Source organism: Ornithorhynchus anatinus, chromosome 4 (assembly GCF_004115215.2).
Source record: "Ornithorhynchus anatinus isolate Pmale09 chromosome 4, mOrnAna1.pri.v4, whole genome shotgun sequence".
Taxonomy (NCBI): domain Eukaryota; kingdom Metazoa; phylum Chordata; class Mammalia; order Monotremata; family Ornithorhynchidae; genus Ornithorhynchus; species Ornithorhynchus anatinus.
The window spans coordinates 120,179,006-120,323,184 of NC_041731.1; the positions used below are offsets into that span (position 1 = coordinate 120,179,006).

The window sequence follows — 144,179 nt, forward strand, 5'->3', positions numbered from 1 at the left end:
CAATAAACTTAGGAGCTAATTGCCCACATGTTGCTGGGCAGAATCAAGGGACAGGCTTTTCCCTGTTTTAAGCACCCCAGGGGCCACACACTCTGATTCAATTTACCTCTGCAGCTTGCAATTCAAGTGGAGCCCTAAAAGGAACTAGTAGAAGAGAAGTCTATTTTTTCTAATTATTGGGCATTTTTTCCAATTTCTGGGCATTTTTTCCAATAGAAGAAAAAATGATATGTTCTGCTGTTTGTTCCAAATCTGGAAAAGATCCCACGGGAAACTGAGATGAATTCAACAGGTGAAAATGAAGAATTTTCTGCAGTCATTTGACTTCAACTCATTTTTATTTACTTGACTCCTTGAGAAATACATAAACAGGCTTTTAAAGCAAGCTTTTTAAACTTGCCTAAAGTAACTTTATAAGTCTCTGTTTCTAACATACACAAGCAAGTATAAAAACAAATCAAAGTGAATATATTATTCGGTATAACTATATTGGATTTGATCTAACAATTACTCTGAAACATTTTTTTTTAAATGTGAAGGTAATAGAACATTGTGTTTAAGATAGACTAGGCGACTCATATTCTGAACATGTCATTACCAGTTTCTTCTCTTTAGGTGTGTGCTCTGGTATAGATGTGTCATTTAAAGCTGTGGAAGCTTTGAAGTTGACGGGAAAACTTGGAAGAATAGTAGCGTCTCTCACTCACTGGTTGTCCTTCACAGAACCTGCAGTCTCTATGATCAGGATTTTCTGCACATTGAATGAACTTAACAGGTCTATAAAAGAGGGGGAGAAAAGTATTTAGTAGGTGTTTCTGACCGATTACCTTGTTCATCTCCATCATTAAACACCTGATTATCAAAGTTACTTGGCAGGCAAAGATTAACATGAAGTTGAACATTTAGAGTGATCCATTTCTATAGAGCAACCACTGGGAGATAAAAAAATTTCCCATGTCAGGGGTTGAATGGCTTAAAAGTTGGCCTTTTCATTCCAGTACGTAAGAAAGCTATTTTTAGCTTGTGAATTTCAACCAAAGTACACTGTTGGAATTTCAAGTTTAACTCTGATAAAATTTTATTTCTTGTTCCTATTGAATATTGTAACCTATTAGAAGGATGAGAGGCAATTTGAGACATCTGCATTCTTACTAAAAAGTATATTGATGACTTGAATCTGTACAATATAGAGTGACCACAGATATCTGGATTCCTCTGAAAACACACAGGAATTTAAACGATTCATTCATTCATTCATTCATTAGAGAAGGAGCGTGGCTCAGTGGAAAGAGCACGGGCTTGGGAGCCAGAAGCCATGGGTTTGAATTCTGGCTCTGCCACCTGTCAGCTGTGTGATTGTGGGCAAGTCACTTAACTTCTCCGTGCCTCAGTTACCTCATCTGTAAAATGGGGATTAAGACTGTGAGCCTCTTGTGGGACAACCTGATTACCCTGTATCTGCCCCAGCGCTTAGAACAGTGCCCTGCACATAGTAACCGCTTAACAAATACCAACATTATTATTATTATTATTCATTCATTCAATAGCATTTATTGAGTGCTTACTGTGTGCAGATCACTGTACTAAGCTTTTGAAATGTACAAATCGGCAACAGATAGAGACAATCCCTTCCCACTGATGGGCTTACAGTCATTCAATCATATTTATGGAGTGCTTACTGTGTGCAGAGCACTGTACTAAGCCCTTGGGAAAGTGCAGTGCAAGAGAAAAGAAAAACAATCCTTGCCAACATGAGGTAAAGCCATATATGAACGAGTCTGAAACTGAACAAAGGTCCATTTCTACCTTTAAAACCTGCAAATTTTACTGCTCTCAGTGAACTGATGTATTGTACTCTCCCAAGCGCTTAGTACAGTGCTCTGCAAACAGTAAGCTCTCAAAAAATACCATCCATTGATTGACCTGAGCTAAGTGAGGCACAGAGAAGTGAAGTGAGTGGGCCAAGGTCACACAGGGATCAAGTTTCACAGACTGATATGGAGGACGTGCAAAATCATTAGAGGATATGCCCGTTCTTGCTTTACTGAAGATAAGATGAAAAGCAGCATGGCATAGTGGTTAGAACCCAGGCTCGGGAGTCAGAAGGACCTGGCTTCTAATCCTGGCTCCACTACTTGTCTGTTGTGTGGCCTTGGGCAAGTCATTTCACTTCTCTGGGCCTCAACTATCTCATCCGTGGATTAGGACTGTGAGTCTCATTGGGGGCTTGGACTGTGTCCAACCTGATTACTTCGTATCTACCCCAGAGGCTTAGAACAGTGACAGACAAGGTGGGGGGAAGGGGAGACCTTAAATCAGGGGTTCGAACCTTCACCGTAAAGACTTTGGCTCTACATTTTGTCAGCCTCCCTCCTCCTGGTCCTAGCATTATGGGGCAAAGCTGGGAGAGGTGAAGAAGGAAAAACTGATTAAGAATTGACTTCTTCCTTGAGAAAACAGTTACCTGTAGTTATCTTCACAGAAGGACTTGATGTTTCTCTTTTCCAAAATTGATTTCAAGTAATTTACAGAAGAACCTTTGCATGAATCACTGAAAGAGAAAACAATATCTGAGAAATTCTATTCTTCTATTATGGATCACTACTATGCCCAGGAAACTCCCAGTAATTCCAGGGGGAGGCCTGATTGGTTTGATGCTTTAAAAATCCAAGTGTCCATTTAGTAGAACTTTATCAAACATATTTCCTTATTCAGACAAATCCTACCTCTGGCCTAGTTCTCTCTCCCCGTTCATATCCAGCAGACCTCCACTCTCTTCAAAGGCTTATTAAAATGACATCTCCTTCATGAGATCTTCCCTAAATAAACCCTCATTTCCCCAATGCCCTCTCCCTTCTGCATCACTTATGCATTCAGATCTTTAGTAGTAATACTGTTTCTTTGAAGCGATAGTATTTGCTAAGCACATACTGTGAGTAGGACACTGTGTACTAAGCACTGGGAAAGAATATAGAGGATGAAATTAAATACTGTCCCTGTCCCTCAGGGGGATTTCACATCACCCCGCCACCAACTGCCCCAGCACTTACGTCTGTATCCTTACACTAGAACATTTTCCTGATCTGTAATTTATTTTAATATCTTTAACCCATCTAGACCATGAGCTCCTGTGGGCAGGGATCCTGTCTACCAACTCTGTTGTAGCGAACCTTTCCAAGCGCTCAGTAAAGTGCTCTGCACTCAGTAAGTGTGTGAGATAGGGAGTGGATCTGTCCTGATTAACCTGAATTAACTACTCCAACACCTAGAACAGTGCTTGATATATAGTAAACTCTGAATAAATACTATAATTATCATTGTTATTACCATTGATGGATTGATTTATCATTGTTCAGGGTACCAGAAACCAAAGAGGTTAGGTATGGGGAGAAAAAATATAAACTTATAGAGGAAAAAAATTGTTTCTGTCCTGATAATCCAACAATTTTTTCCACAATTGCCATCATCACAACCACTAATAAATAGAAGCCAAGAGAATCGCTCTGTGATGCTCCTCTCTGAGTGAAGTGTGGAGATTTACCCAAACCAATCAGAGAGAGGTGTTGGGGAAAAAGTAGAGGGGTCAGGTTAGGAAGACCCTCAGCTATCTTGAAGGTGAGAGTTTAATGAGCCGTGCGCCTGGAAGAGCAGAGCAGAGGGGGAGCTCGTGCTGTGGACCCTGGATGGACACAGGGCCCAGGGAAAGATCAGATAGGATCCCAGAAAGTTTGGAGTCTAGTGGCCAGGACAGGACTGTGGAGAGGGCAAGTGTCCTTCTTTCCCCTGAGGGGAAGGAGAATGTGAGCTCCTGGGAAGTAAGGTGAGCCCTGGAAGGGGAAGTAATAGGTCCAGGGAAAGGTGCTTTGAACTGGAAGTATTTTCATTTTACTTTTTTGAGAACTTAAATACGGTTGAGGGATCAGTTCTTAATGTCTGCCTGCCTTAGGGGCTGGGAAAGAAGTTTCAGGAGCTGCGGATGGAGGAGGGAGTACTTTGTCTGTGAGAGTCCTGCAGCTAGCCCTGGGAGGGCTGTGCTAGGTCAGGCCCCGATTACCTCTGGGCCTTCAGAAAAATGGCTGGGCTTCAGCTGTAGATTGGTGGCAGTGATAGTGGTGCAGGGACTTGGGGAGCAGTGAGGATGCCCCCAAAACCTGCTGGAGAAGAGCTGGGCAACTGGAAATCTTTAAGAGCCAGCAGAGGCTGGCTGGAATCCAGGGGCTCCTAAAGTGACTTTGGGGCTTTCTCTTGACTAGGATTTAGGGCTGAGAAAGCCTGTTAACATCACAAGATACTGCAACGGTTGCAGGACGGTATATGATCTTCTTCTTCTTCTGGGAAAAATTTGGGAAAGAATTTCCCCAAATGGCATCCTCAAACTAAGTATCCTTTTTTTTGGTGAACCCTACATTTTATTAGTAAACATACTTGGCAGGTCCCCCGATGTTATGCATCACCCAAATTTGCACTGAGTGAACCTTCTTTGGATCCAAATGCAAAGCTTCGACACTTCCAAAGATGCTGTGAGAGAGAAAGGGCATGCGTCTTTTAGTTCCAAATCTAAAATCTAAAATGTAATGAACATTTTTATGTGACAGGTCACATGCAGTGAACAGAAGGACAAGTAGTGAGAGTAGTAATGGTATTTGTTTATGGAGTATCCAACTTGCCAAGAAGTTAGAATTTATATTTCAAACCACCCCATTCCCTCAGCATAGAGCCTTTCCAACTTTCTGTAAATCAAGGATAGTAGCAATTTCAATCTAACTAGAAGGAGAAGGGATGAGGGAAGAGGAGAGCGGTGATATCAATATTTCAAAAATTGTGTATTGACATTAAGATACAAAATGAAAAAGAAGATACCATGCAGCCTACCAATCAACTCCTGATCCATCGCTACCTTCAATATTTCTACTGATGGCATATTTTTATTTTGTTTTCTAATTTTTGTAATGGCATCTGTTAAGCACTTAACTCATGTCAGAAAAGCAGCATGGCTTAGTGGAAAGAGCACGGACTTGGGAGACAGAGGTCGTGGGCTCTAATCCCAGCTCTGCCACTTGCCAGCTGTGTGATTTTGGGCAAGTCACTTAACTTCTCTGTGCCTCAATTACCTCATCTGTAAAATGAAGATTAAGACCGTGAGCCCCATGTGGACAACCTGATTACCTTGTATTTACCCCAGCGCTTAGAACAGTGCTTGGCATATAGTAAGTGCTTAACAAATGTCATCATTATTATTATGCTAGGCACTTTATTAAGTGCTGGGGTAGATACAAGATAATTGGGTTGGACATAGTCCCTGCCCCAAATGGGGCTCACAGTCCTAATCCCCTTTTAACAGATGAGGTAACTGAGGCACAGAAAAGTTAAGTGATATGTCCAAAGTCACCCAGCAGACAAATGTGGAACAAGGTGAAAGAAGAGTAATTGTGAATCATGGAATGGAGAGATAAATCACATCCAGCAGGCCCTGTTATAATACGTGTATTTCATTACACAATTTGGATATGCCAGGATGGAAGTATTAGGGAATGCTCAGCATTCCCACAGCACAGGTCTTTTCTGGTGTACCACGAGCCGCAAGTTGACACAAGTGCACTTCTGCACATAGCTATAATTTATTAAGTTGTACTGATATCTGTCTCTCTCCATTAGACTGTAAAAGCTCACTGCGGGCAGAAAATATGTCTATTGTCGTACTCTACTCTCTCAAGTGCTTAGTACAGTGCTCTGCACACACTAGGCGCTCAACAAATATGATTGAATGAAAGTGCAGAACCAGGATTAGAGCCTAGGTCCTCAGCCTCCCAGGCCCGAGCTCTTTGCATTACACCATACTGATTTTCTTGGCAGCCTGTAAACTTAAAGGTTTTCCGAGAGTAGTTATCATGTGCAATCAGATCATTCTGATCACTAAGCAGAGCTACGTATTTATTATACATACATGCATATTAAAAAATTTTGCCTATTAGTGAGAAGCAGCATGGCCCAGTGGAGAGAAGCAACATCACATGAAAAGCACTGTGTCCTAGTGGAAAAACCATAGGCCTGAATGTCAAAGGAACTGGATTTTAATCCTGTACATGCTGTTTATCTGCTGTGTGACCTTGGACAAGTCATTTATATTCTCAGTCCCTCAGTTCTCTCATCTGTATAATGGGGTTTCAATAGCTTTTTTACCTCCTTCTTAGACAGTGGGGTCCATGTGGGACAGGGACTGTGACTCAACTGATTAGCTCAGTGCTGCTTGAAACATAAGTACTTTAACAAATATTATCATCATAATCATTATCATCAATATTATTAACAATAATAATGACATCATTATCATTGTTATTATTATTATCCTATCTTGTATGGCTATAGCTGAAAAACACTGAATATAATCCTAAAGTTTTTCAGGTAGGAGCTGGCTGACAGGACTAGCAAAAATGCTTACTACTGTAGTTTTTCTTTTGGCAAAGCAGCTAAATAGTTTTATCTTAATCAGAGCTAAAATGCCAGAAGCCAGATTACTGCCAGCAACTGAAAGTTTCACACTGCTTCACACTGCTAATATTGGGGCTCTTCACTGTTTTCTGTAAAATTACATCTGTAGCTCTTGCCGAACTCCGTTTGCCCTAGCTAACAAGGTGGAATTAAAATCCCTCGTATCTGGGATTATTTAGAGAACCTAGAGTAATGAATAATTGTATAAGATTTATAAAAGGGAATAAATGGTACAGTGTTGGGTGGGATCGAGAAGTGAAGAGAAATTACGGAGTAGGAGGAAATAGAGGAGAAACAATGTATTAGAAAAGAGGAGAAATACAGAAGAGAAATAGAAAGCTATGGTCAGTGTGAAAAGTGGAAAACCCCATGGTTAGGTTTTGTTAATATTCAACCCAGAGAAAGACTGAGTGCTGTGTCTTTTCAAATATTTTTTTATGATGGTATTTGTTAAGTACTTACTATGTGCCAAGCACTGTTCTAAGTGCTGGGGTAGATACAGTTTACTCAGGTTGTCCCACGTAGGGCTCACAGTTTTAATCCCCATTTTACAGATGCTGTAACTGAGACACCGAGAAGTGAAGTGACTTGTCCAAGGCCACACAGCAGACAAGTGGTGGAGCTGGAATTAGAACCACATCTCCTGATTCCCAAGCCTGTGCTCTTTCCACTAAGCTCTGCTGCGTCTCATATGAAAGGCAGCCTGGCCTAGTGGAAAGAGCATGAATCTTGGAGTCAGAGAACCTGGATTCTAATCCTAGCTCTGCCATTTGTCTACTGTGTGGCTTGGGAAAGTCACTTAACTACTCTGTGCCTTAGTTTCCTCATCTGTAAAATGGGGCTTAAGATTGTGAGCCCCATGTGGGACAAGGACTGTGTCCAACCTGAATAACTTCCATCTACCCCAGCACTTAGTACAGAGCCTGGCACATAGTAAGCACTTAACAAATACCACAATTATTATTATTATTGTTATTATTAAATGGGGAAAACGTTAACGCAGTGTTAATCAGATGCTTCCAAGTTTCTACCATTGAGGTTGTGGCACAGTGACTTTTATTTTTTCCAGACTCCATCCGTAATCCTGGTGAGCTTTCAGAATTCCCCTCTATTCCTGCCAGGAGCATGACTAATAACAATAATAATAATAATAATGTTGGTATTTGTTAAGCACTTACTATGTGCCAAACACTGTTCTAAGCACTGGGGTAGATACAGGGTAATCAGGTTGTCCCACATGAGACTCACAATCTTAATCCCCATTTTACAGATGAGGTAACTGAGACACCGAGAAGTTAAGTGACTTGCCTAAAGTCACACAGCTGACAGGTGGCGGAACCAGGATTAGAAGCCACCCTATCACTGTCCCTTTGTATTTCCAACAGTAATGATAATAATTATAATAATTATAATAAGCTTACTATGTGCCAACTACTGTTCTAAGTGCCGGGGTAGATACAAGTTAATCATGTTGGACACAGACCCTGTCCCACATTGGATTCACACTCAATCTCCATTTTACAGATTATGTAACTGAGACTCAGAAGTTAAATGACTTTTCCTAGGTCACACAGCAGACAAATAGTGAAGCTGAAATCAGAACCCAGATCCTTCTGCACCATTTTGAGCCCAAATAAGTCAGTCTTGTAAGAACTTGCATCGTGATGTGGAAATGCAGCTTTGATAGGATTCGATTTGGGCCTCGAAATCTTCAAGGGAAAAGGGGCTAAACTGGAGCACTATACACTTTCCCTCGGAGGAATAGCTAGAGAGTGGTCATTAACAAACTAAGTAGAGAAAAAATAACCAGAGTAGGCAAGTAGAGAAACGGAAAGGAATAAATACCTGTTGTTTTTAAAGGCGTCTCTACCTAGGGATCCATTGAGCATTACGTGAACCACACCACAGGCTGCTTCTGCAAACTTAAAGTTGTGCAAAGTAAGATAATATTAAATCATCCAATGAATAGTATTGATTGAGCAGTGACTGTGTGTTGAGCACTCCGCTTGGGAGAGTACAATTCAATAGAGTCGGTAGTCATGGTGCCTGCCCTCAAGGAGTTTACAATCTAGCGGAGGAGACAGATATCGAAAAAATTACAGGCGAGAGAAAGGGCAGAGTACAACCACAATGCTATGGGGCTGGAGGTGGGGTGAGTATGAAATTTCTTAAGGAGCATAGACCTAAGTGCATAGACTATACAGAAAGGAAGGATAATAATAAGGTGGGGAGGTGAGAGGTTAGACAGGTAAAGTTTCCCGGAGGAGAGGCTTACCCTGAATAAGCCCTCATTTCCGCTACCCACTCTCTCCTCCGCATCTCCTACCATGATCTCGTCTACCTGTACTTTGATCTCATCTACCTTGCTGCCGACCCCTCGCCCATGTCCTGCTTCAGGCCTAGAACGCCCTTCCACTTCATATTTATAAATGAATCTGACGATCCCTCTCCCCACCTTCAAAGCCTTATTAAAAGCATATCTCCTCCTCTAGGCCTTCCCTGACATAGCCCTCATTTCCTCTTCTCCCACTCCCTTCTGTGTTGCCCTTATTCTTGGATTTGCACCCATTCTTCACCCTTCTCTCGGTCCCAAGTTACCTATAGTGTGGCTTAGTGGAAAGAGCCCGGGCTTGGGAGTGAGAGGATGTGGGTTCTAAACCCGGCTCGGCCACCTGTCTGCTGTGCGACCTCGGTCAAGCCACTTCACTTCTCTGGGCCTCAGTTCCCTCATCTGTAAAATGGAGATCAAGACTCTGAGCCCTACATGGGGACAACCTTATTACCTTGTCTCTACCCCAGTGCTTAGAACAGTGCTTGGCACATAGAAAATGCTTAATAAATACCATAATTACTATTATTATTGCATATCCATAATTTATTTATTTATGTTAATGTCTGTCTCCCCCTCTAGACTGTGAGGTCGTGGTGGGCTGGCAATGTGTCTACCAACTCGACTGTATTGTACTCTCCCGACCGCTTAGAACAATGCTGTGCAGCAAGTGCCCGGTAAATCTGATTGATCAAATGATTAGTTGAGATGTGATCTTAGTAGGTCTTTGAAGATGGGGAGAGTGGTAGTTTTTTGGATATGAATGAGGAGGGATTTCCAGGCAGGAGGGAAGGTGTGTGCAAAGGTTGACGATTAGAGAGGTGAGATCAAAGTACAGTAAATAGATTAATAATAATAATAATGTTGGTATTTGTTAGGCGCTTACTATGTGCCGAGCACTGTTCTAAGCGCTGGGGTAGACATAGGGGAATCAGGTTGTCCCACGTGAGGCTCACAGTCTTAATCCCCATTTTACAGATGAGGGAACTGAGGCACAGATAAGTTAAGTGACTTGCCCACAGTCACACAGCCGACAAGTGGCAGAGCTGGGATTAGATTAGTGTTTGAGGAGTAAATTGTGTGGACTGCGTTATAGGGGGGTGAGCAGTTCTGGGTAGGAGAGGGAGAGTTCATTTAAGTGACTTAAAGCTAATGGTAAGAAGTTTCTGTATGATGTGGAGAAGGCAGTAAGATATGAAAGCATCAGTAAACATTTAAAGGATCAAATAATTCCCCCCCTCTTTGGGGTGGATATTGTTGATTTGGCTGAGACTGTGCATTCTGACTCTACTTGCTTTTAAATGTAAACCTTATATTTCTCCTAATTGCTCTTCTCTTTGTATCAAGTAGGCGCTTAGCTGTGTATCCCGTAAACACTTTAATACTCACCCCAACCTCTCAGTAAATGTGAAAAAGTACTCTACTATTTCTGCTATCCTGCTATCTGGGTTTCAATGTGTGTCTCCCTCTCTAGGCGGTAAACTCCTTCTGGGCAGGGATTGAATTTACCAACTCTTGTATTTTCCCAAGGACTTAGTACAGTGGTCTGCAAGGAGCAGTATGGCCTAGGGGTTAGAGTATGGGCTTGGAAGTCAGAAGGACCTGAGTTTTAATCCTGGCTCCCTCATTTGTCTACTGTGGGAGCTTGGGCAAGTCACTTAACTTCCCTGTGCCTCAGTTATCTTTTCTGTAAAATGGGGACTAAAACTGTGAGCCCCATGTGGTACAGGGACTTAACAAATGTCATCAACATTATTATCATTATCATTGATTGATTTTGTATTGGAAGAGGAAACACAGTTGGAGGTTAATAGCCCTTGTATATACACTGGATGTGAAAAAATAAATGGTGTCCTTCATAATCGAGGAAGGTACCACTGATAGTGAAGTTCCCTCATGTGTACTCATTAATTCAATCTGAAGTTCCCTCATGTTCATTCGTTCATTCATTCAATCACTCGTATTTATTGAGTGCTTACCGCGTGCAGAGCACTCTACTTAGCGCTTGGGAGAGTACAAGGTAACAATAAACAGATACATTTCCAGCTCACAACAAGCCGAGGATATGTGTGGCAGAAAAGGCCAATACAGGATTGACAATCCCGGCCACTTTGGGCACACAAAAAGGTTTAATAATGTTGGTATTTGTTAAGCGCTTACTAGGTGCCGAGCACTGTTCTAAGCACGGGGGGAGATACAGGGTAATCAGGATGTCCCACGTGAGGCTCACAGTTAATCCCCATTTGACAGATGAGGGAACTGAGGCACAGAGAAGTGAAGTGACTTGCCCACAGTCACACAGCTGACAAGCGGCAGAGCCGGGAGTCAAACTCACGACCTCTGACTCCTAAACCCAGGCTCTTTCCACTGAGCCACGCTACTTAGACTGTAAACTCCTCTCTAGACTGTAAGCTTATTGTCGGCGGGGAATGTGTCTGTTTACTGTTATATTGTACTCTCTCAACCACCTAGTACAGTGCTCCACACTCAGTCAGGGCTCAATAAATACAATTGAATGAAAGGATGAATGAAATGTTGTCCCTGTTGGGTTGTTCCCCTAGACCGCAAGCTCCTCCTCTAGGCTGTACTCTCCCAAGTGCTTAGTACAGTGTTCTGCACATAGTAAGCACTCAGTAAATTCATTCATTAACCATGTTTCTTGAATGCTTACTTTGTGCAGAGCACTTACTAAACAGTACAGAGAGTACACTCTAACAATGACCAGACATTCCCTGACTGATAAGCTCCTCGTGGCCAGAGAATGTGTCCACCAACTAAGTTATATTGCACTCTCCCAAGCACTTAGTACAGAGTTCTGCTCACTGTTAGTGCTCAATAAATACTAAATTCCCATCTGCCTCCTTGTCTTCTCTTTCTACCTCAAGGTTTTGTTCAAAGAAGCAACTCCAATCTAGATGACAGTGGGCCATGCAGGTTTTCAGCTGGGATGCCTCATTGTCAGAGGCTTTGTTTTACCGTATCCCTAAAATATTTGTTTGCCCTCCTGCTTGGAATCAATCAAGCAGTCGGTGGTATTCATTGAGCGCTTACTATGTGCAAAGCACTGTACTAAGCACTTGGGAGGGTATGCTACAACAGTTCCAATTTCAGCTCTCCATTCAGCAGCTGTATGGACATCCAGCTTTCACTCATTCCCACTCAGTCGGTCAATGGTATTTATTAAGTACTTACTCTGTGCAGAGCACTGTACTAAGTACTTGGGAGAGTACAACGCAACAATAAACAGACACATCCTCTGCCAAAAACAAGCTTACTGTCTGGGGGGACTAGACAGTAGCCATGTTAAAGTGAGCATATGTCAATGGCAGGAGACTGACTTTGCTCCATAATTGCATTGTTCGTGATCTTATCTTGCCATTTGATAGGGAGTCTGGCCCGTCAGTGATATGAGTGAAACTTGCTCAAGGAGCTGGATTTGCCATCTGTGTGGGATTTGGGTCTCACAGCCACTATCAGTCAATCAATCCGTGGTATTTAGGGAGTGATTACTGTGTTCAGAGTACTGTACTAAGTGCTTGGGAGCATACAATTTCCCCTTTCCCCTTCTCCCACTCCCTTCTGAGTCGCCCTGACTTGCTCCCTTTGTTCTTCCCGCTCCAAGCCCCACTGCACTTACCTACACATCTGTCATTTATTTATTTGTGTTGATGTCCATCTCCACCTGTAGACTATAAGCTCGGTGTGGACAGGGAATGTGTATGTTTATTATTGGATTGTACTTTCCCAAGTGCTTAGTACAGTGCTTTGCACACAGTAAGTGCTCAATAAATACAATTGAAGGAATGAATGAATAAATGAACACAATACAATACTACACCCCAGCCCACACACTTCTTTCCTTAAACACCAGCTTACTCATCGTGCCCCAGGCTTATCTATCTCGCCTCAGAGCCCTTTTCTACGTCACCCCTCTGGCTTGGAACTCCCTCCCTATACACCAGACCACCACTCTCTCCACCTTCAAAGCCTCATTAAGGTCACATCTCCTCTAAGAGACCTTCCCCAAATAAAGCCTCTTATCCACAACTCCTTCCCAATTCTGCATTGTCTCTGCACTTGGATCTGTAGCATTTGGGTACTTGGCATCTACCCCATCCCACCCCATAGCACTTATATATATATCTGTAATTTATTCATTTATATTAATTTATGTCTCCCCCTCAATAATAATGACGGTATTTTTTTAAGCACTTACTATGTGCCGAGCAATGTTCTTAGTGCTGGCATATATACAAGGTTATCAGGTTGTCCCATGTGGGGCTCACAATCTTAATCCCCATTTTACAGATGAGGTAACTGAGGCCCAGAGAAGTGAAGTGACTTGCCCACAGTCACATAGCTGACACTTGGCGGAGCTGGGATTAGAACCCACGTCCTCTGATTGTCAAGCCCGAGATCTTTCCACTAAGCCACGCTGACTGTAAGGTTGTTATCGGGAAGGAACATGTCTACCGGCTCGGCCACTTGTCAGCTGTGTGACTTTGGGCAAGTCACTTAACTTCTCTGGGCCTCAGTTACCTCATCTGTAAAATGGGGATTAAGACTGTGAGCCCCACGTGGGACAACCTGATTCCCCTGTGTCTACCCCAGCGCTTAGAACAGTGCTCGGCACATAGTAAGCGCTTAACAAATACCAACATTATTATTATTATTACCAATTCTATTAGTACAGTCTATCAAACACTTAGTACAGTGCTCTGTACATAGTTAGCCCTCAAATACCATTGATTAATTGATTGAATTCAGCTGAGTTAGCAGACACGTTTCCTGCCCACATGGACCTCACAGTCTACAGGTACTATGCTATGGTTCTGCATAAATGATCTGCTTACACTTTTTTTGGTATCTATACATGAAAATGTTAATACGTTTGCAGTCCGTCTCTGAATATGACTACCTGCTAGCCATATCTCTAAAAGTGATCTGCAGATAGTCCATGCAAATCATGGCACACTATGCAAATCTGGTGGGTGTCTGGGCCGAAATATTTTTTGCAATGCTTAAATAGGAAACTTCCCAACCAATTAAGCCCATTTCTGAACACTCCAAGTCTGATGGTTTGATCTGAAGTAATAACAGGAAGCATCAGGACAAGCCTCAGGCAGGTCATTTCACTTCTGTGTGCCTCAGGTACATCGTCTGTAAAATGGAGATGAAGACTGTGAGCCCCTTGTGGGACTTGGACTGTGACCAACCTGATTAGCTTGTAACTACCCCAGCAGTTAGTACAGTGCCTGGCACATAGTAAACACTTAACAAATGCCATTAAAAAAATGAAATTTGTGAGTGTGTGCACTGTTCTAAGAACTTGGGAGAATACAATACCTTGGAGTTGGTAGGCACGTTCCCTCCCCACGGTGAGTTTACAGTCACATAAACACTAGCCAGTTATATGACTACTGCTGCCATATTTATCCTCGCTATAATATACTAGAACGGTTGCAGGAGATGGGGTGTTCGGGGACATATGTGTTCATGGAGTCGCTGTGGGTTGGAGATGACTCAACGGCGTATGACAAGACAAATAGTATGCCTACTTCTTAAAATATAGGCAGAAATGACCATTTCAGGGTAATACTTTCTAGTTTTAAGTATCTAGAAATTTGCAGTGACCACCATTTTACTCTTTGGAAGTCGGACTGGTAACCCAGACTCAAAACTTGAATATAAGTACACCTGGTCTCTGTAAGGTTACTTTTTACCTCCCTACCAGAGGAAAATCCTGAATTCCATGCAAATATGACATATAGAGATTTCTTATGTCTTATATGGGACTTACCATTTTAGATGCTGTTTTCCAGTATACACTCTCTGGACTATTGGTACATTCGTTCCACTGTGGACAAGACTGGTAGTTCACTTCTAAAAGAAATATTTTGTGGAGAATAATGAGGGTGAAAGGAGAATTGTAAAGGCAGCAGTATTATTCTGCAGTAATACTGAAATGGGCAACAATCTTCAAATGGCATAATTGGATGTGAAGGGAATATTTTCAAAGGAATCACGCTGAATTCATCCAACTAAGTGGCCTGGAACTCCTTCCAAGAGTTTTATGTCATATCACAATCTCCAAGATGTGATGGCCACATCTTGCTCATTGTTCCCGGAAGAACCTGCATTACTAATACTAATACTAATAATAATGTTGGTATTTGTTAAGCACTTACTATGTGCAGAGCACTGTTCTAAGCACTGGGGGAGATACAGGATTATCAGGTTGTCCCACATGAGACTCACAGTCTTCATCCCCATTTTACAGATGAGGGAACTGAGGCACAGCGAAGTAAAGTGACTTGCCCACAGTCACACAGCTGACAGGTGGCAGAGCTGGGATTCGAACCCATTACCTCTGGCTCCCAAGCCCGGGCTCTTTCCACTGAGCCACGCTGCTTCTTTAATAATAATGTTGGTATTTGTTAAGTGTTTACTATGTGCAGAGCACTGTTCTAAGCGCTGGGGTAGATACAGGCTAATCAGGTTGTCCCACGTGAGGCTCACAGTCTTCATCCCCATTTTACAGATGAGGTAACTGAGGTACAGAGAGGTTAAGTGACTTGCCCTCAGTCACACAGCTGACAAGTGGCAGAGCCGGGATTCGAACCCATGACCTCTGACTCCCAAGCCCAGGCTCTTTCCACTGAGGCTAAAAACAAACACTAGCTTTCAGATATTCTCCAGCCCCTCCTTATGATTTTACATTGAATAATTCTCCAAAAAAATGATCCCAGCTAGGATGGTCACTGCACTGATGTACCTTGAGAATACTGGACAATGAGATGCCCATGTCATCCAGAGACCAGCATGGCCTAGTGGATAGAGCACGGGCCTGGGAGTCAGAAGGTCATGGGTTCTAATCCTGGTCACTTGACTGCTGTATGACTTTGGGCAAGCCAGTCAACGTCTCCGGGCCTCAGTTCCCTCATCTGTAAAATGGGGATGAAGACTGTTAGCCCCATGTGGGACAGGGACTGTGTCCAACTCGATTTGCTTGTATCCACCCCAGCACTTACTACAGTGCCTGGCACACAGTAAGGCTGAACAAATACCACAATTATTATTAATCATTATTATCAGGTCTCCATCAGGGCTGCACTGGAAAGCAGTGATATTCTCCACACGTTGTAGACGTGCTGCCGAGTTCCCCCCAGCCAAGAGCAGTTCTCTGGGGGAGCCCTGACCATCCAACTCCTTCCACTTTGCTCAGGGTCATTGCCTTCCATCTCCAGTTGTTCTCTGAGCCCTGCCAAGATGAGAAACCTGCAACCGGTGGTCCAGGGGGGTCACTGGATTCTGCATGCCAGTTGCAGAATAATATCGACAAAATAGCCACGCTGAGCTTGTATCAGTCCAAAGAGGACCATCTGGTCATCTCTAGAACTGTTTAAGGAGAAGGTTCCCACATACTATCACCAAAACGAGATCTCTCAAAGAAAGTGTTTCAGCATTCGGTCAACAAGGAGGATGAATCAGAACTGTTTAGATCATCAGAAGAGGAATTTCCTTTGAAAAAATTCCCCCTTAAAAGCATCAGAAAAAATTGAAGGACCCTTTGATAGACTGGGAACTAAAAGGTGGAGTCTGGGAAGCATTTGGAGGGTTAGAATTATTTGGCTATAAAAGGCACAAGCTTTTGCTGAAAAGGTGTGTGTCTATCGGATTATTCTGGGATGATGAGAAGCAACGTGTGGCCTCGTGGAAAGAGCCTAGGCCTGTTTTAATCCCAGCTCCTGCACGGGCTTCGGAGTCAGAGGACATGAAATCTAATCCCAGTTCTGCCACTTGTCTGCTATGTGACCTTGGGCAAGACACTTAACTTTTCTGAACCTCAGTTTCCTCTTCTATAAAATAAGGATTTAAAATCTGTTCTCCCTCCTACTTAGATGGTGAGTGCCATGAGCGACAGGGACTATGTCTGACCTGATTCTCTGGTGTATATACCCCAGCAATTAGAACAGTCCTCAGTGCATAGTAACTGCTTAACAAATACCAACATCATTATTATTATTATTACTATTATTATTGTTATTATCATTAGGCACTCTGACATGTGGGGTTCAGTGGATCACTTTAATAAGGACCATCTGTCTCAAGCTAAGATCCAGATGTCTGGTCCCTTTGGTAATGTTTATCTGGTGGGACAATCCTGTTACCCTAATGGGTCAGTGGTAATGGAACTCAGCATCTGAGAACATAGAGGAGGACAGCCCGTAGTAGTCTGGTGCTTTATCCAAACTGGTTGGGGAACGGACCAGTTAAAATCCGGGGCAGTCTCGTACAAAATCGGAAGAGTGTCATGCCACCCCATATCTTCGGCTCTGACTATTCTGAAAGCAAAGGGTAATTCACATATCTTCTGAAGGACGTGTCTAAACACGTTGGGACATGTTCCATTTCCAAACAATCTGCAGAAAGCAAGGCGATAAAAACTGCAGAGGCAGAGGCATAAAAGGAACGAAAGGCGTCACAACGAATGTTTCGGACGCAGGTATTACCTGGCAGGATATTACCTGTGCTCGTCTACCCACTGCCAAACGTTCAGGATTAGGAAATATTGCACAAGGTATTGGTCCACCTCCACTCTCATCACTCGCCAAAGGTGATGAACGGCGGGATCGGGCTCTCGGGGTTATATTGTGAGCGGCATATGTTGTAACATATCAACAGTGATAAGAGACCATGATTAATGTGAGCTGGTTCCTTTTTCATGGGTCTTCAATTCCCCAGCCCCAATTACCTCTATTCCAGAGCAGACAAAAATTGGGGACATGAACATACCAAAAGAGACAACTGGGTTCTGACCCACTGCCAAGAATAGCTCTTCGATTACTCTGGAAGGTTCAGAAACCTCTCCCTATTCCTTAGGTTCTCTGAGACCTTTCAGGAGCAATAACAATATTTGTGTTTAAGTGAGTACTTTGTGTCAAGTTCTGTGCACTGCAGTAGATATAGGTTAAGTTGGACACAGTCCCTGTCCCACATGGGACTCAAGGTCTAAGGAGAGAGAGAACAGGTATTGGAATCCCCATTTTAAGGTTAAGGAAACTGAGGCACAGATAGTGAAGTGACTTGCCCACGTTCCCACAGCAGGAAAGTGGTAGAGTCAGGATTAGAACCCAGATCCTCTGACTCCCAGGCCCATGTTTTTTTCCACAAGGTCACGCTGCTTCTCAGAAGCTTTCCAGATGACTCCCGCTCTCCCCACAGGACACACACTCCTTCCCTGATAATGACTCATGGACTAGGGTTGTCTGATCATGTCTTAGGAAGTCTTTGCATCCTAACACAAGGGGGAAGTGATCATGAATATGGCTTGAGCTCAGCAGTTATAGTATTGAGCCAGGAATAGGAACCCTGGTTTTTAGTCCTGACTAAGTGACCTTGGGTAAGTCACAACTTTTCCATTTCCCCATCTGTGCCTTTTACATGGTTCTTGGGTAATTATGGTCTTGAATGGGAAGGTAATTCCTATTTGGGTTGTCTCCACCAATTTTAGATGGTAAGCTCCTTGAACTCAGAGTCTGCCTCTGTTTATTTTCCTTGTATTTTCCCCATTATCTAGTACAATGCTTGGCACAGCTTAGTGCCGTTAGTGAGATAAGCATCTCATCTTAGTGAGAAGCAGAGTGACGTAGTGGAAAGAGCCCGGGCTTGGGAGTCAGAGGTCATGGGTTCTAATTCTACTCGGCCACTTATCAGCTGTGTGACTTGGGGTAAGTCACTTCACTTCCCTGTGCCTCAGTTACCTTATCTGTAAAATGGGGACTAAGATTGCGAGCCCATGTGGGACAATCTGATTACCCTGTAAGGGGAAGCAGCATGGCTGAGTGGAAAGAGCCTGGGCTTTGGAGTCAGAGGTCATGGGTTCTAATCCCAGCTCTGCCACTTGTCAGCTGTGTGACTTGGGGCAAGTCACTTGACTTCTCTGTGCCTCAGTGACCTCATCTGTAAAATAGGGATTAAGACTGTGAGCCCCACGTGGGATGACCTGATCACCTTGTATCCCCCCAGCGCTTAGAACAGTGCTTTGCACATAGTAAGCGTTTAACAAATGCCATCATTATTATTATTATTATTATCATCCCAGCGGTTAGAACAGTGCTTGACACATAGTAAGCGCTTAACAAATACCATTATTAGCTGTCCGGAGGATGGTGGTGAACAATGAGGAAAATAATATTGAGGATTTCTTTCCTTCTGGAGTAAAGGGTTAAGGGTTGTAGTTAGGCACACTCTATAGGATCAGCTTTACCTAACACATCATGGTTTTGAGTATCCATGCTTAATATTCAGTCTACCATTTTAGTTACCGCAACAAGTAGTTTTGGGGCCAAGGATTTTTCCATGGCCGCAACCAGCCTACCGCCTGCATTTAAAATGGCCCTCAACATCTCTCACAAGCATCAGATAGATCACCACGCACTGTCACCAACCCTTCCCGGGGCTCTGTAGTTTTAAGTGCTTATTCTGTGCCAAGCACTGTGTTAACCACTGGCCTAGATACAAGGTTGTGAGAATGGAAACAGTTCCTGCCCTACAGGGGAGTCACAGTCTATCTTATCCCCATTTTAGAGATGAGAAAAATGAGGCCCGAAGAGATAAAGCGACTTACCCAAGGTCACGCAGTGGCCAGTAAAGGCACAGTAACTCAAACCCAGGTCTCCCGACTCCCTCTCCTGTGTTCTTCCCACTAGGCCATGCTGCCTTAGAAGTGATTTTTAATGTTTTTGCAGTGCATTATCTTTCCACCCAAACCCTGTCCTTCCCCTGACTTTCCAATCACTGTAGACAGCACCATCCTCCTTCCTGTCTCACTAGCTCGTAACCTCGGTGTTATCCTTGACTCCTCTCTCTCATTCAACCCACGCATCCGGTCCATTACTAAACCCTGTCAGTTCAACCGTCACCACATCGCTAAAACCCTCCCATTCCTGTCCATCTCATCTGCTTCCGCATTAATCCAAGCACTTATTCTATCCCACTCTGATTACCGTATCAGCCTCTTTTTTCATCTCCCCGCGTCCTGTCTCTCCCCATTCCAGTCCATACTTCACTCTGCTGTCCGGATCGCTTTTCTACAAAAACATTCAAACTGTGTTTTCCCACTCCTCAAGAACCTCCTTATGTGCCCATCCACCTCTGCATCAAATAGAAACTCCTCACCATCGGCTTTAGAGCACTCAATCACCTTGTCCCCTCCTACTTCACCTTGCTACTCTCCTATTACAACCCAGCCCGCACACTTCACTCCTCTAATGCCAACCCTCCCACCGTTACCTCCTTGATCTCATCTATCTCGCCACTGACCTTCTGTCTACATTCTACCTCTTGCCTGGAACACCGTCCCTCTTCATGTCTGACAGTCTCTCCCTCCCTCCACAGCTATATTGAAGGTACATCTCCTCCATGAGGCCTTCCCTGACTAAGTGCTCTTTTCTTCATCTCCCACTCCTTTATGCATCTCCCTGACTTGCTTCCTTCCCTCCCCACCCCACAGAATTTATGAACCTATCAGAAATTGTATTTATTTATATTAATGCCCATCCCCTCCTCTACTATCCTCTCAGGGTAGCACCTGGAGAGTTTCCAGTACTCTACCGGTCTCGGCTATGGGAGGGAGAGTCTCGACTATGGGAGGGAGAGTAAAGCAGAGTGGAATCTGTTCCATTCCTAGCTTGGACAATCGCTATCGAGTGGAAGGCAATCTCTTACAAGTCAAAACCCTCCTGTGCTGGGCAGCAGCGGCATGGGAGGGAGTCGAGGGTGGTGACTCAGGTTTATTGTGTGGAAGGAGGCCATGGTAAACCATTGCCATATTTTTACCAAGGAAACTTTGTGGCTCCACTACCAGAAGGATTGTAGATGGAGGTGGGGCGTTCTGGGAGAGATGTGCCTGTGGCGTCTCTATGGGTCGGAGACGACTCGACGGCATTCAATTCATTCATTCAGTAGTATTTATTGAGCGCTTACTATGTGCAGAGCACTGTATTAAGCGCTTGGAATGTACAATTCGGCATAAGACCAGACAAGACCTCCTCTACACTGTAAGTAGGGAATGTGTCTGCTTATGGTTGTATTGTTCTCTCCTAAGCACTTAGTGCAGTTAACTGTACATAATAAATGCTCAATAAATACGATTGACTCACTGACTCACAGAACTTCGGAGAGTACAAAACAACTGAATTATCAGATACATTTCCTACCCATAACTATCTTATAGATGGGGAGAGGTTCATATTAGATGCAGGGGATGTAGACTTGTCTTTTAGACTGCAATTTCACTCTTGGTCCACCTGAACCCTACATTTAGAAGCTTGCAGTCTAATGGGGGAGACAGTCATTAAAATAAATTACACAGAGGGGAAAAAACAAGAGTTCTAGAAGCCGGTGTCAAAATACTCTTCCAGTGTTCTGAGTCATTACTCCATAAGGTGACAATCTCATCTAAAACCTTTAAATCACTTATATGGAGTTTTTACATGTAATGACTGTGCTCTGGAAATTTTCAATCGTATTTATTGAGAGTTTACTATGTGTAGAGCACACAAGATGGTCTGGAGGTGACTATGAATAGCTACAGAGAATGAAAAAAACTATAGATGAATCTAGCCTGGTGGAAAGAGCACAGGACTGGGAGTGGGAGGACCTGGGTTTTAATCCTGGCTCTGCCAAGTGCCTGCTATGAGATCTTGGACAAGTCACAACTTTTCCGAGACACAGTTTCCTCATCTGTGGAATTCATCCTTCTAAACTGTAAGCCCTATGTGGGTCAGGGACTGTGCAAAGTCTGATGATTTTGTATCTACGCCAATCCAGGGTTTGGCACAAAGGTAAGCACTTAGCAAATATCACCATTATTACTATTATTATCATTAAAGATACCAAAGATATGTACTCTCCCAAGCACTTAATACAGTGCTCTGCCCATAGTAATTGCTCAATAAATACCACTGATTGATTGACTGATCTATCAGCCCGCACTTAGCCAAAACTACTTCTAACTAAGAATCACCATCAGTGACATAGAACCAAATACCTTCAAAATTTTTTTTTTGCCTGGAAAGCCCACTGTCAGATGTTACAAGGAAACAAGGAGAATTGAATTAAGAAGTGCTATCTGTCTTTTGGATGACTCAGTCCGTCAGTCTTAACTATTGAACGCATACTGTGTGCAGAGTGCTGTACTAAACGCTTGAGAAAGTGCAATATAACAACACATTCTCTGCCACAATGAGCTTACAGTTTAGAGGGGGGGACAGACATTAATATAAATAAATAAAATTCCAGATATGTATATAAAAAACAGCGTGACACCAACCAACATGAAGGCTTAGAGCCAAATGAAAGTGTCCAGTGGAAATGTTCCCACCTGCTTTAATAATAATAATAAGTATGGTATTTGTTAATTGTTTACTATGTATCAGACACTGTACTAAGCGCTGGGGTGGATACAAGCTAATCGGGTTGGACCCAGTCCCTGTGCCACATGGGGCTCACAGTCTCAATCCCTAATTTACAGATGAGATAACTGAGGCACAGAAAAGTGAAGTGACTTGTCTAAGGTCACACAGGAGACAAGTGGCAAAGCCGGGATTAAAACCCATGATCTTCTGACTCCCAGGCCCATGTTCTATCCACTATGCCATGCTACTTCTTTATGGTTATAATACCTGGAGCGGTTTCATTGCGGCAGAGTGGCAAGACAGGAGCATACAATGGGGTCTTGGAGGTCAATCAGATCACCAGCATTGAGTCGATGCTCGGATTATTATATCTGCAGTTGGTGGGACGTGGGAAGAGAAAGGACAACAGCAGGCTCACAAACAACTGCTCTGCAATGAGCTGGAACAGAGTGAACATAAATACTTTAAAGCCAAATGTCAGACAGGGAGAAAGTTATAGAAGATGTCTGCCTGGGATGCAACAATCAGAAATGGAGTAGTTGCCTTGATTGGTGTTTCAGGAGGGTAACGACCCCAAGAGGGGAGAATGAAAATAGTGACAGGCACTGAGGATAACAAATACAACAATTCCACAAATGGAGCCTTGAAGGACCTGGGTTCTAATTCCCCCTCTGCCACATGTCCACTGTGTGACCTTGGGCAAATCCCTTCACTTGTCTGGAGCTCAGTTAGCTCATCTGGAAAATAGGGACTAAGAGTGGGAGCCCTATGGGAGACAGGTACTCTGTCCAACCGGATTAACTTATATCTACCCCAGCGCTTAGAACAATGCTTGGCATGGTAAGCGTTTAACAAGTACCATAATTATCATTATATGCACATGTTATGGAAGGAATTGTCATTCACTGAAAATTCCTTCTTATCATCTACCTCCATATATAAAAATATCATCATCTAGAGTGTCATTCTCTAACCTGAAAGACATTATGTATATGCATATACACGTGCTGGGTGTTACATATAAGTGATTGTATCATTTAAAGATGGAACTGTTTTGGGGCAAAGTTCAGTTATCGAACAAGGTCCTTCCAAATGTTATACCAAGAAAACCTGGGAGTAGAAGGACCTGGGTTCTAAATTCGACTGTGCCCCTTTTCTGCCATGTGACTTCAGACAAGTCACTTAGCTTCTCTGTGCCTCAGTTACCTCATCTGTAAAATGGGGATTAAGACTAAGAACCCCATGTTGGACATGGACTGTGTCCAACCTGTTTAGGTTTTAGCTACCTAGTGCTTAGTACAGAGCCTGGAACATAGTAAGCCCTTAACAAATACCACTTAGAAAAAGACTCCATTTTGGCAATTTGCCAACAGCTAAATATTCTCAGGCTACATGTACTATACCTACAACAGCACTTCTCAAGAATACATACCTCAGCATATATGACTTTTTAACATGGAAATTGCTCCCAAATTTTAAATAGGAGTCGCCTTTAACGTAGCCTGGAAATATTTTTGCCATTAGGGCAACAAAGACAAAACTACACTAAAATTTTCTCCCAGCATCAGGACAACTTCCTTTTATTAAGGGGATTTAAATCCTCTCAAATGACACTGAAAAGAAAATCGATAAACCATCAGAGAAAGGGTTAGAAGGAAAAACCTTTAATAAAAATCTAGCTTGGAAATCAACCAATCAGTAGTATTTATTGAGTGCTTACTCTGTGCAGATCATAGTACTAAGTGCTTGGAGAGTGGAACCATGACATGAAAATATTGAAACCTCCAAAAACCTGTATGATTTTGAACACTTTATCAGAGTCCAAAACAGAATCCAGGGCTCACTTCTTAATGGACTGCTCCTTGAATTCATAATTTGGGAGTGAGAAAATCTCCTACCTGAGCTCTCAGAATTCCCACACCATGTGATACCATCAGCAATGTAGCCAAGGAGGGTATCCTCCAGGGTGAAGAAGTCACGCTGGGCTTTTGCGAACCGATGAGCAAGGTCATAACTCTTACTCCAGAGAAGGGTCTAAAAAAGAAGTGTCAGGAATGGCGTCAATAAAAATAAATATTGCTGTATTTGTAAACTCTTGTTGTACACCAAACACTGTTCTAAGTACTGAGATAGGTATGAGATAATCAGGCTTGACACAGCCCCTGTCCCACACTGGGGCTCACAGTCTAAGTAGGAGGGAGTAGGATTTAATCTCCATTTTACAGATGCAGAAACTGAGGCACAGAGAAGTTATATGACTTATTCAAGGTCACACTGCCAGTAAGTGACAGAGGAAGAATTAGAATCCAGGCCCATCCTCTTTCCACTAGGATCTGCTGCTTCAAATGACTCTTCTTTGTTTAGCCCCTTTGAACACCAAGAAGTGTCATGTTTTCAAAAGGATAAGATTTTTAGCAGAGGAAGACAGTATAAAATATAAACAACTTTTGCCACTAGCTGGTCTTTCCCAAACCCTTAGTATTCATTCTTTCATTCAATAGTATTTAATGAGCGCTTACTATGTGCAGAGCACTGTACTAAGCGCTAGTACAGTGCACTGTATTCATTAGGCGCTTAGTAAACACTATCATTGCTACCCTTTGCCTCCAAAATGGCGGTGAGACATCCAAAAGCCAGCCTGGAGAGCACTCTACCACACCTGCAGCGTGGTAGAGCATGACCTAGTGGAAAGAGCACGAGCCTGGGAGTCAGAAGACCTAAATTCTAATCCCGGCTATACCACCTGTCTGCTGAGCAACCTAGAGGAAGTCACTTGATTTCTCTGTGCCTCAATTGGTTCATCCATAAAATGGTAATTAAATCGTACTTCTACTACTTATACTGTGAGCCCTGTGTGGGACAGGGACTGTGTCCAACCTGATTATCTTGTATCTATTTTAGTGCTTAGGACAGTGCTTGGCACGTAGTACATGCTTAACAAACATTATTATGATTATTATTACTATTATCTGCAGTTGTAGGGATCTGTAGGGTGGAAGGATAACAAAACCTAAGCAGCTTGGCTTAGTGGATAGAGCATGGGTCTGGGGGATCAGAAGGTCCTGGGTTTTAATCCCAGATCAGCCACATGACTGCTGAGTGGCCTTGGACAAGTCATTTAGCTTCTCTGGGCCTCAGTTCCTCATCTGCAAAATGGGGATTAAGAGTGTGAGCACCATGTGGGACAGAGACTCTGTCTAACCTGATTAACTTGTATCTACCACAGCGCTCAGAACAGTGTTTGGCACAGAGTAAGTGCTTAACAAGTACCATAATTATTATTACTATTACAATTGCAATGTTACTATTACAATTGCAATTGAAACTCAATCCAAAAAGGGTGAGAGAGAAGAGGGGCCGTGGGTAAGCAACCACACTCCAAACATTCCCGGGCCTGTCTTGCTTAACCATTAAGGTTAGTTCTTGCTTTTGATCCATAAGGCCACATTGCTGGTAAGGAGTAATAGTAGTTTATTCCCCCACTTATCATTCCTTCATCAAAGAAAAGCAGTGAAGTAATTTCAGGGCCAGCTGCAAGCTCCCCCAACCACTTCCATTACAGCTCCCACTTTGGAACTTGATTTCCTCCTTGTCACAGAAAGAATTTTCCCAGGGGCAAAAAAAAAACCATGTTCTGAGGGTCATCACTAACTGCCCCTGACAATCATGATTAGGTGTCCCTTGTTGCTAAAGTGGCTCTGGGCATTTCACTTCAATCTTGGGATCTGCTCTGTTTTGCACTGCTGGGCCAGAGGAGGGAAAATAAGGAAAAGGGAGGAGATGCATTCCTCTCTCTGAAAATTCCTATTCTCCTAGGGACCCACAGAAGCCTGGGGCTGAACATGAGACTCTGACATAGAGGTCAGAAACTGCCTAACATCCCCTGAAGATAAGGGAAGAGGAAAGAAAATGTCTCTTTTGATGGTATGTGTGAAGTCCTTACTATATGCCAGGCACCGTACTGAGCGCTGAAGTAAACATGAGCTAATCAGGTTGAATGCAGTCTATGTCCTACATGGGGCTCACGGTCTTAACCCCCATTTTACAGATGAGGGAACTGAGGCTCAAAGAAATGAAGCAACTTGATCACGGTCACAGAGTAGACAAGTGGCAGAGCCGGGATGCTCAGTGTGGGTGGGGAATGTGTTTGGTTATTGTTGAATTGTACTCTCCCAAGCGCTTAGTACGGTAATCTGCACCCAGTGAGCACTAGATAAATAGAATTGCATAAAAGAATGAATGAATGATTGAAACCCAGTTCCTTCTGACTCCCATGCCTGTGCTCTATCCACTAGGCCAGGCTGCTTCTCTGTGGATTCTTCTAGGTAGCCCATTAAGGCTGACGTGTGGAAGCCAAGCTATAAATCGGGAATAAGAACTGAAAAGCAAGCAGCAGCCGCACTAAGCCTGCAGGCTGGGCAGAGTTTGGGGCCAACCCTCCACAATTATAGGCAGTCGGAGGGAGTCGGAGAAAATGACCGCGGGCTCTGGATTTGGAAATTGGAGGGTGGGGCATGAATTTGGAAACAGTGGGAACTCTGTGAAACTGAGGCAGAATTCATTTCTACGTGGGAAGGAATGAAGGGAATGGGGAACATATTTGGTAGGCACTGTATGTGTGAAAGGATCCAGGATGCTAAGAGTTGGCATTTGTTAAGCGCTTATTATGTGCCGAGCACTGTTCTAAGTGCTGGGGTAGATGCAGGGTAATCAGGTTGTCCCACATGAGGCTCACAGTTAATCCCCATTTTACAGATGAGGTAACTGAGGCACAGAGAAATTAAGTGACTTGCCCACAGTCACACAGCTGACAAGTGGCAGAGCTGGGATTCGAACTCATGACCTCTGACTCCCAAGCCTGTGCTCTTTCCACTGAGCCACGCTGCTTCGTGGGAGTTAGTCAGTCACTTATATTTACTAAGCGGTTGGGAGAGTACAATATAACAATGCAACAGACACATTCCCTGCCTATAACAAGCTTACGGTCTAGAGGAGGAGACAGACATTAAATAGATAAAATTACAGATATGAGTAGACATCTGACAGGTATCTAACTGGTACTTGTCATTAAGCCACATCTGAGTCACTGTAAATGGCCACCATCCCCTGGATCCCATAGAGAAGCGGTGTGGCTTAGTGGAAAGAGTACAGGTTTGGGAGTCGGAGGTCGTGGGTTCTAATCCTGACTCTGTCACTTGTAACTGTGTGACTTTGGGCAAGTCACTTCACTTCTCTATGCCTCAGTGACCTCATCTGTAAAATGGGGTTTAAGGCTGTGGAACAACATGATTACCTTGTATCTAGCCCAGTGCTTAGAACAATGCTTGGCACATAATAAGAGCTTAACAAATACCATCATCATTATTATTATTATAAAAAAGATGCATAAAGAGTCGTTCCAACACTTCTCTAGCTCTATAGTCAGTCAATGAACCATTTTTATTGAGCACTTACTGTGTGTAGAGCACTATACTATGTGCTCAGGAAGAGTATAATATAACAATATAACAGAGGCAATCCCTGCCTACAATGAGCTTACAGACTGGGGAACTCTACAAATCTCTACAACTGGGTAGGAAAAAGAAGACCCCTAAAAAAAGGGTCGTGCAAATCAGGTCAATCAGTGGATTGGAATCCCACTCTGTCACAAAGAGACAAGATAACCCAAGATGATCTAGACTGTGAGCTCATTGTGGGCAGGGAATGTGTCTATTTGTTAATGTACCATACTCTTCCAAGCTCTTAGTACAGTGCTTAGCACACATTAAGAGCTCAATAAATACAACTGAATAAATGAATGATCCTCAGATTCCATTCCTGGGCACTGAGGCATGAGAGCAGAGCCCTAACTTTCCGTGGATAAACCACAGGTCTGGGAGTCAGAAGTTCATAAAATAATAATAATAATGATGATGGTATTTGTTAAGCACTTACTATGTGCCAAGCACTGTTCTAAGCACTGGGGTAGACGGAAGGAACTCACACATTTAATGCCCATTTTACAGATGAGGTAACTGAGGCGCAGAGAAGTTAAGTGAACTGCCCAAAGTCACACAGCAGACAAGTGGCAGAGCCAGGATTAGAACCCACGGTCTCTGACTCCCAAGCCCGTGCTCTTTCCACTAAGCCAAGCTGCTTCTCTTGGGGTCTAATCCCTGCTTTGCCACTTGTCTGCTGTGTGACCCTGGGCAAGTCATTTCACTTCTCTGGGCCTCAGTTACAGCATCTGTAAAATAGGATTGAAACTGTGAGCCCCACTTGGGACAGGGACTGGGTCCCACCCGATTAGCTCAAATCCACCCCAGCACTTAGAGCGGTGTTTGGCACATAGTAAGTGCTTAGGAAATACCATAATAGTTATTATTATATGTTATAGTTATTATATTATATATTATATTGTTATATATTATAGTTATTATTTATTAAGTCTGAATAATGGGTACGAAGGTACTTCAAGGACCTATAGTGCATAGTGGATAGAGCACAGGCCTGGGAGTCAGAAGGTCATGGGTTCTAATCCCATCTCCACCACTTGTCTGCTGAGTGGCTTGGGCAAGTCACTTTACTTTTCTTTGCCTCAGTTACCTCTTCTGTAAAATGGGGATTGACACTGTGAGTCCCACATGGGGCAGGGATTGTGTCCCGCCTGATTTGCTTGTGTCCACCCCAGTGCTTAGTACAGTGTCCGGGGCATAGTAAGTGCTTAACAAATACCACAATTATTATTATTATCATTATTACTATTGGCTTGACCCACTTACATGGCAGTAGATACAACCAGTACATGGGGAAGTAGTGAACTGCAAATCAATTAATCAATCATATTTATTGAAGGCATACTCTGTGCAGACCATTGTACTAAGCACTTGGGAGAGTACAACAGAATTAGCAAACAGATTCCCTGCCCATCCTGAACAATGCACTGGTTGTGTAGACTGTGAATAGAGCTTTTGTTGTACGTAGTGGAAGGCTACACACCTGGAATAGGGGTGCCTGTTTTGAAGGGATTGTCTCTATTTGTTGCCGAATTGTACTTTCCAAGCACTTAGTACAGTGTTCTGCACACAGTAAGTGCTCAATAAATACTATTGAATGAATGACTATAACCAAAGGATTCCACCTCTACAATTTTCCCCCCTTCAGTGCCAAGTACTGACTTGATCTTCCTGACCTTTGGGGCAGGAAGTAATGGGCAAGAGAGAGGCATAAAATAAACACCTTCCTTAATGTGGAGTGCGATGAGAAATCCCTCTGGGATTTAAAGAGAGAGGGGACCTGGTCAGAGTGATGACAGAGAAAATGCAACTTGGCAGTAGCACTGTTCTATTTTCAGGCTCCACCCTGACCTTTCTCAATTCACCCGAGGGAGTTCTGTAGTCACAAGGAGAGGCTCAGATCCTTTGTGCGGAAGAATTAGACGACAAGAGCTGGCTTGCGGAATCGGTGGATGAATCAGGCAAGGGAAACAACCTGGCCCCCAAGTCAGATGCTTCACCTTATATATGCCTGTAATGGTTGGTAAGGGTGACCAAAATCCAGAGACTCTTCATTAACTTAATGGAGCCCTGTTAAATGCCTAATTTCTAAACCCTCTGTAGTGTCTCCGGGCTTTTAAGAAGGAAGAGCCAAGTGGAAAGTAGAGTGCCTAGAGCAGTGCTCTGCACTTGGTTGGCCCGTCACCGGTGATGGTGACAATGAAAAGTGAACTGAGGTTTAGTGGGAGCCCTTAAAACAGAAACCTTTTAAAGCAAGCCATTGATTCAAGGGGGGGTGGTCTTCAGAAAAGGAAGTTCATGATAAATTACCGACTGCAAAAGAGGTATAGGAAAAACCTTGGCAGAACTGAGTTTCCCTGTGCTTCCTTTCAGACTTCCAGAGGTAGAAATGACCAGAATTGGATTTAGAGAAGATGTGGAGAGAATCACGATCAAGTCAATGGTCTTCTAGATTTTATCCCAGGGAAATAAGCTTTCTGACTTAGGGAATACTTGAGAGAACTGAAACTCTTCATTCATTCATTCATTCAATAGTATGAATTCTGCACTGTACTAAGCACTTGGAATGTACAAATCGGCAATCCCTGCCCATTGACGGGCTTACAGTCTAATCGGGGGAGACGGACAGACAAAAACAATAGCAATAAATAGAATCAAGGGGATGTTCATCTCGTTTAAGCAATAGCGATAAATAGAATCAAGGTGAAGTACATCTCATTAACAAAATAAATAGGGTAATAAAAATATATACAAATGAGCGGACGAGCACAGTGCTGAGGGGAGGGGAAGGGAGAGGGGGGAGGAGCAGAGGGAAAGTGGGGTAAAAGGGGCTTAGCTGAGGGGAGGTGAAGGGGGCGGGTAGAGGTCAATCTCACTGGCCACATAGCCCAAGAGATCAGCCATAGCCAAAGACAGCCACCGATGGTCTCTAGACTATAACATTTTCCTTAGACTGAAAGCTCCTTGCGGGCAGGGATCATCTATGCCGACCCTTCTGTATTGTACTCTCCAAAGCACTTAGCACAGTGCTCTGCACACAGCAAGTACTCAGTAAATACCAATCATTGAGTGAGTAATGGATTGGATTGGGCCTAGTGGAAAGAGGCCTGGGAGTCAGAGGACTTGAGTTCTAAATCCCAGCTCTACTGCTTAATAATAATAATCATAATAATTATGATACTTGTTAAGCACTTACTATGTGCCAAGCACGGCTCTCAGAGCTGGGGTAGATACAAGGTAATAATAATAATAATAATGTTGGTATTTGTTAAGCGCTTACTATGAGCCGAGCACTGTTCTAAGCGCTGGGGTAGACACAAGGGAATCAGGTTGTCCCACGTGGGGCTCACAGTCTTAATCCCCATTTTACAGATGAGGTAACTGAGGCACCGAGAAGTTAAGTGACTTGCCCAAAGTCACACAGCTGACAAGTGGCCAAGCCGGGATTTGAACCCATGACCTCTGACTCCAAAACCCGTGCTATTTCCACTAAGCCACGGAATTGGGTTGAACACGGTTCCCGTCTCACATGGGGCTCACAGTGTTAGAAGAGGTAACTGAGGCATAGGGAAGTGAAATGACTTGCCCAAGGTCCCACAACAGACAAGTGGCAGAGCCAGGATTAGAACCCAGGTCGGGAAGAAGCTTGGTTCAGTGGAAAGAGCCTGGGCTTCGGAGTCAGCGGTCATGGGTTCGACTCCCGGCTCTGCCACTTGTCAGCTGTGTGACTTGTGGGCAAATCACTTCACTTCTCTGTGCCGCAGTTACCTCACCTGTAAAATGGGGATTAACTGTGAGCCTCACGTGGGACAACCTGATTACCCTGTATCTACCCCAGCACTTAGAACAGTGCTCTGCACATAGTAAGCGCTTAACAAATACCAACATTATCATTATTATTATTATTATACTGACTCCTAGTCTATACTCTATTCACTAAGCAAAGCTTATTCCCGTGGCTTGTCTGCTGTGCGACCTTGGACAAGTCACTTTACTTCTCTGTACCTTGGTTCCCTTATCTGCAAAATGGCGATTCAATACCTGTTCTTTCTACTAGGGAAGCTGGAGTGAATGAGAAAGGTTTATATCTCAAAAGGCAGCATAGACTACTGGAAAGACTACGGCGCTATGGGAAGCAGCATGGCTCAATGGAAAGAGCAGGGGCTTGGGAGTGAGAGGACGTGGGTTCTAGTCCCGGCTCCACCACTTGTCTGCTGCATTAACTTCGCCAAGTAATTTACTTGCCCATGAACAGCGTGGCTCAGTGGCAAGAGCCCAGGCTTGGGAGTCAGAGGTCATGGGTTTGTATCCCAGCTCTGCCACTTGTCAGCTGTGTGACTGTGGGCAAGTCACTTCACTTCTCTGGGCCTCAGTTCCCTCATCTGTAAAATGGGGATTAAGACTGTGAGCCTCATGTGGGACAATCTGATTTCCCTGTATCTCCCCCAGCGCTTAGAACAGTGCTCGGCACATAGTAAGCGCTTAACGAATAGCAACATTATTATTTACTTTTCTGTGCCTCAGTTACCTCATCTGTAAAATAGGGATTAAGACTGAGCCCCATGTGGGACAACCCACCTTTTATTACATTTTATTTACCCCAGCGCTTAGAACAGAGCTTGGCACATATTCATTCAATAGTATTTATTGAGTGCTTTCTATGTGCAGAGCACTGTACTAAGCGCTTGGAATATACAAAGCAACAGATACAGTCCCTGCCCATTGACGGGTTTACAGTCTGATCGGGGGAGATCACATAGTAAGCACTTAACAAATATGGTAATTATTATTATTATTATTAATTAGAAATCAGGAGACTTAGCTCAGCCAGTGACCTGTTTACCTTGGGAAAATTGCTAATCTCTCTATTTCTCAATTTCTTCATTGGTAAAATGGAGAGAAAATACCTACTTTCTCTACTGTGAACCCATTGTGGGTCAGGGATTACGTCTGATCTGATTATCTTGTAACAACCCAGTGTTTGTCACATAGTAAGAACTTAATAAAATAATATTATTACTATTATTGTTATTATTAGAGAGACACGATTTAAAATTAATAACATCACAAGAAGCTTTTTACCTTGTTGCATGGCACCTTGTTAGCAGAATGAGCTGCTAACTCCATTAGTGGCTGATAATCTTTTACTGTGATCTCGCATGGGTTCTTCTGAATAAATCCATTTTTAAATGTTTTCCAAATCCTCACACAGTCTATATCTCTGTAAAAAAAGAAATGGAATTTGATTATCAGTTATATAAAACCAAGTTTTCAATGCCGGATAAGTTTGGATTTCACTTCATTCAGCTATGCGTCTACTAAAGAAAACTAGAGAAGATTGTTATTCTTTAGGTATTTAAGACCGATGGTGCCAGGGTAAAACCGAAAAATCATAGGTTTGGAGTAGGAAATGATTAAGATTTTCAGCAAAGAGATTCCTTAGCTTTTTGGAAAATGTGAAAGACCTATGTCTCACTAGCTTTAATAAGCCCTAGACTGTAAGCTCCTCTCTACTCAGTGAGCCCCTTTTGGGCAGGGAACATGACTACCGACTCTGTTACATTGTACTCTCCCAAATGTTTAATGTACTGCTCTACTCACAGCAAGCTCTCGGTAAATACCATAGATCGACTGATAGATAAGCAAAGTCTATCATACTAGTTTTTTCTTCTAGCGCAAACATCCATTGCTTACTACAGCCTTGCAGATAGAACCTCCTGGGGCAGTAGGGCTGAGCAGCACATGCGTTTCAAACAATAATAATAATTGTGGTATTTATTAAGCACTTACTATGGATACAAGCAAATCAGGTTGTATACAGCCCCTGTCTCACATGGGGCTCACAGTCTTAATCCCCATTTTACAGATGAGGCAATTGAGACACGGAGAAGTTAAGTGACTTACCCAAGGTCACATAACAGACAAGTGGCAGAGCCAGGATTAGAATCCATGACCTTCTGACTCCCAGGCCCATGCTCTATCCACTACGTCATGGTACTGCTCATGAAATGCCCTCAATCAATCAGTAATATTTATTGAACACTTACTGTGTGCACAGCACTGAACAAAGCACTTAGGAGAGTACGATATAGCAGAGTTGGTAGACATGTCCTTGCCCACGAGGACCTTACAGTCCAGAGGGGACTCTGTATACCTTCCTTTCAATCGAAAGATTTATTTTTGTCAAAATTCTAAACACTGATTGCATCTACTTAAATTTTCTCTTTTTCCTAGGTCATTAACCCTCTCTTCCTCTTGCTTTTCTGATGATATTCTGTTCCTATAGAGCCTGTTCAAATACTGTCTCGTCTTATGCCATCAAGTCATTTCCAATTCATAGTGACACCACAGACACATCTCTCCCAGAATGTCCCATTCTCTATCTGCAATCATTCTGGTAGTGAATCCTTAGAGTTTTTGTGGTAAAAATCCGGAAGTGGTTTACTATTGCTTCCTTCCATGCAGTAAACTTGAGTCTCTGCCCTCTCCCCTGCCACTGCTGCCCAGCATGGGTGAGTTTTGACTTGTAGCAGATGGCCTTCCACTCCCTAGCCACCGGCCAAGCTAGGAATGGAATGGGTAGGCCTCTGCTTGACTCTCCCTCCCATAGCCGAGACCGGTAGACTACTGGAAACTCTCTAGTTGAGACCCTCAGAGGGGTCAAAGATTGTCAGGCCCACTATAAATAGTAGTTTTAAGATACATTTTCCATAGGATAATACTTTTTATATAACAGAATCCACCTTTGATTTAGATAGTTTTGGTTAATAAACTACATCTATAATCATCTCCTGAATCTTTAAGATAATAAACTTTTTCTAAAGCACCTGAGAAATTAATGACAGAAGAGCCTATATTTTTCACTTGAAAATATCATTTAGTTGCCGGCTTTATTCCTCTTTGTATTGGTTCATTCTGTCTGCATGGCGAAACACTGAGAACTCTGAGGAACTCCACAGCACTGAGATTGGTAGATTAGGTAATTATTTGTGGAGCAATTGATCTTCAAGATTGGTCCTTCTTATGACACCACTTCCTGCACAGACATGTTTCTAATGATACTGGCCATAGTTAAGAGGCATCTATTACCACTCACTCCACCTCAAAATGCTGATCCTGACTCCTCAGAGGCAAGCAGATGCTGAAGAGACTCCCACAGAGAATCCAGTTTAAAGGCCTAATCTTTTTTCAATGAAGTCTCCCACTGATATAATACTGTTGGTATTTGTTAAGCACTTACTATGTGCAGAGCACTGTTCTAAGCGCTGGGGTAGATACAGGGTCATCAGGTTGTCCCTCGTGAGGCTCACAGTTAGTCCCCATTTTACAGATGAGGTAACTGAGGCACAGAAGTTAAGTGACGCCCACAGTCACACAGCTGACAAGTGGAAGAGCTGGGATACGAACCCATGGCCTCTGACTCCCAAGCCCGGGCTCTTTCCACTGAGCCACGCTGCTTCTCTATCAGGGCATGATATCCCACATGCCCTGTTATTATTAATAATACTAAGAATAATATTAGTATTTGTGTTTACTGTCTGCCAAGCACTGTACTAAATGTTTAGGGAAATGTGATACAAGCTGATCTGATTCAGTCCCTGTCCCAGATGGGACTTCCAGTCAAAGTCCCAGGCTTAGTAAGTCCCTCCTCATTCCCCCTACTCCCTCCCCCTGCTCTTCCCCCTTCCCCTCCCCACAGCACTTGTGCATATTTGTATATATTATTTATTACTCTATTTTTTAATTAATGATGCCTATATATCTATGATTCTATTTATCTTGATGGCACTGAAGCCTGACTACTTGTTTTGTTTTGTTATCTGTCTACCCTGTTTAGACTGTGAGCCTGTTGTTGGGCAAGGAATGTCTCTGTGTGTTGCCGAATTGTACATTCCAAGCTCTTAGTACAGTGCTCTGCACACAGTAAGTACTCAATATATACGATTGAAGGAATGAAGTATTAGAGGAAAGACATTAACCTCCATTTTACAGTTGCGGAGCAGCATGACCTATATGCATTTTTGCCTTGCTACAAACATAGAAATACACTATTAAAATTGCTTTCTATGTGCAATATTATAACTATCTGGTTCCCGGTAGGATTTTTAAATACGCTTTCAAGTATTTGAACCCTCATCAGCTCAAACATAAACATTTTCCACGGAAGACTCTATGCAATCAGCTCAAAACTAATAAAAATAATTATGATATTTTTTGAGAACTATGTGCCAAACCCTGCTAAACAGTAAGCACTGGTATAGATACAGGTTGTGTCCTACATAGGCTCGCAGTCCATGTAGAGGGAGAACAGACATTGAATCCCCAATTTACAGATGAGGAAACTGAGGCCCACAAAAGTTAAATAACTTGCCCAAGTTCACCCAGCAGACAAGTGGCTGACCCAGAATTAGAACGCAAGTCCTCTAACTCCCAGGCCCAGTCTTTATCCACCAGGCCACACTACTTCTACAAAGAAGCTTTTTCACTGCCCCGATCACATTCAGTCTTGAAACACTGTGGCCTTCTCCCAGTGAATTTCATTAAGAAATGACAAAACTTTGACCAGAAGTTTGATAAGATGGAGAAGTGGTGCCGGAATTTCTGTTGTTGGCATCATTCCTGTCCCTGACCTCCTTTTGCCTAAATCAATCCCCCACTTTCTCTTAACTAACCACACTATTCTCTGCTCTCACTTGGAAGGACCTGCCTGTAAGATCTCCTAGCCCCGAGAGGAAATATAGTTGATACATTTCTGGACTCCGAATATTGTATCCCTAGGGAAACTGGGAGTTGAAGGAAATTGGAGGAAGTCCATGTTGAAGACTTCTGCCTAGCTGCCTCTGGAGGCTGGGGGCGAACACCCCACAATTCATGTTACATCTGTGTCCTTCCATCATCAGTATTTATTGAGTGCTTAACACACACTGATGGTTAAGAAAGGAGTTCTGGCCTTCTTTAATCTTCTCACCTGGAGCCAGGCTCAGAATTATGACCATGTGAAGTTCATGGGGCCTGCTCAGCTCTACCTGTAATCTCCATGTGTGTGCTTTCAGTGGCTTCTCTGGAATTCCAAACAGAACTGAGTGGTTGCCCATTCATCTCTGCATCAAACCTAAACTCTTACTATCCACTTTTAGGCACTTCATCAGCGTCTCCTCCTATCTTAACTCACAGATCTCCTACTACAACCCAGTCTTCACACTTGGCTCCTCTAATGCCAACTTACCCATTGTGCCTCGATCTCGTCTAACTCACTGTTGACCCTCTGCTCCATCCCTCCTCTGGACTGAAATTCTTTCTCCTTTCACATGCTTTAGACCACCACTCCCTTCCCTTTCCAAGCCCTCCTGAAATCATATCTCTTCCTAGAGGCCTTCCCTGACTAAGCCATCATTCCCCTCACTCCCGCTCCCTTCTGTCTTGCCTAAGCATTTGGATCTGTACCTTTTAAGCACTTGATATTTATCCCACCCTCAGCCCCACGACACTCATGTACATGTCCATAATTTATTTTATGTCTGTCCCCCCTATAGACTGCAAGCTCCTTGAGGGAAGGGTACATGTCTGCCAACTCTGTTGTACTTTACCAAGCACGTAGGACAGTGCTCTGTACACAGTAAGTGTTCAGTAAATGCCATCCATTGATTGATTGATTGAACTGAGATTTAGTGAGAAAAATTCAGGCTTCCATACTGTTTTCCCATTGCTTTTCTCTTTATGGTGTGATAGGTAAACCTGGACAGAATAAGCTGCTCAAAAGGGGTTGGAGATTTGTCCTTTCCGACTCTTCTCATCTGTTCCTTGGCCTAGTGGATAGACCATGACGTTGTAAATCAGAAGGACCTGGGTTCTAATCCCATCTCTTCCACTTGCCTGCTTTGTGACCTTGGAAAGTCACTTAACTTCTCTGTGCTTTAGTTACCTCATCTCTAAAATGGGGATTAGGATTGCAAGCCCCATGTGGGACAGGGACTGTCCAACCTAATATCTTGTATCTATCCCATCGCTTAGAAAAGAGCTTGACACATAGTAAGTGCTTAACAAATACCATCATTATTATCATTATTAGTAGTAGTAGTACCTCATGGCACTCAGGCTCTAGGCCTGACTGCTCAATTCATGTTGGCCCCCCGTAAAACAATCTCGAAGGGTAGGGTGTCCATTTTTGTAGTGGCCCACTGGGTCTGCTCCTTTGAGAGCTTGGCTACCGCACTGGGCTTCTCTTGGCCTCCATCAAGCCAAAGTCTGGCTGAAAGCAGTGGCTGAGACACCCAGATATAGCATGTGGAGTCTTCCAGAATAGAAAGGGGAAAAATCAAATAGTGTTAACACCAATATAAACACAGTATAGGGCTCTCTAAAACCATACTGAAACACACTGATTCCTGGCTTTTAGACACCCAGCTGCAGTCAGATAATCAAACACCTGGAGAACTCTGTAGTATCATTATCACCATCAATTCTATCTTTACTGAGGTCTTACTGTGCAGAAAAAGAGCACTGCAGGAAATGATTGGACATAAAGAGGAAGTAGAAGGTGTGAACCCTGTATACCCTTGAGGTCTTTACAGTCTAAAGGGAAAGGATAAGAAACCAAAGCATATTGCTGTCCTCTGGGGTTCGAAAATGGCATCGCCTATTTTATCTTTTTATGCAAACATGGCTGATAAGATTGATATATGACTGATAACCCCTTCCACATCAAGTACATGCAAATTCTGACCCTACCCATTTGCTCCCAGCATTCCCTGGTACCACCTCAGTTCTGCCACTCAGTGCCACGATCTTCTGAAATCCTCTAATCTGAGAGTCAGACCACCCCTATTCTAATCCATGCATGCCCGGCTGAGTCTTCTGATTCTGCCTCCATCCCCACATGTCCACTGCTATTCAATCAATCGGTCAATCAATCAATTGTATTTATCAAGTGCATACTTTGTGCGGAGCTCTTTACCAAGCACTTGGGAAGGTACAACACAACGGAATGGGTAGACACTGCAAGGCATACCACAGGGAAATATGGGTAATTTATTTATTTATATTCATGCCTGTCTCCTCCTCTAGATTGCACTTTCCCAAGTGCTTAATACAGTGCTCGGTACTCAGCAGTGCTCAATAAATACGATTGAATGAATGAATGAATCTGCACTTTGCTTCCTTATATTTTGAAAATGTTTCCTCTGGCCTCGTATTGACAGTCCCCCAACTTCAGCTCACCAGAAAACATCTATCTGGAGTGATCCATTGTCTCATGCAATCCTTCCAGTCAAGAGGAGATGTGATGAGCATTGCTTGATGCAAACCAACTGTCTGCAATCTGGGCCCTTATGGTTGCTGATTCAATTTTCCATCTGAAATTAAAGGTTGGACGCTAGGCTCTATAGTCCTCCAGTTGAGGTTCAATTGTGAAATAGTGTAGCAGCCACAATTTGCCTGCCTCCTGAGGAATATATTTACCTTCTTGATTCAGTTTGGAGTGACACAAGAAAAGAAAGGAGAGACTAATCAAGTTTTTGTCCGACTTGCCCCGAGGCCAAAATAAATCGAAATAATCATTGAATTCACAAGGGAGAGTACAATACAGCAGAGTTGGCGGATATGTTCCCTGCCCACAATGAGCTTACGTTCTAGAACTCCAATGCTCATTAACAAAAACATTAGGTGACTAGGGCACGTAGTGAATGATAGGAGGCAGATATCAAAAGCTATTTTTCAGTCTTAAATAGGAAGGTAGACATCTGTAAGATATATATTTCCATTCCGTAAAATGCACCAGCTCATCTAAATAAAAGAACTGAATTCAAAACTTACTTAGCATTGAGGTTATAGGGAGAAATAATATTTACAAAATTAATATCAATCAACTGGGCAATTGGCCTCATGTCCACTCATTTGACTGATACAAGTTAAATAATTAATTAAAAGCATTAATCTAGGTCCAAAAATTCCATTTTTTTCTACAAAGAAGTGCATAAGTCTGTCTGAGGCAAGTAAATCCTAGGGAAACTGTCTGCTAAGAACACATTTTCTGCACTGAAAATGAATATGTGTCTCTAAGAGGAGAAGCACCAGAAATATTCTCTCCAGTGCATTAATTTTCTAGATTTGGCTAACCTGGAAGGATATCATTCCAACTGAAGAAATGTGTGGAATGGAAGGCTGGAAAAGGATTGATTTCATGATGTTATATTTGTTTTCTCTTCTCTGAAGTGAGTACAATGGAAAGCTAGGCTTTTAAGATATTAAAGTCCTAGACTTGTCCTCTGTAGCCAAAAACGTCAATTGTGAAAAGGGAAAGTCCTGGATTCGAAACCGAGTTTGTAATAAAGAGAATAACTGGACTTCCTCAGAGGGATTTAAGTCTGCTTGATAGCAAATCACTGAAAAACCAAACACTAATGGTCAATGATTAGGCTTAGCGACATTTCATTTGGATAATATTAGGAGTGAGTTCTTCAGGTTAGGATTTTAGAATAAATTTTGTTGGTTGCTTTGATCAGCTTTTCATGTGTCAGTGTGGCATTAGGTGAGTGGATCTGTGAATGAACAGTAATATATTACAAAACCTTTGAGAGATGTAAGTATCTCTTTCCGTTTTCCTTCAAACCGTCAATACTATTTATTGCTTCAAGTATCTCACAAAGTCCAGTTACGACCCACGCCACTCATTTCCATTTATTCTTGGAATTCATACGTTTTCAGTTAGTCTATCTCATCAATCAATTGTACTTATCGAACACCTACTGGATGCAAAGCACTGCCCCAGGTGCTCAGAAGAGTAGAGTAGAACTAGTGTTCCTTATTCCTTCCCTCAAGAAACTTTCAGTCGAGTTGGAAGACAGACACTTCATTTACAGATAGAAGGAAGCAATAAACTATATCAGATACATAAATCCTCTGGGGATTGGGGGTACTTAAAAACTCAGGTGACATGGAAGGGCAAAGTGGCGGTTGGAAGATATAAAGTCGAGAGAGTAGAGATTAATTTGGAGAAGTTTCCTGGAGGAGATATGATTTCAGAAGGTTTTTCAAATGGGAAGCTTTATGGTCTCTCTGCCCTCCCTTCTTAAATAATAATACTAATAATGGTGGTATTTGTTAAACGTATACTATGTGCAAAGCACTGTTCTAAGCGCTGGGGGGGTACAAGGTGATCAGGTTGTCCCACATGGGGCTCACAGTCTTAATCCCCAGTTTACAGATGAGGTAACTGAGGCACAGAGGAGTAAAGTTTTATTGCCATTGTTCTTGTCTGTCCGTCTCCCCCGATAAGACTGTAAGCCCGTCAAATGGCAGGGACTGTCTCTATCTGTTCCCAACTTGTTCATTCCAAGCGCTTAGTACAGTGCTCTGCACATAGTAAGCGCTCAATAAATACTATTGAATGAATGAATTAATTAATTAAGTGAGTTGCCCACAGTCACACAGCTGGCAAGCGGCAGAGCAGAGATTAGAACCCATGACCTCTGACTCCCGATCCCGGGCTCTTTCCACTGAGCCATGCTGCTTCTCCAACAGACAATTATTCTTCCACTTCACATCTGCCAAACTCTTCCCCTCTTCAAAGGCCTACTGAGAGCTCACCTCCTCCAGAAGGCCTTCCCAGACTGAGCCCTCCCTTTCCCTCTGCTCCTCTTCCCCTCCCCATCCCCCCTTCTCCCACCTTCTGCTCTTCCCTTTGTTCTTGCCCCTTCCCAGCCCCACAGCAATTATGTATATATCTGCAATCTATTTATATTAATGTCTGCCCCCCCCCACCCGCTAGACTGCAAGTTTGTTGTGGGCAGGGAATGTGTCTGTTTATTGTTCTATTGTATTCTCCCAAGTGCTTAGTACAGTGCTCTGCACACAGTAAGCACTCAATAAATATGACTGAATGACTAAATCAAAAGCACTTAATAAGCACTACAATTATTGTTATTATTATTGTACGGGCCTCACAGTTTAAGAGGGAGAGGGAGAACAGGTATCTTTTTTATGGTATTTATTAAATGCTTACTATGTGTCATGCACTATACTTAGCACTGGGGTAGGTTCAAGACTGTCAGATTGGATCCGTTCCCTGTTCCAAATGGGGCTCACAGTCTAAATCCCCATTTTACAGATGAGGTAACTGAAGCACAGAGAAGTTAAGTGACTTGTCCAAGGTCTCATACCTTGGTCTCATATCAGACAGGTGGCCGAGACATGATTAGAACTCAGGTTCTTCTGACTTACAAGCCCATGGTCTATCAACTAGGCTAAGATGCTTCTCTATTCCCATTCTTAATCCCATAATAATCATCTCATTCTCACTTTTACAACTAAGGAAACTGAGACAATGACTTCTTGCCAAATCCAATGGCTCCTACTCCATTCTGATCCTCCTTGACATCTCTGCTGCCTTTGACACTGTCGACCATCCCCTCCTCCTCCATACCTTATCTCACCTTGGCTTCACGGACTCCGTCCTCTCCCGCTTCTCCTCTTGTCTCTCTGGCCGGTCATTCTCGGTCTCCTTCAGAGGCGCCTCCCCCCACTCCCATCCTTTAACTGTTGGAGTTCCTCAAGGGTCAGTTCTTGGCCCTCTTCTGTTCTCCATTTACACTCACTCCCTCGGTGAACTCATTCGCTCTCACGGCTTCGACTACCATCTCTACGCAGATGACGCGCAGATCTACATCTCCGCCCCTGTCCTCTCCCCCTCCCTTCGGGCTCGCATCTCCTCCCGCCTCCGGGACGTCTCCACCTGGATGTCGGCCCGCCACCTAAGACTCAACATGAGCAAGACTGAGCTCCTCGTCTTCCCTCCCAAACCCGATCCTCTCCCAGACTTCTCTATCACCGTGGATGGCACGACCATCCTTCCCGTCTCTCGGGCCCACGATCTCGGTGTCATCCTTGACTCGTCTCTCTCGTTCACCTCACGCATCCTATCCGTTACCGAGACCTGCCGGTTTCACCTCTACGATATCGCCAAGATCCGCCCTTTCCTCTCCACCCAAACGGCTACCTTACTGTTACGGGCTCTCGTTATATCCTGGCTAGACTACTGTGTCGGCCTTCTCTCTGACCTCCCTTCCTCCTCTCTCGCCCTCCTCCGGTCTATTCTTCACTCCGCTGCCCGGCTCATCTTCCTGCAGAAACGATCTGGGCATGTCACTCCCCTTCTTAAACACCTCCAGTGGTTGCCTATCAACCTCCGCTCCAAACAAAAACTCCTCACTCTAGGCTTCGAGGCTCTCCATCACCTTGCCCCTTCCTACCTCTCCTCCCTTCTCTCTTTCTACCGCCCACCCCGCACGCTCCACTCCTCCACCACCCACCTCCTCACCATCCCTCGGTCTCGCCCATCCCGCCGTCGACCCCCGGGTCACGTCCTCCCGCGGTCCCGGAACGCCCTCCCTCCTCACCTCCGCCAAACTGATTCTCTTTCCCTCTTCAAAACCCTACTTAAAACTCACCTCCTCCAAGAGGCCTTCCCAGACTGAGCTCCTCTTCTCCCTCTACTCCCTCTGCCATCCCCCCTTTACCTCTCCGCAGCTTAACCCTCTTTTTCCCCTTTCCCTCTGCTCCTCCACCTCTCCCTTCCCATCCCCACAGCACTGTGCTCGTCCGCTCAACTGTATATATTTTCGTTACCCTATTTATTTTGTTAATGAATTGTACATTGCCTCGATTCTATTTAGTTGCCATTGTTTTTACGAGATGTTCTTCCCCTCGACTCTATTTATCGCCATTGTTCTCGTCTGTCCGTCTCCCCCGATTAGACCGTAAGCCCGTCAAACGGCAGGGACTGTCTCTATCTGTTGCCGACATGTTCATCCCAAGCGCTTAGTACAGTGCTCTGCACATAGTAAGCGCTCAATAAATATTATTGAATGAACGTCCAAGGTCCATTGTCAACTAGCAGCTGGCAGGGTCAGGTCTTCTAATACCAAGTCTGTGCCCTTTCCACTAGGGCTCAGGCCAATTTGTTAAGTTTTGTCATCTGTACAATGGAGATTCCATGCCTGTTTTCTCTCCTACTTAGACTGTGAGCCCCATGTGGGAGAGGGAATGTGTCTGACCTAATTAAATTGTATCTCTCTCAGTGTTCAGTACAGTGTTTGGCACCTTGAAAACAGTTCACAAACACCATAATTATTTTCAGTAAACATAGTATCAGTAATATTAATAATAGAAAAATTAGTATTAAATGGGGAAAGACACTGGTGAGAGAATACCTTGCTTCACAATTACACCATACTATTGCCTGTGGAAAACACGTTAACCCCAAAACAAGCATTTTCTTTCCTTCTGAAAGTTTGAGGTCAAAAAATGTCAAATTTTCAAGTTCTGGCAATATTCATGGGGGGCTGAGCCTCACTGTATGAGTACTGTGAAATACTGTGGAGTAATTCACTAAAGGTATAAAATCACAGACAACTTCTGTGTGATCAGTGTTAATTTATATTAACAAAAACTTATCTGGAATTTGGTTTCGCTTGTGTAGGCGTTACATGCTGGGCCTCTGAAATGAATATTAAAAAGAGGCGTAGTTGTGCTGTAGGGAAATATTTCAGGTGTAGAGGTGTGCCTGCACTTCAAAATAATTTTAGAATCTGTATTGGAAAAAAAAAACTAGTTTCTTAGTTGATCCAATCTCACATAGAAGGAGAGTAGGCATGCCTCACTGGGACCAAAGTACTAACCTTCTCATTTGCTCCTAATGATTTGACGATGTCTCCTGATCTCATCGCAGTGAGCAGAAACTCACCAAAGCCCTTCAGCTCTTTCTCCCACTTTCCAATCCTGCCTTCAGCCCTCTCCTTTCAATCCAAGCCCCACCGGTTCAGTTGCGTATTCTCAGTCCTTTATCCTTGCATGCCAGCTCAACCCCTCCCTGCCAGCTCAACTCCTCCACTTCTTCTTTCCCTCTCCTGCTCCTTGTTCACCCTGCTTCTCTGGAATGTTGTGCCGCTGGGTAATCAATCAAAAACCATTGGAAAGCCTGGGTTTTAACACACTGTTGGCCCTAAAAAGAACAGTTCGGTCATCAAGCCTGTCGATGTATGTCTTTGTGTCCCAGTCGGGGGCTATAAAAAGTTATCTTCCGGCTCTTTGCATCCTTCCTTTATCTGTCCTTTGTACTTTCCCTCCTTACCTCCCTCCATCCCCAAATGCCCTAGATACTCCTGACAGCCGCTTTCAGAGCAGGGTGTACATTGAGTTTAGCTTCGCGTCTGCAGAGCAGTGTCAAAAAGCAGCCACGGGAACCATGATCTACTCTGGGAACCATAAGCAGCCATGGGGGCCATGATCCCTCTCCCTTCTGAAGATGCACCTTCATCTGTCACCTTTGGACATTTGATATTCACCCCACTCCAACCACATAGAACTTATGTAAATATCTTTAAATTATATTGTATAAATTATTTATTCATTATTTATTCTCTCTCCCCCCAGACTGTAAGCCCACTGTGGTCAAGGAATGTGGCTGTTTATTGTTGCAATATACTCTCCCAAGCACTTAGCACAGTGGTCTGCACATAGTAAGCACTCAGTAAATATGATTGATTGATTGATTACTATGTCTGTTGGTTCTCCTTCCTCCTCACTTGGACCCCATTCATTCATTCATTCATTCATTCAATTCATTCAGTTGTATTTATTGAGCACTTACTAAGCGCTTGGAATGTACATCCTTTACAAGTCAGCAGAGTATATAGCTTGACATAACTAAGAGCTTAAATTCAATCACGTGTTCATCCGGTTATATTTCTCGAATGCTTACTTTGTGCAGAGCACTGTACTAAGCACTTGGGAGAGTACAATATAACAATAAGCAGCCACAGTCTCAGCCCACAGTGAGCTTACAGTCCGGGGAGGGGAACGTGATCCGTAAATAAATTGCAGATATTTACATAAGTGTTGTGGGACCCGGAGGGGGGAATGAAGGGAAGGGAGCAAGTCAGGGCGATGCAGAAGGGAGTGGGAGAGGAAAGGAGGGTCTTAGGGAAGGTCTCTTGGAGGAGATGTCCCTTCAGTGAGACTTTGAAGGGGGAGAGAATCATTGTCTGTTGGATTTGAGGAGGTAGGGCCTTGCAGGCCTGAGGCAGGACATGGGCAAGGGGTCGGCGGTGAGATAGATGAGATTGAGGCACTGTGAGAAGATAGCCCGTCATTGGGCAGGGACTGTCTCTATCTGTTGCCGAATTGTACATTCCAAGCGCTTAGTACAGTGCTCTGCGCATGGTAAGAGCTCAGTAAATACCACTGAATGAGTAAACATTAGAGTGAAGTGTCCAGGCTGGGTTGTAGCAGGAGAGTAGTGAGGTGAGGTAGAAGGGGACAGGGTGATTGACTGCTTTGAAGCCAATGGTGAAGCATTTCTGCTTCATGTGAGCGGTGGATGGGCAACTACTAGAGTTTCAAATGGAGTGAATAATAAATTTAGACTCAATCAATCAATCAATGGTATTTATTAGGAGTGATAGTAATAATAATGAAAATAATAATAGTGGTATTTGTTAGGTGTTTACTATATATCAAGCACTGTTTTAAGCACTGGTGTAGATAAAGGATAATCAGGTCCCACATGGGGCTCACAAAATAAGTAGGAGGGAAAACGGTCATTAATATTATTAATAATGATAATTAGTATTATTATGGTATTTGTTTAACACTATGTGCTAGGCATTGTTCTAAGCACTGTTCTAAGGTGGATATGAGCAAACAGATTGGACACAGTCCCTGTCTCACATGGGGCTCACTGCTTCAATCTCCATTTTACAGATGAGATAACTGAGAGCCAGAGAAGTGATTTGCCCAAGGTCACACAGCAGTCAAGTGGCAGAGCTAGAATTAGAACCCATGACTTTCTGACTCCCAGGCCCGTACTCTACCCACTATGCCATGCTGCTTATCCACATTTTGCAAATGAGGGAATTGAGGCACAGAGAAGTTAAGTGACTTGTCCAAGATCACACAGCAGGTAAGAGGTCGACATGGGATTAGAACCCAGGTCCTCTGCTCCCAGGCCTGTACTCTCTCCCTTAGGCCACAATGCTTTATTGAGCATTTACCGTGTGCAGAGCACCATACTTAACGCTCAGGGGAATATAATACAACAGAATTGGTGAACAAGTTCCCTGCTCACAATGAGTTTATAGTCTAGAGGGGAAGGCAGACTTCAATATAAAAATACAAATTATGGATTTACAGATTAAGGCTGTTGGGCTGAGGGTGGCATGAATACCAAGTGCTTAAAGAGTAAAGATCCAAATGCGTAGGTGACGCAGAAGGGAGAGGGAGTTAGGAAAAAAAGCGTTTAATTGGAGAAGGCCTCTTGCAGGAGACGTGGCCTTAATAAGGCTTTTGTAGAGGGGGAGAATGGTGGTCTGGCATCCAGAAGTACATTCAACCCCATACCAAAAAATATAGAAGCAGCGTGGCTCAGTGGAAAGAGCACGGGCTTGGGAGTCAGAGGTCATGGGTTTGAATCCCCGCTCTGCCACTTGTCAGCTGTGTGACTGCGGGCAAGTCACTTCACTTCTCTGTGCCTCCGTTACCTCATCTGTAAAATGGGGATTAAAACTGTGAGCCCCACATGGGGCAACCTGATTACCCTGTATCTACCCCAGCGCTTAGAACAGTGCTCTGCACATAGTAAGCGCTTAACAAATACCAACATTATTATTATTATTATATTTTTTAAACATGTAAATGCTTCCTTTTGTAGATTTTGCTGCAAAAGATCACTCCAAAGTGACGTATGTTTGTTCTTTCCAAAAACCCAAAACTCTGGCAGGGCTTTATTTTCCAAGATCTGCAGAGGCTGAAATTAAAACGGAAACATCTATTTAAGGCAAACACTGCCACCTTGTGGTCTTGAATACCGAGGCGAAGTCAAGAAAGCCTGGTGGTTCCTAAATCGGAAAATTTGCGACCTGCTGCCTGCTTTCAGGGAGGGGAAGGCAGAAAGTTTGAGTGACCCTAGGAAACTAGATAACGTTAAACCGGGTTTGTCCATTGTTTTCAACGTTTTCCTCGTTCCTAGGACCTGAAAGAATAATGAAAATACTCGCTACCTTAAAAATAAGACCCCCTCATCCATTGGATCACCAGCACTGCAAAATAAGAAATTGAGCAGAAAAGAAGTTTCGAAGGCATAGAACAGGAGGACCTGGGATTCTGTAGAAGCGGAGGGGGAGACGATTTGTTAAACCTTGGCCTCAGCCAGTGGGGGCTGCAGTGGAGAAGGGGTGGGGAGTGAGCTGTTCGACGAAATTTAGAATAATGTGGAAGTGTGCTGGCCCACATCAATCGGTCACTCAATCAATCTATTTCTTGAGCATTTACCCCGTGTAGAGCACTGTACTAAGCACTTGGTAGAGCATAATATGAGTTAGAGTTGGTAGACACTTTCCCTGCCCACAATGAGCTTAAAGTCTAGCTTAGAACAATGCTTGGCGCATAGAAAGCGCTGAACTAATACCATCATTATTAGAGCGGGACATGGACATTTATATAAGTAAATAAATTAGGGATATGTACTTAAGTGCTGTAGGGATGGGATGGGGTGTGAATTAAGGGAGTAAATCAGGGCAACGCAGAAGGGAGTGGGAAAAGAGGAAAGGGGGGCTTAGTGAGGGAAGGACTCTTGGAAGAGTTGTGCCTTCAGTGAGGCTTTGAAGCGAGGGAAAATAACCGTCTGTCGGAAACAAAGAGGGAGGGGGTTCCGGGTTAGAGGCAGGATGAGGGCAAGAGATCGGTGGCAAGATAGACGAGATGGAGGTAGAGTGAGAAGGTTGGCATTAGAGGGGTGAAGTGTGTGAGCTGGGTTATAGTAAGAGAGCAGTGAGGTTAGGTAGAAGGGGACAAGGCGATTGAGTGCTTTAAAAAGCGGATGGTGAGGAGTTTCTGCTCCATGCAGCAGTGGAGGGGCAGGGAAACCACTGGAGGTTCTTGAGGAGTGGGGAAACATTCATCTTTGGGGACACTGGGTGGTGCCAGTGGGACAAAGTGTCCCGGATTGCATTTCCCCGCTCTCCTTCAAACTTTACACACTACTCACGAGGCAGGCACTCTACTAAGCGCTGGGGTGGATAATCGGGTTAGACTCAGTCCCGGTCTCACATGGGGCTCAGAGTCTCGATCCCCGTTTCGCAGGTGAGGAAACGGAGGCCCAGAGAAGCGAAGAGACTTGCCCAAGGTCACACAGCAGACAAGAGGCAGAGGTAGGATTAGAATCCACGACCTTCTGACTCCCAGGCCTGTACCCTGTTCACTACACCATGCTGTTTCGTATCTGATAGGCACTACAGACCAGAATCGGGGGAACCTGGTTAGTGTTAAGAATAACTGTGGTATTTGTTAAGCACGTCTTAGCATGTAAGAACCTCTCCTGGTTCTCCTCCTATGTCTTTGGTGGCTCATTCTCAGTCCTTTTCACGGGCTCCTCCTCTGCCTCCCACCCCTTAACCACAAGGTTCAGTTCTGGGTCCCTTTCTATTCTTCATCTACACCCACTTCCTTGGGTGTAGACCCTAAACTCATTCGCTCACATAGATTCAACTACCACCTCTATGTGGTTGATACCCAATTCTACAGCCCTCATCTCTCTCTCTCTCTCTGCAGTCTCGCATTTCCTCCTGCCTTCAAGACAATTCTTGGATGGCCTCCCATCACCTGGAACTTATTATATCTAAAACAGAACTTCTCATCTTCCCATCCAAGCTCATTGTTCCCCCTGACTTTCCCATCACTGTAGTCAGCGCCACATCCTTCCTGTCTCACAAGCCCATAACGTTGGCATTATCCTCCACTCCTTTCTCCCATTCAACTCTCATTTTCAATCCATCAATAAATCCTTTCGGTTCTACCAGTGTGGTCTAATGGCTAGAGTTACAGATCTGGAAGTCGGAAAGGCCTGGGTTCTAATTTCAGCTCTGCCACTTCTCTGCTATGTGACCTTGGGTAAGTCGTTTTACTTCTCTGTGCCTCAGTTGCCTCATCTGTAAAATGGGGATTAAGACTGTGAGCCCACGAGGGACAGGGACTATGTCCAAACTAACTAGGTCGTATCTAACCCAGGGTTTAGAATAGCTCTTGGCACACAGTAATCACTAACAAATACCATTAGAAGTCATCCTTTCCTCTCCATTCAAACTTCTGCCACATTAATCCAAGCATTTATTCTATCCTGCCTTGATTACTGCAACCGCCTCCTTGCTGACCTCCCCGCCTCCTGTCTCTCCCCTCTCCAATCCATGCTTCACTCTGCTGCCCAGATCACTTTCCTACATAAATGTTCAGGAAATGTTTCCCCATTCCTCAAGAAACTCCAATGGTTGCCCTTCCATCTCCACATCAAACAAAAACCCCTCACCTTTGGTTTTTAAGCAATCACCTTGCCCCCTCCTAACTCACTTCACTAGTCTCCTACTGCAACCCAGCCTGTGCTCTTTGCTCCTCTAATGCTAAACCTTTTCAGAATACCTCAGTCTCAACTATCTTGCCGCTGACCCCCTCACCCACATCCTGCTTCTGGTCTGGAACGCCCTCCCTCTTCATATCCGACAGATAATTACTCTCTCCCACTTCGAAGCCTTACTGAAGGCACATCTCGTCTAAGAGGCCTTCCCTAAGATATCCTTTCCTCTTCTCCCCGTCTCTTCTGCTTCACCCTGACTTGCTCTCTTCATTCACTCCCCCTACCAGCCCATCAGCACTTATGTATCTATCTGTAATTTATTTATTTATATTAATGTCTGTCTCCTCCTTTGGACTGAAAGCTCACTGTGGGCAGGGAATGTGTCTGTTTATACTCTCTTTATATATATATATATAAGTATGCATATTTATATGTAAGTTTATTATATACTTATATAATGTTTAAATATTATACTCTCCCAACTGCTTAGTAAGTGCTCAATGAATATGACTGAATTAATTAATTAAGTCTTGTGTTGTGGTATTATTGAGTACTTATCGTGTGCAGGGCACTATAGTAAGGGATTGGGATAGCACAGTATGACAGAACTGGTATGTTCCCTACCCACAAGGAGCTTATAGTCTAGAGGGGGAGATGGACATTAATATAATTACATAAATTATTAAGTGCTAGGGTTGATGGAATATTAGAACAGACAAAATCCCTGGCCCACATTGTGGTCAAAATCTAAGGGAGAGGGAGTACAGGTATTTAAAATTCCCATTTTCCAGATGAGGAAACTGAAGCACCAAAAAGGTAAGTGACTTGCCCAAGATTGCACAGCAGGTAAGTGGCAGAGTTGGGATTAGAACCAAAAAAGTCCCCTTATTCTCAGGCCCGCACTCCTTCAACTAGATCATGCTGCTTCTGGGCATTAGCTTTTCAAAACTGCAAGGCTGAAGTTCCACTCTGCTGATTGAGACTCCATGTATCTACTCCATCCTAATCCTCCTCTATTATATGCATATCTTTAGAGTATAAGTACTGTGGGGCTGAGTTGGAGGGAATAAATAACAAAATGCTTAAGGGGCTCAAGCTAAGTGCATAGGTGACACAGAAGAGGGGACAATTAGGGTGGCAAAATGAGAGGCAACTGAATGGACACTCTTTGGAAGACGTATCGTTTTAGCAGGGCTGTGAACGAGGGGAGAGAGGGGGTCCATCAGATATGAAGGGAGAGGTGAATTCCAGGAAGGAGGGAGGATATGCACAAGTGGCCAGTGGCAACAGAAACAAGATTGAGGTAGAGTGAGTGTTTTGGCACTGGGTGGGGAGAGGGGGAGTGTGCCGACTGGGTAATGGTGATAGAGGTGTGAGGTGAGGTAGGTGGGCAGGGATTGTCTCTCTTTATTGCTGAATTGTACTTTCCAAGCACTTAGTACAGTGCTCTGCGCACAATAAGCGCTCAATAAATACGACTGAATAAATGAATGAAAGGTAGGAGGTGGATTGGTGATTGAGTGCCTTAAAGTCCAGGGTAAGAAGTTTCTATTTGATGCAGAGGTGGATGGGCAACCACTGGAGGTTTTCAAGGTGTGGGAGTCTGTGTGCCAGATGAAGTTTCAGAGAAATGATTCAGTCAGCAGAGTGAAGTATGGAATAGAGTGGGGAGAGACAGGAGCCAGGAAGATCAAAAAGTAGTTAAGGCAGATTATGATGTGAGAGCATCATCATCATCATCAGTGGCATGTATTGAGTTCCTACTGACTGCATAGTACAGTGTTGGTTTTGGGCTGGGTTTTTTATGGTATTTCTTAAGCACTTACTATGTGCCAGGCACTGTACTAAACAATGGGGTCGATACAAGGTAATCAGGTTGGACACAGTTCCTGTCCCACAAAGGGGCTCCCAGTCTTAATCTCCATTTGACAGAAGAAGTAACTGAGTCACAAAGAAGTTAAGATACTTGCCCAAGGTCACATAGAAGACAAGTGGTGGAGCTGGGATTAGAACCCAGATCCTCTGGCTTCCAGACCCATGATCTATCCACGAGGACACACTGCTTCTCTCAAGTTCTTGGGTGATTACAAGAAGAGCAAGAACCAGAGGAGTTAGAAAGACAGTACATATTTAAAAGCTAATGGGAGTGGGAGGAAGAATACTAGCATCACAGGGTTTGGTACGCTCAGCTTGCTTCCAGAAAACCTCTGACTTCAACAGATTGTAATAAGTGTGACATGTCTGGTTTTCTCGAGCACCGTTAGTGGCCACCCTATTCTTGAGCAATTGACACAAACTCTTTGCCCCAGCAAAACGTACTAGTCAGTGAAGAAATGTTTTGATGTATTGACTGAGATATTTGTTATGTCATTTCAGGAAAAAAAAAGAAACTAAAGATGAGTCAAATCTTAATGTCTATTTGAGAGCTATAATGAGAGGAAAGAAAAGTTAGGCTATGGTCAGAGGATGACACCCTGCCTTTTTTTATTAAAAAAAAGATCCTGAAGGATCTTTAATATCCTCTCAAAGTTCAAGAGTCTACTCTGAATTATTTCCCTTACTCCGGGATAACCTCACCCCATATTTCAAAAGATTAAATGTGAAGTGGAACTTTCTAATAATAATAATAATGTTGGTATTTGTTAAGCGCTTACTATGCGCAGAGCACTCTTCTAAGTGCTGGGGGGATACAGGGTAATCAGATTGTCCCACATGAGGCTCACAGTCTTCATCCCCATTTTACATATGAGGTAACTGAGGCACAGAGAAGTAAAGTGACTTGCCCGCAGTCACACAGCTGACAAGTGGCGAAGCCGGATCGAACCCATGACCTCTGACTCCCAAGCCCGGACTCTTTCCTCTGAGCCACGGTGTGAACTGGTATTGCTCCAAAGAGGCAGGGTTTGGCAAGAGGACAGCATGGCCTAGTGGAAAGAGGCTGGGACCGGGAGTCAGAGGAACTGAGATTCATTCATTCATTCAATCATATTTATTGAGCGTTTACTGTGTGCAGAGCTTGGAAAGTAGAATGTAGCAATAGAGGGAGACATTCCCTGCCCACAACGGGCTCAGTGCCCCTTGTCTGCTACATGACCTTGGGCAAGTCACTATGCGCCTTAGTTATCTCATCTGTGAAATGGGGATTAAGATTATGAGCCCTGTGTTGGAGAGAGACTATGTCCATCTGATTAATTTTTATCTACCCCAGTGCCTGATGCATAGTCAGTGCTTAACAGATGCCATTAAAAAAAAAATCTTGGTGATTGCAAAAACTTCAACCCTCTGGAGAATGAAATCCCTGGTGATAAATATAGAGAAATTTGCTCTGAAAGTCATCCACCTCACTCCTTTCCTTGGCACCCAGAAATCTTGTCCTTTCCAAATTTTCCTAAAGTATCGAAGCTGCCCCTTCCCATCCTTTCTCCCTCCTCCTTTTTTCCATGAATAAGAATTCCATTCTGCTGTTTCCCAATGGCTCTTTTATTTTGGGCCCAATTTCTGACTTTCTTTTGTTTTCCTAGTGAATCAGCTCCTTTACTGTCCTTCCCTCAAAGGGCAGGTTCCATTTGCCAGTTCTCTGTCCTGAAAGGCATTCTTTGTTCTGAGGGGATCCTTGGCTCTGAGAATGGAGTCTCTCAGGGGGACTCTCTCCTCAGATTTAAGGCCCCACTTCCACCTTTCCATCCTAGGAAAGCTAGAAAAACACCAAACTGTTATGCCAACTCTAATTCCCCGTTCTTGTCATTGCTATTCACCATTGTCTCAGAGCCTTTACTTTGAGTCTTCTTGCTTGAAATACATCACATTCTCATCCTCCGTGACCCAGATCTTTCCCCATGTCAGCAATGTCAGGAAAAATTCTTGTTCCTTTTTTTTCATATTTTTAATGGCATTTGGTAAGTGCTTACTATGTGCCGGGCACTGTACTAAGCGCTCACCCTCCCACTTAGATTGTGAAGCTCCATGTATGACAGACACTTTGTCTGATCTGATTATCATGTATCTACCCCAATACTTAGTACAGTGCTTGGCATGTAGTAGTCTCTTAACAAATACCATAATTATTTGTTATTAAATCTAAAGCCACTATGTTTTAATTCCAAAAAGGGAAATTGTGATCATGAAGTGCTCATTCATTCATTCAATAGTATTTATTGAGAGCTTACTATGTGCAGAGCACTGTACTAAGTGCTTGGAATGAACAAGTCGGCAACAGATAGCGACAGTCCCTGCCATTTGACGGGCTTACGGTCTAATCGGGAGAGACGGACAGACGAGAACAATGGCAATAAACAGAGTCAAGGGGAAGAACATCTCGTAAAAACAATGGCAACTAAATAGAATCAAGGCGATGTACAATTCATTAACAAAATAAATAGGGTAATGGAAATATACACAGTTGAGCGGACGAGTACAGTGCTGTGGGGATGGGAAGGGATAGGTGGAGGAGCAGAGGGAAAAGGGGAAAAGAGGGTTTAGCTGCGGAGAGGTAAAGGGGGGGTGCTCATCCCCTCATCCTTCAGCCTGGGTTATCCCCGTTCAAAATTTTGTCACTCTGGACAGTGATGAGATATAACTCTGAGAATGAGAAGTAGGCGGTTCCTACTTTTCAATTCTGGAAAGTGGTTGCAAACTCTGAGATGTGTGAAAATGACCAGAAATGAAACTCATCATATGGAGACGAATGATTAGAAACTGCTCTCATTAGAAGTCACATGACCTTCTAGACAGATCACGAGCCCTGAAGTGAGGAGGACCTTGGCTCTAATTCTGGCTCTGCTACTTCTCTGCTGCGTAACCTTGGGCAAATCATTTCATTTCTCTGTGCCTCAGTTCTCTCATCTGTAAATTGGTGATTAAGAATGTGAGGCCGATGTGGGATATGGACTATGTCCAACTTGATAATCTTGTGTCTACCCCAGTGCTTAATACAGTGCCTGGCACATAAATACCATAATAAAAATGTGTTCCATGTTCGGTCTTGGTGAAAATTCTTTCCCAATAATGTTATTCATAAATTTGATATTAGTTGCTACTACATTGTATCCAAATATCTCCTCTCTGGAATGCATATTTTACTTGCCTGTTGAGATCATTTTTCTAAAATGTTTTTTGGCATATTTTTCTCCCCTTCTCTCATAAACCTCCCAAGATGCCCTTTCCTCTCCACCTTTACTTCTTTATGGTATTTGTAAAGCACTTTCTATGTGCCAGGCACTGTACTAAGCACTGGGGTAGATACAAACTACACAGTTTGGACACAGTCCATGTCCCACGTCGCCACCCAATCTTAATCCCCATTTTACAAATGAGATAACAGGCACAGAGAAGTAAAGTATGTGATCTGTTGATTGATTAAGAGTCTTGCCCAATGTCACACAGTAGACAGTGGCAGATCTGGGTTTAGAATTCAGGTCCTTCTGACTACCAGGTCTGTACACTATCCCTAAGTGCTTCTCTAAGACTTGTAGTTCCAGGAGCCCTTAGAAAAGATTATATATGTGCAAAATGTTCTGCCCCTTCTGCCCTTCAACAGAGAGAGCCTCCTCCCACACTATTACAGTTCCCCAATCGATCTATCATATTTATTGAACACTCTATCATATTTAATAATAATAATGTTGGTATTTGTTAAGCGCTTACTATGTGCAGAGCACTGTTCTAAGCCCTGGGGTAGACACAGGGGAATCAGGTTGTCCCACGTGGGGCTCACAGTTAATCCCCATTTTACAGATGAGGGAACTGAGGCACGGAGAAGTGAAGTGACTCGCCCACAGTCACACAGCTGACAAGTGGCAGAGCTGGGATTTGAACCCATGACCTCTGACTCCAAAGCCCATGCTCTTTTCCACTGAGCCACGCTGCTTCTCCAATTGAACACTTGTATTGCCGTGTATGCTCGGTGCCCCGAGGTATACATAGACAGCGTGCACCTAGCACCTTTAAGAAAAAGAAGAAAAAGGATAAAGATATTGAAGTCACTGTGGCTCAGGAGTCACTGTGGTTCAGGCCTGGTTCAGGTCTTCTCAACAATCCCCCCTTTGATCCTAGGTGATCATCTCACTGCAGGATCATAAGTCCCACTGATACTGGCTGTCCAGAGTGGTCTGGGTCAGTTGGATGCCCTCCTCCGTCATCGGGAGGGTATCAACAACCATCATCGACTTGATGTGACATTTAAGGCAGCCGCAGGCACAACTGAGAATACAGAAAATGATCAACACTGGGAGTAACACCTGGAGCAGTGGGACCACCAGGGACAGCAGCCAGCTGGCGATCGAGGTGACATAGCTCCCAGCCAGTCTCCGAACCATTGGATCACAGACCACTGGGAGCAGAGTTCTTCCCGGATGTTCACCGCCGTCCTAGAGACATTTGCTAGGACATCTAGCTGAAACTGTAAAGGCTCAGAGACGTTAAGAATGGTCAGGCAACATTCATCATTAGTAACATTAATGAAGGCGCACTATCTCCCTTGGCGAAGCAGCATCTGATCCACCGCCAGTCGAACCTACAGGGCCATGTGTAAGATTGCCAAGGTCTGGGAATGGAGCAACCACAGGCCTTCATGCGAGGCATTGGTCAGTAACTCAACCTGCTCAGTAAGGTGAAAGATCACACTGCGATTTTGATGAGCAAAATCATTCATCATCGACCCAAGATAATGGCAGACCCATGACCCCATGGGTGAGACAATAGTCCAGACCGTTCCAGACTGATGGAGGTGAAGCGGGGGCACAGGTCCTGGTGATAAGGTGTCAGGGCAGTCCGGTGGTGGTGACTCGTCCATGACCGCCGGTTTCACTTGCAAGTGATGAATCCACGAAGCACGCTCTGCAACCTGAACTGCTGAAAAGGTTACCAAAAGAACCTGAAAAGGGCCGTCCTATACAGGGGCAAGAGCAGGTTTTCCTGACATCCGTTTAAGCCAGACCCAGTCTCCAGCCTTGAAGGGATGCAAGATGCAATCGAGGGGCATGTTCTGGCAGCTGGAGGCGGCCCGCTGAAGGGCCCTCAGCTCTTCTTGGAGCTTTTGTCCCTCCCCAAGAGTGAAACATGGCCATCTTTTCCTCCGTTTCCTTCACCGAACTCTGGAGTGCGGTCACCACCTGCAGTTGCTCTGTAATGGACACAGAATTTTGCTTCTGGGCATCGACCAGCAGCCTGAGTTGCGTCACTTAATTCAACACCTTCACGTACTGGGATTTCATTTCTGACAATGCCTCTTCTGCTTTAACTTTGGAGGCGTTGTTCTCCTGCATCAGTTTCTCATGCTCTTTTTTATGGATGTAGTCGGATGTTACCACCCTAGCGACTTCCTCTTCTTGTAATCCTCCAACTCTGCTTGTGCTTCCTTGCAGAGCTGAGACAGCTCGCTCACTTATTTATTAAGCTCATCTATCATTCTGTTTGTTGCTTCTTTCATCTCACCAGTTTCATTGCTGGATTCCTGTGGCACCTGACTATTCAGGGTGTCTTGCAACCTTCTGATTTCTTCTTGAGCTTCTTTGTACTTTTTGTACTCTTTCATGGGCATTTCATTAACCAAGTTCCTTTTCTTCTCTCCTAATTTCTCCTCCAGTTTTCGCATTTTCTCCTTATTTCTTTCCCCTTTCTTCTAACGTGTCCTGAAGCTCTCGCTTTAGCCCCTCGATCTCCTCCGGTGCCTCCCCCAATTCATCCATTTTCAAATGGCCCTCCTTGCGTATGAGAGGAGGGCCCGATTCCATCTGCTTTGGTAGAGCTGAAACCCCATCTCTGCCTCCTCGCTTTTCCTTTGGGTTTCTTTAAACTTCTTGTTCAGATCAGAGTTATTTTCTGAAACCTCTAAGCCTTAAAGCCAGGTGATTCTGGGACTCTAGACTGGAGTTGGGCCTCTAACCACCTCCTCTCTGTTCAGATTGGTCAAGCTTCATTTGAACATCTTGCACAATTTCTTGTAGCTGCTGGATTTGGACCTCACTGCTGCCGGTGGCTTTATCCGGAGCAGGGCTCAATACAAGTTTAGGTGATCTTGGGTCTGGAGTCATGGTGTCATTTGGTTGGTCTATCAAGGGTTCCAGATTGGCTTGGGTGTTGAGGGTTCCAGATCGGCTTGGGTGGAATGATAGGAATCAATGCTTAGGTTTCCTTCTAGCCCTTTTGGTGATCAAATCTGTAATAGCTTTTGTAATTCTTTATTGTGCAATGTAAGAGAAGTGACTTTTGCCTATACATGACCCAGGGAACATTTTTGCAGAAAGAAGTTCACAAGCCTTAAAACCTTCCTATAATCAAGACCACCCAACTTTGCTAATTCTTCAAGACATCTGATTGTTGCTTTTAAAACTCATTTAGTTTCTGCTGAAGAGCAACCAATGCATATAAGGTTCCCTCCCCCTCAGTCATTCTACAACATACTCTATATCCTCATATTTGTCTCTCTAGCACTTGCTCTCTATCTGGTAGAAATAAGGCATTTCTCTTTAAGAAAGAACAATCTTCTTTTCTCTTTCTAACTCCTCCCTCAGTCAACTTGCCTTCATTCCAAGCTTCTGAGACATCCCTACAACTTTCTTTGCTATAACTGTGGTTCCCTTTCAGTAGTCTAGAGCATATGCAAGACATTTACGTGTGTTTACCACCCCCCAAAATGGTACTTTAATAAATTTGCTCCTTGCTCAAAAACAGTTATGGGTTGGTTTCATGATGGATGATGTAAAAATGGCAATATATATATACATATATATTTACACACACACATACACACATATATATATTTTGAACAAAGGCAGTACCTTAAAGAAATACCAACTTGAAAAGATAGTTTTTAAAAAAAAATTCTAAAATCTACTATACAATGAAAAAAATTAAATAACTGGCAGGTTATGGAAATGAAGATGAGGAATGTGCAGTGAGAACACTGACGAAGAGTTCCAGTTGGTAAAGTGAAAATCGTAATGACTACTGGAATCTGTGTTTTGGTCATCTGTTTTTTTTTCTTTTTGGGAAGGTGGCCTCAAGATTGGAGGACTTTTGTAAAGCAGGAGTCATCTTTTGAATTACATGACCCCATGCTTCCCTGGACCGGGAAGTCCTTTCCCCACCCCGGAAAGCCCTCTGGGACATCTCCCAGAGCCCTCTAGAACTTCTCCTAGAATGATCCGATTCTCCTAATGGGAGAAGTCCCCTCTCTGTGGGAACAGGACAGAAAGAATCCTGCCCCAAATCAAGGGAGGATGACACTTACCCCGTTCAACTCACAGGCGCTCCTAATGGTACCTTAAAATCCTCAGGAAAGGGAGTAACCAGACCCTAAGAGCAGGTTTCCATACTTACAAATGTCATGAGCTCATGAATACCTCTTTTCCGGAGAATCTTAGGTACAGATATCTAATCTTTGCACAAGGTCCCTTCGTGGTCCCCAGAAATTGTTAAGGATTCTTGCTGGGAGTGCCGTACTGTCCCGCGTGAATGAGAGGGGATCAAAACCTTGGTGAAAAAATGGATGGACTCAGGAGAGTGAGCCAAAGAGAAGAAAAGGGAGGAAAGTGGCTGTCTACCCGTTCACTTTAGATGGGGTTCAAGTGACGAACGGCCCCAGACCGTCCCTCATAGCTTACTTTTATTAGACGGTAATTCCACGATTTATCCGAATGTGCGAGACGCAACCCAATCAGAAAAGTGATATCAGAATTTCTCCTTATATGGCTAAAACCCAACCAAACCTTTATCTCTGTGCTAGGCTCTTCCCCAAACTCCTTTCAGCTTGCCCCAAGGTCTCTGCCAGATCAGGTGCCACGACCAATCAGGGGCTGAGGTGCATATGAACAGTGGATGCCCGGTGCCCCGAGGTATACGTAGACAGCATGCAGCCTAGTGCCTTTAAGAAAAAGGAAAAAAATATTGGAGTCACTGTGGCTCGAGAGTCACTGTGGTTTGAGCCTGGTTCAGGTCTTCTCAACAAGGATGAGGTGAAAGAACCTAGGACTGAAAGTCAGGGTATCTGTCTTTAATCCTGGTTACGCCACATGCCTGTTGTGGGACCTTGGGCAAATCATTTAACTTCTCTGTGGCTGAGTTTCCTCATCTGTAAAATGAGGGTTCACTAATGAATCAATTAATGGTATTTATTGAATGTTTAAATACTTGTATCCTCTCCCACTTCACACAGACTTTAGATGGTGTGCCTCATTTGGGAAAGAGACACTATCTGATCGGAATCTATTAAGTCTGCCTACTCCAGAACTTAGCATAGTGCTTAGCATATCGTAAATGCTTAATATATATCATCAATTGTTATTCAATCAATCAGTCATACTTAACTGAGCATTTTCTGTGTATTAACAGCTTGGGAGAGTACACTATAACAGAGTTTGTAAAGACATTCCCTACAGCTATTCTCTAATCTTTTCCCTCTGCTCCCTCTGCTGCCTCTCTACCTCCCACTTCACCTCCCCTTAGCTAAGACCCCTTTCCCCACCCTTTCCCTCTGCTCCTCCCCCTCTCCCTTCCCCTCCCCTCAGCACTGTGCTCGTCTGCTCATTTGTATATATTTTTATTACCCTATTTATTTTGTTAATGAGATGTACATCACCTTGATTCTATTTATTGCTATTGGTTTAATGAGATGTACATCCCCTTGACTCTATTTATTGCTATTGTGTTTGTCTGTCCCCCTCCCCCGATTAGACTGTAAGCCCGTCAGTGGGCAGGGACTGTCTCTATCTGTTGCTGATTTGTACATTCCAAGCGCTTAGTACAGTGCTCTGCACATAGTAAGCGCTCAATAAATACTATTGAATGAATGAATGAATAATCTCTGTTTATGTTCTTGTGCATATATTAATATACATAATTATAGTATACATAATATACAGAATTTTGTAAATTCTTGATTAATCATTCATATTGATGTCTGTCTCCTCCTCTAGCCTGTAAGCTCATTTTGGACAGAGGATGCGTCAACCAACTCTACTGTACTCGTCCAAGCACGTAGTACAGTGCACTGAACACAGGCAGCATGGCTCAGTGGAAAGAGCACGGGCTTGGGAGTCAGAGGTCATAGGTTCGAATACGGGCTCTGCCATTTGTCATCTGTGTGGCTGTGGGCAAGTCACTTAACTTCTCTGTGCCTCAGTTCCCTCATCTGTAAAATGGGGATTAAGACTGTGAGCCTCACGTGGGACAACCTGATTACACTGTATCTACCCCAGCGTTTAGAACAGTGCTCTGCACATAGTCAGTGCTTAACAAATACCATAATTATTATTATTATTATTACAAATACCAGTGATTGATTGACTGCTTGATTTGTTCCTTCCAAGCCAACTTTCCAGCTCTACCTCACTCTTACTCTCCCACCTCCATCCCCTTTTTCACAGTGTATCCCACTCCCTCTCCACATCAGACAGACCACAATTCTCACAATTCATACTCAAATCCCTTCTAAAATCCACCTCCTCCAACAAGCCATCTCCAATTAATTTCCTGACATCCTGAGTCATATCATCCCTTCAGCTAATAGTAGGCATTATTTACTTTGAAATTATTTATCTCCTTACCACTCATGCATATATGAGTGGGAAACAATATGGCCTAGCAGAAAATACATGGACCTGAGAGTCAGAGGACTTGGGTTCTAATCCCACTCCACCATGTACCTCTGGTGTCACCTTGGGCAACTTCTCTGTGCCTCAGTTACCTCATCTGCAAAATGGAGATTCAATACCTGTTCTCCTTCCTACTTAGACTGTGAGCATCATGTGGGACCTGATTATCTTGTATCTATCCCAGCACTCAGTACAGTGCTTGGCAAATAGTAAGCATTTATTGATAAAAATAATAATAGTAATTATGGTAATCCTTAAGTGAAAGAGGTTCACTGTCTTAGTAGAGAGAACAGTTCCTCATCTGTAAAATGGAGATCCCTCATTGAATCACCATTTTGCAAATGAGGGAGCTAAGGCACAGAGAAGTTAAATGACTTACCCAATGTCACAGAGCAAGTTCATGCCAGAGCCAGAGTTAAAACCTAGGTTCTCTAGCACTCAGGCCTGTGAACTCTCTAATAGACCAAACTGCCTCTCAAGTACTGCAATTTTTATGTCTGGTCAGTTTGTTTATTTTGACCACTATAGTCATAAATATTTTTTAAGTTTGTCTCCCTTGTTTGAATGTGAGGTCCTTGTGATCAGGGACTGTGTCTCTTCGCTATCTTATAATTCTCAAATGCTTAGTACAGTGAACTGCAATAGATAATAATAATAATGATGGTATTTGTTAAGCGCTTACTTTGTGCCAAGCACTGTTCTAAGCGCTGGGGTAGATTCAAGGTAATCAGGTTGTCCCACAAAGGGCTCACAGAGTCCATTCCCATTTTACAGATGAGGTAGCTAAGACCCAGAGAAGTGAAGTGACTTGCCCAAGGTCACACAGCTGACAAGCGGCGAAGCCGGGATTAGAACCCATGACCTCTGACTCCCAAGCCCCAGTTCTTTCCACTGAGCCACACTGCTTCTCATGCTTCTACTAGCGGCTACCACTCTTACTATTACTATCATTTGTCATTTGATAAAAGGCGTTCTTTTGCTGATCTTTTCCAGTTTTTCCTCAGTCCTGATTTGTCTGTGTTTCCCTTCTCCTTCATATCTGGTCTAACTCATTAATTAATTCATTCATTCAATCGTATTTATTGAGTGCTTACTGTGTACTAAGCGCTTGGAAAATACACTTCAGCAACAGATAGACAATCCCTGCCCAACGACAGGCTCAAGGTCCAGAAGGGGGGAGACAAACAAAACAAAGCAAAACAAGATGACAGGCATCAGTAGCATCAGTATAAATAAATAGAATTATAGCTATAAACATGTCAAAAAAATAAATAGAATAATAAATGTGTACATATATACACAAGTGCTGTGGGGCGGAGGGGGGGTAGAGCAGAGGGAGGGAGTAGGGGCGATGGGGAGGACTCATGGGTAATTCATTTAACTTTTCTGTGTTTCAGTTTCCTTATCTGTAAACGGGATTAAATCCAACTCCCTCCTATTTAGGCTGTCAACCTCATGTGGAACAGGGATTCTCTCCAACCTAATTAGAAAGCATATCTTAATACAGTGCTTGACACATCACAAGCACTTAGCAGGTATGACACACAAATTAAAAAATCTCGTAGGTCGCCATATATAGCCAGGCACAGTCCATCCATTTGTCTCCTATTCAAATCCAACTTTTCAAAATTGTCCACAGAGGGTTTTTTTCTACTCCTCTTTTGTGTTTCCTCCCCAGTGGATGTAACACCACTGCCTATTAAAAATCTCTGGGCTTCAGTGGGGAAGGCCAAGAACTCTTTGGTTAGATTTGTCTTACCGTTAAACTGTTACTGTGACGAGCGGTTTGATGGAGTTCATCAAGACTTTGGACCTAAACCTTAGTCTACTCAACCAAGTTGAGCCACTCGACAAATTTACAATCACAAATACAGACAGACACACACGTTTGTTCCCTTCCATGAATAATTACATGTGTAACAAAGCAAGTTCCTTAATTTCCTAAATATATTGCAAATTTTTATTTTTATCACCCTCACCTGCTGGGGTAGGTTACATAACATTTTTTCTTTGTTTATAGAGTTGTTCAAGGACTTACTCAGGGTCTCAGGGTGTTTGGTGCCTTATCAATCAATCGGTGGAATTTATGGAGCACTTATTGTGTGCAGAACACTGTACTAAGCACTTGGAAGAGCACAGCAGAGGTGATAGACACTTTCCCTGCCGGCAAAGAACTTACAGGCTAGAAGGGGAGACACAGGCTAGAAGGGGAGACGGACAGAGGCTGAATTTCCGTGAAGCTGGAGAGGAAGGAAACTGGGCTGACCCCAGGAGCAAGTGTGGTTTCCTCGGAAACTCACACAAAACCAGAGTATTTGGGTGAACCTGGAGTTGGCCCTCCCCCAGCAGGGGAGACCTCAGTCTGGGCCGCAGGAGGATGGGTCTCCTGACTGGTTGTAGAAAGCTGCTGACTCTTCCCGCAACCCCCCGTCCACCCCCTCACCCCGACCACTGCCGCTCTCAGGGCCACGGGAAAGGACAAGAGGCTAGCCTGAGATCTGCCATTACCACTGCCCTAAATCAAGAATATATTTCCCAGAGCTGGGGCTCTCCCATCTGTGGATATGACCAGATGGGGCAGGTGGAGGCGAGCATTCTTTTAATTTGAAAATAAATTAATTTGAAAATAAAACAGGGGCAGATGAACCCGGCTTCTTCCCTTCCTGGGGGCCCCCTCCGCCTCCTTTCTGTCCCCCTCTGTGGCAGGCAGCCCCAGATCTGGTGGGGGGAGGGCATTTAATAATAATAATCATAATAATAATTATGGCACTTTTTAAGCACCTACTGGTACCCAACACTACTCTAAGCACTTGGGTAGATACCAGTTAATCAGGTCGGACACAGTCCCTGACCCACAAGGGGCTCACACTCTAAATTCCTATTTTACAGATGAGGTAACTAAGGCCCAGAGAAGTGAAGTGACTTGCCCAAGGTCACACAGCAGACACATAGAGGAGGCAGGATTAGAACCTAGGTCCTTCTGACTCCCAGGCCCGTGCTCTATCCATTAAGCCACTCAGCTTCTCTCATTTGGTGAGCCAGGCTTTTAAAGCTGCTGGCCTGCCCCCAACCTCTCTCTGTCCTTCTCTGCAACAGTGTGCCTGAGGAGCCAGGGTGGTGCCGTGCAGCCCCCCTTTGTGGGGGGATGCTTGGTGACCTCGGCTTCCCCCCCAACCAACCTCCCTGCACTTCCTTTCTGTCTCCCACCACAGCTCTGCACCCCAAGAAGCCGGAGGCCACTGCCAACCCACATCAGCAGCAGCCTGGCTCTAAATCCTAAAACTGGCTGTAAACTTCTCACTCTAGGCTTCAAGGCTCTCCATCACCTTGCCCCCTCCTACCTCTCCTCCCTTCTCTCTTTCTACTCCCCACCCCACACCCTCCACTCCTCTGCCGCCCACCTCCTCACCGTCCCCCGTTCTCGCCTATCCCGCCGTCGACCCCTGGGCCGCGTCCTCCCGCGGTCCTGGAACGCCCTCCCTCCTCACCTCCGCCAAACTGATTCTCTTCCCCTCTTCAAAACCCTACTTAGAGCTCACCTCCTCCAAGAGACCTTCCCAGACTAAGCTCCCCTTTTCTCTCTGCTCCCTCTACCCCCCCCCCCATCTCTCCGCAGCTAAACCCTCTTCTCCCCTCTTTCCCTCTGCTCCTCCCCCTCTCCCGTCCCATCCCCTCAGCACTTTACTCGTCCGCTCAACTGTATATACCTTCATTACCCTATTTATTTTGTTAATGAGATGTACATCACCTTGATTCTATTTATTTGCTATTGTTTTAATGAGATGTTCTTCCCCTCGATTCTATTTATTGCCATTGTTCTCGTCTGTCCGTCTCCCCCTATTAGACTGTAAGCCCGTCAAAGGGCAGGGACTGTCTCTATCTGTTACCGATTTGTACAATCCAAGCGCTTAGTACAGTGCTCTGCACATAGTAAGCACTCAATAAATACTATTGAATGAATGAATGAATAAACCCCTCCCATAGCTGCAGTGGGAGCAGTGGGGCTGGGAATGAGGAAGGCTAATGACTTGACAGAAGCATCCTCTCCATCCTTCACGGTGGTTTTAATGAAATTTCCTATCCTCTCAGCAAGAACCAGCCAGAGGACGTGGCTCATAACCGCACTGTAAATTAACCCCTTCAACTGAGTGCAGGACGATCAGATAGAGACTCCCGGGACAACCGTAATACATACAGATGTAGTTTAGGCAGGTCACACCCATGTTGTGCACCTGTTTGAAGGGCTTTAAAAAATGCTGCTTATGATAATAATAGCTGTGGTGTTTGTTAAGTGCTTATGTGCCAGGCCCTGTACTAAACACTGGAGTGGATACAAGCAAATCAGGTTGGACACAGTCCCGGTCCCATACTGGGCTTGCAGTCTTAATCCCTATTTTACAGATGAGGTATCTGAGGCTTAGAGAAGTGAAGTGTCTTGCCTAAATTCACACAGCAAGCAAGTGGCAGAGCTGGGATTAGAACCCAGGGCTTTCTGACTCCCAGGATTGTGCTCTATCCACTAGGCCATGCTGTTTTTCAAGCAACCAGTCAGCAAGCCCTGGGAGTCAAGACACAGCTTGAGTAACCCACAGAAACAACAGACTCCTAGAGTCAGTGAGTCTTGTAAAGATATCTTTAGAACCTCATTGCTGCTCCTGTCACAATGAGCGTGTCTTCTGAGTATGGGCCACTGAAATACATACCTTTGTAGGAGGAAGAGCTGGATGATGGTTCCACCTTCACAACAGTGCTAAAATCCACGCTTTCCTCTCCATCCAAACTGTTATCACATTAATACAATCACTCATCCTATCCCATGTGGATTACGGCATCAGCCTCCTTGCTGACCACCCAGCCTCCTGTCTCTCCCCACTCCAGTCGATACTTCACTCTCCTGCTTGGATCATGTTTCTATAAAAATGCTCAGAACATGTCACCCCGCTCCTCAGAACACTCCAGTAGTTGCCCATCCACCTCCACTTCAAACAAAAACTCTCACCATTGGCTTTAAAGCACTCCATTACCTTGCCCCCTCCTATCTCACTTTGCTACTCTCCTTCTACAATTGAACCAGCCCACTTTGCTCCTCTAGTGCTTACCTTTTCACTGTTCCTCAGTCTCACCTGTCTTGCTGCTGACCCCTGGCTCACATCCTGTCTGTGGCCTGGACCACCCTCCCTCCTCAAATCTGACAGAGAATTACTCTCCCCACCTTCAAGCCTCACGGAAGGCATATCTCCTCCAAGGGGCCTTTCAAGACCCGCGTTTCCTCTTCTCTCACTCCCTTCTGAGTTGCCCTGACTGTCTCCCTTTGTTCTTCCCCCTTTCCAGACTCACAGCACTTATGTACATATCTGTACTTAATTTATTTGCATTGATGCCTGCCTCCCCCTATCTAGACTGTAAACTCACTGTGGTCAGGGACTGTCTCTGTTTCTTGTTGTATTGTACTTTCCCAAGCTCTTAGTATGGTTTTCTGTACACAGTAAATGCTCAATAAAAATGAATGAATGAATGAATGAATTAATTAATTAATTTAATTAATATAGAGCTGTCTGGCTGGTTCAAAGATGAAGCTACCACCGATGAGACTGCATTCATGAGTGGGAATGATAATAATTTATTAAGCACTTACAGTGTCCAGTGCACTGAATTAAAGACACTGGAATCATTATGGAAAAATTAAAGGAAGGCAAGGACTTTTGGTCCTCAGGAGCCTTGCTACCTAAGTGGGAAGGTCAGACAGGGATATTATTAAGACTTTAAGTCAGTCATTAATAAAAATAAGTTAAAAATCACCATTCAGAAGTACAATATACAAGTGAAACTCCACCTGGTTCGGCAATCTCTGAGTACTTTTACCATTTCAGGCCAACAGTCATTGGGGGAAAACTGTCATAGTCTTCCCAAGTGATCCAGAAGTTGGAAAGAGAGGCTTTTGATCCATCCCTGCTTCTCTAGAAAGTTTGGCTTGTAGTTGCGGTGTTGGATGGTAAGAAAACAGTGGTCATAGCTAAAGAGACCACTCTCTAGTATCTGACATGCATCCATTCAGATGATATAGTTGATATTTTGACTGGAATAGTGCTCAGTTGGAAGGATTCCAAATCTCTCTGTGTACATGTTCTTCCAGGTGTTTTGTTCATTCTGTTTATAATGGTTTTTGTGGGGTTAAGTTGTTTTTTTTCCTTGGATACCTAGTCTATCTCCAAATGTTTTTTGGATTTTTTTTGTTTGCTTTTGTTACGATGTCTATTCCTGTTTGGTTTGCTTAAGAGTCAGTACAAGAAATGAATAGAATATCCAAGAAATATTCATTTGGTTTTAATTCCAGTATTGACCATGTCCACAGGAATCAGGAACTTTAAAAAAGAAATTTCAGCCTTGTGCCTGAACCTATAACAAGCCAATTTGAAGTTAGAAGCCAAATTAATGTTAGTACGGATTGCACGACTAATGGCTTTGGAACACTCATCACTACTAGCCTACCTAAATTCCATCCCCAGAACCCTCAGAGCATCACCTAATCCCAGCTTGCCCACCTGTTTGCTGTGGAACCTTGGGCAAGTCACTTAACTTTTCTATGCCTCATTTTCTTCATCTACAAAACGGGGATTAAGACTGTGAGACCAATGTGGAAGAGGGACTGTGTCCAACCTGATTTGCTTGTATCTACCCCAACATTTAGAACAGTGAGCACTTAGCAAATACTGTATGATTTTCATTATTTTATTATTATTATCTGATTGGCAAAGAGAACTGAGGGATTTTCAACTCACCAGTCTTAACCTTCATCCACTGTGGCCATATTTGGGGAGGATGGGGCCTGGGAAGATGTGGGGGTGGGTAATCAATCAATCAATGGTAGTTATTGGATGCTTATAAGGTGTAGAGCACTGTATTAACTGCTTGGGAAACTGCAATACAACGGAGTTGGGAGACACAGTACCTCCTGAAAAGAGCTTACACTGTAAACTCATTATGGGTAGGGAACATGTCCGCTAATTCTGACATATTAAGCTCTCCCGAGTGGTTAGCACAGTGCTCTGCACATAGTAAATGCTCAATAAATACTAGTGATTGATAGATTACAGTCTATGAGGGAGACAGACATTAAAATAGAATTAAGGATGGGGAAATAGTAGTGTATACAAATATTTACATAAGTACAGTAGTGTTGGAACAGTGCAGAGTCGAGGAATAATAATCAAAAAAATAACTGTGGTTATTGTTAAGTGCTTACTGTGTTCCAGGCACTGTACTAAGCACTGGGGTGGATAAAAGCAAATCAGGTTGGACACAGTCCCTGTCCCACATGGGACTCACAGTCTCAATCCCCATTTTACAGATAACTGAGGCACAGAGAAGCAAAGTGATTTGGCCCAAGGTCATGCAGCAGATAAGTGGCAGAGCTGGAATTAGAAGCCATGACCTTCTAACACCCAAGCCCTTGCTTATCCACTGCGCCTTGCCAGGCAGCTTCTTTCAATGTACATATCTAGCCTGCAGATGTAAGTCTAGACCCTAGACTATTAGCTCGTTGTGGGCAGGGAATGTGTATATGTATGTTTATTATTATATCATACTCTCCCATGTGCTTAGTACGGTGCTCTGCACACGGTAAGCACTCATTCAATATGATTGAATGAATTAATGATAGTAAGGGCTCTCAGGACAATTAGAGGCTATCTCAGGATTTTTAAAAAAAGAATTCTGTCTGTCTAGTCCCAATTTAACACTTTTCAGTAAAATGACAACTCCTGGCTACAAGTTAGTACTGCTAAGTTGAAACCTGGATCCAGAAACCATTTTCTTTCTACCTTCCAATAGGATTTACAGCCTCCTGATGTGCTACTGCTGTCTAAGAGACCATCGCAGGAAGCTGAGCTGTCCCACTGCCCCTGGAGTAGGGCTTGTCCAACATTCTCCCTTTTTTTAAGGGTATTTGTTAAGGGCTTACTATGTGCCAGGTACTGTACTAAACATCGGTCTAGATACATGCTAATCGAGTTGGCCACAGTCCCTGTCCCACAGGGGGAACCCAGTCTTAATCCCCATTTTACAGATGGGGTAACTGAGGCACAGAGAAGTGAAGTGACTTGCCCAAGGTCACAGAGCAGACAAGTAGTGGAGCCGGGATCAGAACCCAGTTCCTTCTGACTTCCAGATCCATGCTCTTTCCTCTAGGCTAAACTGCTTCTCACCCTGCTTCTTCCCTGTAACAGTTTCAGACTCTGCAAATAGCTGGCATAGCCACAAACCAAAGAGCAATCTTTAGGTGTGTGTTTTGAGGGAAATTTTGGGTTACTCTGTAACCATTCACTCTCACAGTGACAATTTATTCATAGGCCCATGTCCAGATAAGAATCATGGCAACATCAGCAGCCTGAACAAATTCAAAATAGTCAGAACTTAGAGCTTCTTAACCTGATATCTGAATGAGGAACTGCCTGGGATTCCAACTGCTGGCATTCTTCTTGCTGGCAGGACTCTGGACTAAATTATCACACAAGTCTCTTCCTTATCAAAACTGAAATCAAATCTCTGATGTAGAAACATTACTTATTGCAACAATAATGATGACATTTGTTAAATGCTTATACTGAATCAACCCCAGTGCTTAGTACAGTTCTCGCCTAATCAAACAATGGTCTATTGAGCACTTACTACTAAACACTTGGGAGAGTACAATACAACAGTTTGGGAATATATGTTACCTGCCCTCAATGAGCTTACAGTCTAGAGGAACAATTACAATCATCTTCTTTTCTATTATTTTTATTATTATTAGTGTGTCAAGGACTATGCTAAACACCAGGATGAATACAAGATAAAAAGATAAAAAGTCCCTGTCCCACATAAAACTCACAGATTAAGAGGGAGGGATTCATTCATTCGATCATATTACTGAGCACTTACTGTGTGCAGAGCACTGTACTAAGCACTTGGAAAGTACAATAGGGCAACAGATAGAGACAATCCCTACCTATCGATGGGCTCACAGTCTGGAAGGAGGAGACAGACGACAGAACAAAACTATAGCAGGCTCTGGTGTAGGTACAAGCTAATCGGATTAGACACAGTCCATAGCCCACAAGGGCTCACAGTCTTAACCCCATTTTACAGATATGGGAACTGAGACCTAGAGAAGTGAAGTGACTTGCCCAAGGTCACATAGCAGACAAGTGGCAGAGCCGGGATTAGAACCCAGATCCTTCTGACTCCCAGCCCTGTGCTCTAGCCACTAAGCCATGCTACATCCCTTTCCACCTTTTTATCAATCAATCACTTGTATATACCGAGGGCTAGGTGCAGAGCATTGTACTAAGCCCTTCGGAGAATACAGTACAACAGAGATGGGAAGCAGTGTGGCCTAGTGGATTAAGCATGGACCTGGAATTCAGAGAACCTGGGTTCTAATTCATTCAATAGTATTTATTGAGCGCTTACTATGTGCAGAGCACTGTACTAAGCGCTTGGGATGAACAAGTCGGCAACAGATAGAGACAGTCCCTGCCGTTTGACGGGCTTACGGTCTAATCGGGGGAGACGGACAGACAAGAACAATGGCACTAAACATCGTCAAGGGGAAGAACATCTCGTAAAAACAATGGCAACTAAATAGAATCAAGGCGATGTACAATTCATTAACAAAATAAATAGGGTAACGAAAATATATACAGTTGAGCGGACGGGTACAGTGCTGTGGGGATGGGAAGGGAGAGGTGGAGGAGCAGAGGGAAAAGGGGAAAATGAGGCTTTAGCTGCGGAGAAGTAAAGGGGGGATGGCAGAGGGAGTAGAGGGGGAAGAGGTGCTCAGTCTGGGAAGGCCTCTTGGAGGAGGTGATTTTTAAGTAAGGTTTTGAAGAGGGAAAGAGAATCAGTTTGGCGGAGGTGAGGAGGGAGGGCGTTCCAGGACCGCGGGAGGACGTGACCCAGGGGTTGACGGCGGGATAGGCGAGACCGAGGGACGGCGAGGAGGTGGGCGGCAGAGGAGCGGAGCGTGCGGGGTGGGCGGTAGAAAGAGAGAAGGGAGGAGAGGTAGGAAGGGGCAAGGTGATGGAGAGCCTTGAAGCCTAGAGTGAGGAGTTTTTGTTTGGAGCGGAGGTCGATAGGCAACCACTGGAGTTGTTTAAGAAGGGGAGTGACATGCCCAGATCGTTTCTGCAGGAAGATGAGCCGGGCAGCGGAGTGAAGAATAGACCGGAGCGGGGCGAGAGAGGAGGAAGGGAGGTCAGAGAGAAGGCTGACACAGTAGTCTAGCCGGGATATAACGAGAGCCCGTAATAGTAAGGTAGCCGTTTGGGTGGAGAGGAAAGGGCGGATCTTGGCGATATTGTAGAGGTGAAACCGGCAGGTCTTGGTAACGGATAGGATGTGTGGGGTGAACGAGAGGGACGAGAATCCACTTCTCTGCTGTGTAACCTTGGGCAAAGCACTTAGATTCTCGGTGCCTCAGTTAACTCATCTATAAAATGGGGATTAAGACTGAGCCGCAGGTGGGACATGGACATGGATAAAGTTGTATTTACCGCAGTGTTTAATTCAGTGCCTGACACATACTAAGCACTTAACAAATACCACTGAAAAAAGATCATTTCCTGCCCAAAGGAGCTCTTCTGTCCTTTCTCACCAAATAAACATTTCTAATCTGAATCATTTCTCTCCACTTCCTCCACATCTGCATTATCATTAAGCATTTGTTTGACAGGGTGCTAATTATAAAGGGGTCAGCTCCATGTAAGACTGCCAACCTGGCTGCCTTTGGCAGAAAAGTTTCCAAAGCTACTGGGGAAATAAGCAAATCTGCGATTCCTTTGGAGACTGTAGGAGAGTTTGGACTTTTACACCTAAAAGTTGATGTGTATTAGAGGAGAAGTTGAGGTTTGTGGCCAACCTCAGCTTTAAATGTAGAAGGGTCAAATGTCGCCTTCCTGTATAAAGAGTCCACTTAGTCATCTGTTACCTTAAAAGCCTGAGCACTGTCTTGACCTCATTACCCGGGGTAAGGTGGCCACTGAGAGCTCTATGGCAACCAGACATTCATTCAGGTCATGTCCAGATGCTGCATACCAGACATTGCACTACATAAGAATTTATATGAATTACACTGGTCATGCAGTTTAATGTAGTGATGTCATATGTAATGCTTTGCAAAGGTCCATCTGGACTTCTGGGTTCCCCAAAACATATCTCCATTTGGTTGCCAGACCCTCTCCAGTTGCTTCAGAGCCTTTGCATTCCTCTCCCAGGTCCCTGTGAAACTAAGCCCCACTTCCAAATAGAAACACGGGCCAGGGAGTCAGAAGGACCTGGGTTCTAATCCCAGTTCCACCACTTATCTGCCGTGTGACCTTGGGGAAGTCACTTCACTTCTTTGTTGCCTCAGTGACCTCATCTGTAAAATGGGGATTGAGATACCCATGTGATCTCCATGTGGAACATGGACTGTGCCCAACCTGATTAGCTTGTATCTACCCCAGTGCTTAGTACAATGCCTGGCACATAGTGCTTAACACATACCATAAAAATACAAATAAAAAAAGAAATTCAGTGGTACCATGTCCATATCAGAGAGGAAACAGACCAACTAAAAACCAGATGGCCCAGTGTAAAACTGGATGTGTCATTCATTCATTCTTTCAATCATATTTGACTGCTTACTGTGTGCCAAGCACTGTACTAAGCAGTTGGGAGAGTCCAGTACAGCAATAAACAGACATATTCCCTGCCCACAGTCCAGAGTGGGGGAGATAGATATTAATATAAACAAATGACAGATATGTGGAGCTTGGAGGGGGGATGAACAAAGGGAGAAAATCAGGGTGACGCAGAAGGGAGAGGGAGAAGAGGAAAGGGGGCCTTAGTCAGGGAAGTCCTCTTGAAAGAAATGTACCTTCAATAAGGCTTTGAAGATAGGGAGAGTAATTGTCTGTCTGATATGAGGAGGGAGGGTGTTCCAGGCCGGAGGCAGGAGGTGGGTGAGGCAGGCGGTGGGTGAGAGGTTGGCGGCGAGATAGCGGAGATTGAGGTACAGTGAGAAGGTGAGCATTAGAGGATCGAAGTGTGTGGGCTGGGTTATAGTAGGAGAGTAGCAAGGTGAGGTGCTCTCATATTATCCCAACTGGATTATTGCATCAGCCTCCTCTCGGATCTCCCTTCCTCCTATCTCTCCCCACTCCAGTCTATTCTTCATTCTGCTGCCCGGATCATCTTTCTACAGAAACGTTCTGGGCATGTCACTCCCCTCCTCAAAAACCTCCAGTGGTTGCCTATCACCCTTCACATGAAACAAAAACTCCTCACTCTCGACTTCAAAGCTCTCCATCACCTTGCCCCCTCCTACCTCACGTCCCTGCTCTCCTTTTACAGTCCTCCCCGTACACTCTGCTCCTCCGCTGCTAACCTCCTCACTGGGCCTTGTTCTCTCCTGTCGCTCTGTCGACCCCTGGCCCATGTCCTTCCACTGACCTGGAATGCCCTCCCTCCTCACATCCGCCAAACTAAATCTCTTCCCTTCTTCAAAACCCCACTGAGAGCTCACCTCCTCCAGGAGGCCTTCCCAGACTGAGCTCCCCTTTCCCTCTGCTCCTCCACCCCTCCCCATTCCCCCTACTCCTTTCCTCTGCTCTTCCCCCTTCCCCTCCCCACAGCACTTGTGCATATTTGTATATAGTATTTCTCTACTTGGTGTGTATATATCTATGATTCTATTCATCCTGTTGATATTGATGCCAGACTACTTGTTTTGTTTGTTGTCTGTCTCCCCCATTTAGACTGTGAGCCGGTTGTTGGGCAGGGATTGTCTCTATCCGTTGCCAAATCATACACTCCAAGCACTTAGTACAGTGCTCTGCACATAGTAAGTGCTCAATAAATAAAATCGAATGAATGAATGAATGAATGAATGAATGAATGAATGAATCCCCCTACCCCTCTCCCCAACCCTGAAGTTCATCCCTGAAATCAACTTCATTTAATCAGTAACCCCCTTTTCTAAAATCAGTGCAGCTAGGATGAAAAGGCAAAACTGAGTTCTAAGGAAGCATTTCTTTAGAATTAGAGAAGTAGATTATCAGAACAGAGTAACCAAACAGTGGAAGATGAATTGTGCTGTTCCTCATCACCCTGCCCCCGTCTTTAGAACACTTAGCAGCAGCTGTAACGCCAAGTACAACTTAGGCGGAGAGAATTTTAAAACTCTCTGTCGATTCTTGGCTTCCATCAGATTTCCGAACAGCAGGCACACTGTTTCAACAAGTGATTACATCCTTTTGTTCCTTCACTGGGGCTCCCGAGGGGATTTTAGAGCAGATGGCAAAAGAACTAATGACCACTCACCTTTGTTGGTCCGGGTTTACCGTTCTGATGAAGTTGAAACACCTTCCCAGGATGATTTCTTGTAAGTTTTCTGTGGTTCCTCTGCCCTGCCACTTTTGCAGTTCTGCCTTTTCCTTCTTGAAGATAAGCAAGGTGGTAGTCAGCACGATGACAGAAAGCAGTATCACTGCAGTCACAATCAGTAGGCATTTACCCCGCTGGGCTCTCTGGGCACAATTTTCTCTAGCCATTGTGAGTAAAAGTTTGTGTGAAGCGAACGGGAGCAACTTACTTAAGATTCTACCAGAGGAAAAATAGCATAGCAGGGTCTAAAACTGCACCGCCCCCTTTTTTTTTTTAAATTCTACTTTCTCTTCCTGGCTGGCCACAGAACAACCAGGCAAATAAATGAGTCTTCTCCATTCACAAGCTATCAAGCAGATTTCACCCTAGGTAAATATTAAAATCCTAAACTAATTGAAGACAACTCTGTGAAAATATCAGGCATCTTTGGTAGTAGCACTTAGATGGGACCGGATGGATTGTTTGGGGCTTGAAATGCCACAGTGACCTCTCATGGAAACTCTTAAAGATTTTTCTGCCTTACTGTTAAGTAGATATAGAAAAGGGCAAAGTCCTCCTTAGGCCCATCCCCAACCCTGAACTGAGAACAAAAGAAACAAAGGTTATTTGTATTATCATCTCTGTTATGTGTGATTTCAGTCAATCAGTCATATTTATTGAGCACTTACCCTGTGCAAAGCGTTGTACTAAATACTTGGAAGATTAAAATATAATGAAGTTTGTAAACCCTGTCCTTACCCACAACGAGCTTACAGTCTTAAGGTGTGCCTAAGTCTTGAATTGTTGGATGTGATTTTTACAGAAGAAAAGGTAAGTAAGAATAACAATTTAGAAGCTTTTTTTGTAATTCTCGATGCACACCTCAAAATTCTGGAGCACAAAAAGAAGGATAGTGCACCCAAGGCAAAGGTTTCTCCATTGGAAATTACAGCTTGAAATTAGTTCATCTGGAAATTTTGAGTTTGGCCACTGCTAGTCAGAGAACTTTCAAAATCAAGCAAAGGTTTATTGAGCACTTACAGTGTACAGATCAATCAATCAATTGTATTTATTGAGTGTTTACTGTTTGCAGAGCACTGTACTAAGCACTTGGGAGCGTACGATCTGAGTTGGTTCTCTGTCCACAACGAGCTTACAGTCTAGAGGTGAGACAGACATTAATATAAATAAATCATTTATAGCTCTGTACATCAGTCCTGTGGGCCTGAAGAAGGGGTGACTAAAAGGTGCAAATCTAAGGGTGATTCAGAAGGGAGTGGGAAAAGAGGAATTTAAGGGCTTAGTTAGGGAAGGCCTCTTGGAGGAGATGTGATTTTAATGAGGCTTTCAAGGTGGGGAGAGTGATCAGCTGTCATATACGAAGAGGGAGGGAATTCTAGGCCAGTGACAGGATGTGGGCAAGGTGTCAGTGATAACATAGATGAGTCTGGGGTACAATGAGTAGGTTGGCAATGAATTAGCCCAAATATGCAGGCTGGGTTGTAAGTAGGAAATCAGAGAGGTAAGCTTGGAGGGGCAAGGTGATTGAGTGCTTAAGGGTTTTCTGTTTAACGTTGAAGTGTTTGGGCAACCACTGGGTATTCTTGAGGAGTGGGAAAGTATAGACAGAAAAGTTCTGTAGAAGAACGATCTAGGCAGCAGAGTGAGCTGTGGACTGATTTGAGGAGAGACAAGAGTCAGGAAGGTCAGCGAGGAGGCCGATGCAGTAACCAAGGTGGAATAGGATAAGTGCTTGGTTTAACTGTGTAGCAGTTTGGCTGGAGAGGAAAAGTGGTGGTTTTAGGAGTGTTGTGAAGATTGAACAGGCAGGATTTGGTAACAGACTGAATCCGTGGGTTGAAAGAGAGATGTCCTGAGGATAACACCAAGGTCACAGGCTTTTAAGACAGGGAGGTGGTGTTACTGTCTACAGCGATGGGAGAGTCAGGACGAGGGCAGGGTTTGGGTGGGCTTATGAGGAGTTGCATTTTGGACATGTTAACTTTGACCACTATACTAAATGCTTGGGAGAGTTCAATATGACTTAGTCGGGAGATACGTTCCTTGCTCACGGAGAGCTTACAGTCTAGAGGGGGAGATATTAAAATAAATTATGGAAACGTACATAAGAGTTGTGGAACTTTGGGTGGGGTAGATATCAGGTGCTTTTAGAGTACAGATCCAAGTGCCTGCATGATGCAGAAGTGAGAGGGAGAGGGGGAATGAGTTCTTAATCGGAGATTGCCTCTTGGCTTCTTAATAAGGCTTTGAAGGGGGAGAGAGTGGTGGTGTGTCATGTGATGAGGGGGATGGAGTTCCAGGCCAGAGGGAGGATAATAATAGTAATAATAGTATCTGCTAAGCACTTACCATGTGCCAGGCACCGTTATACTAAGCGTTGGGGTTGGATACACGCGAATGGGGTTGGACACAGTCCCTGACCTGCACGGGGCTCACAGTCTTAAACCCCATTTTGCAGATGAGGTGACGGAGGCACAGAGAAGTTAAGTGACTTGCCCGAGGCCACACAGCAGAAAGTGGCGGAGCTGGGATTAGAATCCGTGATCTTCTGTCTCCCAGACCCGTGTTCCAACCAATGTGCCATGCTGCCGTTGAGGATGTGCGTAAGAGGTCGGTGACAGGATAGATGAGATCAAGGGACAGTGAGTAGGTGGTGTTGGAGAAACCAAGTCTATAGACTGGGCTGTAGTAGAAAATCGGCAAAGTAAGGTAGGAGGGAGGGAGATGATTGAGAACTTGAAAGAGGATGTTAAGGAGTTTTTTTGATGCAGAGGTGGATGGGCAGCCACTGTAGATTATCAGGGAGTGGGAAGACATGAACCGAACTTTTTAGAAAAATGATCTGGTCTAGAGAGGGAAGAGGCAAGATGTGGGGAGGTCAGTGAAGTGGCTGATGCTGATGTCAAAAACTGAGCTGACGTGTCCAAAACTGAGCTCCTCATCTTCCCTCCCAAGCTCTGTCCTCTTCCTGACTTCCCTGTCACTGTGGATGGTACAATCATCCTTCCCGTCTCTCAAGCCCGCAACCTCGGTGTCATCCTTGACTCGGCTCTCTCATTCACCCCACACATCCGATCCATCACCGAAACCTGCCGGTCTCACCTTTATAATATTGCCAAGATCCGCCCTTTCCTCTCCACCCAAACGGCTATCTTACTGGTCCGGGCTCTCATAATATCCCGGCTGGATTATTGTGTCAGCCTTCTCTCTGATCTCCTTTCTTTCCCCGCTCCAGTCTATTCTTCATCCCGCTGCCCGGCTCATCTTCCTGCAGAAATGCTCTGAGCATGTCACTCCCCTCCTTAAAATCCTCCAGTGGTTACCTATTAACCTCCACATAAAACAAAAATTTCTCACTCTGGGCTTCAAGGCTTTCCATCACATTGCCCCCTCCTACCTCTTCTCCCTTCTCTCTTTCTACTGCCCACCCCACACGCTCCGCTCCTCTGCCACTCACCTCCTCACTGTCCCCCGTTCTCACCTATCCTGCCGTCGACCCCTGGGCCACGTCCTCTGAGATTCCCCTTTTCCCTCTGCTCTCTCTGCTCCCTCTCTGACCCCCTTCACCTCCCCTCAGCTAAGCTCCCTTTTCCCCCTTTCCCTCTGCTCCTCCCCCTCTCCCTTCCCCCTCCCCTCAGCACTGTGCTCATTTGTATATATTTTTATTAACCTATTTATTTTGTTAATGAGGTGTACATCCCCTTGATTCTATTTATTGTGATTAAGTTGTCTTGTTTTTGTCTATCTGTCTCCCCCAATTAGACTGTAAACCCATCAATGGGAAGGGATGGTCTCCATCTGTTGCTGAATTGTACATTCCAAGCGCTTAGTACAGTGCTCTGCACATAGTAAGCACTCAATAAATACTATTGAATGAATGAATGATGCAGTAATCAAGGCCACATATGGTAAGTGTTGGGATCATCATGGTAGCAATTTGGATGGAGAGGGGAGGGCAGATTTTAGAGTTTAATACAAGTAGGTTAGAGATTATTGGCTCCCAGGAGCAGTGAGGCCTAGAGGAAAAAACAGAGCCTGGGAGTCAGAGGACCTGGGTTCTAACTCTAACTCTGCCACCTCCCTGCTGTGTGACCTTGGGCAAGTCACTCATTTCTCTGTGCCTCGATTTCTTCATCTATAAAATGGAGATTAACTACCTGTTCTCCCACCTCCTTATATTTTGAACCCTGCATGGACCTAGGGTGTGTCCGACCTGATTATCTTGTGTCTACCCCAGCACTTAGTTCAATGTTCTGCACACAGTAGGTGCTCAAAAAATACCATTAACTGATTGATGAACAAATACCTCAATCATTATTGTTTTTCTCAAAGATTTATCTTTCCTCTTGGATCAGGTTTCACACACTGATTTAGAGTACATGCAAAATAGTTCAAGGATATGCCTGTTCTTGCTTTTCTGAAGATTAGAGGAAAAGTAGCATGGCCTAATAGGTAGAGCTCAGGCCTGGTAGTCAGAAGGACCTGGGTTCTAATCCCGGCTCAGTCATTTATCTGCTGTGTGACCTTGTACAAGTCACTTCATTTCTCTAGGCCTCAGATACCTCATCTTTAGGATTAAGACTGTGAGCCCCACTGAGGACACGGACTGTGTCCAACCTGACTACTTTGAATGCTTAAAACAGTGCCTGGCACATAGTAAGCACCTAGCAAATACCATTAAAAAATATTTTAAGAAGAAAAAAATCACCTTCTTTGTCTTATCGAATCTCGCTTAATTCCCCAGCACCTTCAGCCATATCATCCATTTAGCCACATCCAGCAATTATGAATTTATTTATGCACATATGTCCATTCAATTTAATTTTTTATGGTATTTGTTAAGAGCTTACTATGTACCAGGCCCTGTCCTAAGTGCTGGCGAAGAATCAAGCTAGTCAGGATGGACAGACTCCCTGTCCCGCATGGGGCTCAGTCTTCATTTATTTATGTTAACATAGTTGGAAATATATTTCATATGTTTGTCTTCCCTTTTATAGTGTAAATGTTCTTGTTGGTAAGGAATGTGTTAATTTGTTATTCTGTACTTCCCAAACACAGAATGCAATGCACCTCTCTGAGGAGCCATAGGAGATGCAGAAGACATTTCAATCAACCAGCAAAATTGACTGAGAGCTTACAACACACACACATATATGTTCGTTCGATTTAATTTTTAATGGTTTTTGTTAAGTGCTTACTATGTACCAGGACCTGTACTAAGTGCTGGAGAAGAATCAAGCTAGTCAGGATAGGTATTAAGCGCTTGGGAGAGAGAGTACAATAGACTAGATGTGATCTCTGCCCTCAAATAATTTATAGACATACAAGGGAGACAGTCGTTATAAGCTCATTATGGGCAGGGAATGTGTCTACCAACTCTGATGCACTCTCCCAAGGACTTAGTACAGTGCTCTGCAAACAAGAAATACAGTCGATTTGACCACTGCTGGAGTTTGGGAAAGGCTCTGTAGCTTCCACATCTGATCCACTCCAGGCTAGCCCAGAGGATTTCTCCATGGGATATGACCAGTATGGGGTCCTTGTTGAAGACATTCCTAATGAATCTTAGTGGGGGCTCATTGGAGGGGGAGGGGGGCTCACACCAAGTTTTCGACCAGTTTCAGATATCACCTCAGAACACTCCTGCTGAATCCCCAACCTCAATTCATCTGGAATTGTTTATTTTATTTTAATGACATTTGTTAAGTGCTTACTATGCGCCTGGCACTGTGCTAAATGCTGGGGTAGATTCAAGCTAATCAGGTTGGGTGCAGTCCACTTCTCATGGTTCTCAGTCTTCATCCCCATTTTACAGATGAGGGGACTGAGGGCATGAAGAAGTGAACTGACTAGCTCAAGGTCACATGGTAGACACAATAATAATAATAATAATAATAATTGTTGTATCTGTTAAGCACTTATGATGTGCCAAGGACTGTTTCAAGTGCTGGGGTAGATACAAGGTAATCAGGTTGGACACAGTCCCTGTCCCACATGGAGCTCACAGTCTTAATCTTCTTCATTCATTCAGTAGTATTTATTGAGCACTTACTATGTGCAGAGCACTGTACTAAGTGCTTGGAATGTACAATTCATCTCCATTTTACAGATGAGGTAACAGAGGCACAGAGAAGTTAAGTGACTTGCTTAAGGTCTCACAACAGACGTGTCAGAGCTGGGATTAGAACCCATGTCCTCTTACTCCTAAACCCATGCTCTTTCCACCAAGCCACACTGCTTCTCATGTGGGGGGCTGGGATGAGAACCCTGATCCTCTGACTCCTAGGCCCGTGCTCTTCACACTAGGCCACACTGTTTCTCAACCTTTCCCATGTCAGGACCATTATGACCCAACTCTGAAGATGCATCCTACCCAGATGGCAGCCAGTGGCTCTAGGGCAGCCCTGGACCTCCAGTTCCTCCCTGATCACTCTCTCTTACATTCGATGTGGGAAATGTTAGCATTGTTAATCATGTTAATCATATACTAATTAATGAGATGTGAAGACTCCTATCACTTAAGGAGTTGGCAGAATCTCTCGGTCTATTATTAACTAGACTTCGTCAGGCCATTCTCAGGTTCAGCACCCAAATTTTGAACAATAAGCTCATGACTATCTGGAAACAGTCTTTATGATCACTTCCTTATTACATGTTATTTTCAATCTAATAAATTTTAGAAGTTTAATCCTCTCCATGGTGACTTGGATTTCTTTTGTTTTGGATCACTGTTGAACTTGAGCCTCATGTTGAGTAGGTCAATACAGGAAATTTGCAGATAAATAAATTACCCAGGTACAATGCAATCTTGCATAGGATTCATGAACCTTTGACCTGTGAGATATTTTGATGCAAAGATTTTCTTGGACTTTAGGAGTTCAGTGTACTAGTTTCCCAAATGGTTTTCCTAATTCCACCTCTCCCCTTAAAATTGCAAATGCATGTATATATTTCAAACTTCCAAATTCTGGAAATAGAATGCCTAACCTTTCCTCGGCAGATTGAGCTTGGAAAAAAATTACTGTTTTGGTGGACAAGAATGTGTTCTATTTATATATATTCCAGCAGGGATAGAGTAAGGGTCAAATGATTCTGCAAGAAGGAGGGAGATTTACATAATATTCTGGAAGGCAAATATTTGATGACTGCTCAAACTTTAATCTTAAGGATTATAATAATGGGAGCAAAACAGAAAAGCTTGCCAAATGACTGCAACTGTCCATTTTCATTAGGCTTGTAAAAAAATCTTTGATTTTTTCTGCAAAGTTCAGCTTCAATAATAAATGAAAGCCAGATTCCCAGTTTATTTATTAAAGGATCTTTTAGTAACAAAGCCTTCTTTCAAAATCAACATGTGAATTTTTGAAGCTAAAGGACAAGAGAAATTGGGAGGGATTTTTATTTTTTGTCTGTGTTCTCTTTTTGAAACTCAGATTCTGTTTCACTTCCAATTCTGCCTCCTTTAAAGGCCAGTAACTTCTCTAGACCCATACTTCTGAACCTGTAAAATGACGAAATTGATGTTCATCCTTTACCACAAGAGAATGTGTTGAGAGTTCAGTGGCATATGTATTTTTAAAAATCTGTTTCTGCCTTCTGGCCTCTTCAAAGGACCTAGTGAAAAACCTTAATTTAAAATCAATAGTAGGCTGGTCCTTCTTTTTTCTGGGAGGAGCAATAAATCAATTAATCGTAAATATTATCGAGTGATTACTATGTGCAGAGCACTGTACTGAGTGTTTGGGAGGTACAATACAATAAAGTTAGTAGACGAAGGTCCCTGCTCCCAAAGGAGCTTGCAGTCTGATGGGCTCCTATTTCTGATGTCTCATTCTACTGGCAAAACAAGGAAAAATAAAGTCAAAGTTATCCAGACCCCACTTGGAGGCTCTTTTTAAAAAATTAATGGTATTTGTTAAGTGTTTACTATATGCCCGGGACTGTAGTAAGCGCTGGGGTAGATATAAGGGACTATCTTTGTCCCACATGAGGCTCACAGTATTGAACACCATTTTACAGATGCTTTTGAGAAAGACTGTGTGGAGTGGGGGCAGCTGTGATGTTGGGTGATGCCTTATGGATGTATTTATGTATTACTTAGCTACCTTTCAGGCACAAAAAAGATGCACTGATGGTGAAATTTAACTAGGATGCATGTGTGACTGAAAAGACCAATGTGGAAACCCAAGTTCCTATCACCCAGTACATAAGAAAGATAGTCCTCTGTGCTATTATATTTGTTGCAATATTTTTGCTTTAACCTCTGTGGGTCAAAATCTTCTCAGAACTCCTGCTCAAAAAGAGATGATCTTTTCCTGATTGCAGTGGGCAGTCTACTTCTGTTGTCTCCCAGTTTTCATTGCTCTTATTGCTGGGGTGAGGCAGACTATCAACCACCCGCCAGGTCAGGGACCTGCCCAGGACACCGAGATCTCTCCGCTGAGGGGACACAAACCGGTGAGGACCACTGAACATCAAATGGGACAGATACTGCCCAAGGACACGAAGATCTCTCCTCTGAGAAGTCTCTGCCTGACGAGGTCATCGGCCACTGGAACCACTGCCCACCGCCTGCCTGCCTGCCCCCGACCAGGATTGTGGGACATTTTGTTCCCGATCTGCTGTGGCCGAGGGTGGCCATTTTCTTCCCCTTCCCTCTTTGCCTGCAGTCGGATCAAGTTATGGTTGTTTAACCCCCAGGTAACAGAGGCCCAGGTTCATATATTATTACATTTCAAAAGCTGCCTGCCTTCACTCCTACTCTGCACAAGCCAGTCTATTTACTCCTGTTCTTCAGCCTCTTCTCTCCCAAGTTCCCAGGACAATTCAACCATCTCCTCAGGATTCTTCTACCACACTGGACTCTTCACTCTCCACACCCCAAGGACAACTTCAACCATCTCCTCAGGATTCACCTAAACAGTGGTCTCTTCACTCTTCAAGCCCCAAAGGCAATTCAACTATGGCCTCATGGCTCCCCTAGTCCCTGGCTTTTTCACACTCAATGGCCCAAGGATAATTCAACCATCTCCTTTGGATATCACCCGATTAAGTTGTTATTACTGTCGCTTACCTCACGGACCCCATCATGACCATTCAATCCCCCCATTCCTGTCAGCCCATCCCTGTCCTCTCCTCCCTCTTCACCTCCCCCATCTTCTCTGCCACCCAACTCCTACCTTCTCCTTGCTCCACCCTCACCCGTCTTCCCCACCCCATCCCTGTAATCCCTCTGTCCCCGCCCCTCCCTTCGTCTCCCCTACCCTCATGCCGGCTCCTGTCAACTCACTCCCGTCTAAACCCTCTCCACCTTCGAGCCGTCCCCTTCCCTGCTACCCTCTCCACAGCTTCAACTAAGTGTAAGCTGATGGCAGAAATCTAAATTATCAGGTTGATTTTATCCACTTCAAGTTTATCCTTGCATGTATTAACTCTGCCCTCTCCTCTGCCTGGCAAAACTATTTCTCCACCCTTATTGACTCTCATGCCCATCAACCTCACCAGTTGCTCCAGACATTTAACTCTCTCCTCAGGCCCCCTACCCACCCCACCATGGGCCTCCCCCATCCCTTGCCCCAACTGACCTGGCCACCTACTTTATTAAGAAATTGACACCATCAGGTGTGAGTTCCCTAAAATTACTCCTGCCCCTTCTCAGTCCCTCCCCCTCCAGCCCCCTCTTCAACTCTCCCATCCTTCCTAGCAGTATCTCCAGATATCTCTTGCCTTCTCTCAAAAGCCACCCCTCCTCTTGCCCATCTGACTATATTCCTTCATACCTTAACTAAACTATCTTCCCTTCCCTTCTTCCCTCCCTAACAGCTATCTTCAACCCTTCACTCTCTGATGGCTTCTTCCCCACTGCTTTCAAACCTGCCTATGTCTCCCTTATCCTAAAAAAGCCCTCTCTTGACCCCACAGTTCCCTCCAGTTATTACCTTATCTCCCTCCTACCGTTCCTCTTCAAACTCCTTAAGAGATTTGTCTACATCCGCTGACTCAGATTCCTCTCTTCCAATTCTCTCCTTGACCCCTCCAATCTGGCTTCCATCCCCTTCACTCCACAGAAACCACCCTCTCAAAGGTCAAAAATGATCTCCCTCTTGCCAAATCCAATGGCTTCTCCTCCATCTTAATCCTCCTTGACCTCTCAGCTGCCTTCGACTCTGTGGACCACCCCTTTGCTGAGAAATTTTATCTAACCTTGGCTTCACTGATTCTGTTCTCTCCTGGTTTACCTCATCTCTCTGACCGTTGATTCTCAGTCTCCTTAACAGGTTCCTCCTCTGCTTCCCATCTCCTAATTCTGGGGTCCCCTTCTCTTCTCCATGTGTACCCACTCTCTTGAAGAACTCATTCTCTCCCATGGCTTCAACTACCACCTCTATTCAGATTATACCCAAATCATCTCCAGCCCAGATCTCTCTCCGTCTCTCCAGTCTCGCATTTCCTCCTTCCTTCAAGACATCTGTATTTGGATGTCTTCCCATCATCTCAAAGTTAACATGTCCAAAACATAATTAATGGAAAGAGCCCGATCTTGGGAGTCAGAAAACGTGGGTTCTAATCCCACCTCTGACACTTGTCTGCTGTGTGGCCTCGGGCAAGCCATTTAACTTCTCTGGTCCTCAGTTACCTCATCTGCAAAATGGGGATTAATAATAATAATAATAATAATGTTGGTATTTGTTAAGCACTTACTGTCTGCAGAGCACTATTCTAAGCACTGGGGTAGATACAGGGTAATCAGCTTTACCCACATGAGGCTCACAGTCTTCATCCCCATTTTACAGATGAGGTAACTGAGGCACAGAGAAGTTAAGTGACTTGCCCACAGTCACACAGCTGAGAAGTGGCAGAGCTGGGATTAAGACTGTGAGCCCCAAATGAGACAACCCTATTACCTTGTATCTACCCCGGCACTTAGAACAGTGCTTGGCACATAGTAAGTGGTTAACAAATACCATAATTATTATTACTATTAACTCCCTATCTTCCCACCCAAACCTTGTCCTTCCTCTGACTTTCCCATCATTGCTGATGGCACCACCATCCTTCCTGTTTTACAAGCCCATAATCTTGGCATTATCCTGGACTCTTCTCTATCATTCAACTCACATATTTAATCCATCACTAAATCCTGTCAATCCCACCTTCCCAACACAGCTAAATCCTCCCTTTCCTTTCCATCCAAACTGCTGCCACGTCAATACAGTCACTCATCCTTTCCCACCTAGATTACTGCATCAGCCTCCTTGCTGACCTCCCAGCCTCCTGTCTCTTCCTATTCATTCATTCAGTAGTATTTATTGAGCACTTACTATGTGCAGAGCACTGTACTAAGTGCTTGGAATGTACAATTCGGCAACAGATAGAGATATTCCTTGCCCAATAATGGGCTCGCAGTCTAAACAAGGGACAGACATCAAAGCAAAATAGAACAAAACGAAACAATCCTACTCCAGTCCATACTTCACTCTGCTGCCCAGAGCATTTTTGTACAAAAAAATTCGGCACACATCACCCGGCTCCTCAAAAAACTCCAGGGGTTGCCCATCCACCTTTACGTCAAACAAAAACTCCTCACTACTGGCTTTAAAGCACTATACCACCTTGTCCCTTCCTACCTCACCTTGCTACTCTCCCTCTACAATCTAGCCCACACACTTTGCTAGACTAGACCAAGCCCCATTTTTCCTCATCTCCCACACCCTTCTATGTCACCCTGACTTGCTCCCTTTGCTCTTCCCCCTACCAGCCCCACAGCACTTATGTATGTACCTGTCATTTATTTATTTGTATGGATGTCTCCCTCCCCATTCTCAGACTTTGAGCTCATTATAGGCAGGGAATGTGTCTGCTTATTGTTCAATCGTACTCTCCCAGGTGCTTAGTATAGTGCTCTGTGCAGAATAAGCGCCCAATATGAATGAGTGAATGAATGACTTCTTCATACTTGAGACAGGTTCTGTGTCTTGGCATGGTGCAAGGATTTCTAGGTTTTGTGGCAAAGGGCCGTAAAATCATAAAAAGTGTGCTGAGACGTTTGAGGTATTGGTGTCAGCAGAAGGTTGAAGTATTGATGCCGTTTCTTAAGGATTCCCTCCATAACACTGAGAGGCAGCTTGGCCTAGTAGAAAGAGCTCAGAACTGCCAGTCAGGAGACCTTGATTCTCATCTTGGCTTTGCCACTTGCTCTCTGTGGGACCCTGGGCAAATCACTTAACTTCTCTGTGCTTTAGCAAAGCCATAAAATGAGGATTAAATAGTTGTTCTCCCTTCCCCTTAGGCTGTGAGCCCCATATGAAATGGGGACCAGATCAGCTATAATTTTATTGTCTACCCCAGCACTTAGTACAGTGCTTGGTACATAGCAAGGTCTGAGCAAGTACCACAATTATCATTAATAATAATAATAACAATAATAATGATGATAGTATTGGTTTAGAGCTTACTATTTTTCAGGTACTGTATTAATCTTTGGGATGGTTAAAAGCAAATCAAGTGGACACACTCCCTGTCCCACACATCAACTCACAATCTTCATCCCCATTTTACAGATGAGGTAACTGAGGGACAGAGAAAGGAAGTGACTTGCCCACCATCACAGAACAGACAAGTGGCAGAGCCCAGATTAGAATGCAGGTCCTTCTGGCTCCCAAGACTGTGCTTTATCCACTAGGCCATGCTGCATTGTCTGTGATGAGGGGGGAGCCATCTTCCCTCTGTGGAGGTGTTGTGATAGCTCCATTAAGGCCATAAAATATAGTGACTTTTATTTCACCTGTCCATCCTCTCCTCTGTGTCTACTATGCCCTTGGCTTTGTACCCCTTAAAAATTCTGATACTTACTCTCAGTCCCACAATAATTATGTAAAGACTCTCACACTCTTCCAATCCAATCTATTTGACGATCTCTCTCCCTCTGTGGACAATAAACTCCTTTTGGGCAGGGATCATGATAACCAACTCTTTTGTGACATCATTTCCCAAGCACTTAATAGAGTGTTCTACACATGGTAAGTGCCAAATAAAAATCGCTGATTGATTGATTGATGCAGAAGTTGTTGGTTTGGAGAGCTGGGGTTTCTTCTGCTTCATCTTACATATTCTTCCTTTAGATACCTCAGTGTACTTCTTGGGTGTGTTAAAGATGTGACCATCATTTGCCTAGTTGACGGTTATCACCACGTTCTGGTGGTCAGGGGATAGAGTCGCAAGAGCCACTGTGGAGATCACCTGGAGGGAAAAAGAGGAGGCCAGCAGGTTTTTTTGCCGATGCTACGGAAATTATTGGAAACTGAAGGCGACCATTTAGATCACTGAAGAAGCCAAGGGGGAGGCAACAAATGGGATGCAGATAGATAAAAGAAAGAATTCTTTAGTCAGGATTCTAAAGAGATCAAACAACCCTCACTCATTAAAAGCTCCCACAGACTGAATAAAAATGATTTTATCATTTTGGATGGAATCTTAGGCCACTTGCAAAATGAAATTGTCAATGTTACTCTCAATATGGAAATACCGCAATCATTATAACAATTGTGGTATTTGTTAAGTATTTACTGTGTGCCAATCACTGTATTCATTCATTCATTCAATTGTATTTATTGAGCACTTATTGTGTGCACTGTTCTAAGAGCTCGAGGCAACACAACATAACAATGAACAGACACAATTCCCTGCCCACAGTGAGTTTACTGTACTTAATCCTGGGGTGGATACAAATAATCCGATCAAACCCAGTCCCTGTCCCACATGGGATTTACATTCTAAGGGAGAGGGAAAACAGGCACTGAATCCCCATTTTATAGCTAAGGAAGCTATGGCATAGAGAAATTAAGTGACTCACTCTAGGTGACGCAGCTGGCAAATGGCAGAGCCGACATTAGAACCCAAGTCCCCTAACACCAAGACCTGATCTCTTTCCACAAGGCCACACTGTTTCTCACCTAACAAGAGACGTCACCATAGCTCTGAGAAACTGTTCAAGAAAATGAATGCAACTGGGCTCTAGTTAATAAGAAATTTATAAAATATTAGGGATCTGTCATTTGAATCTGATTCTGTCTTGGAGAAACTTTTCTCCTGACATTGACATGTGTGAGGAAGTGGAATGCGGGGTCACTTTAGGTTTCCGGTGGGCCCAAGCCAAGGGAAGCCCAAGAGACCCCAAAGTTCAAAGTTTACCCTTTTCCGGTCTTCTTGGAATGTGGATTTCCCACAGCTCTACACATGTGCAGGAGATGCATTTGACTTTGAACAGGAGCAGAGTGAGAGCTGGGTCCTCTGGAAGACTTGGATGGCCCACTGGGCAGCTGCCCGCTTTGTCCAGTGGTCAAAACAGCTCCATTGGTCTGAGTAATGACAGGCAGGGAGCAACTTGGAGGATGAAATATGAAAATAGGATTCATTTCTTAAGACAACAGAAGATCTAAGTCTCTCTCAATCATTCATTCATTCATTCACTCATATTTATTGAGCTCTTACTGTGGGCAGAGCACTGTACTAGCACTTGGGAGAGTACAATACAACAATAAACAGACACATTCCTGGCCCACAATGAGCTTACATTCTAGAGGTGGGGAGATAGACATCAATACAAACAAAAAAATTACAGTTATGTACTTTCGTGCCTAAGTGTACATAAACTGAGGGGAGAGCAAAGGGAACAAGATGCGGCAAAGCAGAAGGGAATGGGAGATGAGGAAAGGAGGGGCTTAGTTGAGAGGCAGCAAGTTCTAGTGGATATACCATGGGCCTGGGAGTCAGAAGGACCTGGGTTTCAATCCCAGCTCTGCCACTTGTTTGCTATGTGATCTGGGGCAAGTCACTTCACCTCAGTTACCTCATCTGTAAAATGAGGATGAAAACTGTGAGCCCCTTGTGGGACATGGACATTTTATTTTACCATGGGACATGGTATTTTTAAGAGCTTACTATATGCCAGGCACTATACTAAGCACTGGGGTAGATAACAAGGTAAATGGGAAAAAGAGAAGGAGAGAGTTTGGACGGTTTAGATTCCTCATTAATGGTGAGCTCGGGGCAGAAGCTCAGCAGCTTTCATCAGCTGTTGCACTTGGGCAGGGAATGTGTGTATCAACTGTTATATCATACTCTTCCAAGCGCTTAGTACAGTGCTCTGCACACTGTAAACACTATAAATAGGATTGATCAGTTGATTGGATTTACTCCGTGAATCAGCCCCACAGTGCCTATGTCCATGTCTGCAATTTTGATTTATATTAAAGTCCCTCTCCCCCTCTGGATGGTTAGCTCTTTGTGGGCAGGGAACATGTCTACCAACTCCGTTATACTGTACTTAATACAAGTGCTTAATACAGTGCTGCTAGAGGATAGGTCGCGGAAGGACGGCGGGGTAGGAGCTAGGGTTTGGCCCTCATACTAATTCCCAAGAGGCCCTCAGAGCAACAGGCAATAAGGGTGAAATGTTCCAGCTGGAGCCACTGGAGCAAAACGCCCTGGGAGCAGATGACGGCCCTGAGTCGTGTGTAGATTATGTTGCTATACGTACTTCCCTCATGTCAGTATTATGGCAAGATGAATAGGACTGTTCATTTCATACTATATTTGATGAATGAGAAATTTGAGACCCACCCTGAGCAGACACCCAGTCCTCCGCTCTCTACCCGCAGCTCCTACGTGCAGCTTTGCTTGGGTCTCCCTGCGTATCCTAGAGCATGCGTACTCTTACCCGATTAAACAATAACTTTATATCGCATTGAAGTGAGTCACTTCACTTCTTTGTGCTTCAGTTCCCTCATCTGAAAAATAGGGTCTAAGACTGTGAGCCCCATGTGGGATGAGTGACTGTGTCCAACCCGATTTGCTTGTATTCTACCCCCCCCAGCACTTAGAACAGTACCTGGCACATAGTAAGCTCTGAACAAATACCATTATTATTATTATTATTACTATGGCACTGGTATCTGACACAAACCTCTTTTCTGTTACAAGTGCTCTGCCCACAGTAAGTGCCTCAATAAATATGATTGATTCACTGATTGGTTTCCTCTAGGCTGTAAACTCATTCTCTAGACTAAACTCGTTGTGATCAGGGAATGTGTCCGTTCACTGTTCTATTGTACTCTCCCAGCACTTAGTACAATGTTCTGCACATTTTAAGCTCTCAATAAATATGATCGGCTGACCTATTGACTGTTATCTAGGACTGATCTGCTCTTTAAAAACCTTCCTCTGTTCACCTTTTCTCTCTAAGCTTGGGATTGAGTCCTTATGCCATGATTGTTGCCATTTACTGAGCACACTGTGTATTTTTCACCTCCTCCATTTCCTGACATACCAGAAGAATTTTGGCAAGCAGGATATGTGGGTCATCATTTATTCTCACAACCCTAGTGTCCTAGCAGAAGAGGTATAACTAATGTGCTGCTGCCATTCCTGTTTCTGCTATCGGTTTTTGTTTCCATTCTTGTGTGAAGTTTCTTCTCACTCCACCATCTGAGAAATCCAGCTAATCATCTAATTTTCTTTCTGGTTTGAAACATTACTTTTTGCTTTATATGGGCTGTTCCTGATGTCGTGCCAGCAAATAGGATTTAGAAATGTTTGTATAAATTCTTTTCATCAACAGAATTTAGCAAAACATCAGAGAGATTTAAAAAATAATGACTGTTTGTCCTGCCAGGACCATAGCTCTGCATATCTGTTTATAAATATTTAACAAACAGACCCAACATGACCAATTGTCCACTTTGCCCTGTGGATGGTCAGAGACACCACCTCTCACTAGCATCTAATCAATCAAATAAATGGTATTCGTTGGGCTCTTTCTGGGAGAGTACAACAGAACAATAAACAGACACATTCCCTGCCCACAATGAGCCTACAGTCTAGAGAGGGGAGAGAGATATTATTGTAAATAAATTATAGATATGAACGTAAGTGCTGTGGGGCTGGTAAGGGGGAAAGAAAAAAGGGAGCAAGTCAGGATGATGAGGTAGAAGAGGAAAGGAGGGCCTAGTCAGGGAAGGCCTCATGGAGATGTGCCTTCAATATGGCTTTGAAGGGGAGTAGAGTAATTGTCTGTTGGATTTGAGGAGGGAGGGAATTCGAGGCCAGAGGCAGGATGTGGTCTAGGGGTAGGCGGTGAGATAGACAAGATTGAGGCACGTTGAAAAGGTTAGCATCAGAGGAGCCAAGTGTGGGGGCTGGGATGTAGTAGGAGAGTAGCGAGGTGAGGAAGGAAGGGACAAGGTGATTGAGGGCATTAAAGCCAATGGTGAAGAGTTTTTGTTTGATGCGGAGGTGGATGGGACACCACTGGAGTTTTTTGATGAGTGGGGAAACATGTCCTGAATGTTTCTGTAGAAAAATGATCCAGGCAGTGGAGTGAAGTATTCACTGGAGTGGGGAGAGACAGGAGGCTGGAAGGTCAGCAAAGAGAATGCTGAAGTAATCCAGGTGGGATACGATGAATGACCGTATTAACATGGTAGCAGTTTGGATGGCGAGGAAAGGGTGGATTTTAATAATAATAATAATGTTGGTATTTGTTAAGCGCTTACTATGTGCCGAGCACTGTTCTAAGCACTGGGGTAGATACAGGGTAATCAGGTTGTCCCACGTGAGGCTCACAGTCTTCATCCCCATTTTACAGATGAGGTAACTGAGGCCCAGAGAAGTGAAGTGACTTGCCCACAGTCACACAGCTGAAAAGTGGCAGAGCTGGGATTTGAACCCACGACCTCTGACTCCAAAGCCCGTGCCCTTTCCACTGAGCCACGCTAGTGAAGGTGGGACCAACAGGATTTAGTAATGGATAGAATATGAGGGTTGAATGAGAGAGGGGAGACAAGCATAACATCAGGGTTTGGGGCTTGTGAAACAGGAAGGATGGTAGTGCCATCTGCCGTGATGGGAAACTCGGGGGGAGAACAGGGTTTGGGTGGGAAGATAAGAAGTTCTGTTTTGGGTCACAAGCCCCTTGAACCAACCAGGGTTTTCCTGGTCAGGGTCAACCTCCATGACAAGTAATGAGTCAAACCAAACCACCAACCGCCAAGGTTACTGTGGAAAGTTTTACTTAGTTTTTTCCAAACTGCAAGGGAGTGACACCTACCCACTCTCAACTCACTCCATTCCACCAAGGGTCCAGTACCACTCTGCTGGTCAGGAGAGCCTGTTTTGGGAGAAGCTCCTGGCGATACAGACCACCGACTCTGCAAGCCTCCTCCGCACGCCACTTCCCCCAAACGTTACTTCCCTCTGAATGCTGCTTCCTTCCAAACGCTACTTCCTCTCAGATGCTTCTTCCCCCACTGCTGCTTCTATCAAACCCTGCTTCCTCTCAAACGCTGCTTCCCCCAAACATTTGCTTCCCTCAAATGCTGCTTTCTCTCAAAAGCTGCTTTTCTCATCTCCATCCAAAGCGACCACCTTTTAACTGCCTTAGGCTCTACGTGGCAGTCCTTGATTGATCCAGGCCCGTTACCGGGTAGGGCAGTGAGAGAAGGCCACATCTTTCTCCGGACTCATCCCCCCACGGGCCAGCAACCACCTTTCCTGAAGTAGAGCTCCAGTTCTTTCATGAATCTCTTTGTTGTTGTTAGCGGGATCACAGACAGTGACTAGTAAAGCAATTTGTTACGGGCTGACCACATGGAGAAGCAGCGTGGCTCAGTGGAAAGAGCATGGGCTTTGGAGTCAGGGCTCATGAGTTCGAATCCCAGCTCTGCCACTTGTCGGCTGTGTGACTGTGGGCAAGTCACTTAACTTCTCTGTGCCTCAGTTTCCTCAGCTGTAAAATGGGGATTAAGACTGTGAGCCCCATGTGGGACAACCTGATTCCCCTGTGTCTACCCCAGCGCTTAGAACAGTGCTCGGCACATAGTAAGCGCTTAACAAATACCAACATTATTATTATTATTATTATCTTGGACATGTTAAGCTTGAGCTGATGGGAGGACATGCAAGTAGAGATGGCTTGAAAGCAGGAGGAGATGCGAGACTGGAGAGAGAGAGAGAGATCAGGGCTGGAGATGGAGATTTGGGTGTCACCTGCATAGAGGTGTTAGTTGAAGCCATGAGAGCGAATGAGTTCTCCAAGGAAGTGGGCATTCATGGAGAATAGAAGGGGACCCAGAACTGAACTTTAAAGGATCCCTGCATAAGAAGCTTGTAGTCAATGAGTAACAAAGGAAGGGGAGACAATGAATTAGGAAACCAAATCAAAAAGTTCAGTTTGTCCTGGGGGCGATGGGCCAAGTGTTGACAACACCAGGGATTTCAGCCATTCACTGCCTGCAACACCCTCCCTCTTCATATCAGGCAGACAGTTACTCTCCCCTCCTTCAGAGTCGTACTGAAGGCACATCTCCTCCGAGAGGCCTTCCGTGACTAAGCCCCTCTTTCCTCTTCTCCCATTCTTTTCTAATAATAATTATAATTATGGAAATTGTGAAGCACTTACTATGGGTCAGGCACTGTACTAAGCACCACATCACCCTTGCACTTGAATTTACTCCCTTTATTCACTCCTCCCTCAGGCCCTCAGCACTGATGAACAGATCCAGAAGCAGCATGGCTCAGTGGAAAGAGCACGGGCTTGGGAGTCAGAGGTCATGGGTTCGAATCCCAGTTCTGCCACTTGACAGCTGTGTGACTGTGGGCAAGTCACTTAACTTCTCTGGGCCTCAGTTACCTCATCTGTAAAATGGGGATTAAGACTGTGAGCTTCATGTGGGACAACCTGATTACCCCTGATCTACCCCAGTGCTTAGAACAGTGTTCTGCACATAGTAAGCGCTTAACAAATACCAACATTATTATTATTATCCATAATTAATTTATTTATATCTCCCCCTCTAGACTGTAAGCTAACTGTGGTCAGGGAACATGTCTACCAACTCTGTAGACTATCAGCCAGTTGTGGGCAGGGACTGTCTCTCTTTATTGCTGAATTGTACTTTCCAAGCACTTAGTAAAGTGTTCTGCACACAATAAGCACTCAATAAATATGATTGAATGAATGAATTGAATGAACGAATGCTCTCCCATGTGCTTAGTACAGTCCTCTGCAGACAGTAAGCTCTCAATAAGTATGATTGACTGGCTGATTGATTGAACTGAATTTCTACAAGGTTAGGACAGGGTCCATCCCTCCTTAATGCTCTATGACCTGGAGCCACCACAGATGGAAGTCTATCATGATAAACTTCACAGCCATCCTGAACATGAAATATCAAAATAGGGGATGATTAAAGAGCCAGTTCTCTAGTATAAGACAGTGTTCACAACACTGCTCCCTTGGAAAGGGTAGGTTAGGCTAGGGGTAATAATGTTGGTATTTGTTAAGCGCTTACCATGTGCAGAGCACTATTCTAAGCGCTGGGATAGATACAAGGTAATCAGGTTGTCCCACGTGAGGCTCACAGTTAATCCCCATTTTACAGATGAGGTAACTGAGGCACAGAGAATTTAAGTGACTTGCCCACAGTCATACAGCTGACAAGTGGCAGAGCCATGATTCAAACCCATGACCTCTGACTCCAAAGCCCGTGCTCTTTCCACTGAGCCACGCTTCTTCTCTAAATGATTTTTCTGTGCTCAGTGGACTTCCCACACAGTCGCCGTGCAGTGGATTGTAATGAAGTATGGGCAAGCAGAGGAGGCAAAAGAAATGTTAACCTTCCAGTGAAGCGGAGTCTCTAGTAATATTATGTAGCGGTCAGACCAACCTGCCACGAGACAGTCAGGAAAGGGATTGCTTTTTACCATATGGGGAAAGCTAATGACTGCATAGTCACTGCTGCAGCCTCTGAGTCGAGAGGAGAAATTCTGCTCCTCTAACCACTGTCCCCATTTCATTTTGCATACTGGCTATTTATCTTTCCCCTTTACAGCATGTTAGTGGTTTCGTATTTCATTGTCCATGATGCGCCACTCCCACCTTCTAGAGTTATAGAACAGGATCCATGTCTAATTCCTACCTGAATACTCTTTCCCTGCCCCTCTCAGGATGGCACCTGGAGAGTTTCTAGTATTCTACCAGTCTCAGCTATGGGAGGGAGAGTCAAGCAGAGGCATAATCATTCCTTTCCTAGCTTGGGCAGTGGCTCCCGAGTGGAAGGCAATCTCCTACAAGTCAAAACTCCCCCGTGCTGGGTAGCAGTGGCAGGTGAGAGTCGAGGGCAGAGGCTCAAGTTTGCTGCACAGAAGGTGGCAGTGGTAAACCACTTCCATATTTTTACCAAGAAAACTCTACGGATACACTACCAGAATGATTCCAGATGGAGGTGGGGTGTTCTGGGAGAGATGTATCCATGGAGTCGCTGTGGGTTGAAAACAACTCGACAGGAGAAGATACTTTTTTCCAGCAATTAGTACAGTGCTCTGCACACAGTAAGTGTTTAATAAATACTACTATTACTACTTTCCTTGAGCCAAGCTTTCAGGAAGACAAAAAGAAATTTGAAAGCAGCAACAGGTCCTGCAGGGGGTACCTGCATCCACATGGCAAAAGACAATTTTCATGTGCACTCAGAAAAGCAGCGTGGTCTAGTGGATAGCGCACAAGGATCGCCAAATCGGAGACCTGGGTTCTAACGCTGGCTCCGGCACTTGACTGCCATCTGATCTTGGGCAAGTCATTTAACTTTCTGTGCCTTAGTTTCCTCATCTTTGTCCCTCCCTCACAGAATGTGAGCCCAGTGTGGATCAGGGCTGGTTGTATTGTATCTACCCCAGTGTTTAGTAGAGTGCTTGGCACATGGTAAGCGCTTAACAAAGACCATTATATTTTTTAAAAAACACAGTCTAGAAGTTTTTCAGTTTCACCAGCATGAAATGGTACAATTTCACCCATCAACAGCATCCTCTTCGAATACAGATAAGATGTTTATATTCATTCATTCATTCAGTAGTATTTATTGAGCACTTACTATGTGCAGAGCAATGTACTAAGCACTTGGAATGTACAATTCGGCAACTGATAGAGACAATCCCTGCTCAGTGATGGGCTCACAGTGTAAACGGGGGAGACAGACAGCAAAGCAAAACAGAACATATAAATACAGATATGGAAATGGCCGAGTACAAGGATATGTGGGTAAGTGTTGAGGGTCTGAAGGTGAAGGCAAGTACTTATATATATATATATACTGCTGTTTGGGTTTTCATAGCTGGTAACAGATGTAGATGTGTATGTGTGTGTTTATGTGTTTGGGAGAGAGAGAGATTGCATGTTTACAAACCAATGAAATAATCTACAGGATTAAACTTTATGCAAATGTCTCTTCCATGTGAGAAGGAGCATGGCCTAGTGGGATAATTACAGGCTGGGCAATCAGGAGACCTGGGTACTAATCCCAACTCTACCACTTGTCTGCTGTGGGATGTCGGGTAGATATCCTAACTACTCTGTGCTTCAGTTTCCTCTCTGCAAAATGGCTATTCAATTCTTCTCCCTCCAATTTAGGCTATTAGCCCTTTGTGAGATGGGAACGGTGTCTGATCTGGTTACCTTCTATCTATCTTAGTACCTTGTACGGCCTTGGCACCTTGGCACATAATAAGCTCTTAACAAGTACCATTAAAAATGAATAAATAAATAATAATAATAATAATGATGGTATTTGTTAAGCGCTTACTACATGCCAAGCACTGTTCTAAGTTCTGGGGGAAATCAGGTTGTCCCACGTGGGGCTCCCAGACGTAATCGTTATTGGGCAGATGAGGGAACTGAGGCACAGAGAAGTTGCCCAAAATCACACAGCTGACAAGTGGAGAAGCCAGGATTAGAACCCATGACCTCTGACTCCTAAGCCCACGCTTTTTCCACTAACCCACACTGTTCTCCTTCTCCCTTAGAGGGTGAGACCCATGTGGGGCAGGGACTTTTTCAACATGATTATCTTGCATCTAATTAATCAATCATATTTATTGAACACTTACTATGTGCAGAACATTGTACTAAATGCTTGGAGAGTACAATATAACAATACAACAGGCACATTCCCTACCCTCAACAAGCTCACGTCCAGAGGGAGAGACAGATGCTTAGTATAGTGTGCGGCACATAGTAAGCATTTAACAAATACCACAATTATTAGTGCTATTATGATATTCTCGTCTGATGCTACTTTTAATTTTTAATGGTATTTGTTAAGTGCTTACTACATTCCAGGCACTGTACTAAGAGCTGGAGTATCATCCTGTCTTATGCCGTTGGGTTCTCTCCCAGAACGCCGAACCTCCATCTGCAATTGTTCTGGGAGTGGATCCATAGAGTTTTCTTGGTAAAAATAAAGAAGTGGTTTACCATTGCCTCCTTCCGTGCAGTGAACTTAAGACTCAGCCCTCTACTCTCTCCCATGCCGCTGTTGCCCAGCACAAGTGAATTTTGACTTGTAGCAGATTGCCTTCCACTCACTAGCCACTGCCCAAGCTAGGAATGAAATGGATAGGCCTCTGGTTGACTGTCCCTCCCATAGTCGAGACTAGAGCTGGGGTAGATGCAAGAGTATCAGATTGGACAGAGTCCATGTTTCACGCAATTTTAATCCCTTTTTAACAGATGAGGGAACTGAGGCACAGAAAAGTTAAGTGAGTTGTCCAAGGTGACCCAGCAGACAAGCGTTGGAGCCGGGATCAGAACCCAGGTTCTCAGACTTTCAGGCCCATGTTCTTTCTTTCCATGAGGCCAAATTGCATCCTGCTTCCTACTGACTTGGCAAACAATTCCTGAACATTCTGTTCAAGGTTGTCTGTGAGTGTGTAACTTCTTAGTTTTGCAGTGGATTGATTTTGATGAGCTGTTTCGAGGCAAAATTTTGTCCAGGTTTTCCTGAACCTCTTCAAGGGGAGGAGAGTGGCCTAGTGGACAGAGCATAGGCCTGGGAGTCAGAAGAACCCTGCTTCTAATCCCAGCTCCACCACTTGTCTGCCATGTGACTTTGGATAGGTCATTTAACTTCTCTGCACCTCAGTTACCTCATCTGCAAAATGGGGATTAAGACTGTGAGCCCCATGTGAGACAAGGATTGGGTCCAGCCTGATGAGCTTGTGTCTTCCCCAGTGCTTAGTACACAGTAAGTGTTTAAATACCATAACACACGCACACACACACACACACATACACAGTGGTGGCTTTATCTAACCTTGCTTATTCATTCATTCATTCAATTGTACTTATTGAGCACTTACTGTATGCAGAGCACTGCACTAAGCACTTGGGAGAGTACAATATAACAATAAACAAACACATTCACTGCCCACAACAAACTTAAAGTCTAGAAGGGAACTTGCTTGCTGCTGCTGTTCCCATGCTTTGAAGTTTCTTTGTTTTAATGTGTATTTCTATGATGTGGTGAGTCATAACTCAGAATGATCTAATCCATCCACCAGAAACTTCTTGCCTCTTAGGCAGTTTGTGGTGAGGGGTCTTATACATTGAGGGAACATTTGTGCTTAGGTGGTCTGATCTTTAGAGTCTCCCAGCAGAAGCAGCCCACAATCAGAAGGCCTGAGATAATATCTCTCCATCACCGACCACAAAAACAGACCAAGTTTCTATATGACCAAGCTGAAGAGTGACCACCAGCTGCTGGAAGAATTTAACTGGAGTGGCTCAAGGCAACCTCATTGTGAAGGTTGTTTGTGAGTGAATAAGCAAAAATCACTTTCAACAATGTCTTTAAAAGACAATATTATATATATACATATATATATATATATGAATAACCTGGATATTTGATCCCAAATAGTCCTTCATCTTTATGAAATCTTAATTATTCTAAATAATTTCCCATCTAGCTGGCCATGATATTCCTTAGAGCAAACAGATAGCTCCTAAGTAAAATCTACTGACTCAGACAAGGCAACAAAAAACTGGCCACCTCAAACATCTTAGCCGTTGTATTCATTTTGGATTTTTATTGGTCACAGTTTCATTTTGCCTTAAAACAAGCATGAAAGGGAAGAAGACCAACAGAAGGGCATGGTGTGTTTATCAAGCTCATTTTTCCCCATTATTTCCTTGCTATTGCCTTGAACACTTAAATGTCACTAGATACAATGAGCCCAGTGTTCTACCTAGATACAGGGTATGTAATTTTGGGGCCAGTATTAGCTGGACCAAAGCAGAGTCTTCAGGATTAACTATTTCCTCATTCTAGATTGAGGGAAGGAAGCACAAGGACAATTTTCTGATGTACTTTTAGCTAAGGTACTTTTTGCATAAGCCCTCCCCCAACCCCTCCTCTGAAAATATGTTGTAGGCAAAATGCAGGATTATAAAACCATGAGTAGCGATCTTAAAATACTTCTGGCAATGGGATCGTATTTCTCAAGCGCTTACTATTTGCAGAGCATTGTTTAAAAAATACAATTGCCTTTTTGGCATTTCAACCAGTAAAGCAAACAAACCAACAAATTGAATGGATCACAGAGATCATCATTTTGTGTCCGTTGCATTTGAAAGCTACAAAAAAACTAGGGAGTATAGCGATTCCAAATGACAGGCAGCTTCCTCAGGGATAAAACTGAACACTCACATAAGCCAGAGGAGGATTCCAGGGGGAGGAGTCCAGGGGGAGGAATATTTTTAAGATGATCTGTGGGCAAAATGGCAAAAATTTTGTAGGTTAAGGAGTTTCTTGGGAAATTAAAATTGGGTCCCCCATAGCAGCACCAGAGACAGAGAGAGAACAAGTCTGGGACCCTGCTCCCCTCTAAATAAAGACGGAAGTCTTCCTGGGGTGGATTCTGCAGCCCTGAAAAAGTAAGAAGAAGAGCTTTGATAGGAAGTAAAAAGTGGGCTGCATCTTTCACCACATAGCGCACCTGAAATCTTAGCCAATTCATTCATTCAATAGCATTAACTGAGCGCTTACTATGTGTAGAGCACTGTACTAAGCGCTTGGAATGAACAAGTCGGCAACAGATAGAGACAGTCCCTGCCGTTTGACGGGTTTACAGTCTAATCGGGGGGAATGTGAATAAATAAATGCCAATGTGAATCCCTGAATATAAGTCAGAGAAAATACATTTTTAAGAAAGGCGACAAGGAACATTAAAAAGGACTGCTGAGTCTGGATGGGCGAGGAGGTAAAGGACACACCGCAGCTCGCAGAGGAGCTCAACTGTGCAGGGACCATTGGATGAGCAGATTAGCAGGCCCTCGGGATGTGCTTCGGCCCCACCTGCTGCACTTTATCTTAAACTGCATGCCTGTTTTTCTTTCTTCATTTGATAGTTCTTTTGCTCTTTTGTTCGTTTGTTCCGGGATTTGTTAAGTCCTTCCTATGTGCCAGGCACTGGACACGCTAATCAGGTTGGACACAGTGGGGCTCACAGTCTCAATCCCCATTTTACAGATGAGGTAACCGAGGCACAGAGAAACGAAGTGACTTGACCAAGGTCACACAGCAGACAAGTGGCGATTTAAACCCAGGTTCTCTGACTTCCTGGCCCCTGGCCATGCTCTTTCTCCTAAGCCGTGCTGCTGGAAGTTTCAGAACAGCTAGTTAAAAAAATACAAGTGCCTTTGTGACAATTCAGCCAATAAAGCAAAGGAACGAATTGAATGGGTCACAAAGCAGAGATCATCGTTTTGTGTCGATTGCATTTTGAAAGCAATAAAAAAACTAAGGGGTATGGTGATTCCAAATGACAGGCAGCTTCCTGCGGGACAAAACTGAACACTCAGTAAGTAAGCCAGAGGAGGATTCCAAGGGGAGGGTTCCAGGAGTAATAATAATAATAAAAATAATTATGGTATTTGTTAAGCACTTAACTATATGCACAGCACTATACTAAGCGCTGGGGTGGATACAAGAAGATCGGGCTGGACACAGTCCCTGTCCCACGTGGGACTCACAGTCTCAATCCCCATTTTGCAGATGAGGTACCTGAAGCCCAGAGAAGTTAAGTGTCTTCTCCAAAGTCACACAACTGACAAGCAGCTGAGCCGGGATTAGAACCCATGACCTCTGACTCCCAAGCCCGGGCTCTGTCCACTGAGCCACGCTGCTTCTCAGGGGTAGGAAAGAGAGGCACAGTTCATGGCTCTCAATATCTTACTCTCACACATCTCTAAAATCCACCCTTTCCCCTACATTCAAACTGTAACTCCGTGGAGCTGAGCTGTAGTCTCCCCTGGCCTCATTCTCCCAGCAGATCCCTGAAGCGACCCGTCATCTCCAAAGAACCAGTTCGACGCTAGGATTTTGTGCAAATAATGATTGCCAGCAGATATGGGGCAGAATCAGTCAATCGATGGTATTTATTGAGCGATTACCATTTGCAGAGCATATACTAAGCATTTGAAAGAGTACAATACAATCAGTAAGTAGACAGGATTCCTGCCCTCAAGGAATGTACAGATTAGAGGAGCTTGGATTCAAGTAAACTCAGCTACTTACGAAGAAAAAACACAGTCAGGATGAGTGCTATGGTCCACACACTTCAAGAATTTTACTGGTCTGCAAAAAAAGGAATTATTGGAATCATATAAAAATTGATTATTGATTTTAGATTTGATTGAAGCCCAAATCGTATGGCAGGGTGGCATCTTGAATGGGTGGTAGCCTCTCTCCCATACCACCCCGCTCTGTAGAGTAATAGTAGTAGCTTTGGTAGCTAACAATATTTTTGAGTGCCCGAAGGGTGAGACAGACATAAAAGCAAAAACAGAGTAATCCAAATAAATAATTGATTGTGTGATTGAATAAATGCATATTCTAAAGTGCTTTGGATGCCTGCAAGTTGGCATATAAATGATTATAATGATATTTGTTAAGCACTCACTATGTGCCAGGCACTGTACTAAATGCTGGGATGGGTACAAGCAAATTGGGTTGGACCCACTTCCTCTCCCACAAGGGGGTCACAGTCTCGAATCTCATTTTACAAATGAGGGTAACTGAGGCAGAGAGAAGTGAAGTGACTTGCCCAAGCCCACACAGCAGGACAAGTAGCAGAACCAGAACTAGAACTCATGACTTTCTGACGCCCAGGCCTGTGCTCTATCTTAAGCCGTGCTGCTTACTCACGCCTTGCTGCTTATAAGTGTTATTTATTCATTCAGTAGTATTTACTGAGTGCCTACTATGTGCAGAGCACTGTACTAAGCGCTTGGAATGGACAATTCGGCAACCGATAGAGACATTCCCTGCTCAATGACGGTCTCACAGTCTAAACGTGTTAGAGATGGCTGATAGGTTTATATAACTTGGCAATTTTTTAGGGAAGGTATATTGGATGGAAGAGGTGATCTTTCAGGAAAGCTTTGGATACGGGAACACCTGTGGTTCACCGGATTTGAGTGGAATCAATCAGTGATATCCACTGAGTGCTTAATATGTGCAGAGCACTGTACTAAGCACTTAAAAAGAAGTTCCAAGCCAGGGGAACAGCAAAACCCTTTGCTCAGAGATGGGAAAGTGAAGAATTGGGTACAGGCTTGGGACAATCAAAGAGAGCAGGTTGGTGAGTGTCAGGTGAAGGAGAGGATGAGTTGATGAAGAGCCTTGAAACCAACTGTGAGGAGTTTTTTCCTTGATGTGGAGGGGGAAGGGGGATACAGTGAAGGCTTTTAAGAAGCAGAGAGAAGGGTGCTAATTGATGCATCAGGAAGATGAATCTTGAAAGATGACTCTTACGGTAGCAGGCAGGAAAGATTTGAAAGGGGGAAGAGGCTGATCGACCTACAATAAAACCAGAACTTGGATCAGGCTGGTAGCCGTCTGGATAGAAAGGAAGGGGAGATCAGGGAAATGTTGTGGAAGAATAATGGTGGGATTTGTCAGTTGATTGAATATTCATTCAATAGTATATATTGAGTGTTTACTATGTGCAGAGCACTTTACTTAGAGCTTGGAATGTACAATTCGACAACAGATAGAGACAATCCCTGTCCAGTAATGGGCTCACAGTCTAAACAGGGGAGACAGACAGCAAAGCAAAACAGAACAAAACAAAACAAGTACTCTGGCATAGATACCATCAAGATAAGTAGAATCATAGATATATACACATCATTAACAAAATAAATAGAGAAATAATTTATAACAATATGCACAATGTTGAGGGGAGGTGAAGGGGGAAGAGCAGATGGGGGAGAAAGGGAAATGGGGAGGGGAGGAGGAGCAGAGGAAGAGAGGGGCTGTCTGGGAAGGCCTCCTGGAGGAGGTGTGTTCTTAGTAGGACTTTGAAGAGGGGAAGAAAGTTATTTTGGCAGATATGAGGAGGGTGGGCATTCCAGGTCAGAAGTAGGACGTGGGCCAGGAGTCGACGGCGGGACAGGTGGGAACGAGGGACAGTGAGGAGGTGAGCGGCAGAGGAGCGGAGTGTACGGGGTGGGCAGTAGAGAGAAGGGAGGTGAGATAGGAGGGGTCAAGGGGATGGAGAGCTTTTAAGCCAAGAGTGAGGAGTTTTTGTTTCATGCGAAGATTGACAGGCAACCACTGGAGGTTTGTAAGGAGGGGAGTGACATTCCCAGAGTATTTCTGTTGGAAGATGATCTGGGCAGCAGAATGAAGAATAGACTGGAGCGGGAAGAGAAAGGAGCAAGGGAGATCAGAGAGGAGGCTGACAAAATAATCCAGTCAGGATATTATGAGAGCTTGTACCATACAGTAGCAGTTTGGATGGAGAGGAAAGGGCGGATCTTGGTGATATTGTGAAGGTGAGACCGGCAGGTGTTGGTGAAAGATCGGATGTGTGGGGTGAATGAGAGAGCAGAGTCAAGGATGACACAGGATGTGGGCCTGTGAGATGGGAAGGATGGTTGTGCCATCCATAGTGACAAGGAAGTCAGGGAGAGGACAGGATTTGGGAGGGAAGTTAAGGAGCTCAATCTTAGACATGTTGAGTTTTAGGTGGCGGGCAGACATCCAGGTGGAGATGTCCTGAAGGCAGGAGGAGATGTGAGCCTGGAGGGAGGGGAAGAGAACAGGGAAAGAGATGTAGATTTGGGTGTCATCTGCATAGAGGTGATAGTTGAAGCGTGGGAGCAAATGAGTTCACCAAGGGAGTGAGTATAGATAGAGAACAGAAGAGAGCCAAGAACTGACCCTTGAGGAACTCCTACAGTTAGGGGATGGGAGGGGGAGGAGGAGCCCAGGAAGGTGACAGAGAATGAACAGCCAGAGAGATAAGAGGAGAACCAGGAGAGGATGAAGTCCTTGAAGCCAAGCTGAGATAAGGTGTGGAGGAGAAGGGGATGGTCGACAGTGTTAAAGGCAGCTGAGAGGTCAAGGAGGATTAAGATAGAGTAGGAGCCACTGGATTTGGCAAGAAGGAGATCATGGGTGACCTTTGAGAGGGCAGTTTCAGTGGAGCGGAGGGGACAGAAGCCAGATTGGAGGGGTCCAGGAGAGAGTTGGAGTTAAGGAATATGAGAGTTGAAAGACAGTGAAGAGTCTAGGAGGTTGATGTTTTCAGAGACAAAAAGGATAGTATTATGACTGACTGAGTTAGGAAAGTTAGGAGGTGAAAGAAGAGATTTAGGAAGCAAGAATGGGCAGTTTGGATATAGACATATTAAGTTTGAAATCCTGGTGGGACATCCAATTGGATATGTGCTGGAGGAAAGAGGAGATGTCAGTCTCCAGGTTAAAGGAGGGTTCAGAGTAAAAGTAGATTTGGGGATTGTCCAACTGTCCCTAAGTGAACCGGACCACCCACCATCTCAAGGTCAAAAACTATCTTGTGACCACCCAAGCCAACAAAGCAGAACTTGGAAGCGCGAGTGGGACACCACCCCCGCAACCAACTCTGCTAGATTGGCATCCTAGGCCAGGAATAGAGAATGGTGTCCCTCACCCCTGGGCCAACCAAATAAAATATGGAGGCTGGGGGGAAGGGATGGAGATTGGACAAGCAGAAACCAGAAGCCCAAATGTCCTGGAAGCACAGGCGATAAATACTTGCCGCCTCCAAGGTTCTGGACAGTGGATGGAGACCTGCAGCAGCCGGCTGAATGTCACCTCTGCCCAGAGCTGGGGGAAGCCCGCTCTGCACCAACTGAGGATCCAGGGGATAGGTGAGTGTCTCATAATGTTGGTATTTGTTAAGCGCTTACTATGTGCAGAGCACTGTTCTAAGCGCTGGGGTAGACACAGGGGAATCAGGTTGTCCCACGTGGGGCTCACAGTCTTAATCCCCATTTTGCAGATGGGGATTAAGCTCAACAGTCTTGGGGCTGGAAGTTAGGGTGCTTTGTCAAGTTCATATAATGCAGAAATGGATTCCTCCCCAGTGAGAAGTGTTTGTGGGTGGAAACTAGGTGCTTGGCCATATATGAGTAATGCATAAGTGAATTCCTCCTTTCATTCATTCAATCATATTTATTAAGTGCTTACCGTGTGCAGAGTACTGTACTAAGCATTTGGGAAAGTACAATAAACAGTGACATACCCTGCCCACAGTGAGCTCACAGTGTATAGCGGGGAGACAGACATCAATACAAATAAATAAAATTACAGATCGATACATAAGTGATGTAGGGCTGGAAGCAGAGGGAAGAGCAAAGGGTCAGGGTGACACTGAAGGGAGTGAGAGATGAGGAAAAATGGGGCTTAGTCTGGGAAGGCCTCCTGGAGGAGATGAGCCTTCAATCAGGCTTTGAAGGGGGGAGAGCAATTGCCTGTCAGATTTGAGAACAGCCCGGGCTTGGGAGTCAGAGGTCATGGGTTCGAATCCTGACTCGGCCACTTGTCAGCTGTGTGACTTTGGGTAAGTCACTTCACTTCTCGGTGCCTCAGTTCCCTCATCTGTAAAATGGGGATTAAGACTGTGAGCCCCATGTGGGACAACCTGATTCCCCTCTGTCTCCCCCAGCGCTTAGAACAGTGCTCGGCACATAGTAAACGCTTAACAAATACCCACATTATTATTATTATTATTATTATTATGAGAAGAGAAGGCATTCCAGGCCAGAGGCAGGACGTGGGTCAGAGGTCAGTGGAGAAACAGGAGAGATCAAGGCACGGTGAGAAGGTTAGCACTGAAGGAGTAAAGTGTGCGGGCTGGCTTGTAGAAGGAGAGAAGTGAGGGGAAGTAGGAGGGGGCAAGGTGATCGACGCCTTTAAAGACAATGGTGAGTTTTTGTTTGATATGGAGGTGTATGGTCAACTACTGGAGATTTTTGAGGAGGAGGAGTGACATATCACTCTCTCATAATATCCCGGCTGGATTACTGTGTCATCCTTCTCTCTGATCTCCCTTCCTCCTGTCTCTCCCCACTCCAGTCTATTCTTCATTCCGCTGCCCGGATCATCTTCCTACAGAAACGTTCTGGGCATGTCACTCCCCTCCTTAAAAACCTCTTTAAAAACCTATCAACCTCTGCACGAAACAAAAACTCCTCACTCTTGGCTTCAAGGCTCTCCATCACCTTGCCCCCTCCTACCTCACCTCTCTTCTCTCTTTCTACTGCCCACCTTGTACACTCTGCTCCTCTGCTGCCCACCTCCTCACCGTCCCCCGTTCACGCCTATCCCACCGTCAACCTTTGGCCCACATCCTGCCACTGGCCTAAAATGCCCTCCCTCCTCACCTCTGCCAAACTAACTCTCTTCTCCCCTTCAAAGCCCTACTGAGAGCTCAACTCCTCCAGGAGGCCTTCCCAGACTGAGCTACCCCCTTTTCCCTCTGCTCCCTCTGCTCCCCCTCCACCCTTTGCTCCTCCCCCTTCCCCTTTCACCTCCCCTCAGCTAAGCCCCCTTTCCCTCTGCTCCTCCCCCTCCCCTCAGTACTGTACTCATTTGTATACATTTTTTATTATATTATTTATTTTGTTAATGAGGTGTACATCCCCTTGATTCTATTTATCGTGATAATGTTGTCTTGTTTTTGTTTCATTCTGTTTAACTCTGTCGTCTGTCTCCCCGGATTAGACTGTGAGCCCGTCATTGGGCAGGGATTGTCTCTATCTGTTGCCGAATTGTGTATTCCAAGTGCTTAGCACAGTGCTCTGCACATAGTAAGCGCTCAATTAATACGATTGAATGAATGAATGTCCTGAACATTTTTGTAGCAAGATGATCGGGGCAGTGGAGTGAAGTATAGATTGGAGTGGGGAGAGACAAGAGATTGGGAGGTCAGCAAGGAGGCTGATGCAGTAATCTAGGTGGGATCGGATGAGTGATAGCATTAACACGGTAGCAGTTTGGATGGTCAAGCGCTTAATACAGTGCTCTGCACATAGTAAGCGCTTAATAAATACTATTGAATGAATGAGAAGATGGGGGGTGCTCATGTGTGGGAGCCAGATGTTTCGCTATGTGTAACACTGAAGTGGTTTCTTCGCGAGTGGGAAGTGTTCATGGTTGGGGACTAGATGCTTCACCACATGCGAGTAACACGTAAGTGTACTCCCAACGAGAGGGAAGTTCAATTTGCCATGTGGAAATAACTAAACTAAGTGAATTCCTCCCAAGGGGGAAGTTCAATTCACCACATAGAATAACTCTGGCGTGGCTCAGCCTTTTTGATACCATTCTCTCCCTCTCAAACCCATCCCCGCATGATAGGTAACCCCATCCCTGAAGACATTTGAGCTGATGAGCTCCCTGAAAGGGGAGGTGTAAAGAAATTCGGAGATCCAGAACAGGGACTTGTGAATCCCTAAGAATTATGAGACGGGAGACAGAAGACGAGCCAGTGAATGAAACTAAGAAGTGGTCAGAGAGAAAGAAGAAGCAAGTTAATGTAATGTCTGCTGTGTGACCTTGGGCAAGTCACTTTACTTCTCTGTGCCTCAGTTATCTCATCTGTAAAATGAGGATTGAAAGTGTGAGCCTGTGAGGGATGGGGACTGTGTCCAACCTGATTTGTTTGTACCCACTCCAGTGCTTAGAATATAGTAAGCGCTTAACAAGTACCCTGTTTCAAGAAGAAGGTAGTGGTCCACTGTGTCAAGGAAAGCCAAGAAGAAGCAGCGTGCCTCAGTGGAAAGAGCACGGGCTTTGGAGTCAGAGGTCATGGGTTCGAATCCCGGCTATGCCACTTGTCAGCTGTGTGACTGTGGGCAAGTCACTTAACTTCTCTGTAAAATGGGAATTAAGACTGTGAGCCCCACGTGGGACAACATGATTCCCCTGTGTCTACCCCAGCGCTTAGAACAGTGCTCTGCACATAGTAAGCGCTTAACAAATACCAACATTATTAACAAATACCAACATTATTAAGACACTGAGTAGAGCCCAAGAGCCCATTGGATTTAGCTATTAAGAAATCACTGGTGACCTTAGCACAATCTCAGGGGGTCCAAGGGATCGAAAGCCTGATTTACTTGCTTTTCCTTCTCCCCCTAAACCTGCCACTTGATGATAATAATAGGACAGTCTCAGCCCCAGTCCTACATGGGGCTCAGAGTCTAAGAGTAAGGGTGAGCAGGAATCGAATCCCCACTTTACAGATGAGGTAACTGAGGCATAGGGAACTGAAGTGACTTGCCCAAGGTCACACAGCAGGTGAGTGGCAGAGGTGGGTTGAGAGCCCGAGTGCTCCGACTTCCAGGTCCATGCTCTTCCCACCATTGCTCTGCTGCCAGATCTCCCCCTGCCCTGAATAGTAATAATAATAATAATAATGGCATTTGTTAAGCGTTTACTATTTGCTAAGCACTGCTCTAAGCACTGGAGTAGAAATAAGGTAATCAGATCGTCCCAGGTGGGGCTCACAGTCTTAATCCCCATTTTACAGATGAGGTACCTGAGGCACAGAGAAGTGAAGTGGCTTGCCCAAGGTCACATAGCAGACAAGTGACAGAGCCGGGATTAAAACCCATGTCTTCCGACTCCCAAGCCCGTACTCTTAGAAGTGGGAAATCGAAATATTGGACCAGCCACAAGAGAGCTCCATATTCAGAGCACTTACCTGTGATTATTAATGCAGCTGTATTTGAACCCCATTCCCTTTAGTCTATCTTCAAGTGTTTTCACAGTGCCTTTCCCACAGGATTCCCTGAAGAAAAAAAGATATTAATTAGGAGCTTCCAACTTTTGTCAGGATTCAAGCGTAGTCATTTTGAAGTGTTTATTGCCTCTTAGGGCAATATTTAAAACTAGAATCAGTAGTATAATAATAATGATGTTGGTATTTGTTAAGCGCTTACTATGTGCAGAGCATTGTTCTAAGCGCTGGGGTAGATACAGGGTCATCAGGTTGTCCCACATGGGGCTCACAGTCTTAATTCCTATTTTACAGATGAGGGAACTGAGGCCCAGAGAAGTTAAGTGACTTGCCCACAATCACACAGCTGGCAAGCGGCAGAGCCGGGATTCAAACCCATGACCTCTGACTCCCAAGCCCAGGCTCTTTCCACTGAGCCACGCTGCTTCTAGTATATGATGTGGCCCAATCAGTAATCCCCTCAATGATTCTTTCATTCATTCAGTGGCATTTATTGAGCACTTACGATGTGCAGAGCACTGTACTAAGCACTTGGGAGAGTACATTGCAAAAGAGTTGGCAGGTGCATTCTCTGCCCACGACAAGCTTACGAAGGGGATACGAAGGTGGGGATTATACACAGATCCTGTCCTTTGTGGGGTTCACAGTCTGAGGATCTGACAATATCTGCTGTCTCTTCTACAATCCTCATGCTGGAAATATCAAGTTATGAAAGTTAGAAAGACCCCCATCTGAATTTCTTAAATATCCATGTTGCTTGCATGTATTTAACCACATACCCCCACACTTGGTACCATTTTTCCACAAGGCTTTTTTATTCCCAAGTTAAAATCCATCAATCAATGGTATTTAATGAGGGCTTTCTGTATATAGAGCACTGTACTAAGCACTTGGGAGAGAACAATTCAACAGAGTAGATAAATATATTCCCTGCCCACAAAAATACCACTATTACTCTCCGGAAGGTAGTCTGTTGGAAACTTTTTTGTGTTCCTTCTTTCCACTGACTCTCATTAATGCCATCCCAGAAATTGAGACCAGGGGGACCAAAGATAGCAGATTAGGACCAGAAAAATAAAATATAGATGGGCTACAAAGAAGCTAGAGCTACTAAGAAAAGATTCTTCAAACGTATTAGAATCTCCATTTTGTAAAATGGGGATAAAATACTTGTTCTCCCTCCTACTTAAACTGGGAGCCCCTTGTGGGACAGGGACTGTGTTCCACCTGATTACCTTGTATCTACCTCAGTGTTTTTTACAGTGTTGGCACGTAATAAGCACTTAACAAATACCATTATTATTGTTATTATCATTAAAAACAGGAAGCCCACCATGAAGTAAAGGGAGTAACTTCATTAAACATTCATAAAACTTGATGAATTATTAATTAATCAATAATATTCATTCATTCAATAGTATTTATTGAGCGCTTACTATGTGCAAAGCACTGTATTAAGCACTTGGAATGTACAATTCAGCAACAGATAGAGACAATCCCTGACCCATTGACGGGCTTACAGTCTAATCAGGGGAGACAGACGGACAAAACAAGACAACTTAATCATGATAAATAGAATCAAGGGGATGTATACCTCATTAACAAAATAAATAGGGTAATAAAAATTTATACAAATGAGCACAGTGCTGAGGGGAGGGAAAGGGAGAGGGGGAGGAGCAGAGGGAAAGGGGGTAAAGGGGGCTTATCTGTGGGGAGGTGAAGGGGGGGCAGAGAGCGAGCAGAGGGAAAAGGGGAAGCTGAGTCTGGGAAAGGCCTCTTGGAGGAGGTGAGCTCTCAGTAGGGTTTTGAAGAGGGGAAGAGAGTTAAGTTTGGTGGAGGTGAGGAGGGAGGGCATTCCAGGACAACGGGAGGACATGGCCCAGGGGTCGACGGTGGGATAGGTGAGAACGGGGGACAGTGAGGAGGTGAGTGGCAGAGGAGCGGAGCGTGCTGGGTGGGCAGTAGAAAGAGAGAAGGGAGGAGAGGTAGGAGGGGGCAAGGTGATGGAGAGCCTCGAAGCCCAGAGTGAGAAGTTTTTGTTTTGTGTGGCGGTTGATTGGTTTTTAAGGAGGTTTTTAAGGATGGGAGTGACATGCCCAGAGTGTTTCTGCAGGAAGATGATCCGGGCAGCAGAATGAAGAATAGACTGGAGTGGGGAGAGACAGGAGGAAGGGAGATCAGAGAGAAGGCTGACTCAGTAATCCAGCCAGGATATTATGAGAGCTTGTACCAGTAAGACAGCTGTTTGGATGGAGAGGAAAGGGCAGATCTTGGTGATATTGTAAAGGTGAGACCGGCAGGCCTCGGTGACGGATTGGATGTGTGGGGTGAATGAAAGAGCTGAGTCAAGGATGACAGCAAGGTTGCAGGCCTGTGAGACAGGAAGGATGGTCGTACATCCAGTGACAGGGAAGTCAGGGAGAGGACAGGGCTTGGGAGGGAAGATAAGCGGCTCAGTTTTGGACATGTTGAGTTTTAGGTGGTGGGCAGACATCCAGGTGGAGACGTCCTGGAGGCAAGAGGAGATACGAGCCTGGAGGGAGGAAGAGAGAACAGGGGAGGAGATGTAGATCTGGGTGTCATCTGCATAGAGATGATAGTTGAAGCTGTGAGAGCAGATGAGTTCACCAAGGGAGTGAGTGCAGATGGAGAACAGAAGAGGGCCAAGAACTGACCCTTGAGGAACCCCAACAGTTAGAGGATGGGAGGGGGAGGAGAGCCTGAGAAGGAGACCGAGAATGAACGGCCAGAAAGATAAAAAGAGAACTAGGAGAGGACGGAGTCCATGAAGCCAAGGTGAGATAAGGTGTGGAGGAGAAGGGGAGGGTCGACAGTGTCAAAGGCAGCTGAGAGGTCGAGGAGGATTAGGATAGAGTAGGAGCCATTGGATTTGGCAAGAAGGAAGTTGTTGGTGACCTTTGAGAGAGCAGTCTCGGTAGAGTGGAGGGGACGGAAGCCAGATTGGAGGTGGTCCAGGAAAGAATGGGAGTTAAGCAATTCTAGGCAGCGAGTGTAGACGACTCGTTCTAGGAGTTTGGAAAGGAAGGGTAGGAGGGAGATAGGGCGATAACTGGAAGGGGAAGTGGGGTCGAGAGAGGGTTTTTTTAGGATGGGGGAGACATGGGCCTGTTTGAAGGCAGAGGGGAAGAAGCCATTGGAGAGTGAGCGGTTAAAGATAGAAGTTAAGGAGGGGAGGAGGGCAGGGGCGATGGTTTTTATAAGGTGAGCGGGAATGGGGTCCGAAGCACAGGTGGAGGGGGGAGGGAGGGAGTGTGAGGAGGGAGGAGATCTCCTCTGAGGATACTGCAGGGAAGGATGGGAAAGTAGGGGAGAGGGTTTGGGGGATGGGGGGAGGCAGAAGGGGGAGGGGTGACTTTGGGGAGCTCAGACCTGAATGTGTTAATTTTCGTGATGAAGTAGGTGGCCAGATCATTGTGGGCAAGAGATGGGGTAGGGGGAGGAACAAGGGGCCTGAGGAGAGAATTAAAAGTCCGGAACAATTGTGAGGGAACACCTACTATGTGCAGAGCATTCCGTTCATCGATCAGTTATATTTACTGAGCATTTGCTGTGCAGAGTACTGTAGTAAACACTTGAGAGTGTACAATATAACAGGTATTGTACTCTCCCAAGTGCTTAGTACAGTGCTCTGCATACAGTAAGTACTCAATAAAAAACATTGATTACCTCAATTATAAAATGGAGAGTACTACTGTGAGCATTATGTGGGACAGGGACTGTGTCCAACCTGATTTTCTTGCATCTACTCCAGTACTTAGTACAGTTCCTGGTACATAGTAAGTTCTTGATAAATAGTGTTTTAAAAAAGAAGACAAAATATATTTGCAAATAATGAAAGCAGTACTGAAAATCTGAACTCTCCAATACTCTTGACTTCCAGCAGGTCTATTATAACCCAAGTATATATTACAAATTCCAGGTTAAAATTCTTAGGACTCATTATTATACTCAAGGTACTTTGCAGTAATTGTAGTCTATAATGAATTTTTAAATCTCCACCTTCACTAAAACGATTCCATTTATCTCTTCTTTTTCCCAGTACCAAGATGGTACCCGATGCATGACATGAATTGTTTGAAGAAAGAGCTGGAATTGAATAGTTTCTTGCTTTATGGTGTGATGTTATTATAGATGTGCAGATAACTTACAGATATGGTCCTCCGATCTCATGCATTACCCAGATTTCAAATCGGGTGACTTTTTCTTTTCGGAAGTAGGGAATCTCAAACTCTGCAAAAACACTGAATGAAAAAAAATATTAAAGAAATCATAGAGAGCTTAAAAATATATTTCCCTTTTCAGTTCCCAATTTGCAAACAATTTTTTTTGGAACCTTAATTTTAGTTTGGGTCATTATACAGAAAAGTGTTTGTAAAGGAGGCTGATTGGAAAATAATTACCATGCTCTTGGTAAGGATTTAAAGTTTATTTTTAAAATCCAGCTGTCTGGGAAAGCTATCATCCCTGCATAATCCTTTAGCACTGAACAACAACATGGTCCTTTTCTTTTCTGAAAAGATAAGTGGTATGTTGGTGATCCTCGAAATCAACAGCACCGCGTGCAAATAGAATCCCATTCATCAGTCAGCTCTCTTCCTCAGCTGGAGTTCCCTCTTATGAGGCCAGAATATTTGTTCCTACAAGAGAACTCATGAAGGTGAGTTACTCATCTAATTCTAAAATAAGGCCGAGTTGTCCCCTATTCCCAAAGCAAGGTGTCTTAAGGACTGCAAAGGCTGTTGAGTCGTGATATTCTAGGTATCCCCATAAACCAGATCTCAAGAAGCAGGAGCACTGTCATCATCTCCCCTTCCCACATTTCCCCTCTGTTCCCTGTCCCCCTTCCCCTCCTCCTCCTCCACCCCACAAGCCCCACAGCACAGTATCTTTATGGAGGGGAGAATCCTGGTGTCGAATATAGTGAATCAATCAATTAATCAATCAATCAATGGTACATATTGAGGGCTTACTGTGTGCAGAGCACTTTACTAAGTGCAAGGGAGAGTACAATACAACTGAGTCGGTAAATATGTTCCCTGCCCATTAGACGCTTTACAGTCCAGAGGGGGAGGCAGACCTGGATATCTACAAAAATGCCATGAGGCTGAGGGTAGAGTAAATACCAAGTGCTTATAGGGGACAGATTGAAGAGCTAAAGCAATGCAGAAGGGAGAGGGAGTGGGGGAAGTGGAGGCTTATTTGGGACAGGCCTCTTGGAGGAGATGTGATTTTTAATAAGGTTTTGAAGGTGGGGAGTGTGGTAATTTGTCATTTATGAAGGGGAAGGGAGCTCCAGCCAGAAAGATGACACGAGCAAAGGGATTGGTGGTGAGATAGGTGGGATTTAGGTACAGTCAGCAGGTGATCGAGGAACAGTGAAAATGAATGGTTCTTGTTCATTGCCCATTGAAAGTTCGAGGCAGAAAGCCTTGGAAAAAAGGGGAAAGAGGAGAGACTCCTATTCTCCCATCTGGTAACTAAGAGTCCCAGTTCATTCATTCAGTCGTATTGATTGAGTGCTTTCTGTTTGCAAAACACTGTACTAAGCACTTGGGAGAGTATGATATAACAATAAATAGACACATTCCCAGCCCACAATGAGCTCACAGTTTAGAGGGGGGAAGTCAAAGAAAGTACATTGTGGAATTATCCTGTCCGAGCAAGCTTATCCCCCAGGAGATAATATGAAGAGAGTGTGGGATAGAAAAGGTGAGAAAAGGTAAGAGAAAGTGTGGTTTCTAAGCAGATCTACACCAAACAAATCTGGTCAGATAAGGATCTCTCCTTACACAAGACTCAAAAAGGATGGGTCACCAAAGCCACAAGCCAAGTAACATGAAGTATAACTAAAGGAACAAACTATAGTAGACAAAGAGCGAACAACCCACATTTTTATTGGAAAGAGGACAAAACTGAGGCTTTCAATCAATCAATCAATCAATCAGTGGTATTTATTGAGTGCTTACTATTTGCAGAGCACTGTACTATGCACTTAGGAGACCCCAGTACAACAGAATTAGCAGTCACATGCCCTGCTCACAATGAGTTTACAATTTAGAGGGGGAGACAGACGCCAATATACATAAATGATTTATAACCTATAATGTGAAGATAATTATTATTATTATTATTATGGTATTTGTTAAGCACTTAGTAGGCTCCAAGCACTGTTCTAAGCGCTGAGGCAGATTGAGAACCAGCATGGTGTAGTAGATAGAACACGGGCCTGAGAGCCAGAAGCGTTCTAATCTCAGCTCTGCCACTTGTCTGCTCTGTAATCTTGGACAAGTCATTTTGCTTCTCTGCATCTCAGTTACTTCATCTGTTAAATGGGGATTGAGACTGTAAGCCCCATGTGGGAGAAGGGTCTGTATCTAACCTGATTTGCTTGTATTCATCCCAGCACTTAGTGCCTGATAGATAGTAAGCACTTAACAAAAACCAATTATTATTATTATAATTACAAGGTCCCATGAAGGGCTCACAGTCTTAATCCCCATTTTACAGATGAGGTAACTGAGGTTCAGAGAGTTAAGTGGCTTGACCAAGGTCACTCAGCAGATAAGTGGTGGAGCCAGGATTAGAACCCACATCCTCTGACTCCCAAGCCCGGGCTCTTAAGTGCTGTGGGGCTGGAGGTGGAATTCTGCCCACAGAACTCTGGCACAACTGGGTCTCCCAGCTCCCAAACCATTTTATTCCCAGTTCTGAACAAGCAAGAATCCCAGCTACTGTGAATGCATTGTTAGAGGGAATAGGGGCGAGGGTAGCCTCTGCAGTAGTGGTTTAGTGGATTGAGCAGGTGTCTGCCAGTCAGAAAGACTTGGGTTCTAATCCACGTGTCTGCCGTGTGACCTTAGACAAGTCACTTAATTTCTCTGGGCCTCAGTTACCTTATCTGTAAACGGGGCACTAAAACTGTGAGCCCCATGGGGGACAGAGACGGTGTCCAACCTGATTAACGTGTAGCTATCCCAGGGCTTAGAACAGTGCTTGGCATATAGTAAGTGCTTAATAGGTACCATACTTATTATTATTCTTAGTGCAGTGAATGCCAATCACCAATGGGGCCCGCTGCATAAGGATGAGATTTTATTTATTCATTCAGTTCGTTCAGTCGTGTTTACCGAGTACTTACTGGGTGCAGAGCATTGTACTAAACACTTGGGAGAGTAAAATATAACAATAAACAGACACATTCCCTGCCTACAACGAGCTTACAGTCTTTGGGGGGAGACAGACATGAACATAAATAAATTGCAAATACATTCATGAGTGCTGTGGGGCTGGGGGGGTCGGGGAGAACAAAGGGAGCAAGTCAAGGTGACGCAGAAAGGAGTGGGAGAAGAGGAAAGGGGAGGCTTAGTCAGGGAAGGCCTCTTGGAGGAGATGTACCTTCAGTAAGACTTTGAAGGCAGGGAGAGTGATGGTCTTTTGGATTTGAGGAAGGAGGGCATTCCAGGCCAAAAACAGGATGTGGGTGAGGGGTTGGTAGCAAGACAGGCAAGATGGAAGCACAGAGGGCAGAATGCATCTCCCCTGGGAGAATGAATCTGGGGAGAGACTCCAGAGAGCCAGGGGGTGAAGGGCTCTAAGGGGGCCCTGGAGTGGGTTGAGATTTCTCATGAGAAGAAGCATGGTGTAGTACATAGAGCACAGGGCTGGGAGTCAGAAGGACCTGGGTTCTAATTCCGGCTCCACCATTTGTCTGTTGTATGACCTTGGACACGTCATTTCACTTCTCTAGGCCTCAGTTACCTCATCTGTTGGATTAAGACTGAGAACCCCGTTGGGGATACGGACTGAGTCCAACCTGATTACTTTTTATCTACCCCAGGACTTAGAACAGTGCCGGTACATAGTAAACACTTAGCAAACACCATTAAAAAAAGGGTTTTAACAAGGAAAAAGTAATCTTCTTTGTCTTATGTGATCCAGCTTAATTCCCTAGCACCTTGGGCCACACCATGCATTTAGCCACATCCAGAACTTATGAATTAATTTAAGTGTAAATGTCCATTCAATTTAATTTTATGGTATTTGGTAAGCGCTTACTATGTGCGAGGCCCTGTACTGCGTGCTGGGGAAGATACTCTGTCCAATCTGATTTGCTTGTATCCACCTCAGCACTTAGTATAATGCCTAGCACACATTTGTAAATGCTTAACAAATTTTGCACCTTCTATTTTTCCCTCCCATGCCCCCTCGGTGCACATCTATCCCAACTGCTGACTTCTGTCCCTTTTATTTTTTTAATTGTATTTGTTAGGTGCTTACTATGTGCCAGGCACTGTATTAATCACTAGGATAGGCACAAACTCATCAGGTTGGACATAGTCCATGTCCCACATGGGGCTCACAGTTTTAATCTACATTTTGCAGATGAGGTAACTGAGGCACAGAGAAGTTAAGTAACCGGCCCAAGGTTGCACAGCAGGCAAGTGGCAGAGCCAGGATTAGAACTCAGATCCTTCTGACTCCCAGGCCCGTGCTCTATCCATTAGACCACACTTTCTCCTCCCACGGATTTTCTCTATCTGTTGCCGAATTGTACTTTTCAAGCATTTAGTACAGTGTTCTGCACAGAGTAAGCGCTCAGTAAATATGATTGAATGAATGAATGAATGAATGAATGAGTCTTACAGGAAGTGAATTGGCCCATGATATTTTTTTTTCTTGTCCTGCCAGGGGGGCTTCTCTCTTACCTTTTGGTTGGATAGGCTCCATCTGGATCAGAACCATTCAACATAACATATATGACCCCAGAGCTGTCCTGAGCATACTGCAGTAGAAAAAATAACACACGATTACATTTCACGAGATTCCCTCCTGGTGTGACAGACAACGTGATCTCTAACGTGCAACCTGCAGTGCTCCAGCCCAGGTCAAGGAAACGGGTAGGCCTTGAGAGTGAACAGCATCCTGCCCGTCAGTGCCCATAATAATAATAATGTTGGTATTTGTTAAGCGCTTACTATGTGCAGAGCACTGTTCTAAGCGCTGGGGTAGATACAGGGTAATCAGGTTGTCCCCCGTGAGGCTCACAGTTAATCCCCATTTTACAGATGAGGTAACTGAGGCACAGAGAAGTTAAGTGACTTACCCACGGTCACACAGCTGACACGTGGAAGAGCCGGGAGTCGAACCCATGACCCCTGACTCCGAAGCCCAGGCTCTTTCCACTGAGCCAGGCTGCTTGACCATGCCGTGCAAAGAACTGCAGTGAGCCCCCGCTGACGGGTCTGCCTCCTTGGCCACCTCCTAGCTTGCCAGGAATCCATCTGCTAGCCTCCAGGGCTAGTCACGGCCCAACCGGCCCACGGCTGACCGGATGGCCCTTAGATGACCCACAGCACCACAGGGAATCGGGCCCTAGTGAAACCCTGGTGCAGCCAGCTTTGACCGCTAAATGATTACTGCGCTATTACTTGAGAAGGAGTGGGGCCTAGTCGAAAGCAAACAGGCCTGGGGGTTGGTGGATGTGGAGTTTAATCCCAGTTCTGCCACTTGTCTGCTGTGCGACCTTGGACAAGTCACTTGACTTCTCTGCGACTCAGTTTCCTCCTCTGTAATAATAATATTAAAAATTATGGTTTTGTTAAGTGCTTACTATGTGCCAGGCACTGAACTAAGTGCTGGGGTGGACACAGGTAAATTGAGTTGGACACAGTCCCTGTCCCATGTGGGGCTTGCAGTCTCACTCCCCATTTTACAGATAATAATAACGTTGGTATTTGTTAAGCGCTTACTATGTGCAGAGCACTGTTCTAAGCACTGGGGTGGATACAGGGTAATCAGGTTGTCCCCCGTGGGGCTCACAGTTAATCCCCATTTTACAGATGAGGTAACTGAGGCACAGAGAAGTTAAGTGACTTGCTCACAGTCATACTTGCTGACAAGTGGCCAAGTCGGGATTCGAACCCATGGCCTCTGACTCCCAAGCCCGTGCTCTTTCCACTGAGCCACGCCAGCTACAGATGAGGCAGCCGAGGCACAGAGATGTGAAGTGACTTGCCCAAGGTCACGCAGTAGAGCTGTAATTAGAACCCATGACCTTCCGACTCCCAGCCCCATGCTCTACCCACTAGACCAAGAGGTAATAGTTCTGTCATCATCATTACTTGTTGAGATGCTCTCCTCCAGAAAGATTCCACATGGTTGTTTTCACATTCTTCTGTTGTAGGGCAAGATTCATAATCAAGTCCTGGAAAAAATATACATGAATGCTGGATTTCAAAGAGATGATAATAGAGGCAATTAAATAATACCTACTGGCTCTCCAGAATGTTTCTGAGGTTTGTAAAATTGCAGAGCTATCGTTATTGATGGGCACTTGAGAAATCCTACTTTGCTAACCAACCCAAAGTTAATACTGCAGAAGAAGTTACTATATACTTTAGAGGTGGGGAAATGAGATAGTCAGGGAAGGCTTCCTAGAGGTGATGAAGTTTTAGTAGGGCTTTGAAGATGAGGAGAGTAGTGATCTGCTACATGTGAAGGGGGTGTGGGTCAGGGGTGGGTTAGAAAAGCAGCTTAGCCTAATGGATAAAGCCCAGGCCTTGGAATCAGAAGGTCCTGGATTCTAATTCCGACACCGCCACTTATCTGCTGTATGATTTTGGGCAAGTCACTTCACTTCTCTGTGCCTCAGTTACCTCATCTATAAAATGGGGGTTAAGACCGTGAGCCCTGTGTGCGACGGGGTCTGTGACCAACCTGATTATCTTGAATCTACCACAGTGCCAGGCACATAGTAAGCGCTTAGGAGACACCATAGAAAATAAATGTCTACCAATTCTGTTGTATAATGCTCTCCCAAGCACTGAGTATAATGCTCTGCACACAATAAGCACTCAATAAATACCATAGATTGATGGATTGAATGGGGAGGCAGTTCCAGACAGGACGGAGGGAGTTGAGCAAGGTAATTGGTAAGAGAGATGAGAGCCCGCCACAATAAATGTGGCAGGGGAAGCAGCGTGGCTCAGTGGAAAGAGCCTGGGCTTGGGAGTCAGGGGTCATGGGTTCGACTCCCGGCTCTGCCACTTGCCAGCTGTGGGACTGTGGGCAACTCACTTAACTTCTCTGTGCCTCAGTTACCTCATCTGTAAAATGGGGATTGCCTGTGAGCCTCACGTGGGACAACCTGATTACCCTGTATCTACCCCAGCGCTTAGAACAGTGCTCTGCGCATAGTAAGCGCTTAACAAATACCAATATTATTATTATTATTATTAATAAATAGGTTGACATTTAGAGCAGCAAAGTGTGCGGGCTGAGTTGTAGTTGGAGAGAAGCGAGGATAGCTAGGAGAGAGTTTCCCCAATGCCTTAAAGATGGTGGTCAGGACAGCGATGTGGAGAGGTGTGGACAGCTCTTATTCATTCAGTCCTATTTATTGAACACTTACCATGTGTAGAGCACTGTACTGAGCACTTGGGGGAGTACAATACAACAATAAACAGACACCTTCCCTGCCCACAATAAGTTCACAGTAGAGAATGAGTTTATATTTTACCTAGGCCTCAAATACACACTCTGACTGGGGTGCTGAACTTCTGGCAGGGGGTTTTCTATTACTCAGTCTAAGATTAAACAATATTGAACACTACGCTGCCCAAGTAGTGGAATTCTTTGTCAGCTCTCATCTAATAATAATAATGATGTTGGTATTTGTTAAGCGCTTACTATGTGCCGAGCACTGTTCTAAGCACTGGGGTAGACACAAGGGAATCAGGTTGTCCCACGTGGGGCTCACGGTCTTAATCCCCATTTTACAGATGAGGGAACTGAGGCACAGAGAAGTTAAGTGACTTGCCCACAGTCACACAGCTGACAAGTGGCGGAGCTGGGATTCGAACTCATGACCTCTGACTCCAAAGCCCGTGCTCTCTCCACTGAGCCACGCTGCTTCTCATCTCCGTTTCATCCATTAGACAGGAAGCTCCTTGTGGGTAGGGAATGTGTCTACTAACTCTGTTGTATTGTACTTTCCCAAGCTTTTAGTACAGTACTCTGCGCACAGTAAGTACTCAATAAATACCACTAAGTGATAGATTGATTGATACACTGCTAAGGCTGAGAGGCAACCCCAAATGCCCAGTGGTAATGCAACATCTGAAATTCCCTCCTTTATAAAGGAAGCCTCAGGTCAGAGTCCTCCTGGAATGTTAAGCGACAGAAAGTTTGGGTTGGTAAATTATTTTGAAGCTGCCTCTCATTGATATAATCTATTTGTGTCTCATTCTTTGGAAACCTTGTCTCCTGGACAAACAAGCTGAACTAACCCAATTTCTAATGCCCAACTTGTTGTTAAACCACCAGGGTAACCTAATCTAGCAAATGCTAGGAAATCTGCTAATTCTGCCTGCTGAAATTCAATACAATTTCTTTGTGGCCTTCCATTGGTGAAGAATTTGCTTTGCTCTGCATGACATTTATACCCAACCAAGGGGTATTTCTTCCCAGACTGAGCTCCCCTTTTCCTCTGCTCCTCCTCCCCTCCCCATCACCCCTACTCCCTCCATCTGCTCTACCCCTTCCCCGCTCCACAGCACTTGTGTATATTTGTATATACTTATCATTCTATTTATTTTATTAATGATGTATATATACATCTATAATTCTATTTATTTTGATGCTATTGATGCCTGTCTACTTGTTTTGATTTGTTGTCTGTCTCCCCCTTCTAGACTGTGAGCCTGTTGTTGGGTAGAAATTGTCTCTATCTGTTGCCGAATTGCACTTTCCAAGCACTTAGTACAGTGCTCTGCAAACAGTAAGCACTCAATAAATACAATTGATTGAATGGTGAATGAGAGATGAGAGCGGGGCACAGTAAGCTGGCGCTAGAGGAGCAGAGTGTGTGGGCTGTGCTGTAGTAGATCAGTGAGGTGAGGTACAGCGTGGCTCAGTGGAAAGAGCATGGGCTTTGGAGTCAGAGCTCATGAGTTTGAATCCCAGCTCTGCCACTTGTCGGCTGTGTGACTGTGGGCAAGTCACTTAACTTCTCTGTGCCTCAGTTCCCTCATCTGTAAAATGGGGATTAAGACTGTGAGCCCCACGTGGGACGACCTGATTCCCCTCTGTCTACCCCAGCGCTTAGAACAGTGCTCGGCACATAGTAAGCACTTAACAAATACCAACATTATTATTATTATTATTAGGTAAGATGGAACAAGACAATTGAGTGCTTTAAATCCAATGATTAGGAGTTTCTGTCTGATGCGGAAGTGGGTGGGAAGCCACTGGAGAGTCTTGAGAGGTAGGAAGACATGAACTGAACGTTGTTGTTGATACATGATACTTGAAGCAGAGCAAAGTATGGATTGAAATGGGGAGAGATTGCAAGTCGGGAGGTCAGCGAGGAGGCAGATGCAATAGTCAAGGAGGGATAGGATAAGTGCTTGGATCAACACGGTAGCAGTTTGGATGTTGAGGAAAGGGTGGATTTTAGCAATGTTGTGAAGGTAGAACTGACAGGATTTGGTGACGGATTGAATATGTTCAAAGCACAGGTGGTCGTCTGGTGCGTAATCAGTAGAGACGACTCACTGTGGGCGGGGAACACTCTTTTACAATGTACTCTCCCAAGTGGTTAGTACAGTGTTCTGCCTATAGTGAGCACTCAATAAATACCAATGGTCATGATGATGATGATGATAGGAAGGTGTTGGGGGTGAAGGGAATCTTATCCACCACTACCTCTGAAACATCCTCTGGCTTGCCTCCAACACAGGCTCTCCCACTGTAATGAAGACGGAATGTATTTCAACAGCCTGTCCCAGAGAAAGCAAGCTTAGCATTCACCATATTAGTCGGATGAGCAGCTCAAGCACTGCTCCTGAGCAGAATTTCTCTTCAGAGGAAATTGCTGAGGTGATGCCCTTCCTGGTAAAGGGGGGCCACAAGCCAGGGACTCTATGCTCAGCTTTGGAGTCAACTTGCGGCTTTTCCCTCTCATCTCATTTATCCCTTCTTGTAGGCTTACCAGAGTCATTTCTGTTTCGACACCAACTCAAAAAATCACCAACTCTTCCATACAACACATCACACAGAGAGACTGAGCGACGAGCGTTATCGGAATAACTAGTGACAAGCAGATGGTTCTTCTCCCAGAACAAGCTCTGAAAAAAATGAAGAAAAATACACAGGGAAAAGAAACCAGCTGTGCGGTATTAAAGCCTTTTTTATGCCCAGTAGCCTAAGAGTAGCATGCAAAGAAATAGTCCTTTTGTGAAAAAATAAACCTCCATGTGGCTTGTGGCGCAAATCCTAAGGATTTTAGTTATATAAAGCATAGAATCCCACAGGAATCTGCCTGAGGAATAGAAAAGAATAAAGTTTTTTTATCCTGGAATACTGTTTCCTAGCATACTTCGTTTCCCGGCCAAGGCATCGAAATATTTTTGGGAAGCAGCGTGGCTCAGTGGAAAGAGCCTGGGCTTGGGAGTCCGCGGTCATGGGTTCGAATCCCAGCTCTTCCACGTGTCAGCTGTGTGACTGTGGGCAAGTGACTTCACTTCTCTGTACCACAGTCCCTCATCTGTAAAATGGGGATTAACTGTGAGCCTCACGTGGGATAACCTGATTACCCTGTATCTACCCCAGCACTTAGAACAGTGCTCTGCACATAGTAAGCGCTTAACAGATACCAACATTATTATTATTAATGGAAGAAACTTTTTATGAAGTTCTGGTTGATTTCAACACACGAGAAAGTATAATAGATGCAAAAGATGGGTTCCCTAACCACAAGGAGCTTACCCTTAAATGGGGGAGAAACACAGAAATATCTTTACAAATAGATTAATGAGAATAAATAATGGGCTGTAAAATTGATTATGATCCTGTACATAAGTGCTGCCAAAGAAGGCAAAGAATATTGATTTATTGTACTCTCATAAGAGCTTAGTACAGTGCTCGGCACACACTAAGTGCTCAAAAAATCATTATTATTATTAAGTGCAGTCGAGTCGATTCATAGTGACTCCATGGATATGCACTCTCCAGAACGTCCTGTCCTCTGCCATAATCCACAACCTTTACAATAGCTCTTCTGTTATCGTTGTTACAGTTTCCTTCCATCTAGCTGCTGGTCTGCCTCTTCCACATTTTCCCTGGACTTTTCCTAGCATTAGGGTTCTTCTCCAGAGACTTAGTCCTCCTGATTTTGTGTCCAAAATATGCTAATCTAAATCGAGTCATTTGGCCTTCCAAAGACCACTTTGGTTTAACTTGTTCTAAAATCCATTTGTTTGGTTTTTGGGCTGTCCATGGTATTTGCAAAAGTCTTCTCCAACATCACATTTCAAAAGAATTGATGTTCCTTCTACCTTTTTTTTTCACTGTCCAGCTTTTGGATCCATACATTGTCACTGAAAACACCACAGAGTTGACAATTTGTATTTTTGTGGCAATTGTTACATCAAAAATACATAGGATTGAATATATGAATGAAAGAAAGCATAATCAAAATATAAGTGCAAGAAGTGAAGATTTTGTTGAGGTGACTCAGGGGGTTGGGAATTAGAGTGTATAAGACTACTTGATAATGCCGAGTACATTAGATATCAGTAGGAACAGTAGGATCAGTACTTGTTAAGTGCTCACTGTGTGCAGAGCACTGTACAACGTGCTGGGAAAATATGAACGGTTGGCAATTACATCAGATACGCTTATTGTAAGACAGCTTACTAAACTGCTCTGTATTTCAGTCTGCCCCAGCTCTACATGTGAAGACAGAGTCAATGAGGGTCAAAACTGGGAACGACCAGTGTAAAAGCACATCAAAGACTGATCTCAAAGTGTGCACAGTGTAAGAAGGGTTTGTCAGTGGCATTTTTTATGGCATTTGTTAAGTGCTTACTATTTGTCAAGCGCTGTTCTATGTGCTGAGACAAGATAATCAGATTGGAGACCATTCATTTGATTATATTTTATTCAGTCACATTTATTGAATGCTTACTGTGTGCCGAGCACCATACTAAGCATTTGGGAGTGTACAGTATAATAATAAACAGGCAATTCCCCGTCCACAATGAGCTTAGTCCCTGTCCCATACAGGGGTCACAGTTTAAATTGGAGGGGAGGATTAAATCTCCAGTTTATAGATGAGGTAATTGAGGCACAGAGAAGTTAAGTGACTTGTCCAAAATCACAAAGCAGACAAGTGGTGGAGCTGGGATTAGAACCCAGATCCTCCTCCTTCCAGGCCCAGGCTCTTTCCACTAGGCCACACTGTTAGTCATTTAAGCTACTTCCCCGTTCAGGCACCCAATCTTTCCATCAATCGAATCATCTCTGAAACACTTCAGCACAAAATGAGACATAATGTCCCCACGGGCGGCATATGTTAAATCTGGAGGTCCAAATTGTCACTGGATTCTACACTTCTTGAGGACAGGGATCGTGTCTAGTAACTCCTTTGTACTGCACTCTTCCAAGTGCTTAATTCAGTGCTCGGCACACAGTAAGCAGTCAATAAATGATTGATTGATTGATCAGTATATAGTATTTGGAGGGAGTAATTAATGCTGTACAGTTTGAGAATACCTTATCTTTGGGAATAGCGTGCATTGACAGATTAATAAAGTGGTCATAATCTGAGGGGAGTACAGAACAGGAATCTTTTTTAAGTACTTCTTTAAAGGCTTCCCAGATGGCAGTGCAGTTTTTGTCCCTGTGAAAACAGAACGAAACGTTATGTAAATAGACCCTACCAGCCATCTTTTGAAGGCCCGAAGTACTTCGATCTCTCAGCAGAAGGTTGGACTGTCTACTTGAGAAGTTTTAAAGGGGCAGTTAAATCACTGCACTTTTCAAAGCACCAACCAGGAAATATACAAATCATTTAGAAATGTAGCCTCAGCAGTTTAGGCACCACCCAGAGATTGCCCACAATTTCCCACTAAATAAATAAATAAAATAAAAACGGTGGTATTTGTTAAGCGCTTACAATGTGCAAAGCACTGTTCTAAGCGCTGGGGGATACAAGGTGTTCAGGTTGTTCCACGTGGGGCTCACAGTTTTAATCCCCATTTTCCAGATGAGGTACAGAGAAGTGAAGTGACTTGCCCAAAGTCACACAGCTGGCAAGCGGAGGAGCCGGGATTCAAACTCATGACCTGTGACTCCCAAGCCTGGGCTCTTTCCACTGAACCACGCTGCTTCTCTTAAATGCTAGGTAAGCTTTCGTCACACCATTACAGTGTGGGATTATGGGGCTAGAGGAGTAGTGTGGCTCAGTGGAAAGATCACAGAATTGGGAGTTTGGGGGCCTAGGCTATTCTGCTTGTCTGCTGGGTGATCTTGGCCAAGTCATTTAACTTTTCTGTCCCTCAGTTAGATTGTGAGTCCCATGAGGGACAGAGACTTAGTATGACCTGATATTCCTGTATCGACCCCAGCGCTTTATTCAGTTCTTGGCACAAAATAAGCACGTTTAAATAATAATGGTATTTATTAAGTGCTTACTATGTGCCAAACACTGTTCTAAGCGCTGGTAGATACAAGGAAATCAGATTGTCCAATGTGGGGCTCACAATCTTAATCCCCATTTTACAGATGAGGTAATTGAGGCACAGAGAAGTGAAGTGACTTGCACAAGATCACACAGCAGACAAGTGGTGGAACTGGGATTAGAACGCACATCCTCTGACTCCCAAGCCTGTGCTCTGGCCACTAGTCCATGCTGCTTCTCCACTAGACCATGATGCTTCTATCACAATTATCATTACTATTTATGATGATGATTGTTATTATTAGTAATAATAGTAGTATTCAGTTTCCTTATGCGCAAATTGGGGAATAAATACCTGCCTTCCCTCACACTTAGACTGTGAGCCCCATGTGGGACCTGATGATCTTGTTTCTACCACAGTACTTGGCGTGTAGTAAGTGCTTAATAAACTCCATTCATTCACTTGTATTAATTGAGAGCTTACTGTGTGCACAGCACTGTACTAATTGCTTGGGAGAGTACAATATAACAATTATTATTACTGCATTTTTTTATGGTATTGCTCAGTGCTCACTATGTGCCAGGCTCTGGGGGTAGATACGAGCTACTCGGGTTGGATACAGTCCATGTCCCACATGGGACCCCCAGTCTTAATCCCCATTTTACAGATGAGGTAACTGAGCCCCAAAGAAGTTAAGTGACTTGCCCAAGGCCACACAGCAGACAAGTGGTAAAGCCAGGAGTATTTAAGTGCTTACTATGTGCCAAGGACTGTACTAAGCACTGGAGTAGATACAAGATAATCGGGTCCCACGTGGGGCTTACAGTCAAAGTAGGAGGGAGGACAGATTTTGAATCCCTATTTTGCAGAAGGGAACCGAGGCGTTAAGTTAAGTGACTTGCCCAAGGTCACCCAGCAGATAAGTGGCAGAGCCAGGATTAGAACCCAGATCCTCTGACTCCCCGGCTTCTTTACTCTTTCCACTATGCCACACTGCTTGTTATGCTCTCTAATTAATGATGGAGTCTCTCTTCATAAACAGGCCTCCTCGGTCCAATGTGAAGGGATTCAGGACTGAGAATCTGTGAGCAAAGAAATTGATTCTAGTGCCAGTGGGTTGCATGACACTATTTGCACTCTCTCTGGTTCCTGCCAGTCAAGTTGTGATTAGAGCAAAGGATCCAGTAAGGGCAGGTGTGCAGCACATTACAAAGTGTACATAAGAGATGTACAGACAAAATTCATTTATGGCCCATGCAACTGTCCCTATTTGCCCTCTTCACTTAGATCCGTATCTTTGAAGCATGTAATAATAATAATAATAATAATAAATTATTGTATTTGTTAAGTGCTTATGATGTGCCAGGCACTGTTCTAAGCACTGGAATAGATACGAGATAATCGGGTTGGACACAGTCCCTGTACTTTGATACTCACCCCACTCCCAGCCTCATAGCATTTAGCCAAATATCCTTATATGCTGCCATTTCTCCTATCTGTAATTTATTTTAGCATCTGTCTACCTTCTAGACTGTAACCCCCTTCTGGGCAGGAATCATGTCTACCAACTTGATCATATAGTACTCTCCCAATTACTTAGTACGTTGTCCTTCATATAGTAAGTGCTCAATTGAATGATTGATTGATTGACTCCCAAATCTATCTTACTAGCTCTGATCTCTCATCTGACCTGCAATCCCACATCTCCTCTTGCCTCTGGGATTTCTCCACTTGGAAATCCTAAAACTTCTTTCCTCTTAAAACCACTCCTCTCCCTAGCTTTCTGTTCTCAGTTGACAATACCACCATCTTGCCCATCTTAGAAGCTCGAAACCTTAGCCCCAAACATTGACACTGCGCTGTTGTTTCACTCTCACATTTAGTCTACTGTTCAAGCCTACTGATTTTTTTCTGCACAACTTCTCCCAAATCCACGCTTTCCTCTCCACAGCCCACCCCTTCCTCCACACTCAAACTTCCGCCATCTTGGTACAAGTTCTCATCCTGCCATGGCTAGACTATTGGACTAAATGCTTAGTACAGTGCTCCGGACATAGTAAACTTCAATAAATACCATTGATGATGATTAGCCTTCTCGCTGGTCTCCCAGCCTCCAGCCTCTCCCCTCTTCAATCTGTACCATGCGCTGCTGCCCAGATCATCTTCCCGAAGCATCGCTCGGCCCATCTCCGCACTGTACTCGTCCGCTCAACTGTATATATTTTCATTACCCTATTAATTTTGTTAATGAGATGTACATCACCTTGATTCTATTTATTTGCTATTGTTTTAATGAGATGTTCATCCCCTTGATCCTATTTATTGCTATTGTTCTTGTCTGTCTGTCTCCCCGATTAGACTGTAAGCCCGTCAAAGGGCAGGGACTGTCTCTATCTGTCACCAATTTGTACATTCCAAGCGCTTAGTACAGTGCTCTGCACATAGTAAGCGCTCAATAAATACTATTGAATGAATGAATGAATCTCTCCCCTCTCCTCAAAATTCTCTACTGGCTCCCCATGTCTCTTCATATCTCACAATCAGCTTCAAGGCTCTTCACCACCTGGCCTCACCTTACCTATCTGCTCTTTTCACCTGCTATTTCCCCAACTCTCTCTCTTGGTTGCTTCCAAGCCAACCTTCTAGCTATATCTTGCTCTCGATTCTCCCACCTCCATCCCTTCATTCCCTGGCTAGTCAGTCAGTCAATTGTATTTATTGAGCACTTACTGTGTGCAGAGCATTGTACTAAGTACTGGGGAGAATACCATATAACAATAAACAGGGAGAATACCATATTGAAGAGGGGAGAGGCTGGAGGCTGGGAGACCAGCGAGAAGGCTAATCATTATCAATGGTATTTATTGAGGGTTACTATATCCAGAGCACTGTACTAAGCATTTAGTCCAATAGTCTAGCCATGGCAGGATGAGAACTTGTACCAGGATAGCGGAAGTTTGAGTGTGGAGGAAGGGGTGGGCTGTGGAGAGGAAAGGGCGGATTTGGGAGAAGTTGTGCAGAAAAAAATCAGTAGCCTTGAGCAGTAGATTAAATGATTAAACAGTCACATTGCCCACCCACAATAAGGAGACAGACATTAATATAAATAAGTAAATTACAGATATGTACATAAGTGCTGTGGGGCTGGGAGGCGGGGATGAATAAAGGGAAAAAATCAGAGCGTTTCATGGGAGAAGTGGAAAGGAAGGCTTAGTTGGAGAAGGCTTCTTGGAGGAGATGTGCCTTCAATAAGGTTTTGTAGGAGGGGAGAATAACTCAGACATGAGGAGGGAGGGCATTCCAGGCCAGAGGCAGGATGTGGGCAAGAGTTCAGTGGCCAGATAGATGAGATCGAAGTACAGTGAGAAGGTTTGCATTAGAGGAGCGAAGTGCAAAGGCTGGGTTGGAGTAGGAGAGGAGTGAGGTGAATTACCTCCTTTCCCATGTCAGGCTTATTTGGACTCAGACTTACTTAAACTGTAAGTCTTGTATGGAACAGGGATAGTGTCCAACCTGATTATCTTGAATCTTGTACAATGATATATTGTTATAGTGTACTCTCCCAAGCCCTTAGTACAGTGCTCTGCACACAGTAAGTGCTCAATAAATATGATTGAATGAACCAAATGAATTGTGCTCAACCTTATCATGTATCTGTCTCACTGCTTAGTACAGTGCCCGGTACATAGTGAGTGTTTAAAAATATCATTTAATTTTTTAAAAAAGGAGGAAGAGCACCTTGCTGGCTAGGGGCAGTATGGAAGGTAAGAGAGAGAATCAAACAGCATCTTGTACCCCAACACTTTCATGGACACAAAAGGCACCATTGGCTCCTCATTTCTCAAATACCTCAATGGTTGCCCATCCACTTGCACATCAAGCAGAAACTCCTTGCCATTGGTAATAATAATAATAATGATCATATTTGTTAGGCCCTTTCTATATGCCAAAAACTGTACTAAGTGCTGGGGTGGGTACAAGCAAATTGGGTTGGAGACAGTCTGTGTCCCACATGGGGCTCATAGTCTTAATCCCCATTTTACAGATGAGGGAACATAGCCACAGAGAATAATAATAATAATAATAATGGCATTTGTTAAGTGCTTATGTGCAAAGCACAGTTCTAAGCACTGGGGAGGATACAAGGTGATCAGGTTGTCCCATGTGGGGCTCACAGTCTTAATGTCCATTTTACAGATAAGGTAACTGAGGCACAGAGAGGTTAAGTGACTGGCCCAAAGTCACACAACTGACAGGAGGCAGAGCCGGAATTTGAACCCATGACCTCTGACTCCCCAGCCCGTGATCTTTCCACTGAGCCATGCAAGTTAAGTGACTTGCCCAAGGTCACATGGCAGACAAGTGGTGGAGCTGGGATTAGAACGCAGGTCCTTCTGACTCCCAGGTCTGTGCTCTATCCCTTAGATCAGGCTATCAATCAATCAGTTGTATTTATTGAGTGTTTACTAAGTGCAGAGCATTGTACTAAGCACTTAGTCAACTCCTATCTCACCTCGCTGATCTCCTACTACAATTCACCTGCACACTTCACTCCTCTAATGCCAACCTACTCTTTGTATCTTGATCCCCAGCCATCTCGTCACTGACTCCTTGGCTTGGAACTCCATCCCGCTTCGTAAGCTTGTTGTGGGGAGGGAATCAGTCTATCAACACTCTTGTAGTGTGCTCTCCCAAGAGCTTAGTACAGTGTTCTGCACTAAGTGCTCAATAAATAACAGTGATGAAGACGATGTCTGACAGACCACCACTCTCGCCACCTTCAAAGCCCTCCCAGAAGCCTCCAAGAGCCTTTCCCTGACTAAGCCTTCATTTCCCCTCTTCACCCTCCCTTCTGCTTTGACCAAGCATTTGGGTCTGTAGCCCTTGAGCACTTGGTCATTCTTCCAAATGCTTAGTACAGTGCTCTGCTCATAGTAAGCGCTCAGTAAATACGATGGATGGATGGTTCGATCTATTCGTATCCTTATACAATCAATATCCAATTCTGTTACGTTGTACTCACCCAAGAGGTTGGTAGAGTGCTCTGCACACGATAACTGCTCAATAAATACAGTTGACTGGTTGATTCCAGAACTTCAGATCTCCTTCCCCTCACATATGGTATTTTTTCAGTTTTCTCTTTCAACTCTTTTAAACATTATGAATCACAAATCCTGTTTGCCGGGGTGCATTTTTGTTCGATTAAGTTGGGATGTGCTAGAAGGAGGTCTGTGATTCAGACAAGCTTGGCACTGGCCTTAGTTGACTCAGGGGAGGTGCTTTAGGTAAGGGTCACTGAGATGGAGAGGAGTTTGGCTTGGGATCTGGGAGGCTTGGGAGAGCTAAGTTTTTAAGTGGCCATGGTCCGAGAGGGCGTGGGGAAAGGAAGTTCAGGGTGACTTGAGGACGAATTCAAGCTCTTTGGCCTCAGAGTTCTAAATTGTAATCGTCTTCATGGCCTAGTGGATAGAGCATGGGCCTGGGAGTCAGAAGGACCCAGGTTCTAATGTCGGCTCTGCTGTTTTTCTGCTATGTGACCTTGAGCAAGTCACTTCTCTGTACCTCAATTACCTCATCTTTAAAATGTCCCATGTGGGACAAGGACTCTGTCCAACCCAATTTGCTTGTAGCCACCCCAGCACTAAATACAATGTCTGTTAGTTAGCAATTAACATATACCACAATTATTAATATCTATCTTTTTTAGGTAAAACTGGATTCATTCCACCCTGCCCATGATCATTTTGCATCCCTTTTCTTTTTGCCCAAACTCAAGAGCAGTAAAAAACCTGAGAGGCATTTAATTCAGTTTAAACAGCACTTAATTCCATGACACCTCAGCTACTTTACCCCAAATCATCTTATTTGGTCAACTTGCTTACTTTCCCATGAAAAGGTTTCAGCTCTTCATTTTACCAAAGTTCTAGTCTGGTTGTTGGGTTTTTCCCTAATTCTAAAAGTTTCAACTTCTATTCTCTCTAGACAGTAACTCGTTGTGGATAGAGAATGTGTCTACCAACTCTGTTATGTTGTACTCTCCCAAGCGCTTAGTACAGCATTCTGCAAACGGTAAGCACTCAAAAAATATGATTGATATCCTCTGATCCTTACAATTGCCCAACATCTATTAGTCATGATGTAGCTCACTTGGTTTCTTTCCTAGATTATCTTTGGAACCTGGTTAGAGGCCAATAAATCAATACTCTTATCGGGGTGGACCTTTCAAAAGTGTTTAACAAATAGTAGTAACATTATGAATAAAAATTAATTAATAATTGTAGTAATATTACCACTATCATCCTATAGAACTGCAAGTGCCTAGAGTGATCTAAAACTGGCTACTTATTTCTGGGAAGAAATGAGTTCGGTATCTGCAGGCAGAACATGTTAACTAGGTATTGAATTAAAGGAACAGATCGAAACCCCTCTTTTTCCGTGAGGGAGTGAAAGAGAGAGAGAGAAAGAATACTGGAACTCGCAAAGCAAAGTCAGAGGGGTAGGAGGAGAAAGAAGTGATGGGAGTTGGAGCCAGAGAGAGAGAGAAAGAGAGGAGAGAGAGAGAATACTAGAACTTGCAAAGCAAAATGAGAGGGGTGCGGGGAGAGAAAGCAGCAGGGAATAGTGGAACTCACAAAGCATAGTCAGAGGGGTGGGGGAAGAAACAAGTGGGGGGAGGTGGAGGGAGAGAGAGGATAGTGGAACTCACAAAGCAAAGTGGGGGGAGGTGGAGGGAGTGAGAGAGAGAGAGAGAGAGAGAGAGAGAGAGAGAGAGAGAGAGAAAGGAAATGGGGAAGGGAAGGAAGGAAGGAAGGAAGGAAGGAAGGAAGGAAGGAAGGAAGGAAGAAAGAAAGAAAGAAAGAAAGAAAGAAAGAAAGAAAGAAAGAAAGAAAGAAAGAAAGAAAGAAAGAAAGAAAGAAAGAAAGAAAGAAAGAAAGAAAGAAAGAGAGAGAAAGGGAAAAGGGGAACTCACAAAGTCAAGTGAGAGAGGTGGGGAGGGAAAGAGGCGGAGTGGGGAGGGAGAGAGAAAAGAAAGGAAGGGAGGAAGAGCGAAAGAAAGAGAGGAAGAAAGAAAGAGAGGAAGAGAGGAAGAAAGAGGAAGAAAAAAAGACAGAAGGAAAGAAAGAAAGAGAATAGGGGAACTCACAAAGCTAAGTGAGAGGTGGGGAGGGAAAGAGGTGGGGTGGGGAGGGAGAGAGAAAAGAAAGGAAGGGACGAAGAGAGGAAGAAAGAAAGAGGAAGAAAGGAAGAAAGAAAGAGAAAGCGAAGAAGAGCGAAAGAAAAAGAAAGAAAAGAAAAGAAAGAAAAAGAAAAGAGAAGGCGGGCAGGAAGGCATAGTGTCAGTCCCAAAGTGGGAGGGTCAGGGGGAGAAAAGCTGGGGGCGGTGGGGGGTTGGGGGAGTTGGGGAGTTGGGGGTTGGGGGGTGTAGGTACAGAGAGAAAGCGGGAGAAAGAGAGAGGGAGGGGGGTTGGCAGAGGCTGCAGGATGAGCGTCGGTTCCCGGCCCGGCCCGGCCCGCACTGACCGGAGGCTTGGGTCGAACAGGGAGACGTATTCCTCGCACCGGCCGCGGAAGATGCTGCCCAGCTGCCAGGTGGTGCCCGGCCCCGACCAGACGCTCCCACCCCCGACCCCCACAACAACCCCCCCCGCCAGAGACACCAGGGCCAACGACCACCAGGGCCCCACCCCCGGGAACCCCATGAGCCCCCGACCCCTGACCCCGGCCGGCCGCGGCGGGGAACTCAGGGCCCCTTGGTCAAACTGAGTCCCTGGGGGCCGCGGCGGGCCGACCCACACAAGGTCCCCGCTGACCAATGGGCTCCCTCTTTTCCTCCCCTCCTCTCCCCTCCTCGGGGCCCTCCGCACTCCTTTCCTTACTCTCTGCCCTCCCCTATTCTCTCCTCCCCTTCCATCCTCCTCCCCCTTCTCCCTCTCCTCCCTCTCCTCCCTTCCATTCTCCTCCCCCCCTCCTCCTTTCCATCCTCCTCCTCTTTCTCCTTCCCCTTCTTTCCATCCTCCTCCCCTTTCTCCTTCCCCTCCTTTCCATCCTCCTCCCCTTTCTTCTTTGCCTCCCTTCCATTCTCCTCCCCTTTCTCCCTCTCCTCCCTTCCATCCTCCTCCCCTTTCTTCCTCTCCTCCCTTCCATCCTCCTTCCCTTTCTCCCTCTCCTCCCTTCCATCCTCCTCCCCTTTCTCCCTCTCCTCCCTTCCATCCTCCTCCCCTTTTTCCTTCTCCTCTGCCTCAGTTACCTCATGGGTAAAATAGGGATCAAATTATCTTCCCTATGACATTTTTTCTTTTATGGTATTTGTTAAGCACTCAGTATGTTCCAGGCACTGTTCTTACCTCTGGTGTAGATACAAGGTAAGCACAGTCTCAATCTCCATTTTACAGATGAGGGAACTGTGGCCCAGAGCAGTGAAGTGACTTGCCCAGGGTCACACAGAAGAAAAGTGGTACAGTCAGGATTAGAACCCAGGTCCTTCTGACTCCCAGGCCCATGTTCTATCCACTAGTCCATGCTGCTTCTCCAGCTTAGACTGTGAGCCCTATGTGGGACAGGAACTGTATCCAACTTGATCATCTTTTATCTAACCCTAGCATTTGACATTTAGTAAGCCCTTAACAAATGCCATTTTAAAAAATCTGTATGAAGCCATTCCCCATTTCTAACACATAGGCTTTAAAGCATTCAATCTCCTTGTCCAGCACTCAATCACCTTGCCCCCTTCTACTTTACATCCCTGATTTCCTACTACAACTCAGACTGCACACTTCATTCCTCTAATGCCAACCTACACAATGAAACTTGATCTTGTCTATCTTGCCGCTGACCCCTCACCAATAAGCTGCCTCTGGCCTGGAACATCCCCCTTCTTCCTAGCCAAAGAACATTCATTCTCCCCACTTTGAAAGCCTTATTAAAGACATATCTCCTCCAAGAGGCCTTCCCTGACCGAGCTCTCATTTCTTCTTCTCCCACTTCCTTCTGCATCACCCTTGCCCTGGGATGTGCACCCTTTATTCACCCCTCCTTCAGCCCCATAACACTTATGTACATAACCATCACTGTCAACCATCCCCATCTCCTCAACACATTATCCATCCTTGGCTTCACTTGTTCTGTCCTCTCCTGGTTCTTCTTTTATCTGTCTGGCCATTCATTCTCTGTCTCCTTTCCAAGCTCCTCCTCCCCCTCCCATCCCCTAACTTTAGGGGTTCCTCAAGGGCCAGTTCATGGTCCCCTTCTGTTCTCCATCTAAACTCACTCCCTTGGTGAACTAATTCGCTCCCACAGCTTCAACTATTACCTCTATGCAGATGACACCCAAATTTACATCTCCTCCCCTGTTCTCTCTCCCTCCCAAAAGGCTCACATCTCTTCCTGCCTTCAGAACATCTCCATCTGGATATCCGCCCACCACCTAAAACTCAACATGTCCAAGACTGAGCTCCTTATCTTCCCTCCCAAACCCTGTCCTCTCTCTGATTTCCCCGTCACTGTGGATGGTACGACCATCCTTCCCATCTCACGAGCCCGCAACTTTGGCATCATCCTTGACTCTGCTTAGAACCCCACATGGGACAATCTGATTACCCTGTATCTACCCCAGTGCTTAGAACAGTGCTCTGCACATAGTAAGCACTTAACAAATACCATAATTATTAGTAGTAGTAGTACAGTGCTCTGCACACAGTAGGTGCTCAATAAATGTGATTGAATGAATAATTTCATTTTATTTATATTAATATCTGTCTCCTCACTAGACTGTAAACTCATTGTGGACAGGGAACGTGTCAACCAACTCTGTTTTATTGTACTCTCCCAAGCTCTTAGTACAGTTCTCTTCACATCATAAGTGCTCAGAAAATATCATTGATTTTTGATTTATTAATGTAAACTTCTCAAACCATGCCTGTAGATATGTACATGTACTGATTTGCTTGTATGCATCCCAGCACTTAGAACAGTGCCTGGCACATAGTTAAGTGCATAATAAATACCATAACTATTATTACTATATATGTATGTATTTGGACCACTCTCTTATAATTGTAGATATTTTTATGTTTATGGATCCCCAATCAGAGTTTGAGGTTGAAATAGGCAAGGAAATGTGTCAGGTCTTTTTTTTTAATTATTGTACTATCAAAGCACGTAGTACACTGCAGTGCATTAAGTGGGCACTCAGTTAATACCACAACTATGACCACTAACCTCTGTAACCAGATTATGAAAGCTGGGAATGAACTTGGACACCTTAGTTCACAAAGAAGAGACAGTTCTCACCACCCAAGAGGTAATCACAGTGCTTCAAACATTTCTGGGAACATGGACTCAATCAATCAATCAATCAATCACTCAATCAATGGTATTTCTTGTGCACTTACTGTGTGCAGAGCACCATATGTACTAAGCACTTGGGAGAGTAAAGTATGCCCACAAAGAATTTACAGTCTATAATAATTATGGTACTTGTTAAACGCTTTTTATGTGCCAAGCTTATGCTGTCACGTCATCTCCGTCCCAAAGCAACTCCATGGACACATCTGTCCCAGAACGCGCCACTCTCCATCTGCAATTGTTCTGGTAGTGGATCCAGAGAGATTTCTTGGTCCAAATAAGGAATAGGTTTTCCATTGCCTTCTTCCGCAAGAGGTGGGGTAGATAGAAGGTAATCAAGTCAGATGCAGTCCCTGGCCCACAAAGGGCTCACAATCTCAATCCCCATTTTACAGAAGAGGTAACTGAGGCCCAGAGAAGTGATGTGACTTGCCCAAGGTCACGCAGCAGACATGTGGCGGAGCTGGGATTAGAACCCTTGACCTTCTGACTCCCAGGCCCGTGCTCTATCCACAAAGCCATGCAGCTTATATAGGGGGGTGACAGACATTGAAGTAATTGCAGATAAGGGAAATGAAAGTTTTAGCCCACCTTTCTATTTTTAAAGAGTATTTTTTTAGCCACTTACCATTTTCCAGTCAGTATACTAAGTGCTGGGGTAAATACAAGCTCATTGGGTTGGACAGAGTCCATGTCCCACTTGGGACTCTGTCTTGATCCTCATTTTACAGATGAGGTAAATGAGGCACAGAGAAGTGAAATGACTTGCCCAAGCTTACACAGCAGACAAGTGGCGGAGGAGATATTAGAACCCAGGGGCTCTGACTCCCGGGCCCATGCTCTTTCCACTAGGCCATGCTGCTTCTCCTCAATAAACACTATCTGACCTTTGACAGACTGTAAATATTAAAGAGATTTAAAAAAAGTTTGCAGCTGATCCCCAGCAGTGACAGAGGAGATAATCCAAAGTCACTCAGTGATTTGTCCTTCAAACATTCTGGGTCCCAAAACCTAATGAAAAAGCCCAGCCCTGGGAGTCAGGAGACCCAGGTTCTAATCCTAGCTCTGCCATTTGCCTGCTGTATGACCTTGGGTAAGTCACTTGACTTGCTTCTATGGTACTACTAATAATAATAATGTTGGTATTTGTTAAGCGCTTACTATGGGCAGAGCACTGTTCTAAGCACTGGGGTAGACATAGGAGAATCAGGTTGTCCCACATGGGGCTCACAGTTAATCCCCATTTTACAGATGAGGTAACTGAGGCACAGAGACGTTAAGTGACTTGCCCACAGTCACACAGCTGACAAGTGGCAGAGCCAGAAGTCGAACTCATGACCTCTGACTCTGAAGCCCAGGCTCTTTTCCATTGAGCCACACTGCTTCCTGCTACTAGTTAAGTGCTTTCTATGTACGAGGCTAGATTCAAGATAATGAGGTTGGACACAGTCCCTCCCCACATGGGGCTCACGGTCTAAGTCAAATGTAAACTTCATGTGGAGCAGGGATTGGATCTGAACCAATCTACTTATATTGTATCTATCATAGCATTTAGTATAGTACTTAGTACCTAGTAATCACAATGCCACAGTTATTTCATTATTATCATTATTGTTATCATTATTATTGTTATACTAGGAATGACACAAGGAGTGATGGTTCAAGGTACTTGAAAATTTTTAAAAAACAAATAAGGTCTCTTTGGGGAAACAAGAAAATGAAAAACTTGGGGGATTTCAAAATCCCTGACTTTAGTATTGGTATTATTTTAGAAGGAATATAAACTGCTATTTCTCTGCTCTCCATTATTATCAACATTATGGCTACTGTACTCTTGGATTCAGTGACATTCACTGCATCTGTCTTCACTGCTGTGTAACCTTTGGCAAGTCACTTACCTTCTCTGTACCTAATGTTGGTATTTGTTAAGCGCTTACTATGTGCCGAGCACTGTTCTAAGCGCTGGGGTAGACATAGGGGAATCAGGTTGTCCCACGTGGGGCTCACAGTCTTAATCCCCATTTTACAGATGAGGGAACTGAGGCACGGAGAAGTTAAGTGACTTGCCCACAGTCACACAGCCGACAAGTGGCAGAGCTGGGATTCGAACTCATGAGCCCTGACTCCAAAGCCCGTGCTCTTTCCACTGAGCCACGCTGCTTCTCATGGGCAATGAGATTCCCTACCTCAATTCCCTAGACTGTAAAATGGGGATTAATTATCTATTCTCCCTCCTACTTAGACTGGGAGCCCCATATGGGACAGGAACTGTGTCCGATCTAACTTGTACCCAACCTAGGGCTTAGAACAATGTTTGACCAGTAGTAGAGAAGCAGCACGGTGTAATGGATAGAGCACGGAGTTGGGAGTCAGAAGTCATAGGTTCTATTCTCCGTTCTGCCACTGTGTGTGTGACTTTGGGAAGTCACTTTACTTCTCTGTGCCTCAGTTACCTCATCTGCAAAATGGGGATTAAGACTGTGAGCCCCACATGGGACAGCCTGTTTACCTCATATCTACCCCAGTGCTTAGAACAGTGCTTGGCACGTAGTTAGCGCTTAACAAATTGTCTTGTCGAGTCGTTTCTGACCCACAGTGACACCACGGACACATCTCACCCAGAACGCCCCGCTCTCCATCTGCTATCATTCTGGTAGTGGATCTGTAGAGTTTTCTTGGTTTACCATTGCCAGTAAACTCCATGCAGGAAATTTGAGTCTCCACCCTCGACTCTCTCCCGTGCCGCTGCTGCCCAGCATGGGTGAGTTTTGACTTGTAGCAGATTGCCTTCCACTCGCTAGCCACTGCCCAAACAAGGAATGGAATGGGTAGGCCTCTCCTTGACTCTCCCTCCTGTAGCCGAGACTGGTAGACTACTGGAAACTCCCCAGGTGTGACCCTGAGAGGGGGCTTGGCTTATATACCATCGTTATAATTATTACTATTAGTAGTAATAAGAGCTTAACAAAATACCATAAAAAAGCCCTATACCTAGATTCTAAGCTCTTATCTAAATAGTTGCAAGCAAACATTTTGGGATGGAATAAACTAGCTTAACCACTCTTGTATACATAGGTAATAGTCATCATGATCAGTATATTATCCTTGACAATAAAACTACATAAATATTTACTCTTTATTTGTGCTAGCTTGAGCATGGAAATGCTGTAGGTAAAGTTACTGTCACTCTGTAACCACTGATGTCAGGCCGGTACACAAACCCCACCACTGATCATAAGCATGATCATATTATAGTAATAATAATGTTGGTATTTGTTAAGCACTTACTATGTGCAGAGCACTGTTCTAAGCGCTGGGGTAGATACAAGGTAATCAGGTTGTCCCATGTGAGGCTCACAGTCTTAATCCCCATTTTACAGATGAGGTAACTGAGGCCCAGAGAAGTTAAGTGACTTGCCCACAGTCACACAGCTGACAAGTGGCAGAGCCGGGATTTGAACCCATGACCTCTGACTCCCAAGCCCGGGCTCTTTCCATTGAGCCACGCTGCTATTGGTATCTGTAGTAAAAAAACAAACTGGTACTTGTTAAGGCCTTACTATGTGCCAGGCACTGTTCTAAGCACTGGGATCGGTACAAGTTAATCAGGTTGGACACAGTCCCTGTCCCACATGGGATTCACACTCTTAATCCCCATTTTAGAGGTGAGGTAACTGAGGCCCAGAGAGGTGAAGTGACAGCCTGAGTTTACAAAGCAGAAAATGGCAGAGCCGGGATTAGAACCCAGGTACTTCTGACTCCCACACCCATTCTCTGTCCACTAAGCAGTCATTGTCTCTATCTGTTGCCAAATTGTACATTCCAAGCGCTTAATACAGTGCTCTGCACATAGTAAGCGCTCAATAAATGCTATTGAATGAGTGAATGAATAGTAGCAGTAGTATGTTTCTTAAGTGTTTATATTTACTGTGTCTTGGATCTGTCTGAATTTTGTATTTGGATCCTTAGTCTTTAAACCCTTGACATTCACCCCACCCTCTCCCCTCATCACTCAGGTACATATCCATAACTTATTTTAGTATCTGTCACACCCTCTTGACTGTGAGCTCTGGGTGGGCAGGGAATGTGTCTACCAACTCTGGGGTATCGTATTCTCCCAAGAATTGAGTACAGTAGTCTGTACACAATAAGCACTCAATAAATACCACTGATTGATCGATTGGCAAGCACTGTTCTAAGCAGTGGGGTAAGTACAAGTTAAGAGAGCTTAACCTGTTACAAGTTAAGTTGAGAAGCAGCGTGGTTCAGTGGAAAGAGCATGGGCTTAGGAGTCAGAGGTCATGGGTTCTAAGCCCGGCTTCGCCACCTGTCAGCTGTGTGACTCTAGACTTAGTCACTTAACTTCTCGGTGCCTCAGTCACCTCATCTATAAAATGGGAATTAAGACTGTGAGCCTCACGTGGGACAACCTGATTACCCTGTATCAACCCCAGCACTTAGAACAGTGCTCTGCACATGGTAAGCGCTTAACAAATATCAATATTATTATTATTATTAAGAGGTCAGACACAGTCCCTGTCTCACATAGGGTTCACAGTCTAAATAGGAGGGAGAACAGCTATCGAATCTCCATTTTATAGATGAGGAAACAGAGACAAAGAGAAGTTACGTGACTTGATCACGGTCACACAAAAGGCACATGACAGAGCTGGGGTTAGAACCCATGTCGTCTGACTCCAGGCCCGTGCTCTATCCACTAGGGTACACTGCTCCTCTGATCCATAATGTCCGTGTTGAAAAATCTCCCCAGAGGAGTGGAGGCATTCCTCCCCTCCCCCGCAGCACCTGTGCAGCAGAGTTGAGTTGCGGAGGCCCGACCGAGAACCCCGGCAGTGAGGGTTGCTGTGTTCAGTGAGGCAGGGCGCAGATGGACCTCCACAGTGTGTTCTTGGACATATTGATCAGCGGGTGCTTCTGCCCCAGAGGATCTAGGCTGCTTTAGGGGAGTTTAATGTCTGTGGTCATTAGGGAAGCCAAGGTGTGAGCCAATCCAAAGGTTCTCTATTCGGGGGACATCACAGCCAGGCTGGAGGCTGTAAGAGTCCCTTCGTTTCTCCCCCTGATTTTCCCATTACTGTAGACAACAGTAATGTGTCTCCTCCTCCTCCCTGTCTCACATGCCCATTACCTTAGCGTCCTCCAATCATCTGTCTCATTCAACCTTCGTATTAAATTTGTCACCGAATTTTGTTGTTTCAACCTTCACATTACTAAAAATCCACCCTTTCCTCTCCATCCAAACTGCTACCGCCTTAATCCTTGCACATATCCTGTCCCGCCTTGATTACTGCATCAGCCTCCTTGCTGACTTCCTTACCTCCTTTCTCTCCCCCCTCCAGTCCATACTTCACTCTACAGCCTGGTTCATTTTTTGACAAAACCATTCAGTCCTGGTTTCCCACTCCTCAAGAATCTTCAGTGTTGCCCATCCACCTCCACATCAAACAGGAACTTACCATTGGCTCTAAGCACTCAATCACCTTGCTCCCTCCTACCTCACCTCCCTCATTTCCTACTAAAACCCAGCCCGCACACTTCGCTCCTCTAATGCCAACCTACTCGCTGAACCTCGATCTCTTCTATCTCTCCAAAAACCTCTCACCTAGTTCTGCCTCTGGCCTTCAGTGTCCTCCCTCTTCATATCTGATAGGCTATCATTCTCCCTGCCTTCCAAGCTTTATTAAAAGCACATCTCCTCCAAGAGGCCTTCCCCGACTGAGCTTTCATTTCCTCTTCTCCCATTCCCTTCTATGTCATCCTACACTTTGCATCCTTTATTCACCCATCCCTCAGCCCCACAGCACTTATGTATATACCCATAATTTATTTATTTCTGTTGGTGTCTGAATCCCCCTTTAGACTATAAGCTCGTTGTGGACAGGGAACATATCAACTGTTACTTGGTACTTTCCCAGGTATTTAGTACAGTAAGTGCTTAATAAATGCAATTGACTGAGTGGAAGCAGCATTCCCTAGCGGAAAACCTCCAGGCCTGGGAATTAGAGGGCCTGGGTTCTTATCCCAGTTCCACCACTTATGTATGACCTTGGGCAACTCACTTCACTTCTCTGTGCCTCAGTTACCTCATCTGTAAAATGAAGGTCAAGATTGTGAGTCCTCTGCGGATCAGGGACTGTGTCCAACCTGCATATCTTGTATCTACTCCAGCGCTTTGTGTAGTGGTAAGCACTTAACACATACCACAAACTAAAAGAAAGCATACCCCCCTTATGCTGAAAAAGAAGGGAAAATCCCTCATAGTTTCTGTAACCTGTGAGAAGCACAAGGGTTATCCACTAGT

At 44.4% G+C, this 144,179-nt stretch overlaps 2 protein-coding genes and 2 non-coding genes across 4 annotated transcripts; all 4 read right to left on the bottom strand.

Annotated features, from left to right (window-relative positions):
- Positions 1 to 319: 319 nt before the first annotated feature.
- Positions 320 to 75,373, bottom strand: CD38 (CD38 molecule). Its single transcript, XM_007664272.4, has 8 exons — positions 75,063 to 75,373; positions 32,817 to 32,955; positions 24,138 to 24,273; positions 14,619 to 14,701; positions 8,335 to 8,411; positions 4,426 to 4,518; positions 2,465 to 2,551; positions 320 to 777 (listed from the first exon to the last, which is right to left on the bottom strand). Exons 1-8 carry the CDS (start codon positions 75,290 to 75,292, stop codon positions 639 to 641), a joined length of 984 nt encoding a protein of 327 aa, XP_007662462.1. The 5' UTR covers positions 75,293 to 75,373; the 3' UTR covers positions 320 to 638.
- Positions 34,257 to 34,394, bottom strand: LOC114811918. Its single transcript, XR_003759613.1, has one exon. It is a non-coding gene; the product is annotated as a small nucleolar RNA SNORA7 (small nucleolar RNA).
- Positions 75,374 to 100,016: 24,643 nt separating the features above from the next.
- BST1 (bone marrow stromal cell antigen 1) lies at positions 100,017 to 135,360 on the bottom strand. Its single transcript, XM_029061936.2, has 9 exons — positions 135,035 to 135,360; positions 126,606 to 126,732; positions 124,042 to 124,177; positions 120,173 to 120,255; positions 118,757 to 118,833; positions 114,200 to 114,292; positions 109,995 to 110,081; positions 102,533 to 102,592; positions 100,017 to 100,723 (listed from the first exon to the last, which is right to left on the bottom strand). The coding sequence occupies exons 1-9, from the start codon at positions 135,211 to 135,213 to the stop codon at positions 100,714 to 100,716; spliced, it is 852 nt and encodes a 283-aa protein (XP_028917769.1). The 5' UTR covers positions 135,214 to 135,360; the 3' UTR covers positions 100,017 to 100,713.
- A 5,268-nt stretch (positions 135,361 to 140,628) lies between these two features.
- On the bottom strand, positions 140,629 to 140,766 carry LOC114811383. The gene has a single exon (XR_003759087.1). It is a non-coding gene; the product is annotated as a small nucleolar RNA SNORA7 (small nucleolar RNA).
- Between the last annotated feature and the right edge of the window lie 3,413 nt (positions 140,767 to 144,179).

Coding starts and splice junctions, on each gene's coding strand:
- BST1 (XM_029061936.2), bottom strand. CDS start 135,213: ATGGGGTTCCCGGGGGTGGGGCCCTGGTGGTCGTTGGCCCTGGTGTCT. Junction 114,293..118,756: donor GGAGCCTATCCAACCAAAAG/GTAAGAGAGAAG, acceptor TTTTTCATTCAG/TGTTTTTGCAGAGTTTGAGA. Junction 102,593..109,994: donor AGCTGCATTAATAATCACAG/GTAAGTGCTCTG, acceptor CTTTTTTTGCAG/ACCAGTAAAATTCTTGAAGT.
- CD38 (XM_007664272.4), bottom strand. CDS start 75,292: ATGGCTAGAGAAAATTGTGCCCAGAGAGCCCAGCGGGGTAAATGCCTA. Junction 32,956..75,062: donor GTAAACCCGGACCAACAAAG/GTGAGTGGTCAT, acceptor CTTTTTTTACAG/AGATATAGACTGTGTGAGGA. Junction 24,274..32,816: donor ACAAGGTGCCATGCAACAAG/GTAAAAAGCTTC, acceptor CTTCTTTTTTAG/ACCCTTCTCTGGAGTAAGAG.